The 112,846-nt window shown below is 38.7% G+C and overlaps 6 protein-coding genes across 11 annotated transcripts; 4 read left to right on the top strand and 2 right to left on the bottom strand.

The window, feature by feature from the left end:
* Nucleotides 1-2,510: 2,510 nt before the first annotated feature.
* Nucleotides 2,511-12,991, top strand: LOC103709021 (CMP-sialic acid transporter 1-like). Its single transcript, XM_008794218.4, has 8 exons — nucleotides 2,511-2,652; nucleotides 4,314-4,397; nucleotides 4,617-4,831; nucleotides 5,461-5,539; nucleotides 7,513-7,682; nucleotides 7,842-8,028; nucleotides 12,241-12,318; nucleotides 12,476-12,991. Exons 1-8 carry the CDS (start codon nucleotides 2,602-2,604, stop codon nucleotides 12,614-12,616), a joined length of 1,005 nt encoding a protein of 334 aa, XP_008792440.2. The 5' UTR covers nucleotides 2,511-2,601; the 3' UTR covers nucleotides 12,617-12,991.
* A 25,816-nt stretch (nucleotides 12,992-38,807) lies between these two features.
* Nucleotides 38,808-40,526, top strand: LOC103709178 (arabinogalactan protein 41-like). The gene is made up of 2 exons (XM_008794442.4): nucleotides 38,808-39,120; nucleotides 39,934-40,526. The coding sequence occupies exons 1-2, from the start codon at nucleotides 39,006-39,008 to the stop codon at nucleotides 40,038-40,040; spliced, it is 222 nt and encodes a 73-aa protein (XP_008792664.1). The 5' UTR covers nucleotides 38,808-39,005; the 3' UTR covers nucleotides 40,041-40,526.
* An 11,352-nt stretch (nucleotides 40,527-51,878) lies between these two features.
* On the top strand, nucleotides 51,879-55,028 carry LOC103709260 (plastid division protein PDV1). The gene is made up of 2 exons (XM_008794558.3): nucleotides 51,879-52,326; nucleotides 54,293-55,028. Exons 1-2 carry the CDS (start codon nucleotides 52,006-52,008, stop codon nucleotides 54,809-54,811), a joined length of 840 nt encoding a protein of 279 aa, XP_008792780.1. The 5' UTR covers nucleotides 51,879-52,005; the 3' UTR covers nucleotides 54,812-55,028.
* An 11,466-nt stretch (nucleotides 55,029-66,494) lies between these two features.
* LOC103701359 (ethylene-responsive transcription factor CRF1) lies at nucleotides 66,495-68,913 on the bottom strand. The gene is made up of 2 exons (XM_008783399.4): nucleotides 68,253-68,913; nucleotides 66,495-67,866 (listed from the first exon to the last, which is right to left on the bottom strand). Exon 2 carries the CDS (start codon nucleotides 67,838-67,840, stop codon nucleotides 66,821-66,823), a length of 1,020 nt encoding a protein of 339 aa, XP_008781621.4. The 5' UTR covers nucleotides 67,841-67,866; nucleotides 68,253-68,913; the 3' UTR covers nucleotides 66,495-66,820.
* Nucleotides 68,914-87,035: 18,122 nt separating this feature from the next.
* Nucleotides 87,036-90,516, top strand: LOC120112015. The gene has a single exon (XM_039130594.1). It carries the CDS (start codon nucleotides 87,036-87,038, stop codon nucleotides 90,318-90,320), a length of 3,285 nt encoding a protein of 1,094 aa, XP_038986522.1. The 3' UTR covers nucleotides 90,321-90,516.
* Nucleotides 90,517-104,202: 13,686 nt separating this feature from the next.
* LOC103709454 lies at nucleotides 104,203-107,328 on the bottom strand. Of its 6 annotated transcripts, XM_039130294.1 has the most exons (4): nucleotides 107,088-107,328; nucleotides 106,663-106,704; nucleotides 105,825-106,611; nucleotides 104,203-104,569 (listed from the first exon to the last, which is right to left on the bottom strand). In XM_039130294.1, the coding sequence occupies exons 2-4, from the start codon at nucleotides 106,670-106,672 to the stop codon at nucleotides 104,554-104,556; spliced, it is 813 nt and encodes a 270-aa protein (XP_038986222.1). In that variant the 5' UTR covers nucleotides 106,673-106,704; nucleotides 107,088-107,328; the 3' UTR covers nucleotides 104,203-104,553. The 6 variants fall into 6 exon arrangements, with proteins under 6 accessions (XP_038986222.1, XP_008793209.1, XP_017697064.1 ...); XM_008794987.4 differs by having other exon boundaries at nucleotides 106,663-107,328; XM_017841575.2 differs by having other exon boundaries at nucleotides 105,825-106,803.
* Between the last annotated feature and the right edge of the window lie 5,518 nt (nucleotides 107,329-112,846).

Raw genomic sequence — 112,846 nt, 5'->3', positions numbered from 1 at the left:
GTTCATAATAATTTTGTTCCATGAGCAAACTTTATTTGTTTCCTTATTGCACTCAGCGAAATTCACATTCTCTGACAATTTAAACAACATACAGAATTATGTGTGCGTTTGCAGATAAACCTATTTGATATATGTTTTCTATATTAGGGAAATATGGAAAGTCACAGGAAATCAGATATAAAACAGGTGGTGTCAGCTGGGAATCAGAAACAGACTGCAGATGCTATAAATTCGACAGCTTCAGTGACGATGTTAATGAAGCTGAAATTCTGCAACTTTATTGTGAACCACTGCATTGACAAAACTCAATATGGCAAGGACTTGAAAGGTCTTCGTCTGCCTTAAAAGAAATATTCGCAACTTGGTCATATCACTGGGACAGCGTGAACTGGGCAATGCCCCAGCAGCAGCAGCAGCCAATATCTGATGATATTTGCAATACAGGCCGGATGTTAAATGATAAAGCATGGACTATAATATTGTTGCTGATTGTGATAATACTGAACGAAGGCAATGGCAAAGTTAAAACTTGTACCTGGCAAGACGTGCAAATATCAAGCTGGTGATTGATGAGAAAGTAGTAACCCTTGGAACGACTTTTGGGTATAGAAAGCAAGTGTTGGAAATGTAATTTGTATGCTATAATATTTTTTAGTTATTTCTGCAGCTCTGTGTCATTCAAGTAACCAATTCCTGGATTTTTACTTGTGAGAAGCACGGTCCCCATGTTTTTGAGAGAGAAGGTGCTTTTGTAGGATTTCAGAAGTGAATCATAATGTGGGTTGGTAAAAGAGAAGCAACGCTGAAGGACTATATATCAAGAATAGATTAAAAGCTTATTGCGTCTTTTAGCTTACGGGATGCAGATATATAACTTCAATTTTATCCAATCTAGTTGCACTCAGCAGTCAAAATATGAAATTGAAGTAAAACTTCTTCAAATTTTATGCCCACTTAGGTTGAACCTTAATTGTTTATTTGTGGCCAAAATTTGCAGGTGATATCTGATACCACCAAAAATTTCAGTGCTGGTACACTCTCCATTTTATGCTGCCAAATATATGATGACTCGATCACCTATAAGTCTTTCTTATGCTCCTACATTCTAGTCGCACAATTTTTGTCATAAGCAATGAAGGCACTCACTATGAAGAGTAGGGGGAAAAAAAGAAGAATGATGTTGGATGTGATTAGATCATCTGATAATGAAAAACTGGCCAATCTATTGCGTAGCCTGTTCAACAAGCTTCAATTCAGTGGCATCGTCAGTCTCTTAGGCTGCTTCTTGTACCTGTTCCTCTTCACAGGCCTATGACTGGCAAATAACTCACATAGAATAATGACCAAGAGGTTAAATTTATATAGTGTATTTATGTATGTATATATGTAGTGTATTTATGTATGTATGTATGTAATAAACTATGTGATTACATATGCATTTATATATATGCATGTATCCAAGGCAATAATATGGGTTCATGGGTTTGGAAATCTCGAACCTTTACTAGATGAAAAAATTTCAATAGGTTTGATCAGAGCCTATACCTAGACTTTTCATTGTTGGATCTAGATCGAGTTTGAGTCAGGTCAGATTGTGTATTGAGTTTATGTATTAGAGCAGCAGCCTTGCTCTTGTATTACACCAAATCTTGGAATTTAAACAATCACTTTGTACTGCTCAAAATAGGAGCTACTAACTTTTTTTTTGCCCCAGCAGACATCACAATCTATTTAAGCTATCCATGTGATGAAATAAGCTTTCTATATTTCATGAGAAGGAAAAATCTATAAGGAACATAACAGTGTTAATTTTCCACCAGTTGGAAATTAATTTTTTTAAAAAAATTACACTCAAGCTATCAAAATTTATGAATAACATCTTTTCCTTTATCAATGGTATAATATATATTTCATATAACTTTTCTAGAAAAGTATATCCTAAATCAAACATAAACTACTTTGGAATGTACTATACCAAACATGCCAAATTATTTTTCAGACATTTTCAAAAATCAAAAATAGTATTCTGGTGAAAAAATTTTTTTTTTGAGAACCAAGCAAGTCCTAAATAGGATGGTTCCGATGATAGATTTAAAAATTAAAAATTGTTCGATTTTGATTTCAATTATGATTTTGGTGATTCCCTAATTCGACATAAAATTCAAAATCTATCTTTAAATTGAACATATTCGATATTTAATATCTTAAATATTTTTTATATTTAGAGTAAATCTAAAATACTAACTTTATGAAAATAACCATCAAATAATCCTAGATCTATCTCATTTAAAATATATGAAAATTTTTAAATAAAAAAATAAATAATTTTTGATTTTTTTTGGTTTCGACTTCGCTGTGTTTTCTTGCAGCGGCGATTATAATTTTTTATTTAAAATTCGTTGGAGTTCGATTCCGATTTAGGGAAAGTGAATTTTGATTTCACTTTCGATTTTTTTACTGGTCGTACCGAATCCAGCCATCCCTAAACTAAAACACTGGACCAATTTATAACGCGGCATTGTAATTGGTCTCCAACAACGTTCCCAGATCTCCCTTGGGTCGTTAAACCTCCTCACTCGCTATCCTCAGCAAGAAAGAACGATGCAGTGGTACTTCGTTGCTTCTCTTCTCACTCTCCTCACCAGTTCCCAGGTTTCAACCCAAACCCTAGCTTCTATTTTCTCCTCCCCTTAATCGCATTGCTTTTCGTTTTATTTAGATTCTATGTTCAAAGAACTCCCCAGATCCGTGTTCGATTCATTGCTTGTCATAACTTTAGGGTTTCACGGATCCGCAATTCAACATTGGAACTGATCTGCCTCGCTGCGCCTATAAATCTTTCAAATATTTCGTGGTTTTTATTTGCAATTGTGTCGAAGGATCTTCTTTTCCCTCTATGTTTTACTTCAGTAGGTGGGGATTGTTCGGTGAATTTGGCGATGAACAAAAAAGGCTCTTCATCGAAAGCGTTTCCAATTTGGATTTCTTGATTCCTATTTCTTGCATAGTTTTTCATCGATTTTTAGAGGGATTCAATTTCTTGTTTCTTGCACTGTTAAATGCGATAAGTGCACTGAAACAAGGCATGGGAGTGAAAATATGGGTAGCAGGTGTTCTGATTCAACCTTTAGGATTCGTTCAAGGGGATCTGAAATTAATGAACCTAAGGTTCTTGATTCTTATATTTTATCGATTGATTTCTTCTGTAGCCAAACTGATGTAGTGGCATCTATTGAAAAGAGTAGGCTAGGATTACTTTATATGATGTATTGTTAGATATTATTACTCTATGACCGATTTATTCTAATTCTGAGTGATCTGGATGGAGATCCTCTCCAGGCTTTTCTCATTTAACTGCACTAAAAAATGCTGTATTTACTGATTGGTTTAAGCCATCCTTTTCATTTCCCAACACTCAGTAGATGCACCAACTTGAAGCACATTTTTAGAGATAAGGGAATGATTATATTTTCATGTTTTTGTTGTACCATCCAGAATGAAGACACCTTCCTTAGTTGATAGATACATTATATTCATCATCTTGGTATTGGCTGGGGCTTGCGAACAACAAACCATCTTGACATAAAAATGTGCAAATTAATGGACTTACTCTCAATGATGATTCAATCTCTCATGTGAAATTGTGAAGACCCTAAGAATCATGAGGAACTTAAAACATGGAAACTAGATAAAACTAGATGCCTGGTGGATCAAATATGTAAGATACTATGTGAGTGGTGATGGAGGTTTAAGGGTTTAGGGCGACTACAAGAAAGAAGTTTGCTTTTCCAAAATACAGCGTATTTGATTTTGACTTAATGAGGGGTGCTGGATTTTCTGAAAAGTGAACCTGAAGTAATGCCTTACTCTTGAGATTTTGATGGCATTGTGTACCTCTTAATGAGATAAAATCCTATCATAGTGTGATTTAGATTTATATTTAGAATTGCCTATTCTTGTTGCTAGAAAGGATAATGCTGGTGGTTTAAGGCATGTGGATTGGCTGGGGATTGTAGTGGCGGTGGTCATCTGACAAAATATTTTTTTATTATTGTATTATTTATTAGGCTTATCTTATTCTTCCCCTTGGTTTCTTCTTAGGAAATATTATCTATCAAGCACTTGGATTCACTTTAAACTCTTCAAGTTATGGGTCTCAAAGAATGGATCTATTTTTAGAAATATTTTATTAGTAAAGAAAATGGTGATAGTGATAATGAATTTGTTTGCAAGATACCTTGATGGTATCAGTTATAAAAGGTCTTGTTGGGCTACAATTAACATACAAACATTTCTCTTTGTTTACATGGCAGGGAATTTTGACAACACTCTCACAAAGTAATGGCAGCTACACATATGATTATGCTACCGTTCCATTTCTTGCAGAAATATTCAAGGTACCTTTTGCTTTTATATTGTAACTTTGCCTTGTCTATTAGTGCAACCTACTCTGAGACATAGACTGAGACCTTAAGCATCTCAGCAAGAGATTTACATGATCTGTTATAGGATATCTGAGATTGTACACTAATATGTTATTTAAAAAGTATCACCCATCTGTTTGATAGTAGTTGCAATTGTCCTGCTGACATCATCATCCTATTTTCATACTTCAGCTTCTAGTTTCCACTTTCTTCCTTTGGAAAGAGTGCAAGTCATCAAGCCCTCCAAAGATTACCACAGAATGGAGGACTGTGTGGTTATATCCAATCCCTTCGATGATATATCTGATCCACAATAATGTTCAGTTTGCTACCTTAACTTATGTGGATCCATCAACATATCAGATAATGGGCAATCTCAAAATCGTAACAACTGGTATCTTATTCAGGTACTGCTCTTAGTCCTTTGAGAGGAATATATAGAACTAGATATGTAGAGTTGGTTTGAAGAATTATATTCTTGTTCTTGATCAGCTTATGCATCATGCGAAAATAAATTTGGATATCTCTATACATTATTTTCTTATTCAGCTGTTAAAGTTTCAGAAATATTACAGTCACCATTATAGGCATGTTTTGGAATGTTTCAGCCTTGCAAGATTATTTTTTTATTCGGTCTTTTCCCCCTAATTTGGACCCTCCAAGTATCCACTTTACTGCTTTACTGTGATTGGGAATGGCTAAAAATATGAAATTTGGGAAAAATCCAGATCTTGGAGTAAGATGAAGATCAAGACTCACATTCATGACTTAAGTAGGAACTAAGAAAAAGTTTTCCGCGAGCTTGGTGTGACCATATCATGCCTAAAGATGTCTATAATGTTAAATATTTCTTTTAACAGTAAAAGCCTAACCTGAAAAGTCTTGCATCTCTGTGTAGTTCTAAAATCCTAAATCTTACATATAGTTTTTGAGGAGTATATGTGTGTATTCGTTGATATTTTTGCTAACATAATGTGATAATTTTTGAGTAATAGAAAATAATTATTAGCAAATTTTTCTCCTTTTGATGTTTTAGGTTGTTCCTGAGGAGGAAATTGTCAAACTTACAGTGGATGGCGATTGTATTATTAGCTGTTGGAACAACTACAAGTCAGGTTGCCCTTCTACTATGGAAACTGACACCTTTTTCTTTGTAGAATCATTTTTTGGGCCCTAAAACATGTTTTTTGGTTTTATTTCTTATTTATTGAGCATCTGTACTGCAAAAAGAAATTTAAATAATTTTACCGCAATTTCATTATTGTTATTTGAGATTTTCTATTTAGGAATAGTGGCATGTCATGTTGGATGCTTTCGATGCTTGTGCTTTGTGCTCTAGCTAGTTCTGGGAAGCAGCCATGTGAATCTTGGGTGCCCAATTCATTTGATAGTATGTGTAAATCAAAACTCAGACATTGTTGACTGCATCCAGTTACTGTACATGGTGACAGTAGTTTACTGTTTTCTGTTATATCATGACTATATTCTATGTTACGAACTTCTAGATATCAGTATGCAAATCTGAGAATCTCATCGAGATAATATTTGAATATCTTCTAGATAATATTTGAATATCTTCTCAAAGTAACATATTAATTAATTTAATTTTATCTTGCAGTTACCTGTGCAGTTGTTGGTTATTTTGGAGTTTTGTAAGATGTCGAATCTGTTTGAATAATTGCATTTGTATATATCAACCTCAGGCTCTTGAACACAGAGGATTCTTACTACCATTTTATCCATCATAATATGAATTAAAAAGACAATTTGTTGGATATGAAAGATAGGAGCATAACATCCTCACCTTCGATAATTTAAAGAAGATCGTCAAAGTACTGTACCATTCTTAAAGCCCTTTTTAATTGTCTGTCTGCTAAAGCATTCACCTCTGCTGGAACATTTCCCAGATGTATTATATTTTTATTAAAATCTGCACTATATTTTGATCTAGGGAAACCCATCCAAAGTACCTCTTTCTTTAAGTATACCTTCAAACTTTGAAGACTGTACCGAAGTCTCTATAACTTAGGAGTCCATAAAACCCCATTCTCCTGAGTAAGCTCTTTCCACGGTCAATCTGAATATCATAAAAAATGCTGGGATATCTTATCAAGCTTATTGCTTGATAAAATTCAGTCAAATTTAAGTGATGCAAGATAGGATGGAGGTGTTCAGGATTTCTGGATTAATGAACTCCCTTTTGCCTCTGTGACCTCATCATTCTGATAGACTTTTTTCATTAAAACTCACTGGGGATAAAGTTTTTTCTTTGATGAGACTTGGAGAAATCCATGTAGTTTTGTTTCATTTGGTCAACTTAGAACTTTACTCTTCACGTATTTTTATCAACTTTAGAAAGATGGCTTGCTCTGTATTTTTGGATGGATCTTGATATTTTTTGCTGGTTTCAGGGATAAAATGGTAGGAAGGTTGATTTTTTATGGTTTAGGGCTTCGAATGGCTTGAGAGGTTTTATGATATGATAACAAATAGTTGGGGTTTAGAGTGGAAGAGTTAACTAAAAATAGGTAAGGGCAACACTTCATAATATTATCCTGGCTGAAGTCAAAGTCTAAATTGAACTGACATGTTTTTGTAGAAGACCTGTTACATTCTTTGTTTAAGGTGATCACAAATTTGATAAGGTTAGGATCCATCTTGCCATATTCTAGACCCCAAAAGGTCCAGCAGTTATTGAAGAAGGTTTAGCAGGATCAATATCTGCAAATTGTGGGCCCCACAAGGCCCAAGGACTGCTTAAATGGGTTCTGCAGGACCCAGAACCGCTAAAGGAAGGCCTTGTTAGGCCGCCTGCCCTGGAGAAGGGTCCCATATGATGCACTATCCCTTTTCTAAAATCTTTATTCATGTTTTATTTCTCAATATATCTGTTGCTCATATATCAGATATTTTGCATATTTTTAGTTAGTGCTTCTTAAGAAAAAACCTCAGGTGAAAGCCCTTTAAAATAATCAATAGAATTTCACTAATAATTTGAATAACAACAATTTTCTTCATGTGAACTGTCGAGTAAATTCAATCCACACTATTCTTAGGTAAGCATAATTTTCTCTCGTGTGTGATGCAGGTGAAGGGTTGTGGAGAAGCATCATGTGACTCTCTCTTTTCAGCACCTATACAGGGATACATGCTGGGACTCCTGTCTGCTTGTCTTTCAGCACTAGCTGGTGTTTATACAGAATACTTAATGAAGAAGAACAATGACAGCCTTTACTGGCAAAATGTACAATTATATACGTGGGTATCTCTATGTGGCCATTGTAACACTGCCTCTGCTTTTGGGCTGGCAGTTTCTATAGGTTCAACTTCTTAGGCATTGAAGAGAAATATGCTTCTTGATGTGAATATAGCATCAGGGAACTTTGCTGACTTTTCTCCCATATAACACACTGTCAGGTTTGGCGCTATCTTTAATATGGCACGACTTCTTTTGGATGATTTTAGAGTTGGATTTGAGAAGGGACCATGGTGGCAACGCCTTTTAAATGGGTACTCTACTACCACATGGATGGTTGTATTAAATTTAGGATCTACTGGGTTGCTGGTGTCATGGTTGATGAAATATGCTGACAATATTGTGAAGGTAATTTTTTTTACTGTCTATTATCATATATACACATGTTAATAAATGTTCAGTTATTCAAACCAATCATCAGAGACTATGTTTTACAAAGTTATTTTTGAACACGACTAGATCATGCATTGTAACACAACAATCTGGCCAAAACTTCTGATTGTTGTCTTAATTATTGTGATGTCTTTTTATAAGGTCTGGTCTATATTTTTTTATTCTATTTTATTAATATCATGATCATGATAACAGAAAAAAACCATTTGCTGACCTCCAAAATCATTTGAGAGGAGGTTACAGTGGAGCGGTTATAATAGCTTGAAGGGTAGATGCTTTTTCATGAACCTGACCAAGATCAAATATAGTAGACGACAAGCACTAAAACCCATCTCAAACCTAGACTATACCTTTTATCTTTGCTAAGAGAGCACAAATACCTCTGCTTTATATTTTTGTTGAAAGAGTAGAGCACTTTTCTTATCACTTATAGTGGAAATAAGGTTTGTTTTCGAGATCCTTCATATAGGTTTGAGGTTTACTAAATACAAAGTTACAAACATCATCAGATCTGAAATTCTACGATCAATTCTCATCATGGAAGTTTCAGAATGTGTTTCTTGAAATTACAGCTTACATAGTGATGATTTAATAGAAACATTACATGTCTAGTGTATAGAAGTGCTTAATGCAGCAGAAGTGGAAACCTTTCCTAGTTTCTTAGATATGCAACCGAAATGGGGTTCATGCTAGTTATATACATCCATTCGTTTAAGAACTTCCTGCTGATGGTTGAGGAAGTCCAACCTTAAACTAGATCAATCTGTTCTCTTCAAACATGTGGTAGGTGTAGAAGAGAAGCTTATGCGAAGTTCTATGAATTCACTGAGGTTTCTTGATGACTGAAAACCATTTAAAGTAATGAATACGAAAAAAGTCAGGGCTTTGTGTAAAATAGAAAAAGATTTATGAAGAGACAGGTAAAATTAATTATTGCTTTTTGATAAATTATTACTCAAAATGTCAGTATGAAGAGTAACCTTCAAATGCTAGGATATGTATCAGTATTATGGTTATATATCTAAAATGAATTAAAAGATTACGTTATTCTCATGCCCTCTCAATATGTATTTAACAAAAATAATAATTAAATTTATCAAAATTTATGAAATCCATGGTTAAGTTAATAGAAATGTGTACGTGGTGTATGCCACATGCTTTATATGTCATTTTTCTGCCTTAGGTTTATTATATGTTGTATGTTTGAGTATTCTGTTGCTAGTAAGCATGTGAATGTGTAAGTTATTGACATGTCTCTGCACAAAGGGAATTTAAGAATTTCTTGTCAGGGTGGGGAGCTGGTTAATGGAAATAATCAAACAATTTCTTGAAAGTGCACATTTTTGAACTTTTTTGGAAGTGATCATGAATTTTACTAGCATAAAGTGCAGACTGTTAGTGATCCTGAGTTTATACGTGACCACAAAATCTGCAAGATTTAGGAAGGCCATGGGGGGAAGGGAAAGATAAGAGAGCCTACTTATAAAGGCACTGATTGGATGACCTTTGTACATAATTTTGCTGGAGGGCCATGGACTTGATGACTTTGAGGAGCACATCAAAACTGCCATGACAACTTATGCCAATCAAGACATTTAGCACAAGGCTGGTGGTAGAATACAACTAATATAGTGAGGGGACAAGGGTGGTAAAAATTGAGGAGAGAGAGAGAGGCCCGAAATCCCAAGTATATGGAACCTTATGCAATCTTACACATATGGAGGTAGGTGAAAAGTAAATAAAGCCAACTGATTGTTTCTGGGTAAGTAATCAAGTTGTTATAAGAAGAAATTTTACAAAGTGATATTAGTGCTTTGTCCACTTCTACCATATGCAAGATCATCTTAATTTTGCAGGAAGGTTGATTAGGTGAAGAGAGAGTGCACTAGGATGACCCTGCTCAGGCCATGAGATCACAGGAAAATATGCAGATATGGTGTTTGAGAATATCCTCTTGACCAATTAGGATTTGTATGATGTTTTGTTGACTTCTGATGGGTGGACAAGGGTGAAATTGATATCCCATGCAACAAGGTTCATGTTTTAGTTGAGAAAAATGATAAAGGTTGCAAGTAGATTAGGTAATTCCAAAAGACTTAACCTGTTTCAACCTAATCCATACCCAAAATCTGGATCAATGATTAGGTATATATTCTAAATTGAGACCTAGACTTTAACTAGGTTCTGTATCTATCTTGCTTAATTGGTCCAATGTGATGAAACATCACGAAACACAATAAGACCTAACAATCCTAGTTCAGTATTCATGTCTAGCCTGTTAAATTAGACATGATCCAGTTCATCAGGTGACCTGGATATGAATCATAGACCCAGAGCCTGTTCATGTCATAACATGATCTTAGGTAATGGATACCACTGTGATGATGATGCTGTATTTTATTGATGCATGCTAAGGGATGGACGCTATTTTGGAAAATCTTATGTTGCTTGTTGTAGGGTATTTGGTGGTGCACGTCATATCGCAATCAAAGATCATCTATTTTCTATCCAGCTAAGAATACTATGATCATTACCATGGGATGATAAGGAAATGGAGGCATGAATATTCATCCAATTCCATTTCTTATTTTTACACATGGTTAGGAGTTGATCTTTACCAGCTGTTCATTTAAAGTTTCCACAAATTATACCCTATACTAGGAGTGCTTCAATAATTCTAGAGTTCGCACTAATCACATCTAGGCTCAGACTTGCAATTTCATCTACTTGATGTACAACATACAACTGCAACTGGAGGAAGAAGGCAATGGCAATGGCCAACATCTAGTGTTGCATTAAGGTATATGAGATTTTTTATTATGTTTATTAAGTTAGTGTACATTATCTTGACCATAAGATATCTAGTCATATTATGCCTCTAGGTGACTTAGGTAAATCAAGTTGTGTTCCATCGTTCTTTTGCCTTTTGTGAAGGACATAAGCCATGAAGTTATTGGGAATTTTAACGTTCTTTTTCTTGCCCTGCCCCTGTAGAGACGTAGACTTACCCCACTTCCCCAAGGCAGCAGGAGGTATCTTTTTCTGGACCAGCCAGTAGGTTGCACGTGAATATCACTGCAAAATGTTGATTACGCTCCTTAGCCCTGAGTCCACCTTTGTCCATCCATTGTCTTTGCTGATACCCAGACTCTTTGATTCAGGCCTTGCTCTCTTTGTATGAAAGGAGAGACAAGAAAATTGCATGAAGAAAAAGGGAGACTGGACTCATCATTTATTGTAAGAGAAAACATGGAATTGCAGCCACCACATCTGTTTCAAATCCGTAGCACTAGTTCGTAATATAGGGCACATGTAAATGCAGGGGCATATAAAATTCTGAAAAAATCAAGAAGTATAAGTAGTAATTATGATTTAGGATTTGATTTCGAAGGTGTATGATTTGCCTCTCAATTTATTTCGTAGTCTCCTTGAGAGTTATTGGTAAGCAACTGAATTAATCCTAAAATACCTCAACATAGAAAATTATAAAAAAACCTGTGAATTGGAGAAAGCAAAAAAGCATGGTTTAGGAACAAATCTTAAAATGTGGAAAGTGCATATTATGTGTGTAATAATGTGTGTTGCCTATGCTCCTTTTTTGAAAAATCTAGGATGGCAAAATTATTTAGACAAGCAGACATCATGATTTAATCATATACAACATTGTACGTCATTATTATAAAGTTGTGGAGGATGGCATGGAGTAGAAATTGCTAGGGTGTATCCTTGTTTATTTTGATTTGCCTATGTATATTATCAGGTCATTATATGACAGAACTCAGTGCTAAAAAGCTTGACTAGAAGTAATGTCAACAATGTTAGTGCTGGCTGTTATTGTTGCTATTAGTCATACTTTGTTTTATGCTTCCAACTGACCTTTATTTGAATTTTTTTGATGACTTTCAATGCTCAGAGAATGTGTGGTTATGTATAAAACATCTTCCAACTTAAAAAGAAGCAAGCTCAGCCTTTCTTACTTTCTCTGGCTAATTTTGCCATATGAGCTTTATCAGATAGGTGGATATAATGCTGCTGCTCCAAGTTTGTTCTTTTTCATAATTCTTTTCTTGATGGTGTTACTCCGAGTTTTATGTTAAACTGTGCTACATGTTTCTCATGGTTAACTGTGCTTCAGTACATATTATATCAGTTCCTGTTGTCCTCCAGGTATATTCAACATCAATGGCAATGCTGCTAACAATGGTTTTATCGGTATTCCTTTTTAATTTCAAGCCTACTGTGCAGGTAAGTTTCAGGCCATCAACGTGAAAATTCAAAATTGTGATGTCCATTTAGTTGCTGATGTTGCCTGTTCTGTTCTATGACAAGCTGTGCATGTTCATATGCTAGTTTATCTGTCAGTATTGAACATGCTATTAAATATGTTCTTTTCTTCTTGCAGCTCTTCTTGGGCATAGTTATCTGCATGATTTCATTACACATGTACTTTGCTCCAGTGCGCATGCTTGTGGATTTGCCAACTACAAAGACACCAACTGATGCACTAAATGAAGTTGTTGTCGGACGAGCAGGAGAATCATAATATTGGATATCCTATTAACAGAGTTCCAACATCCCTGCCACTCAGCTCCCATATGGTTCGACGGATGGGAAAACCAAAAGTGTGAAGTCTTGGAGCATCAGGCTATGCAAAGATCAAAGAGCAAGTTCATCTAGGCAAGCAGGCCTCAGCCTACGGCATCAAGTACACGTCTATTTGAAAAATGGCTAGGTCATGCTGTAAGGCATACACTCTCTAAAGGCACCAGAGGTATGAATTAGGGCTGCGTCAGAACACTGAGCTTCTGTTGCCAATAGGTGGAATCAATTTCCATCTATTTCATTTTTTTTCAAAATTGATATAGGGGTCATACTTGGTTTTAGACATTCAAAATTGTGAGGATACTTGGAGTTTGAAGAATTGCATGATTGGACATGACCCTTTCTTGACCCCACAATGATAGGAGCCTCGTGCACTGAACCAATTTTTTTTTTTACTATTTTAATACTGATAAAATGACCTTGTCAGGAAAGAAACAAGTATGATATTTCTCATCCTATTCCGTTTCTTGTTAAGATGTGTGAGAGAGAAAGGGTAGGTTGTTGGGATAAGAACAGGGTAGAAGTGGGGTCTGATCGGTACAATTTGATAGGGCGGTTAAGGGCTGGTTTGGGAACGATCCGCTAGATTTGACAGGATGGAGGAGGGAAGAGAGGACTGGAGGGTAAGATAGGGAGGGAGCGAGTGAGAGCGGAAATTTATGCCGGGGTCGCAGGCTTGATCGCAGTGGGATTTTGAAAACAAGAAAAAACAAAAAAACAAAAAACCCTCTCCAATTCCTTTTTTTTCTTTTTGGTACAAATACCTAAATCTTTTTATTCAGGGGTTTCTTTACCAGCCAAGGAAAGCACATTGGGCGAGCCTGGGCTGGGCATATCCTAAATTTTGGCTCAAATTGACCTGTAGGCTGGCTGGCATCTGTGAGTCCCCTAGCTGGGAGCCTTCACTAGGTTTTTGTGATGGACATCTTCTTGGAATCTCTCAAAAGTAACTTGCAGAAGGCCATCCATTCGGAGATATGGATATCATCTACCTTTGGTGCTCGAAAAGTTTCTTCCAATCCTATCCTGCCGAAAGATTTCTTATTGTTCTATGTCGAGAAATATCTTCTAAAATGATATTAATTGCCTATAAAACTGGATTAACTGTCTTCTAAAATGATATGGAGCAAGCTCTTCCTGGGTGATGTTTAGGTAGAGAAGGTGGACCTTGCCTGTGCTTAGAGGTACAAATGGGCCAGAGCTTCTAAAATGCAAAGCCAGTCCGTGGAAAAAATGTTGTCCTTTATGCAACTATTTTAACTTCATTGGCATAACTTCTAATTGCGGGCTAAAAGATAGATTCTCTTAATGGTCTATAATCTTCATTTAGTCTTAACTAATAACACAACAATCATACGAACTGCATAATTTGCTAAAAAGAATGTCGAGAAACCTAACATACATATAATATGAAATTACCACTTCTAGTATATCCTTTCTCCTGGAGTTCCTATGGTCAAAAATTCCAAGCCATCTGAAATTGCTAGAACGCGATTCTAATCATGTAAAAATGATATGAATTAATATCCTTATATATGTACTCGCAAATGTGCGATGCTTATTAGAGGTGGGTCTTGCTAACCTCTCCTCACCCTACGTGCCAAGGGATATACAAAGAAGCGCATGACCATTAACCTTCAAGACACTCATGGCTTGACCTAGTGATATCCACGATGAACAAGTGTAATATAAGACTGTATTTTTTGAGTTTTTTCGATGCTATTATGGACCTTTTTTCTTCTAAAAACCTTTTGCAAACAGTTGCAGCTCATGGTTTTTATGAGACCGCCAAAGGCAAAGTTGGCATTAATATAGCTTCAAATAATAAACAAACTGCTCGTATATCATACTAGAAGTTAGAAAGAGATTTCATATTTGAAATTTAGAGGTGGTAGATGGACGAGTGTAATCTAACAGAGCGAGTTCTTTAGCCTTTTCAGATACTACTCTAGGTTTTTCTGCTGCTGAAACCTTTCCAGTTTGGTTGAAACCTACGGATTTCTTATTTATATAAAATAAAATTTATGGATTTTTTTAAACTGCCATAGCAATAACCAAATCCCTCGTGTATGTTACTAAAAACTGGATTTACTGAGGATATCCTCGAGAAACGTCGCAGCACGCACCAAAATAAAACCTATAATATAGATATGACGAAAACAATAAGAAGTACATAGATTTACCCATAAAAATACTCTAAAATAGTTACATTAGAATGGTTCACAAATTTCCATCAGACATCCAAGCATCACGTCGCTTCACCTCCATATCCTACAAAGACCCAACAGACTTGGGGTGATGCTCGGCTCACACCGGACAAAGTTTAAAACCCTACCTACGTGACCAACTTTAACAGCACACTGACACCACAACCTAATGAATACGAAGCAAGACTCTACGACTGCGGACAACAGCATGAACTTAGTGGTGACTTGAAGCACCAAGCCGGGTCTCTCAGCGAGTCCAAAGGAAGGCGCCCATGGCGAATTCCCTCTTCTGAGAGAGGTCACCGAACACGGGCAGCCCGTACTCCCTCAGAAGGCAGTCGACCTTCCACTCGGGCATCGTCTCGTAGTCGGCCTTGGTGTACCTCGGGTAGTGGAGGGGCATCCGGAAGTACACCCTGCTTGTCTCCTTCCCATGATGGCCCTGCCCGTTGGCCACCGTCGGCTTCCTCCTCCTCAGCCACTCCATGCCTCTTCGCTCCTTCTCAGTTCTCACCTTCTATTAATTCTCTCTTTGTTTACCTCACTCTCTCTATATACGACCCCTATGGGGATGGAGTCCTTTACATAGGGGGAGAGAGGGGTTCGGGAAAGTACTGAAGGCCAAAACCCACCCGGGGAAAGGGTGGTTTCCGAGTACGCACAGGATTTGTATTCCCACAGGGACAAAAATTCCCACCTTCGTTTGGAGAATCCGGTCCCTGGATTGTCAGGGTGGTATCTTTTTCGGCGGTTTGGGGGGGGGGCGGGGGGTCGGTGATAGAGCTTTAATTGTTGGGCGGGGTGGCCCTGGTTTAGTTGATGTCATAAATGATGGTTGATATTGCTCATTTGCACGTATCACTTATAAGTTATATATAGTATTGGGTATATAGAAGATTTAGGAAATTCACATGCCGTTATATGTACATGAAATATTTATCAAGCCCATAACTGCTGATTTACCAATTCCATAATCAACTAGCTCTCCATGATTTGCCTATCTTAAAATTTTGAATTTTGCTATACGGTGCTTCTTATAATCTATCCAGAATAATTAATTATTTAAATTTCTATTTACTATTGACTGTAGAATGAAATTAAGGTTCTAATTTCTCTCCTGATAACCGGATATAGCCGTTGGAATGCCCAAGTATGGATGCCAAAGTAGTATTATTTGGATAAATTCCAAGAGTTATAATTGACACCCTACTCGTCATAATTTACTAGATATTATTTATGAGGGAATTCTTTGATACCCACTAATATTTTACTAGATACCCACCAAAAACCACTGGTTAGGATGAGTCTCCACTTTTTGCCAAAAAATGTATATAGTAAGACGCATGTAGTAATCCCCCAAACTTTGAATTCGATAATACATGGGAGGTTTGTGGAGGAATAGCCATTCTTTTACTGCATTTTGTCCCCATGTCTAGTGCAAGACGAGTGAAATACACATGAGATCATCCGATCTGTGCCCCTGCAACCACTGCTAAAATCTCAATTACAATCTTCATAAATGATGATCAAATATCTCTACGCTATCACACATCTTCAAATTTCTATAAACCAAGGCGACCTCCATATTTTCATAGTTGGGGTGCATATGCTCAGTAAAAATAGAGAAGAATCACCGAAAGCTATGGAGAAATGTTGCTTCTCTATCATGAACTTTATATCTCCTGTTTCTTTCTCCCCTCTTACCTTTTTACATTCTTCTGCATCTCTTTCCATGTATAAACTTATCTCTTCTTAATAATATAATATAAGGGAAACTTGCCGCTACCTCCATTTTTACTCAAAGAGAAGCCTCCATATTTTCTATTTTTCAGATTATCTTTTTTAGGCAACTATATATACTCCCCTCCTCATAAAATGTGATTTCATGCATTTTTGTGCATAACATGTCTTTGTCTATAATATATGATGCAAATCTTCTCCACTAGACTTATATCAAACAGATACTTGAAGAAAGTTTTGGCCAAGGTCTCAAATATCCTTACCAATATACATACTAGTTGTATGCGATACCAATACATATCATATTATACCAAAACAAAGGTTGGATGTTTTAAGTGCCAGTCCCTTACGAGTCTAGTTCCATGTGCATACTGGTACTTAAATCCATGGTGTAGGCTATTGATAAGACTACTCGATAGTTGTATCAGAGATGTAAGATCAAATCCTCTCTTCATCAAAATTATGTTGATAATTAAAGTGATTCACGCACACAGGGTGCACATGATGAAGCCAATGTTATCAAGGTTCTTATCCAATATTAATAGTGTCCTCACAATTATGTTAACTGTGAAATTGATACACAAAGAATTAGGTGCATATTATGAACCCAATTTTGTTAGGGTTCCTAGCAAAATATTAATAGTCCTCCTAGCACGGGATATATAACCGAAACCCACCCTACTTTATTCGGACAATATCATTTATATCCCACAAGATACTGGAATTTTAATGTTCTTAATGTAGGCCTATTTGGAATGTGAATCGAAGCATGTCATGCAGTGAGGCCATGCATCCGTGCCATGAGATGTATCTGTCACAGAGAGAGAGAGAGAGAGAGAGAGAGAGAGAGAGATGAAAGAAAGTGCTGATCAAGCTTAAACTCATTAGAGTCAGGCGTAATACTTTGGCGACGTAGGTTCTCGTACATAGAATATATCCCCTGTACTGGCTTGTGACCACAGACAGCTGCTTGGCCCACGAGATTGCAACTCACAGTTCCACAACAAGAAAACCGACGTCAAACCTGCGAACCAATAACTCCGAAAGAGAACGTCGTCCTAAATGAGATGAGAGGCGATATTAGGCGATGCATGGAAGACACTTGTCAACGTTCCGTGACACTCCGATCACAACAAAAAAACCTGCCGCTTCTTCCATCGCCCATGCCAAGTCCTCCCCACGTTGAGCAAACTAATCGTCAAAAATTTTCTCCACGTACTCGCTGGCCATATATCCAGTTTTGCATGCAAGCAAAATGTAGTTCGATGGAATTCGATGCTTCTATCTTGAATGCTGAAGTCTATTTCGTGCCGTGCGATCTCACTTATACATGTATATACTAGCGTCTCTCTCCGAGAGAGAGAGAGAGAGATGGCCAGTGGTCTAACGTGGAGTACACTATCTAAGTGGGCAGTGGAAGGACGTCAATATGTGGCGAACCTACAGCCACAGCAGAAGGCTGCGACTTTATGGCTTACCATCCCCTTTCCAGAGATCCGAATCTGGACCAAGGAGCATGTCCTTCGCGTGCCATCCACGCCTCTCCTCTCTCACTCTCTCCCGCTCGCTCTGCCACCCATATGAAGTAAGTGGGACGCCACTTTCTGTGGCTATTCCGATCTCCGCTAACGCCTTGTCTTGCATTTAATGAGAGGGACCGTCAACACGGACTCAGACATCAAATGGACGACTGACACGTCTAGTTTCTCCAAATTAGAAGCATAGGGGCATGAGCCAGGGGGTCAAGTGGCCCGTAACCTAACGGAGAGGGACATGCCTTTATGAAGGCTAATAAATTGGACCTAACGGCCACTGCCCAGGTTGGGGACATTCAATTTTGAATTGATTTGTTTGGGTCTGTGCTTTTAATGTAAGAGGTCGTCACTTATTGCAGCGCTTCGTCAAATGGGGTTGCCTGTATCCATTACTTTGTTGCTTGCAGTAACTTGCATGTGAAAAATGGAACTATGGTCTGCCTATGAAGTTTTGAAAAATGTGCAAGCGGCTGTGATTGTAGAGGAAGTCCAGGGTTGTCTCGAACGCTGGTAAGCTAGATTTGCGACTCATTTGGGCTGATTCAAATTGTTGGCGGAAATCTAATTGGAAGCGGCTTTTGAAAAGAGCAAGCAGACTGGGTGGCTGCCTACGCGGTTAATCATTTATGATATATCTTGTGGTTAGGAGAGAGGAAGTTATCTCGAGCTTCTGTTTTTTGATTTTATTGAATGTATTCGTACACGCGTTACACGCGTTGTACGATGAACTCGCTATAAAAAAAACAGCAAGTAGAAAATTAAAGTTGACGTTTTGCCTGCCTCGTCCTCGCGTACTGTTTGTTTTTAAATGTTTTCCTACTCAGGAACTTCCTTTTTTTAAATTCCCCTTTTGTGTTTTTTTTCTTTTTCATTGTTTTAATAAAGTTTAAGTGGCTTTCCATAATCTTTTCTCCAAAGGAAAAGTAGTAAATGATATTGTGGCGATTGGTTTGCTTTAATACCGAATTAATACTTCTAAGCATTGTATCACAAACTAAATTACAAGGTGCTCTTCCATTCATTTCTCATTTTCCGCATTCTATATATCTACAAAAACCATATTTTAACATTCTAAGTATTTGTTTTATTTTATTCGGATGTCTCCGAGGAGATAAAACGGTGTAACACAAAGATTTTCCAGGAAGCCATCCATCCTAATACTTCTCTTATCTAAGCTAGAGTTCTGAAGAAATCCGGTGCATACGTGCGGGTATTAATCGCACCCAACTCTTTTCCATCTCACTGCAAATCCAAGTATAATAGTCGGTGGATTTCTAAGTGCCTCAGATCATCATGAAAGCCTCTTCAACTCTCCACTCCCCTTCAGCGGAAGGGAGAAACTAGAGAAGCTTATGAATCTCCTTAGCAAGGTCTACATCAAGAACACTAATTAAAGACAAGTTTGCATGGAGGTGGTGCACCTCAGCAAGATTCACAGTTAAAAATCAAAGGAACCGGACCAGCCCCTCTTCATTAATTTGTACTGTGCAAAGACGAGGAAGAAATTAACAGTGGATCACCTATTCCTGAGCCGCCCATTTCTAAGCTTTATGTGGGATATTATAAACGAGACTCTGTTCATTCAATGGCGTGCCTACCGAAGAAGCTTCATATCCAGTGCATCAGTAGTTAAGTTAGGTATAAAGCTAAGTAAGCTTAAGTCTGAAGAGCAAAGCACTTTGTAAACAAAACACGACCCTTTCTTCGTTTTACTTCATGATGCCATAGCGTGCATGAAAACCCACCTTAATCCCAATGGACTGATAAAGTTTCTCCTCTTGTAAATATCCTTTATTTTAAATCAATAAAAAATCGGGTGGAAAATCCTCCCGTTTCATCAGAAAACATTCGGCATATTTTGTCTGCTATTTCGTCGCCATACACCTTTTTCTTGGTGCATTATTTCGTGCTATCGGTCACTTGTCATGCACAAACTGATAGCCCTGAGTGCATTTTTACCTATTCCCGTGGCTCGGCACCCAAGCAATTAAGCCTTCATCGCCCGGCACCTCCAAAATTTTCTATGAACATCTATAGGAGAGATTCTCTCTCTTTTGTACTCTTTACTTTCCCACGATTTGATTGAATGTACTCAAGCTAGAGCTATATAAAATGCCGCATTTACCACAAAAAAAAAAATTAAGCCTTACAACATTCGAAAGTCTTGAGAGTCAACTCTTATTTGTTCCGTATAGACATCAATCTGTCATAGCTTTCCTAATTCTATATTCATGGCTGCGATAATTATTGCATTAGATTCTAGAATAAGGGCTTAAATATATCTCAGATTGTGAATGTTACATGTGGTTTTTGCGTGCTTACAAACATGATCCAACCCACAACAGCGCGCGGCTTCTTCCTCATCTTCCAATTGTGAGAAGGCAGGACGAGTTCGACATGGCCAACTTCTTCATTTACGTTGTACGAGTACATCCACTTTCTTTCAACTTAAACCGGTGAAATGCATGGTGTTTTTGGTCTTGTGGGTTGAAGGCAGGTTTGTTGCCTCTTTTATTCTTCCTCTTGTGTTTGTCATTTTTTAAGTAATATTTGAGCTTTGCATGGCTGGTGCAAGACAGCTCTATTAGCCTTGGCCTATGATCGAGCAGCAGGTGTGGCTGAGAATTTACAGGCCCCAACCGATCCATAAACTTTGCCTGACTACACTAAAAATCGTGCTATGCATGGCCTTAACCGGAGAAAACAATGTTGCCTTAACACTACTATAAACTATTTCTATTCTGCCACCTTCATTCAAATGGCTCTGGAAATTTTTCCAAAATCACTTCATGAGGAGATGCACTGCTCCACTTTTCGTTGTTGGTTAAGCCCACTGATGTCGTGGTTCCTGGCCCTCTATTTAACCAATGGTTACTAAATAAGCATTTAAACATGATCTTAGAGTGTAAAGCTGAGAAGTAGAGATTTTTGAATTGTAAAGCATAGGATTGTATTTCCGTTATTTTTTTTTTTGAAATTTTAAACAGTAAAATTCTTCGAAGCTGTTTAGTTGCTATGGGACTGACTTATAGAATGACCATCCAATTCCGAGTGGAAATTTCTCAGAAGTTATACATGAGAAAGCTGCTGATTTTAATTTTGAAGCGATCTTTTATACTGATTTATAATAGCAATTTTAAATATACAGACGAGTTAAAACAATAACCTTCCTCCACAGGCTACCAATACATGGTCCCAAAGAATTATACGTTTAAAGGTGGATTCAGCCTTTGTCCCGCTGTACATGCGACTCTTTTTAGTATATACCTCTTTTTATATCGCAGAGGATGCCAAAGTTTGGTAATCATGAACTCCATAAAATCATGAGTTTGTTTTTGGCAAAGAAATATTTATACAATGATCTTTGAGAATGCTATATATTCAAATAAAAAATTAAAAATGTTAATTAGAATGAAGGTACAAACATGTAAAAATTTAAGAACTTTACATAAAAAATCAAAACTTTTCCCATAACAGGGCTTGCAACCCATATACCTGCCCTGTCCTTCCAAATGTGGATCACGTAATCAGATATTAAATGATGTTCTATCATTATATATATCATGCTCTTAAAAATCATCATGCTTATGATGGCTATTTAAGATTGGTGCGGTGTACTAAATCTATAATAGTGTCAGCAAAAAGTCATCATCATTTATTTTTTGGAGCACCAACGACCAAAGTTAGGTAGGCTTACAACAAAGAAAAAAGAGGGTCATAATAGGATTAGAAAGAGAAATTTGGCTCTTTTTTTCCAAAAATAGTCCTCTCCATTATAAATGAAGGCTATGTACTTCAAATTTTTAATCATCAATAAAAAAAGACTTAAATACTGCTTTTACAATTTTTCTATTTTCTTCTCTTTTTTTTAGAAATTCGAGTTGATACCTAAATACATTATTGCGAAGTTATAACTATCTCAAAAATATCTAAACATGATTGAGGTACTATGAACAAATTATCATTTTCATATAGTAACGCGTTGCTCTTGGCCGACACCGGTAGATAAATGGCATATTTACCGGAAGGCCATATATTGTTAAACTTGCAGCAATATTTACTAGCACAAGTAAATAAATTGGTTTATTATGGATGAATCATATCCTAAGAGAAATGCATTTGTCAAGAAATATATTTCCAAACACGTTATAAAAGAACTTTTTTTTTTATGTGGGCCATCAAATACAAAATTAACAAAATAAAAAAATGGGTCAGTACAATCATAGAGTGATGATACAAAGTTATATATAATATATTGATCGACGTAAGTAATTAGAAATGACCGGCATGAAATTTATGGCAACCACACATTAATTGAACCTCTAAAGTTTAGGAGGTTAAGGGTTAGGACCACAAGCTGCAGTTTTGGTGATTGATATGATAAGAGAAAAAACGTCATCAAATATTCCCACAACTAAAACCAGAACCCACCCCCCTCACCGATCATCGGCGTGCAAGGTCCCATCAAAATCCGTTCCTACGTCAGCTCGCGCATTAACTTCCATAACTAATAGAGACGTATATCGGGCAATCGAGGACGACCCACACGCGCCTAGTGGTGGCTATATTGTGGCCTCTTGGCTTCCTTCCTTCCTTCCTTCCATTGCCTTCCCAAATTTCGGTTTCCTCCTCATCCCTCTCTCTCTCTCTCTCTCTCTAAAAGCCCACCTTTGTTTCTTGAAGAGAGTAGGGAGTTGAAGAAGAGTTATCAAAAGAGAGAGAGAGCGATGACGGGAGACGGCAGGGAGTACTCGAGGGCGAGGAAGGTAGCGGAGGCCGACGGGCAGGGGCGCTGTGGTTGCTTCGAGATGCCCTTGCACTACCCGAGATACACCAAGGCCGAGTTTGAGACGATGCCCGAGTCGAAGCTGGATTGCCTGCTCAGGGAGTACGGGCTGCCCGTCACCGGCGACCTTGCCCACAAGAGGAGCTTCGCCATAGGTGCCTTCATTTGGCCTTCTCACTAGGTTGATCGACCTTCATGTATCTGGATATTGGATCTATCTATCTATCTATCTATCTATATATATATATATATATATATATAGAGAGAGAGAGAGAGAGAGAGAGAGAGAGAGAGAGAGAGAGAGAGAGAGAGAGAGAGAGAGAGAGAGAGAGAGAGAGAGAGAGAGAGAGAGTAGATGAAAAAAAGAGATTGATGGATGTGATATTGCTGTATCATGCGTATGGGTGTGCCTGGTCTTGAAGTATTTATTTAATAAGCTGAGCTATGGATTTCTCCATCTTTTATTTCATAATTGGCTACTTTGAAGCTATGCACGGCTCATGAACAATATATGTGTTTTTGTGGCTTCGTGTTCTGTAGCCCTGGTTTCAGCGATGAGTTGGCGCTTGAGATCAATGTTTCAATAACTCCTTCGATAAAATAGGAAAAAAATAAAATTCGCCGATCACCAGCTAAAGGATCACCTCCAATATCATTGCGATAGATATTAAGGTCATTATTTTCCTCGGCAAGTATTTGACTAGATTTTGTAGGAGAAAAAAAACAAATGGCTATTCTGATGGCCATAATTTAATTGCTGTTATAATAGAAAATAATTGATGATAATAAATAAATGATATTATTCATTTGCTTGATTAGTTATGTCACAGTTTGCAAGACAAAGTTTCTTTTTAACTTCAAGATTGCATATTTCAAGAATTGAATTCCAAACAAAAAAATTATTTCATAAACCATGAAAATGTCTGGTAATATCATTATATAGTTTCCAAAATACGTGTGGCACGTACGGTCAATAAACATGTGGTTTGGTCAATAAACGACCTACCATACGGTCCTACAAAAAAAGTTTATCTAATAATCCATGGCATGTAGTAGTTTGTATTTTTTTTCTATTATTGGATCTTTTTGGGTAGTGAATGCAACTTGCAAATAATGTATTCGATTCATAATCTTCTTGTCTTCATGGCCACGGGTTGAGTTACTGTTGAGAATGGAAAAGACACCAAGCTTAACGAGGCGACACGCAGATGCTCCAACTACATCGACCTAAAACGGGATTTAGTGGTCCAATGTCAGCTCTTAGGCGAATCCGAGGCACTCGTAAGCCGTAATATCAGCAAATGGTGAGTTGTTATCAAATTATATTTCTTAGCGTAAAATCGTAAGGTTCGCAAATCAAACAATGGGAATAATAGTCAACAAAAGGGTCGAGTTGCTTACAATTTTTTAGTCATGTTAATAATTAAATTGAAAGAGCTTGCTTGCTCATTTGGTAAAAGCCACGAGTCCATTTAGGTATCACGCTGGACAATAAAAAGCTTGGAGTTCATTTAGAGGACTTGAGTCCTGTGTCTGAAGTTGTACCAAAAAAATAACAGCTCTGTGTTGGAACAGGGACCAAAAGGAAATTGGCAGCCATGATCGTATCATGAGAAATTATAACCTACGTCCGGTGTACCAACTCGGCGGTCCACTGGGCAATTATTTTTTGCCGTATGTGCCAGGTCGCCACCTTAGCAAAAGGGAGAAACAGGAAAAAGCTTTCGGCCGAGCGCTCCGCCCCGCCCTCCCAGCTTCCGCCGAGCACTCCGCCTCCTTCTCCAGTCCTCTAAAAAGTGCTTCGCTAGCATCCCGTGTCGCCGCTCGTGCCCCGATCCTGAGGAGAGGATCTCCGCCAGGCTCTGCTGAGCGCCCCCTTCCAAAAATCTCTCCTAGAGCTGGTGCTGCACCGACCCCCATATGCTCGAGCCCCTCTTTTACCGCCACCTCCTTGAGTACCCCTGCCTCTCATCTCTAACCTGGCCCTCGCCGATGCCATCTTCCCCTCCTACTACGTCGCCATTGACGCTCTCACCTTTCCGGCCCTTCGTGGCCGCGACCTTGCCGACTTCCTCCACCATAACCGCCCCACCATCTGGGGTCGTCGTCGTGGCCACGAACACTTACTGTCCTCAAGATTGGGATGCGCTTGTGGGGGTCGATGGAAGGGAGCGCTCGCGGAGCTCGTCTCCTTCGGATCCGGTGCGAGCGGCAACGCAATACGTGAGCGAGCGCTTGGCGGACGGGAGAGGGGGGTGGAGTGCTCGGTAGAAGGTGGGGGAGGGGAGCGAAGCGCTCGGCGAGGATTACTTTCGCCTCCGGACAGGAAGTGGAGCGCTCGGCCGAAAGTTCCCCCATTGATGTATGAAATGCCCGTTCCAGCAAAAAAAAAAAAAAAAAAAAAAAAAAAAGGTTTTTCCCCATTTTTTTTTGGCCTTTACGCTAAGGTAGCAGACTGGTGCACGTGGCGATAAGTAATTAGCACGGTGTACCGGTGAGCTGGTGCATCGGGCATAGGGCATAAATTTCCTTGTATTAGAGAAGGAACATATTGTGCTCTAATGCTAAAATCTAACAAAAAAAAATTATGTTAAATCTTCTTCTTCGCATCCCCCTGTCTCTCTCTTCACTACATTTGTGAGGGCCCGGTCCATTGACCGGCCGGCATATATTTTGGGCCGCAAGCCCATGCAGGCAAGGACTCCCATGGCCTACGCACGTGGGAGAGGAAGAAATAGGACTCCAAACAAGAGTCTTTTTCTTCCTCTGATCCCGCCAGACAGAGTCTAGACAATCGAATCCTTCCATTTTTTAGCTGATTTTCATTTATAAAAAGGTCTCTCCCTTCTCCTTTGGCATCAACCTTGAGAGTTCTTTCATTAGAGGTTTACATCTCTAAGTATTTCATGGGAAATACTCGAGGATTCGCCATCAATTCAGCTAGGAGAGCTTATCAAAGGCAAGGTAAGTTTTCTCTCTTCCTTTCTCCCTGTTAGGCCACCGTTCTACCTCAAATTTGGCTGGCGAACTCCAGATTGATCGCGGACAAGCCTTCCCTATTTTTGTCTTTGGTCGACCACTGCCGTCTACCAAGCGTGACTTATCGGCATCGGCCTACCACCAAATGCCACCGAGGGACGTGGCTCACTGGCGACTGTCACCGCTTGGGCGGCCTTTCTCCATTCGAGAAGAAGAGAGAGAGAGAGAGGGAGCCTGATGGTTCTCTTCCCCTTCTTGTATTTTCTCTCTCTTTTCTCTTATTTTTTCTCTCTACCTACTCTCTCTTCTTCATCTTTCTCTCTCTATGACACCTATGGATCCCAATATAGGGTCCAGTCGATCTGGTCTACAAACTCAAGTTAACCCTATAAAGAAGCCCTAAACAATCTTGGTGCCTGAGTTGCCTACTGGACCCATCATCCCAACCTTATTAAGTGTCACTCGAATCCATTGTTGATGAACCATGTCAAATAACCATGACCTTGGTATAGTCTATATTCCATAATTCATTGATCGAGTGGCTTAGATCTGACCTGCCCGGAGTGACCGAACGCTATCATCCGACCAACCGTCTCTTTTTTTATTATTTTAATTCTATTAAAGTCATCGAACATAAATTAATTTTATTTTTAATATTTTTAAATAGGATTAACTGAAGTTTGACGGTCTAAGACGAAAGAGATAAGTAAATCTTGCGCTCCTTATTATTTTTTAAATATCATGTTTTCAATGCATATGATTTGCCAGTAAAAATATCATATTTTTCTTAAAATTATGGATCAAATATGTATTATGAACATCATATTTTATTATGAAAAATAATTTCATAAATATTTTAATGAAAAAATAGCTTTATTATGAAATATGAATCTGATCATGCCATTCAGTATTTTTTATCTATATATGTGTTTGTTTTAAGAAAAATATATAAATTTTCTAAAGGCTCTCAGATAGCTATGTATAATCTTAGAACTGAAAAAAATCGACACCTAGAGCTAGCATCCATACGAACACAGGCTCTGCCAGCAGGTATAAAGTTGGCAAACAAAACAAGAATTTTTGTCGATTACGAACACGAGCCCTATCATGGATATAAAGTGATCGTAGCATGAATATATGCGAGCAATATTTTGAACTATGATATGGCTAAATGGAGAAGGATGATTTATGAATTTATTTACAAAATGAATTTGGAACCATGTTTATGAAATATAGATGATTTATGCATACATGAAAGGTTGTATGACATGTCTTAATATATTATACTATGAAATACTTTATTTTGTAATATCCGTTATTTTCTTAAATAATGCATTGACATGGAAACTTATTGAGCCATGTCACTCATATATCTTTATTTTATTTTTCTCTCTCAGACGATAGTATTTTAAATTGATTATGAATTTTTAATTAATAATTTTCTAAATATTGAGAATTATGGGTTTGATATATATTATATGAATTTAGACGCTCTGAACCAATATTGGTAACATTTAATGAATAATAACATAAAATTTTTATTTTTATATTTTATTTGAGATGAATTTGATATTTTATTGTGCCTCTCGGTAGCATGGCAGTATTATTTTGTGAATTTGGGGCTTGACAATAGCTACAAGGGGTGACCTCTTTTGCGTCGTCAAGAACACCCCAAAACACCCTTTAAATAACAAGTGGGCCGTACCCCAGATGGTGTTGAAAAAATATTTGTTCCTAATTATGTTCATACATAAGTGGGACACTTGAACCGCTAACTAAGTGCTGGAATCCAAAACCAACAAGTCAGCTTGGATTTTGGAACCTTTCCTTTTCCCTTCCATTAATTCCAGCCTCATCCATGGGATGCGGGTTGGCTACGCGCACCGCTTCCAGCATACTAAATAAATAATACTCTCTCAAGTCTCAACCACCCTCGCCACCTCTATAAAATCCTACCTCTGGTGGAGACTACTCTCCAAAAAATACTCGAGGCAGAGGATATAGCAGTAGCAGCAGCATGAGCTCGGCCTTGCACGGTGTGGCCAAGGTGAGCCCCATGGCCGATGGGCAGAGAGGCAAGCAGCACGCAAACGAGAGGCCAAGCTACTTCCAGATGCCTCTCCACTACCCGAGGTACACCAAGGCCGACTACGAGACGATGCCCGAGTGGAAGCTAAACTGCCTCCTTGGGGAGTACGGCCTCCCCGCCACTGGCGACCTCGACCATAAGAGGAAGTTTGCCATGGGTGCCTTCCTCTGGCCTTCCCACTGATGCGTGATTCGGAAGTGGACGTAATAGGTAGAGTACAAATGGCTGGAGCTTTGTTCGGTAGAGATTTACTTAAGATGTTATGGTAGTCGTCTCTTGATGAGGATACGGATGGATTGATCGATGAACGTACCGTATAACTAGTGCAGCACTTTGTAAGGCGTCTTGAACCTTTGTATAACGTTGGCTTGAGTCAGTCCCTGTATTCTGCTTAATGTGAACGATAGCAGACTGCACGCACAGTCCAAGTGCGTTATATAAAGATCTTTAAGTTCATGAATTATATGCTTGTTTTTGGTTGTTAGTATCTTACGCAGAGATTAAGATTGGCTCATGTCATGCATTATTATGGATTTTGCTCGCTAAATAATGAGGTTTATTTGCATCAGCATGCAATGAATAATGGAGATGACTGGCTCTGAGAGATGAACTTAGCCACCAAAGTTATCTTTACAAATGCCTGCAGCCTATAAAGGTTTATTTCGCACCCACCAAATACCCATAAATTAAGGTCTTATTTAGCTTCCACTTCCATCCTATATATATATTGCACTCTCGTGATGGTTTATGGTAGTACTACCGCTTGTGATTGGCGAGCTAGGCTGCAGCCTAGAGGTTGCATCCTTCTAAATGGAGGAGGTTGCATGTCTTCTGCGCTTGCTTTGCAAAAGGTATTTCTCCAAGTATTTAAGACAGGCAATTCTTGCACCATTTCTTAGAAACGATGGGCCATCATCATTCTAAAAAAGAAGATCATCTTTTCAAATGATTTTTTGCTCTGCATATACGGTTAATACTGCATCACATTAGGATCTTCCTCATGATCGTTTTTATAATATTTCATTCTTAGAGTAATAATAAATTGGTTTCATTCATAAAAAATATGGACATCTACACGACAGATACAATCAAATGCAACCAGCTAATTCAAGCGAGCCAGGTAATTTTACAAAGAATATCCCCCTTAAAAGTATGAAAATTCACCAAGAAAACAATCGGAGCCATGCAATTGAGATTTCAGTTTGTTAATTTAAAAGTTAAATTAATGAATCAGGCAAGCCTAACACAATCATTCCAATCAACTTTTATATACATATATATACATACACATGGACACACATATGCACACAACCGAGCCTTGTAGGACCAAATAATTTGCCACCTGATGAAGTCTGTTAAATAAATAATATTTATGTGTTGTGGAGATGAGGAAATATAGTTATGCAGGATCGGCTCCAACGAAGAGAGAAGAGGCTTTTCATGGAGGAGGCATGAAATGCGTATGATTCAGGTTTACGGCAACTTGCAGCCTTTTCTGACTTCTTTAACCAATTTCGAGCCCAGCTTAGCCTTTCCATCGCTATTGGTTCAGTGCACATGTTGGCCGAGTTGGTACGAATACATCGGAATAGTACCGCCCCTTAAGATGCTCCAAGTACCACACCTATAATGCGTTCCTCTTTGGGCATTTATAAATAGTTTTCTTGCCCTTTTTAACGTCCTTCCTCAAGCATCAAATTATTATTTATATGGGCACCTCATGATGTGTGATTACGAAAAAAGCACAGCATGTTAGAAATTTTCTTCGAACCTAATTCAGATTAGCTAAAAATCTTTAAACGTCATGACTCTTGATTGAGAAAATGTCTTCTTTTTCCTTTTTTTTTTTCCCCCGGAGAGATGCTACTGCCATCCCTTTGATTGGGTGATTAGAGGCAGATGGGTTTCACCTGCTCGGTATTTCTGTGCAGAAAACCCAGAGAACGAGTAGTAACACACGCATGGAGAGGATAAAGGAGGCTTGACTGAAGGAGGGAGGCTAGCTCTCAGTTGAAGGGCATCTGCTAATACGTAAAAACTCAGAATCTGATGTTTTTTTTACCCTCAATGTTTTCATGATTTTTAATCTACCGAGTTTTTCACAGTCTTACCCCACATGAATAGCTGAACTGTTTGAAATTCCGTCTCAGCTATAAAAAAAGAAGAGAGAAAAGAGAGAGAGAGAGAGAGAGGCTAGAGGCAACCCAATGTCTCTCTCTAAGAATTTTTCTTTTTTTATTACTTTACAATGACCTTTCTTTTTTTTTCTTTTTTTTTTTTGCTAATACGGGTATTTCATACAGCACGGATACGAATATACCCAGTAGAATCTGCAATCAAAAGGTCCCGGAATGCACCGGACAAATCATCCTCACCAACCTATAAGATGCCTCCTGAGTGGCTCGCAACATACGCCGCCACCCAGTCTGCCGCCCTTTCTTTTCATCATAATATTAGTTGAATATTCAATATAATATGTCTACCTAAAAACTTAGAAAATTGAGGTTGACATTGTGCAAAATATTACATAAAGATGAAAAATTATAGAGTACACTGCATGCATGGTTATATTGGTGCATGCCGCTAATGGTGGATGTGAGGCCCAATAGTCCCACATCGGAAAGACTCGTTCCAGAGCCTGGGCATATGAGGCGGGTGTCTCCAAATCCTGTAGATGCATTTTGGGTAGAAAACAAAACCGAGGAGAGATGAAGGACGCTTGCGTGAAGCTCCGGAACCGGACAATATCTGGCAGGGGAGCCCCGTATTTTCCTCCCTCATGTGGCCCCCACGTGGACACTAGGTGCCTCACGTGCCCCGCGGAGGTGGAGGCATGACACTAGAAGTATATTGGTGTGGGCCAATTACTCACTAAGAAGAGTGCAAGACGAATAGAAGCCATGCAAATATGTTTTGATGATTGGTGGCGTGCACGCAATAATTTTTCGCGACAGATACCCAAGGTCTAAAGTTGTGTCATGTTGATGGCTAGATTTATGGTCAAATTTCTTGTCTAGAAACCACTCTTCCTATCAGAAATTAAACCAAAACAGTTAATCAAAGAGCCATTTTAATCACTTGACATGGACTGGGAATCACTTGATATGGACTGGGAAGGACTGGGAACACTGCCGTGAGAGAGTTCGTGGCATTAATTACTATGATGGAGGACTTGATGGCTCCGGAATATTCGTTGTGCTTCTATCACGATAGATGATGCCGAGCGTAACGAAGCGTTGTTGCACATTGGATGCATATATGGTTCTCCATGATCGTGTTAATGGGATCCTGTAGAGTTTCCTCTGAGGCATGCAATGCAGGTATGCGAGTTAATTTTCTTATCCATGTCAGTTGCTATAAACAATATTCCATACGTTATGATAGCGGCAATAACAATAATTTATTTCATTAATTCATTTGGCCTCTCAACTAGCCGAGGTTCAACTATCCTGATGAAGCCACACATTCCATTTTGCAGGCATGGCAAGTTGCTGCATGACCTCCATTAAGCCCAATCTTGTTAGCTATTTAGTAACCAATTAAGAGTTATGCCTCCGAATTCATGTGGACCAATTCATTTTTTTCATGGTTTAGATGGCATGCGTCATGTGGTATCTTATGAAGTACAGGATCAATTTGCAAACTAAAGCATCATAGCTTAATTCCCACAGTCGAACTGTGGAGTGCATGTCCTCGCCTCGTGATTTATGCATATGCATGCGTGCGAATTGAGTCGAACATGACTCCCTGGAGCTTTGCTCTTCATTGTGGAAGGCATGCATGCCATGTTCAGCTGATTACGTGCTTGTTCCGGTAGTTCCACCTACCAAGTAATTCGCAACCACTAGGTTATATATGCTCGTAGGTCCAAGCACAGTCACCTTATATATTGGTTAGAAACATGTTCGCATGGAGACTAAATTCTATACTAAATCCAAGAGACCAAAAATTCAAATCCATGCGGTCATGCTTTCGCCAGCCAGATGGTGATGCTCAAAGGTTATCTTTTGAAGCTGACTGGGACTCACGAGCAATGCCGTGGGGAGCCCGGCGATAGATATGATGACATCAATGTGCCGAGGCACAGTAGGGATTTGCATTTATTGCTGCAACTGAGGGAGAGAGGTGGAGTGCATGCACCTGCGAGAAGTACTCCATTCAAGTTCTGGGCTCTCTCCATGTTGAGTGCTTCCATTTCCCTGCAGGCGGCTGAGATGGTGCAGCTCGGATGATTGATTGTGTTATTGTGAGAAGTCTTTCTTAGTGGAGTACCAACTATTACCTGGGAGTGGAGATACAAATGGAACAGCCTGCAGGTAAAGCTTTAAGTCAGCACACAGCCTAATCTTTTATCGAATTTTTGGTATGCTCGCTCCTCACCCGAAGTCCGGCTTATGTGCATACCTACCGAACAATGTTATGTTGCCAGTATTGCCCGTTTTATTAGTAAACAATATATAACAGCTAGTAACAACCATTCTTTGACAAAAGCCATTGCAGATTTGAAATGGGCAGACGGAGATGCTACTTCTGTTCTAACAGTAAGAATTTCTGAGGGGTCTTTTATATATTGGAGTCATTAATTGTATTCAACTTTAGAGAATGATTGGACAAAGATCAGGGCAAAATAAGTGAAAATAATCCTACTAATGGTCCATCCTAAACACAGGTACGTACTAGTTTTCCATCATCACAACCATATTGCTAGGGAATAGCATCAATAGTGATCATCAGGCTAGTTCCTTGGGGAAAGGTATAGAGGCTGTTTTTTATGGGAGGCAGAATCACATTGTTTAATGCTGTATTGACCATGCTTCCATATTCTTAACTGATCGATGTATGTGTTTGACGGGTAGCTGATAGAATAGGCCAGTTTAGGAGGCTTTTCTATGAAGAGGCGAGATAAAAAACAGGTGGTTTTCATTGTCCTATGAACTAGCCAACCGTATGCAAAGGAAGGAGGATTAGGTATTAAAAAGGCCAGCTAGTCTGAATCTTTCACTGCTGGATGTGGGCCCGGAAGCTGTTGAAAGGCGGACATTCTGGATGGAAATGGTCAATCAACACAACTAAACGCTCGAGGAAGAGATTTGGCATAATTTGTCTATGGTCAACCCGAAGAAAGTTTGTGCCGCAAAATCCCCCAGATATACAGACAATAGGCTAGATCTGCTTTGATATCAAATCTAACAATCCATGATCTCATCTAAAAAGACTAGCTAAAAAATATTATTTAGATTTCTTAGCCCAATATAAGTATCAAACATCTCTCAAATATATAACTGATATGAACTAAATACATGCTCATACGGATTCTCACACTTATAGTTTGTTGTAAAGAGTCCCTTAAATGTGAAATGTTGGCCACCATCTGTTGTCTCTTAGGACTTGCTAGAGAATAAAAATGGTCGCACTAAAGTTTAAAGAAGTTCTTGGGTTCAACCTGTCTTAGCTTTATGTTGGCATTTCTAAACGGAATGAAATGTAGAGTATTTCTACAGAAAAGATCATCTAGCACATTAGTTTTGAGCAAGATTTTGCAATTATTTCAGTTCCGGGGCAGCTTGTGCACTCCAAAATGAAGGAAACTCATTCACAAATTTGGCAAGCTCTCATCTTCTTTCCTAGCCATGAGTCCCAGTTTTACATTACCGACCTACTTGTAAACCATCTTGGTTCTGGACCTTATGGTGTAAAGGTTCTCCTCTAATTCTTCAATAAATTCAGGGGAAGGTCTTCCTTCCTCCTAATTACCTCAAAAAAAAAAAAAAATCCATAGCAATGGGTGGATCAGAGACATCAATGGTTGACAAGATACACAGCTTTATATTCCTCAAATTCATGTTAACATATCTTAGAGACCCTCCCTTTCTCAATTGATTTCAAGAGTTTTGCAGGACAACTACCAACTTCATTAACATCATTACTTACTCTGATACGCAAGAGATTCCATCACCTCCGAGAGAAATCACATTCTTTGATCCATGTGGAAGAATAGGAAGGTCAACCATCAAAGGTTTCAAAACTCGACATTGTAATCATCTTAGCATCATCAGAACTATGGTTTTCAGTGAGGCAGAACAGTACAACTAGCCAACCTCATTTCCTTTAAATGGAGGCCCAAATAGGACCTGGCCTGGCCCATCCAAAATCAAAGTATTCGCAGGATTCAATTCTTATAATGGTAATGTTCAGACCAACTTGAGCCCATCTACTAAACGGGCCCAGGTTTTTTCATCCTCTGCCTTGTTTGACTGGTCAACCTGTCCGGCTCTACAAGCTCTAACTAGAGAAATTTGGAATGCCATCTTCTCTTTTCTTCAACATATTGTAGTGTTCCATGTTTTGATGTCAGTCGTGGGATTTGTTTTTAGATCCTTTCTTCAAAAAAGATTCTGGTCCAAGGATCTTGTAAGGTTTGATATTTGTTGGGTCTTGGTCGAGTCTAATTTACTTAAGTCCTAAGATTTTTAATCTTCATGTCGATGCAAGTCAGTCAAAAAATAGGAGTGAATGGACACTTCAAAACGTATTCATATCTTGCTTGTGGGAAACCGCTGCTCTAAGATTGCCGTGCAAAAGCACCAAAAAACCAAGAGGGTGGCAACTTGAATCTAGCATTACTTGCCTTTTCTCTTAACTAATTACAAGAATATTTTCAAGGCTGCACAACTAGTATTATGTATAAAATCATCAATGTATGTGCACGGACTATGATAAATTTATGCCTTTATTTGGGGCTAGGTGCATAATGGCTCAATAATAACTATAATTATAATACACGGATTTTTCTGCTTCTGTGAAAGATGATGATGTGGCTTTTTATGAAAATATGAAAATGGGTTGCTTCTGTAAAATTCCCTACATACCATTGTCTTGCACATTCTCTAAGTATTTCAATATGTAAAACATATTATAATTTTTAGATGTTCGTATACTTGTTCAACAAAATACAAAGGTCTCCCATTTTACTTTGTTGAACTGGATAAAACTCATATTCTGAGTCTTTTTTATTTCTTCTGCGGATCAAGTTGATGGACAGCTATGGTGGTTCAAAACAAATTTGATTGCTATGATAATATACTGGCATTGACTAGTGTAAGCAGCTATCCACTCTGCACTCGTGGAAATTGCCGGGTTCGGTGGTTTCTATTTTTTCCTATTCATGTGACATCTGCTGCCACATGCTACAGAATTCTATGCTTGGAAACATAAAGGTCTTTCGCTCTTTCAAAGTGAAATAAAAAAAAAATTATTTCTCGAAAGAAGAAAATTACCCACCCATCTATTGCTGGTGAGACTATGACAACTCGGGACGACTCATATTCTGCTCCTGCAGCAATCCGGATGGTTTTCAACGTTTGGGAGTTTTTGCCCTTGAGTTTTCTCGAGGTCAACTTTGATAGCAGTATGATGGACGGTGGCAGCAGAAGAAAACTGAGTTCGTCATCTAAGGCTCAGACTCTTGCAAGGGCAAAATAGATTCCTCCAAGCGCACCTACGATTACGCTACGAGTGGAACTTGGAATTGTGATTGTTCTTGAACGGTAGTGACTGTAACCTGGTCTTTAACAATGCTGAACTGCTTTTAAGTTTGCTTTGTTAAAGCCTGCCTGCCTGCCATGTGAAGGTAGTTTAGCATTAGATGCTGGGGTGGATGGAATCTATTTTGTTGCTTACGGACCGGTATCAACCGAAAACATAGAAGCTTCCTTAAAATATGTGTTCATGAATGCATATTCCTTGATATGTCCATAATTTCGAATCCGAACAAACTTACCCATTTACTCTTGAATGTAGCACAATTGTTCTTGTTGGTGGCTAAAACAGACAATGTTATTTCATTTGGCATATTAAAGACTGATCTGGACTTCACCCACAGTATTCGTTGGATATACTGTACCAGCCTGCAGAGCTGAAGAGATGGGGCAAGGTGATGGAGATGTTGCTGGGGGAAGCAATGGAGCAGCCGAGGATGCCATAAATCATCTTTTAATTGGGTTCCATTGCCCAGGTATTTCTAGGCGCCACCCACCTCCCCAACCAAAAAAACCAAAACAACTTTGGAGGGACATTATCACCATGGGAAGGTGGCTTAGCATCAGACTAACGCATGACCTTGGGAATGAACCAGTGATTGGCACAAGTTGTTGTTCCTTGTTTGTTTTATTTCCTTCTCTGTTTTACTCTATTTTCTTCTCACCTCTTTTCTGAACTTTTTGTTTTTCTTTCTTCTTCTCCTCCTCCTCCTTTTCTTGAAATTTTCCTACCTTCCTCAACAAATTTGGTAGGTGTTACTCTCCTTCAACCTCAAAAGACCAGTCAGATTCACAATTAAAGCCTATTGCTCCATCTAAACCACCTATCAAGGGCTGGGACATAACAAGGGATATCAACCAATTAGTAAGGATATTAATGGGCCAGTCTTATTGGTTTTATATTAATGGGAAACTTAACAACCAATCCCCTTCTTGGCTTCCATTGGATGGTCAGTCCTCGTCGTTGGCTGGATGTATTCAAGATTTTTAATATGTTTTGCTCGAACCAATCTCAATTAAAACTTGACAACCATTTAGCAGGGATGCGAATGAGCTAATCTATTGGCCTTGCATCGTTTTGGTAAGATCACTAGCTAGGTGGATTTGCAATATTCTCTGCCCAGACTCGGTCCATTGACACCCCTGCCATTTAGCAATGGTAGGTTATTTGCCTTGGCCTATTTACAGTTCTCCACTATTTTAACACGCATGTTTGCTGCGTTTCCATGGTAAAATGTTTCAGGCCTTCTTTTTTTCTCCACACACGCATGGCACATGATTTGGTCGCGTATGAATACAACATCAAACCCCATCACTTGGTCTCTACTTGGTTGTCACACACTCAAAAGGATCAACAATTTAGGTCATCTTGCCCTCTTGCCATCAATTGGCTCTCCAACCTTTGCATGGCTTTTTGGTATTCCGGCCCCAGCCATGAGCCATGCACATCTTTCTAGCTATCATGCCAGCCAAAAACCACCCATGTGAAGAAGGCAAACACGATTGATAAAGAATATGAAACGGACCACCCGCTCATGGAGGGAAGAATAATTGCTCCAATGGCAGTCGAGGGAAGAACTAGCCGTTGGGCCGAACGTTAAGAGAGTCTTCGAAGGCTTTGAGAATTCCGTTCCAGGAGGGCTATGGTCCCCCAAGAACTCCCGTCTCTTCTTTTGCCCCACTGTCACCCCCCCCCTTCTCTCTCTCTCAATCAGTGGCTCGCACATGCTGAAGGCGAATATTGCTCGCCAAAAAGCTGGGTGGCTCATTTTGGCCTCCCCTTATCATCAAAAAAAGGAACATTGCTCGCCAAAAGGACGAGATTTTTGAATGTGGGCGATCCCTGCCTTAAAGCGGTGCTGACAAGCAACAATGCTACTTTCCTGTGTCTTTCTCTGTGCAATGACTAAACTACCTTTCAGCTGTGGGCGACATATGATCACTTGAGCTTGATGAGAAGTCTCCTTATTCCTTGATCATGGATGGCATGCTGCTTGATGGTTATTGAACGTAAGTTGCTCGGAGGAAAATTATTGATGGCTTTTGATGGTCCCATGTTCAGATATCTAGTACTAGTGGTGAGGAAGAATGAAGAACAAAGTAGAGAGTATACATAGATCTGGTCATGGGATCATATTGGCCTCCTCATACGAGATGGTCATGCGAGTCAGAGATAACTAGCGTGGAGGTTGTAATCGATTAGCACACTGCGGTTTTCTATAAGTTTTAGGTTGAAATAATAGCCTAGTTCAGAGATGGTGTTATTATACATGCAAATTTTGGACGTCAGCTCTGCATGGGTTCAACCTTCCATCGATCGTATCATATGAGTACAAGATTGCGGGCAACGATGATGTCATATATACTCGAATAGAGGCTAAACATAAAAAGTATGCATCGATACGCCGAAGGTAAGTCAGCTTTCCAATTATGAAAAGCTAGCTTTCGTTAAACAAGACTAGGAGAATATGAAATGATGAATGTTTTGGAGTGTGGACTTGGGAGCTAATTCGAGTTTGTTAGGGTCGGCATTTGGTGGTTCCTTTGGTGGACTTGGGAGCTAGCGACTATGCAATCTCCATCATCATTGTCCAAAATTACATCATTTTAAAACTTTTTATGCACCGGCAATCCATCCCCTTCCATCTACAATATATGAATCTCCTACTTTAGATATATGGCAATATTTGATCGTAAAAAAAACCTAGACATCTATAATAATTTTTTTTTTTTTGCATTTCGATTCCATGGTAATTAGTAATAATTTCTTCTTTAGCTAATCAATGCATTATATAAAATTTTAATTGTATGCCTTGAATGGCAAAGCATTCCAAGACCATTTTATGTTGAAGAAAATGAATTGCGAGTTGTGACAGGATAATTGAAACTTGCCAGCTATCACACAACCAGCGTTGCAATTGGGCATGAGTCGAACACCACCAGACGGGATCTAGCCTAGGTTTGGTTGGACGGTATCTATTGGTGCTCCGGCGTTGCGCACAATATTTGCGGTACCGTATACAGGGTTGCACCAGATGGACGGCAGAAATCGATCCATCAAAATCCGAGTGCCTCACATCCACGATTGGGGCGCCACGTGGGATGTCGTGGGCCCCAGGAGCGGAAGAGAGCTCACAGATAGCCAGGCTGGCGGAGTGGCGAGCTGTGACCGGACGTTCACATGGGTGGGCCCCGCGAAGCTCAGCGGTTTTTCGTCTCCTTCCCCCGGACCCCCACCCCCCTCCTTCTATAAAAAAACGTCAGGGGAAAATAAAAATACTAACGAAAGGGAAGGGCGGACAAGAAAAAACTCGGCGCTTCGCCTTTCGGTCCTTGAATCCCTGGTCTCGTATCCTCTCCACCTCTCTTTCTGGTGTTATTGAGAGGGAGGGAGATCAAGGGTTTCCAGGGTTTGATCTTTGATTTCTTGATCCGAAGGCGAGGTCGGTCTTGGAGATGGCGGTGATCCCTAGAGTTCCTTTTGGTTTGATGGCCGTCGCGGCCCTTATCTTCGGCATCGTCTTGCCGGCCGTCCAGTCCCAGGCTCCGGCACCGGCGCCGACCAGCGACGGTTAGCCACATTTCCCCAAATCTTCGTTCTTGTCCTTTTTCTTTCTTTTGTTTTTTTGTTTTTTCCTTACATTCTTCTTAAAAGTTTGGATTTTTCCCGTTTCTTGAGGCTTCTCTGCGGCGTGTTTTTAATATCTAAGTCGTTTTGATATATGGTTGTGCTTGATTCGTAAACTCCAGTATCGTTTTCTCAAATCGCTTCTTAGCTGTTGGAAAATTTTAAAATTGTTATTATTAATTGATATTTAATCTGGATTTTATAACATTTTGATAGATCTTATTTTACTTTGATTTGACTCTCATTCTCTTTCTCTCCAAAGGAATGCAGAATGAGGGGAAAAAAATATCTTTTTTTTTCTTCTGATGAAAGGGGAGGGGAGGCTTGGCCACTCAAAATTTATGGTTCGCTGAAATGTTTGATGACCTCAAAATTCAGTGAATCAGAAAAAGACTATGCACTCTGAGAACAACTCAAATCAACTAACTGTCTGCTGGTGTCCTTGGATGGGAAAATCTGGAAAATTTATTGCTTGCCTTCAGCATGTGTTATTATCTGAGGATAAGTTTGCCTTGGCATCAATTTATGCTTCAAAATCCTACATTTATAGAAGACAGTGTGCTTTACTGACAACCTATCCAAACTGATGTCCATTAAGCTTTCCAACTGCCTAGATATTGCCTTCTCAACCGCCCACCAGTTCCAAGGACTTGGCTATCCACTTTGTTATCTTTAGCTGTTGTAGAATCACCGATATCCATCGTGTGTAGTTTGAACTGATGATGTTGAATGATTTGTTTCTTTGCTCCTCTGCAGGGACATCGATTGACCAAGGAATTGCCTACGTGCTGATGCTAGTGGCCTTAGTCCTCACCTATCTCATCCACCCCTTGGATGCTTCATCCCCCTACAAGCTCTTCTAAGCCCATTCATGGACTGAATTGATGGATTTGTTAGGGAAGGGAGCGGGCATGGTTGGACTGGTTGTTCATTTTGTTTGAATCTGTTGTGGTTTGGGATTTGAACCTCTGGTTGTTTTGTTTTTACTGGCCGTGGTTTTGATGAGATTCTTTTTTTATGCATGTCTCCATCCAGATTCCTTCATTCTCCCCTATATCAACCAACAGACCCCATAAATGCAGCAGAAATCATGCGTTTTCGCATCTTTAGTTGCTGATGCCTCATGGTTTGGTATCATTCGGACAAGGTTGCTGCTTGTGGGTTGAAACTTGCGTGCCGCATCTTTAATTGCTGGATGTCTATACAATTACTGCTTGTAGGTTGCTGCCTGTATGTGTATTGACATGGAGAAGACATGAAATGTGCTGTGTTTTAAAATTCTAGAAGAGCTGTCATTCAATGCTTGTGTTTGATATTTGATCGTCTTGAAATCCAGTGATTTTTATTCATTATGCCTGGCCGAGGTACGAACTTGTGCTGGCAGCGTTAATGGATGACTATTCGATTTAGAAAAGAATGCAGACATAACAATCTTTGTCCTGAGAAATCTTGGTTAATGACTGAATTATTTGCCGTTAGGGTTGCAAGCCCTACTACAGGCAGTCAATTGGACGTTCTAGCGTTGATGTTTCTGCAATTCTGCGTTGTTGGAATAGCATTCTGTGTCATTTTTTGATAGCCTGGGAAGCAAGACTAATTATCTTGATCCCCTGCAGTAACTTCCAAGTTGTGCTCGCTAGGTTTGGAACTTGTGGGAGTATGAATTCGAACGGATACTGAACAGATGCTCTGGGTCGCCAGGCTGATAAGGGATGCAACTTCTGTTCTCATAATAAAGAAGAATACCCAATTACCAACTTTTTATTGACACTGAAATTTAAAGATCTGGGCATCAAGCCTGCCAGAAAAAAGGAATGGAAAAACTGATGTTATGCTAAAATTTAGGCAAAAAAAATGTCGAATCTATTTCAAATACAAGATTGTTAACAAAAAATGTTTTTATGCTTAAATGATTTAGTTCGTTTTTATTTTTGGATGTTCTTTTTTAGCAAAATCGTGGGAAATACTGGGAAACTTCCAAGAGAACCTGTAGGATCGGAGTGTTCGTTTAACCAACGAGCTCCTCCTGTTATCCTCCAAACCTCCAAGGGTCACTGAAACGTTGGGCATACAGAAGATTAGCCTTAAGATTATGAATAGTTAGCAAAGAAGCTAAGATGAAGAAAAAGACAAACCATAACAAATAGTGCTACAACTAATTACCTAGTTTAGTTGGGATCTCCAAGTTCATTCACCGCTGATGTCTCAGGAGATTCAATCTTTGGAATCTATATCAGTCATCCAGTCCTGTAATAGTATAATCTGTCAGCTCAGCACCGTTAGCAGGAAAACCCAAGGGGTTTACCTACTTAAAACACCATTCCAAACAAGAACATGACGTTCATCATATTCCTTAATAAGTTTTAGAATACATTAGAGCAAGCAAACAAGGATTGCCGCTCCCCCATTAACCAATATGTTGTTGCTTTTTGCTGAAATTAATAAGCCATCACCCAAACCTGCTAAACACCACAAACACTATTAACCTGCTGCGATTCTCCTTAAGTATTCATGGAATAGCAGGGGTATATCCAACATTGAACCAATTTCACTGCTAAGATCAACCCTGCAAAAGCTAGCTATGCAACGATGCTGAGAAGCAATACCCCTTTTTTTTTTTTGCTAATGACCATATACTTTAAAGAGACACATTCCCGACAAGAAGAGATATATGAATACATAGATAGCAAAGTCGAGGCTAGCCATGCATCAGTAATGAGAAACAATACCCTACCCCTTTTCGGAGTAGCATTTTCTAGTCCAGTAATGGTTACATTGGAGACTGTACTTTTAAAAGCCTAGGACAAAAGGAAATTGTAGCCAGGCACATGCAAAAGAGATGCTTCAACTTTAATTCCATTTAGTTGCCTCTTTCAATGTCATATATTATGCTGTCAAAGATTATTTTTTAAAAAATGGTCAACAAAAAACAGCATTACAGAGGAAACGACCACATCCATAAAAGTCACCTGGAGAAATTTAAAAAATAGATCATACTTTCAGAAAGATCCGTTAAATATGGCCCTGACAGCTTGATATGAGAAGTGCTTACCTATTTGACAAGATAGCTTGCAAGTTTCTGCAAGGCAAATTGCATCTTATTAACTAATATCGGTTAAGCTGTTTAAGGCTTCTCATGCCTTCTCCGTCAAGTTACCTGCTTTACCAAGCTCTCAAGCCTTCAAAAGCTTTAGCGTGCATCTGTCTGCATCAAGGAACAATCCCTTTGGGGCTGCTGGGTTAGGGAAGTTTGAATTTCCATGGATAGTTTATGAATTTGCATTCCTTCTACGTAGGCCATACTTGACAAGTAAACAACAATTCCAACCAACGCGCCTGCACTCCCAACACATGGTCCCAAGATACGCCATCTTGGTGCCGGGCCCTACACCGGTGCCACTCTGTCATTGTGTCAGTATGTCCGGCATGGAGGCCAGTTCGGCATAATACCGAGTGTCGGTATGCCCCCCCCATACTATGTACCATTATCAAACCAGTATAGTAAAGTATACTCCGTACCACCGATTCGGTAACGTATGACATACCATGCGTGGCCCTACTGCCCTACACCTGCAAAAAAAATCCCTTCATGCTTTCCTTCATGCCATAAATATCATGAAGTTCTGGGAGACAAGCACTCTGATTTGTTGAAATTTCTAGAAATTTTCACTTTAAGAAGGTTATAATATATCTGCAGCAAAGATTGTATACCATTGACCCATCTACAGTTGCAAAATCCATTTTGTCATTAATAATCAGTAACCGACATATGGACGACTCAATTGCTGCATGAATGGCAATGCTATAACAGCAGTAGCAGCGTCTTAAAAGACCCCATTGAATGTCTCACGCCCGTAACAAAACCTGCCTGTCGGAAGAACCTCAACCAGAACCTATATTTGTAATCCAAATTAACTAAGCTGTTAATGGGATTCTCTCATTGCAACAGGTTAATTATGCATGGTCAGATCAATTTTCTTTTATACATAAATAAGCGTTCATTGAGCATGTCATTTTTGAGGACAGAGATCCTTCCCACAATGATAGTCACATATTTTAAATGAGAAATATACCTCCAAACCTCAGCTAATGTTTGCCTTATGGTCATTTTCAGCACCTTTGCTGGATCCTTCTGCAAGCGGCATCCTCAACTAACTAATTAGATAGCTGTAAAAAGTGTCAAATGTGTCATGAAATAAAAGTATTTAGTTCCAAGAAAACTAAATAACGACTGAGTCAGGAAAACTTGGGCAATGCCAAACAGTAAAAGAAGAGATCAAATCTGATATATGAAGTTGCAAGTTAATAAATTACCGACTGGGTCAGTTTTATGAAAACCATCAATCCTAACACAACACATGCTTCGTGATAGAAGAATGATATAACACTATGTTAGTATATTTGAGGCAGGAATGAAGTTCTATCTGATGTCCTGTTTTTGCAACATCAAGCGGACATGTAGCAGCAGCAGCAAGACTACCTGCAAGAAAACCTGCTGAAAAGTTGGCCCCCAGAATACTAGCTGCCTTCCCTTCCTCACCAACCCAAGTAAGCTTCTTCTTATCTGTATAAAAAGAATTCCAGATCATAAGTGCCTGTAACATATCAATAAACCATAACATGCTGCTATGCAGATTTATAACTTCGACAAAGATAAATAAAGTCGCACGACAATAAAGCATATGAAAGTGAAAGTGCACCAGCTCAAGATTTGAGCAGAAAATAGCAGAAAAAGGAACATCATGGTCAAGTTGTGCTCCCACACCCATCTATAGTGTATGATACCCTTGCACTATTTATATTATTCGATAAGTTCAGTGATAACATAATTTTTTGATGACAAGTTTCATGTGGACTAAACATGAATAAAATATCATCCAACAATAATGAATTTGCCAAAAAGTAAAGTACTGACTAATATTTGTGATATGATGGCAAGGGAAAAAAAATGCTTATATGAAGTGGGGAAAGGTGGGGGTTGGTTAAGTGGCCAAGCTAGCATCTTCCTTTTCCAATAGCATCTTGAAGGTATGTTAACAATAACCACTAAAGTAAAAAGACAACACATATGGTTCTCAATGTAATTTGTACTTCTGTGTGGTGAAAGGATGCCAAGTAAAGTTTTCCACATCCCTGGGGGCCCCACTCCAGTTTGAGATTCTTTGAATGCCTGTCACAGTAGAACAGGTTCATAGATCCTCTAAGAACAAAAAATCATGGTGGAAAGGAAAATTGTAAGATAACAGTTTTGAAAATCATGATTCTGTACCAGCAAAAAAAAAAAACACACAGAGCCTCGTGCTAAATTCGAAGTGATAGAACTGTTTGCCAGAAGAAAAAAAAGTTGGGCTGCTTTAGGTCATTTGATAGACCGAGATAAGGAGAACAAATTGGAGGGTTATTAATGCAAGTAGGTATTGGGATCAGACAACCCTAGAAAATCTGAAGTTATGACCAGATTTTCTGATGAAAGTGATTGCAAAAGTTTTTTGCGGGAAAAAGTTTAGTTCTTGCAAAGGGTGAAAAAAAGGTCAAATCCTTAATTATAGAGTAGCTCTTAAAGCAAGGAAGCAACAAATTCTATCCCATTCTAATAGTATCTAATATATACCGCAGTTATCTTCCTCTTTTAAGAACTTACAACATCAGAATTTTAATGTCTTGCTTTTCTAATGATCAGAACTTGATTCCATTTTTCACCTAAAAACCAAGAACTTGCATTGACTTGTAGGCCACATCAATTTAAAGGAAGTGGACAGAGAAGATATGTTTTGATTAGACGGTCATAAGCCCATTAAAGTGGACCTCGCCAAGAAATGAAATAGCTGGCACAAGATATGTCCGTCTACAACATTGTCAAGAACTGGCAAGGGGTATATGCTAAACAAGATGGCTAAAACTCGAGGTAAATCTCAAATCTCTTAGCTGCATGGGAAGTCTAATCAAGTGAAATATATGGATTAGAAATATTGACAAGTCCACTAGTTTCCAAAGGTTGTCGGGCATTGCCTAGGAACCTCTGACACTGACTGGGAGGGGAATGGGTCATGATTTCATAAGGAACTTGTTTCATGACAAGTGAATTATCCATTCCCTTATTCGGCTACAACTAGGGTTGTAAATGGTGGAGATTAAGCAAGTTTCAACTTTCAAGGAGAAATCCTAGCAGGAAATATTTGATCAAATCTTTCTGTGGTCCTTTGATGATCAAAGGGATAGGACATACGAGCAAGAAAAATCAGCACTAAAAACTTTTGGAACCTTTTCAACTAAAACTTTCAAAAAAGTACCATTTGAAGGGAGAACAAAAGGATTCCACCCTCTTAAGTCTTCAACAGATAATGATCATCTGCTGAAGTACCTAGAATTAGCAAGCACCAATTATGCAAAATTGTCGACTTAAGCATGAATAAATTCTCCATTAGTGAAAAAGTTGTAAACATGAGAAGCGTACCTGCATATGTGTCCTCGCCAGCTCAATTGGAGCAAGCTATGCATGCTAATGAGCTTGCAATCAAGCTAGCAATCAGGGGAGCACAAGGTGTAAAGTTTGGAGATTTGTGGATTGTAAACTCTTCAACCAGTTGCACAATATGTCATAACATGGTAAATATATCCCCACCTGTTAGAGATCAGGAAAGAATGTGAGAAAAGGCATGTATCCACAGTGACAACAAGCAGTCTTGTGTGTTTACCTTGGATATAGTAGGTTTGAAAAAATAAACACTTTAAGAGAGCAAATAAGTCATCTATTCAATCAACATATGGTAGCATGCAGAGTTCAGCCTTCTAAAGGTTTTGACAATCATTCTACATTCAATGCACATGATGACTGGAGAGCTAATCCTTGTGATTGCAGTTAAGAGCACTGAAACAAGAAAGATTCAAGCACAACCAGCAAAAATGTATACGGCTGCAATAAAAACCGAACAGCTTTATTAACGTTGTCCATGAAGTCTTTTAAATTCATATGCTTTGAAAACTTCTGCATGAATAATTAATTACCTGTAAGATGGCTAATATGCTGCCAACAGGAATAGGGATAATGACAGACAGGTGCAGAGAAGACAGCGACAAGAAATACAAAGAGAACGAGTTATTTATCTAGCTTTTCTAATATAACAATGTATAATACAAAGGGGACACTTAGGTATCTATTCTGATGTAAATCTAACTTCTGTTATCATGGCATCCTTCTTAAGCATATTTAATGAAAACAAAATCACCATGGTGATTTTTATCTTATACAGATTAAACATAATTTATGATGAATGGATGTCATTACTGGGAACTGGGACGAGTATTTTGTCTTCTCAAGGAACAGTTCTATGTATCTGTTGCTGATATAATGTACTGTATTACCTATTTTTATGACATCATTATTAAGTATCTTCTGTTGAAAACAAAATCAATCATAGATACCATGATGGTGTCTAACTTATAAATAAAACACCAAATTTCGATGACAAGACACCATTAATGAAAAGCAGAAATCGGTAAGCTTGATTTGGATGGAAAGGCATGCACAGCAGGCTGCATAGGTCACATGAAGTTATGCAGAATAGGATGCAAAAGTCTGACAGACAAAACCAAAGAGAACAGCACCCTGACTTAAACATCTTCTTTTAAAAATAAGGGACCTACAATTCAGAAGCCAAAGCCAACATTAGAAAATGGTGGCACCAAATTATCAAGCACAATTTGTGCACTAGTACACATACATATTAAAAAAAAAAAACCTCAGAAATACACATGATAATGAATTAATTTCAATGCAGCAAGACAAGTGGAGATGTGCAGTTTTTGCTCAAAGACATACCTGGGAAAATCATTCCCCTATCCGAACATTAGATGAATTGGACAGTAAGCGTGCATAGATTAGCATGAAGCATGTGTGAGGGCAGATGAACATGTGAAAGAAGATATAGGATTCCATTGTGGGGCATCATAAAGACACGAGATAACAGTAAAGGGCTGATGTAGACGACATAATCATTTTTAAGACGAGAGACTTTTGGGTGGACGTTCTTCTTTTAATGGAAACGGAACTTCGCAGCAAAAGCCAGCTTTCCTTCCACATACATGGAACATGTACAATCCCATGCAATCTGAAAAGACCACCTAGTGATGCTAAATATTCCCTGGTCATACATAGCAACGTAACATCATGAGAGAGGAGAAAAGAAGGCTTCTTAGAGAGCGAGAAGAACATCAAACTATGAGATCTGAGCAATACTAAGAGTAGACCTGAGCATCAGTCGAGCTGGGCAGGCTTTGGGCCATGCCGAGGTACAATAGCAAGGTAAGTACGTTGGGCTTGGGCCCAGACCACTGAGAAATGAAACATCCTATGCCTGATCTGACCTGATAACTCAGGCTCATGCTTGGCTCAAACCAATCAGACTTAGGACCAACCTAATCCAGGTCCAACTCATTCAGGGGGACGGGGGAGAGAAGGCGAGAGAGAGAGAGAGAGGAACCTTTAGACAGGAAGGGGACACCCCAAAGCCAGTGACATCACTGGTCAATCAGGAGGAAGGTGGCGTTGACAAGGTTCTGGGGAGGGATGGGGGCCCAACGGCAGGAGGGCAAGGAGCATGGAAACAAGTGATTTGGGTGAGAATTTTCACCCCAATCCCACCTTTCCTTATTTTAATTTTAATTTTCAAATTTAAATAAAATATATATTATATAATATGTAAATCTAACTGAAAATATAAAAATAATTATATAGATGACTATAGAGTTGGACTAGGAAAAAGTTTGCTGAGCACGAGCTCGAGATAGGCCCAATTTCCAATTGGCCCAAAAATTTTAGCCCAATATGTGAAGCCGAATCTCTCTGGGCCAGCCTGGGGTGAGATGGGCTGGTTGGCCCAAATTTGCTTAGGTCTAGCGGGCATGATGTCCCAGTCTTGTTCCTCACTTCTAGGTGTAGACCTGATTGAAAAAGATCCATGGCTAAATCCACCAAAATCCTTCCATAACCATGGCTTTAACTTTGCATGGAACTCCAGATCTTGGATCAAATATCCTTCTATAACCTTTATAATCGATGACCTGGCACATTGCCAATTTATCATTAAGTTAGTACCTGCCATTTCTGCCCACCTATATCAGCAAACTCACAAAATTAATCTCTAGCATGTTCATTATAAGCTCTAGGCACCAAATAAATTCAACATTCACAATTTTTGAGGCATCCCATTAGTATTGCCAAATCATTTAAAGCAAAAAAGCTGTTTTGGCGTTTTAAGTGCCTGTATCTCAAAAAAAAAAACTCAACAACATCAGGCGATATATGTAGCTCCTCTTTTTTCCAACCTTGATCAATTCTAATCTGAAATGGCCTTACACTTTCAATGGTCGCCTTCCACAACCTCTGGAGATACCCATGTTAGCCCATATACAGGATCAACTAGTCTAGCCCTCAGATTAGAACTCTGTTATATTGCTTGTGGCACCTCCTCAAAACTCCAATCCACCCAGATCATTTATATCCATGATCCTACAACATTAAACCATCTTCCCTGTAGTCTTGCATGCACTTTTACAGTTCAGAAAATGATGCAGCACTGATGATCACGAGAGAGGCTGCTACGGCGCCAGAACAAGAAGATAGTTGCTGACGGACTGTACACGGGAGAGGATGCTGTGGCGACAAAACAAGGAAATAAGGGGAAGAGGGAGGAATAGAAGAGGGAAAAGAAGGAAGGAGGAAGAAAGAAAAGGAGGCGGGGAAAGAGAGAAAGAACGTGGGAAGAAATTTTAATTCATTTTCATTAAATCCTAATCATGATGAGAGTCTGCTATATCTAGAGCCCAAACAAGAACAATTAACATAAAACTCCTTATACAAAAAATAATTTTCAATAAAGCCCAAAATAACACAAATAAAATCCTATAACAATAAAATACAAACAAGCTTATAAATAAAATAAAATGAAAATAAGATGGTGGACTAGACGGGCGGATGATCAACTCTAATGTCTCCATCAGAAAATGTCACTTATCCCTAACCCTGTTCCACCTTCCACCAGAATATTGGGAGAGTTGAGCTCTATTTGTCATGTAAATGGAACTATAATAATAGATATAAAAGGTTACTGAAGTTTAGACAATACAACCACTATAAGAGCTATCATGCCTTTTAGGAGTTAAAATCCGCTTTTCATGTTGTGCATGATATTAGTTGCTTACTACCTGCTAAGTAGTGAAAATTTATAAAAGTGACCGGACATAAAACACACTAGCATCTAGCCAGAATTAGGAAATGGATGTCCTTCATCCTTTGCATCAATGCTTCACTGAATATACTAATGTACAAACGACCCGGAATATATGAAAAAGAATATTCTGCCTATTCAATATAAAGCCCCAAGCTAAATAGGTTTGGGATGTAATCGGGTCGACGGGTTAGCTAGGGTTGGGTATTTCCAACCTATCAGCAGGTTGTATAGGGTTCAGGTTAGGCCTTATGGCTCCTGATGTAAACTCAAACCCATTCAACTCCAAGCCAACCCACCCTATTTAAGAGTGGTTGTCCTGTCAATCAGATCTAGAGAGATCTTTTCAGGATAAGTGGAAATCTAAGATAAAGAGATAGGGAAAGCACTAACGGAATGGCCTAAAGGTACTTACCAGCAAGGATCCTTTTATCCAATCTTAATTGATGTAGATTGAAGTACTTTCAGAAAAGAAATTTCAATTTCAAAGCAAGCTGGAATCCCATTAGGATGTATTTGGGATTTTAAATTTGATTGATAGGAATTTTGGAGGATATAAGTGTTATTTGCATACTGCATAATTAAAGTGTCATTATTCCTTCTATCAGGTCCTATTTTCACAAATCAAACTTTTAAGACAAGCATGATGGATGATTAGTGAGGTTATGACGAGGATGATGAGGAAAAGAGAAATAGGACTTTAGTCCTTTTTTGCGGTAACAATTCATAAAAATTGTTACTTTGCCGAAAACCTGAATGTTCCATATCCCTTGTATCCATATAACTCTGAATCCTCTCTTCTTGAGCGAGAGAATCAGAAAGTACCGTGATGGATCTTGTTAAAATCTTTTTCTAAGTCAATTTTGCGAAGAGTTTCCTTCATTCTTTTTGTAACAAAACAATTTTTTTTCCATGTTAAGGGTGGCAATAAAAGGAAATAATTTGATAAACGGTAAGATAGCAATAAAAGGAAATAATGCACCTCTCTCTTTTGTAAACGCTAATATCTCTTATCGAACTAGAGAGTTCAAATGAGACCGTAGACAATAAGCTAAAACTTTGGTGATAACCTTAAAAGCACTATTGAGTAAACTAATGGATCTAAAATTTGACCCGTGGTATCAAAACAATGTCAAAGTAGTTGATGTTTTCTATTTTAGCATTGCTATGAAATATCTAACTATCTAAGGGCCCATTTGGTTGAGAGAAATATGGCATGAAAAAATAAATTTCATATCGGATTACCATATTTGGTACAAAAACAAATGTCAGGTTTTATGTCTATTTTTGTGAGAGAGAAGCTAAAATAAATACCACTAGAGATACACTATTTGGCTTTCCATGCTGAATTACTGAGTGAAAATAATCTGAAAAAACCATTTATTGAAAAAAAAATGCCCTCACTTATATTTTATTAATATTTATAATAATTATATTATATCATTAATATTAATTATATTAATATATCAAATTAATATTATATTAATATATTATAAATATACAACATATTGATTAATAATATTTATAAATAGTACTATATTTAATATATCAATATATGTATTATTAAAATATTAATTATAATAAAATAATTAATAAATATTTATTAATTATTCAATAAATATAAAATAAGATTTATTAAAATTAATATATTTATTTATATACCAAAACATACTAAAATTTATTTATAAGAAGAAATATATTTTCTAATAGATGTATACATTAATTTACAAATGTTTATTAATTTATATAAATATACTTCAATATTCGAAATAGCCTAATGTTGATATAAGTGGATCATAAATGACCAACAAATGGATTGAGAAAAAAAAATTATTACTCGAATTATTCGTTCAAATATATTATTAAAAATTTGACAATATTTCTATATAATATTACATTTATCTAAACACAATAATCTTCTCCTGATGCCATTATCCGTAGTAATATTTTACCAACCAAATATGAAAAAATTTATTTTCTTCTATAATTAATTTGCCGGGTAAATAATTTTCAGAAGTCGTCCGACTGCGCACCATAATCTAATATACTCCAACCAGAGGAGCCCTAAGGAAAAATCTCTTTAAGATCATGGTATCCAGATTTTTGAACATCTTTCAAATGAGAAGGACTCCAAGAGCTTTGTCAGCTCTATGAACTTGCTCAGTGGAAGGATTCTGAAGAACAACAAAGCCAGGAGAATCGTTTTGTAGGAAAGCCTCACAATTAGGCGCCTTAACACACTGTTCGCCAAGCCTAACTGTCTCCAGGAGCCCAGCTGCCACGAGGTAAGTTGATTTCATTTTAAAACTTGTCCGAGGACCAGAAGCATCAATCCATCGCGTTCGCTCGTGTGATGGCCGTGGGCCAGGATCACCTGCCACCTTAGGCGAGCTTAATTTATTGACGGTCCAGATCACGGCTTATGTGGACCCCGTATTGCTCCGAAACTCTCGCCCTTAAAGGCCTCCTCTCCTGTGCCCCAGAATTCCTGTCGCTCTCGCGCTCCCCTCGAATCGTCTCCCCCGGTGTCTGATACCCGAATCGAAGAAAAGAGGACGACGCCGAAACCCTAACCCTAACCGTAGCCCTAGATTGGCTCCCGATGAGATGGGAGATGGAGATGGAGGAGATCGAGGCAGTGCTGGAGAGGATCTGGGACCTTCACGACAAGATCAGTGATGCCATCCACGCCATCTCCCGCGCACACTTCCTCAAATCCATCAAGGCCCTCAGCCATTCTGCCCGGGAGAACAAGCACCCGCCGGCGGCGGTGGATGGAGGGGACGGTGAGGCGAGGAGCGGGTTCGTGTTCGTCAAGGATTTCCGGGCCGAGGGGGACGAAGCGGTGATGGCGGAGGCGAGGAGCCTCAACGCCATCCGGACCGCCCTAGAGAACCTCGAGGACCAGCTCGAGTTCTACCATGTGAGCTCCTCTAAAGTCATGTTTTGTTCCGGTTCCTTATTTGCCTATTTCAGTCGTTTTTTGCTTGGGAACGAAAAGGCTAGATTTTTATGTCTAATCAACGTTCGAGTAAATTTGCTGTTCCGGTTCTTCATTATTTTTTAGATGAGGAAGTTTGTGATCAATTGCATAATTCTTAGATTCGTCATTTTCCTCTTTTGTAATATTTTCACGGGGACTAATTGCGGGTTGGGAGTTCATAAATTCATTTTAAGAATTTTAAAAAGACTATATTTTGTGCGCTGGAAGGATGAATGGCACTCAGAACTAGAGAAAAATTCTTACTCGAGAAAATATTTGGAGCTTATAAAATGTTAAAATTATTTCAGTAATCTTTTACCTTCAGTAAAAATTGATCCACAAGCTTCCTAGTCTTCTGACGTATATGATCTAGCATTCTATTAACAATTGTGTTCCTTGTTTATGCCTTTTTCCCACGTCATTACCTGTGAATGACCCATGTAACATTGTTGGCCAGAAGCTCCCACAGGTTGTTGTAGTTCTATTTAATCAGTTATTTTTATTTTTTTCAAAGATGTCAATGGATTTATTGTCTGGAGGCAAAATCAATAATTTACTCATGCAAAACAAATGAACAATGCAGCGGACCTTGGATCAACTAATTTACTAGCTATCAAAGATATTTATACGTTTTTATGAGATATCAAGTGCAATAAATTTCTAAAATAAATTGCTGGATCTCTGATGGAAATGCCAAGCAAAGGAACTCTGAATTTTTTCTTTTTTTAATGCATAATTAGACTACCATTCAAAGTTCAAAACTGTGTTGGTGTAAAGATAAAGTGAAAAAGAAAATGGCAGGAAAAAGCAACCTTGAGAGAGCTTAAATGTGGTGACTGCCTGATGGTCTGGGCCTTATGTAGTTGAGGGTGAGCCCTTTGTTGTGGGTCTCAGGCGAAAGTGTAACAGGCCTTATAGGTTGGCAGGATTAGAAGATGAAATTAAAGAATGTGTCCCATTGGAGGACTACGGTCTATCTGTTTGCTGCAGCGCCAAAAAAAAAATAAAAAAAAAAGTTTACAGTTTCCTTGATCCTTTCAATGCTGTCAAGTGATACCTCCTATAAATTTTTCTTTCTTAACTTGTAACTGTGTATTGTAAAAGATCCAGACCAGGGTTGTGTAAATGGGTTTTCCTTCTCTGGTTTCATACATGGTTAATTAGTATAACGAGATCTTCATTCCAGTTTGGATCATTTTGTCCCACTATTTACAAATTTCAATTTTACAATGATTGTTCCATTCTACTTCTTTTCTCCATCTTTAATTGGAAAAACCTAGACGCTCTTTTACATTCCCCCAGGGTATTGTGGTGTTCTTAGTAGTGAATCATTTAAAGTGCACCATGTCACTTTTTTCTACAAAGTACAATTTATGTTAGTAGATGTTTTAGGATAAGAGGACTTGTGTCCATGAGAAAATTTGTTGTCATTAGTTTCTGTGGCCTACTGTTCTGTAATCAACATCATGAACAATGTTAGTAGATTGTTTCTGAATTTTGGTTTTGTCTGGGAATATGCTCTTATACAAACAAGATTGGAGTGTGAGAGATTGGTTGCAGCACCTTGAGAATTATTAACTTATCCATGACTTATATTTGCTTAAGGACAACCATTTATGTTCTCTATGCATATTGAATGTATGGTTTCTTCTTTTTAAATAAATCTTGCAAAGGGATCTTCTTGTCTAAAAACTCTAAACAAATTTTACAAAAAATTGAGTCTAGAGTACTAACTCTTGTTCTATGCGAAGATGTATTCATAAATGACATGCTATTGTTAATTGTTGTTTAAAGTTATTGATCACAGTTAGAGCAATTTGCATTTTGTCTGCAAGACTTCTGCATATGGGTGTATTATATTAGGTATGTCTTTAACATTGAGTTAACATGTATTATTGCCCTACAGACTGTACAATCACAACAGCGGGCAGAACGAGATGCTGCTATAGCAAGGCTAGAGCAAAGTCGCATTATTCTTGCAATGAGATTGGCTGATCATAAGGGAAAGAAGTACAAAGTCATTGAAGAAGCTATGGAGTTTGTTGGAGATGTGCATAATACTGGCCATTTTGTCTCACCAGAAAACCTTTATGAGATGCCAAGGAATCAGGCAGGTGATAATTTTCAAATTCACGAGGGAAAAACGTCAAGTGTCATGATGCGGATGTTGATTTCCAGTTTTGCTTTAGCTAAGCAGTCATTCAAATTGGAAAGTATTGGCAGTGTGCTAGGGAACGCTGCTGTGTTTGCTGTAAGTATGCTTGCTTTGCTACAACTGCATCAAGTGGCTTTCAGGAGTGAAAATCTACAGATACAAGATCAGACTTTTTACAGGAGGAGAAATGAAAAGAATATTTCTCAGTTGGAGAATTCTTCTCCGACTAGTCGGATGAAGCATTTTGATGTATTATCAGCTAGGGGCTAGGTCAAATATTTTGAGTGCTTGGAGTGATGCTTGTACATGTTGTTTTGGATTTGTTAAGAGCAATTGTTGTCGCACGGACTTTTTGATCATAGTGCCTTCTAACTGTTGTATCACAAAATCTGTAATCATATTCTGCTTAGATTAGTAGATTTGTCGTCACCTCGCTGTCCTGATCATTTTCCAGATTGATCAATTATGATCATATGAATTAGTTTGTCTACATGGAAAGAATGTGTCTGATAGAGAGTGGGTCAATATTCCTTGTCAGCTTACTAGAATGTGTGTTTTTCTGTCAATCTTATTGATAATTGGAGTATTGCAATAAAATCAAGATCCATCACATGCCTGGATTATTTTGCCAGGAGGCATAATTTTTCATTACCTGTGCAAGCATGGTTGTTTTGACATCAAGTGCCTCGTGGCTCTATATGGCATCATATTTTTTTTTCCTTTTGTTTTCTGTTTATCATGGAATGAACAAAATCTCACTCAAAGTTCATTAGATGTTTCTCTTGTTTTGATATGGTGAAGAAGGTTGTCCGGCAAAAGCAGATTTGTAGAGGCATTTCAATGTCAAACTTTATATTTTTCATGTGAATAATAATTACAATTCATATCTAGCATTTCAGTGGATGCTTAAGCTCTTAGTAGTTTTTAACTCGAGGGTAATTCTGATCGTGAAGCATATATGGGTATGTAGATATTCTGTCAGTGGAAGCAGGTGCAAACATATGTGGGATGATCAGTCATTCTTCATCTTTATTTAATATTTATCAAAGCTCACAATTTTTAATCAGGTATTCTAGCCTGCATCGATTCAGCTTGCAGCTTAAATTCAAAAGCCATTATATTATTTAGGTCTTTAAGGTTCTCCAGCCTTCTTTATACCTTTCGTGTATTCCTGGAATGGCATTTAATCTGACACCCGTCAAGGTTCTCCAGCCAGGTTCGTCTCTTTATCTTTTTCTAAAGCAAGCTGTCCCTTTTCTTGTTCTGTAAGTCTCATCTCTGAAATTCTCCCCTTTCCTCTATTAATCTGCCCTTCTTATGTGGCCTTTTCTTTCTTGTGCACATATTTGGTGCAGAATTCTTTGAAGCAGGTGTAAAACTTCACTTATAAGACTGTGAACCGGGGAATTGCTTGATACCTGATGGTGTAACTCTGGAGCATGCAAATTCCTGTTGTTGAAGAATGATATGGCCTGAAGCCAAGCCAACCTTTCTGCAATTATCCTAAAGGTCCATTGGCCTTTGGAAGCGTATTATTTGCAACACTAGCATCGACAACGGGCACAATCCTCGCATATATTTCTGGTATCGCAACATTCTCAATTTCTCACTATTGAGTATTTTCATGGATCGCCTTTCACCACACGACAATTTACTTGTCTCCATCTTGCCAATGTCATGAAAGGCAGGCAAATTTGGTGGGCGATTGGGAACTCATCTGGATCTCCTCATGGATTCTGTTAAACATATTATCCTCTATTTATTGTTTCTGAGAATAATGGTGGGATTTCCACTGATCATTCCAATGAAAGTATGCTCAATATTATTAAAAGCAGAAACTCGTTAAGACAGTGAGGTGGTGCAATCAACGGGAAATGGCGTAGTTTTCTCCATTGCATCACAATTTAGATGAACGTAATTGAAGTTTACTGGGCTGTTTGTAACCCCAAACTAATGCATGTTATCTCATGGAAGTTGGAACCATGTAGCCAACTTTTACGCCTTCTGTTTACGGAGCTATCTGGGGCAGATCTACACTTGAAGGCTATCTGAGCTAATTATTTATATCTTTTATCTTTTCCGACTTTGGCATCATAATTTTAATCAATTCAGCCACCAGGAATTTATTTTCCACTGTTGTCCATTAGCAACCACTTGGAGATGATCCAAAAGACCAAGCAAACATGATTGTTCTCAAGACTATACGCTCAGCCCAATCCGTATACATTGCAATACGCTTGGCAATTAAATATCAGGTCGGGCTAGAAGCGTAAATCACCACCCCCGAGAGAAACAATCTTGCTTTACAAGGAGCTTGCGCCGTGTTTGGTACTGTTTTTTCTTTTTAACCTATACAAGTAAAAATATGGAATCTGATGCAGAAAATATGTTGATTCTCTCCCTTTTTTTTTTTTTTTACAACCTCCATTGTTTTTGAAAAAAAAATACTAAAAACTTTTTATTTTTTTTATTTTTTTAAATGGTTTTTCACCTATCTTCTTCTGATCTCTCTTACGCCCTTGGTCTCGTCGCCCATGCCAATTCTCATCGGCCGTCTCTATCTCTCCACTCAATGCTAAGCTGCTATCCATCTCCGACCGTGTCACCAGCCCCATCCCCGTCTTCCCTTTGCCACTCCCTCAACGGCCTTTTTACTGGCTATCAAGCTCTTCCTCGTTTCCAATCATATTGCGACCCCATCCTCTCTCCCTCCCTCTCTTTTTTTAGAAGGAAAAGAGTGGATAACCATGTTTTCAATTATCAAAAATTTAAAAAATATAAAAATAAAATTTTTGTTACTAATGTTTTATAAAAAAAATGATAATGACGCAAAATGCAACTTTGGAATACTGTTACTGATTCGAGACTCCATCGGAAGAAAAAAAATAAAAGTGCAGCAAATAGGAAAGCGTACAGTATTTGAGAACTTTAGGTTGCCGGCAAATCATCTTAAATCACCGGTCCCGTGGGTGGTTCATCAGTTCAAGCCGTCGGGTTCGAAGGACTCCAATGAGTGTTGACTTTTGACCTGTGAAAAGCTAACGAACGGTTATTCTTGTGAGCGAATCTTGGTAGATCCGGTCGCGTCCCGTATCACAGATTTGTTTTGGTGGTCCTCAACTGTTAAAACGTTCTCAAGCCTAAATGGACACCTCTTGGATTGACCACTCTTACAACGCATCCAATCCGTTTACAAAGCGTTTAAATGTCAATTTTCACCTCAACCAACTTCACGCCTATTGGCATTTGTCATTTGGGGAGCATAAGATATATTGTCATGGACTTAAACTTTAACTCAATATTATCTACACAAAGGAGCTAGCCAATACACACCAATGGTAGAAATCGAAATTGCAGCTAAAAAAAAGGCACAGAGAAAGATAAAACAATAAGCTCAGATATGGAACTATGGCCATGCGAAAAGCAAAATGATGTGTGGTTGGGTATCTTGGAAAGTGGATGTCTCCAAATATATTTTCACCCCTTACATTGTCTAATGTCTAGGTTAGATGAAACATTTCCATGAAACTATCTTATGCTTCTTGTTAATAAATCTCACCGAGCTCAATTTTCTCTTTTTTTTTAAAAAAAAAAACTGAACATTATATGATATGCAAGACTTCAATTGACAAAGTCTTTTGAACCTCTGAGTCATGTTACGTAGGGCCATATCTTTTGACCTCACGCCTAAAAAAGACTCTTTTATATATTTTTCTCTTCCCTTAATATATATATATATGAGTTGGACGGACTATACATATTGTATTAATTCCTTAAAAAAAAGTTAGTGATTCAAAATTAATGATGGACTCTATAAATTCAAGGTCTAAATTATTGAACATAATTTACACTATAAAAAGTATCTAACCAAAATTCATGTATCTTAATAGTCTCTAACCTAATTATCTAATAGGTGTCGAAATAAATCATTTCAATAGTATAATATAATATTTTACTATGGCCTAATCATCAAACTTAGTAAATTTAAACATATTTATATTTTATGATGTATAGATCATGATCAATAAAGTGTATGTTTTTAATTTATGTCCTATCATATATTTTATTATAATAATGCAACTGGTGACATTTATTTTGTACCAACTTGACACATGTGTAGATCATATTCAATAATTTGACTCTTCAATTTGTATAGCTTGTCATTGATTTTAAAATTATTAATACCTTTTACAAGAAATTAAAGTAAAGTTTATAATTCCTCTCTCTCACACACAAATACATACATGTAAATATGCATATATATGTACATAAAATATTTTAATTGAAAGATGACATATCAGAAATTCATTGGCATATGTGGTTGGAGCCACAAGCTACTTTAAATGCTCATATTTGTTTGCAATAAATCAAAAAATCGTGTTAAAAGAAGGAATGTATCGAATAGCTCCCTTTGTTCCTTGCTGCTTTATGATGAGAAGTTTTGCTATGAATGTTTTCATAGTCTTATAGGGTTCTAGTTCTATAAACTAAATAAAGTAGTGTTTTCTGATACATTTCTAACATTAAATATTCTCTGTAATTTTCAACCTCTAGGTGGCCTTTGTAGTATAAGGAAAATGGGAACAGAGAAAGCTAGCAAGGTAGCATAGCTATACAGATGTTTATGTTATATTCTGTTTATTTTTCAAAATTTTTGGAATGAGCTACAAGCTAGAATAAACTGTCCACTTCTTGTGAAACGATAAAACTACCAAATCATAGATGTTTAAATACATGTTTGTTTAAAATGACAACATTCATATACAAAAATTCCAAAAGAGAGAAGTGGTTTGCTGATCGGAAGAAGAAAGATTTTCTTCCACCCGCTCAACTCAGATCTCTTAAAAAAAAATTAGAAAAAAATGGAAAAATCTCGAAAGTAGGACTTTAAGTCCTTCCTTTAATTGATCATTAAAAAAATAAGGAACATAGCCTCTTTTATAATGTGAGGTTCGTCCTAACACAATTTGGGTCGGATTTCTCTTTCTAATTCTAGTAGGATCCTTTTTTCTTAAATATACAACTTTAGTAAAAAAAAAGCTAAAAATCTCAAGGAGGTCTATCCTAACTTCTACATCAACTCTGCCTTCTGTTGTTCCAATAAATTCTTATCGGATAAAAGAGATATGCTCGGTCAAAGTCTTACCGAAAAACAAACTTTCAGTTTAACCAGCCAGTTTTGGAATCTAAATGGTAAAATTTCATCTCAATTCAATCTCCTAGTTGTATATCTTGAAGAGATAAACATCTCAATCGGGCATCATATGGCCAAATTATGGTCTTCTAAAATTTGGTCTACGACTCGGCTTTTCGATGTAGTGGATCTCGCTTTTGAACTATGTCTAGCCCTGTTGATGATAACCAAATCCTTCTAGATCATTTGCTCATATATAATTCTTCTAAAGATATAACTGCTGAACCGTGGCAGCATGGGGTCCGCGGACATAGCAGCGTGATCTATGTGGACAAAGGAGTATCCCAGAGCGGCTAGAACCAGTTAAAAGAGCACACAGTGCTGCTGATATGAGCTGGCACGAGTCCACATATCCATGCACCATGCAGTGGAAATGGTAGCATGGTCCGAGCGCATTCAAGCAAGCAGAACGCATGAGCACGTCCAAACCAAGGTGTGGGGGAATGAATGATCTGTGAATTGCTGGTGGAGGCCGGTGTGGGCCAAGTCAGCAGAGCTCGCTTGCTGAAAGAGATTGTTGGCGGAGGCTAGTGTAGGCCAAGTCAGCAAGATTCGTCCGTGGTGGAGGTCGGTGTGGGGCAAGTCGCAATCGAATGTCAGAGGGACAGTTGGGATGGTCGGTTTAAAGATCATGGTTAAACCTTCACTAACTCATGAGAGCTGAAATACGGAGTCAACGTTTACATATGACAAAAGATTCAGCACGAGATCTTGAGCTTCCTTGCTTCCATCACAGTTCCTGTTGGTAGGTGGCCAAGCTTTAGCCCATTCCTTGCCTCCTTTAATTACCAATCAGCAACGCTATTTGCCATGGAGGTGGGGACCTCCAAAATTGGACGTTTGCTCTGCATTACACGTGGTTGTTTTTCCAGTGCATTGCATGCTGTCACACGTGGGACTAAATTGGCTGCTGGATTTGTATCCGTAGCTGCTCCATGGGACAATTAGATTATAGGTGTCGTGGTCATGCAAATGGGCTGGCCCGCAGGCACGATAAATTTTGCACCATCTCTGGGCTGGTCATTGAGCTTTCCTCTTTAAATGATCCAGGATCTTCTCCATTTTGCACCATGTACTGCGGCATGGTCCTAAATGGCCACCACATCATCCAATTACGAAGATGGATGGCTATCAAATAGGGGCCACGATGTGCAGCATGCAAAACATGTCGTTATAGCACACAATGTCAGTCTTGTTAGACCGCATAGGTCTTTATGATTGGACGATCCACTTCCCATCTAGGGCTACACCATTTTTTGCAGTGCAAATCTCGCACACCGCAGAAGATCCAAACTCTTATTAAACAATGCTAACTATACTTGACTAATTGTGAAAAGAGAGAGTTAACATTGACTAATTGAATTTAATACTTCATTTTTTGGGATCTAGTCCACTCGGTTAAATTGTTAGCTCACCCTTAACCAATGGACATCAAAATCGGACTCCTTATCAACTCAAACACTTGGCCTGAATTGTCATCTAAATTTACAAATTAAGTTTTATAGTTCGAACTTTTTACATGCTAACATCAAACTAACTGAGGCAATCTTGGGAGTTCGGAGGCGGAGGCATAGAGAAAAAAAATTATGTTTCTAGATGGCTTCTTTGCAGATTAAAAATTAGGATACTAGGTTAAACCTCGTGCTCGTAGAAATAAATATTCATGAGAAAATATTCCTATTTTTCAGCTCTTACTAATAGACAGTACCTTTTTGATGCCTAAGTAATCTTTTCAGTGAGTCTGAATGTTTGGCATAGAGTGTTTATAGCCATGGAAAAATGGATCAATTAGTAATTGGCTAGGATGTGATCCTTCCAGTGTCTGGACAACGGTCGATCAGTGTTGGAACTTAGGGAACCCAGTGATTATATAGATTCAGTGTTTCATTTCTACGGCAAATTATACCCATGCTTAACTAAATAGCTATACCAAATTGCTCTGGGAGTTCTTAGGGAAGTCGCTGAGCTCATGAAAGAGTTCCAAGCAAGTGGCTGGATAGAAGCGGAGACGGCAATTAATCAAGTGAAAGTGGGAGTCACTGGACCAAGACAATCAACAAATGATACTCCATTTCACCTTTGGTTCTGATTGGACCGAAACACAACAATTGCACACCCCAAAGCTACAGTCATCCCTCTTTTTCCAGCCTAATCCCAAGATGGCCTGTACTAGTTTTCAAGCCTCCCTTTGAACCAGTATAAACTCGCATTCCCAGCCAACTATATACTTCTCACTCCCCTATATGACATCATAAAATGCGCTATGTTAGCCTCTATCTAATTTAATAATCACTTGTCAATCCATATATAACTAACCCCTATGGCATTCCCACCATCAGAAGATGGATGGCCATCGAGTGTTGCATAGCACTCTGCAGTGCAAATAGCATATCTTAGTAACAGGATAAAAAAAAGTTCAGGGACCACTCTTTGTGCTCATGGTCCCAGGGTTTATTCAGACTGCTCCTCCTTTCATGGAAAGCAACATCCAAGGAACAATGAGAAGCGTTGTGTGTTTGTTTCAAAACAAGTTATAATAAATTTCTCTAAGCAGATGAGTGAGTATTCAAAACAGCAATCAGCTAGCTCCAAAAGAATAGCACAATTAGACAAAAATTCTACACAATTAACTCACCAGGACCACCTATCAACCTAAACTATACTTCACAATGATTAGCTAGCTTATGTGCCCTTATCATTGGCTACTCCCTCTTTACGTTATTGTATATAAATGTGATCTCATTAACTTCATCTTTTAGGCAGCCAAGGAAATAAAAATCCTCGGTTTGCAGGATCTGAACTTCTTCTCCAAAAGAGAAAAATATTGAATGAAAAGAAATATTGAACTGCTTAAACCCGAGAAGATGTTCAGTGTGTGTCGAAGAAAAGAAAAAATTGAACGGAAAGCAAATACTTTCTATAACAATTATACAAAAACAGGCTAAAACCTGATTTATAATGCAAGCTGGACTCTAGCTATTAATTTTTTATGTCACGCATGAAGTCATGCCGGAGATATCCAATTCAAACATGTAGATATATTCTGGGTACCCACCTGGCCAACCAACAGCTACTATTCATGCCGCATGAAGGCATTCTGGGGACCTTCTCATCAACCAACAGCTCAAAAATGACATAAATGAAACAGAACTTATACATTTAGCAATAACATATAAGAAATGTATGTTTGTGTTTTTATTTCTTTTTTCTTGCTTTAATAATATATGCAGACCTTTTTCTGCTTTCCAAGTGAGGGTCTTTCTTACACTATTAATTCAGGTCGTGACATGAATAGTATGAATATCCAGCACCTAATGGTCCTACATTTTATCAAAAGCTTGAGAAGATTGGTAGCTATAATGACCTCACACATCACGAGGGCATGATCGCCCATTATCAGTATGGCTCAATATATATAGGTCTACTGGTGTGCCACAGAAGCTTGGCAACTTTCCAAACTCATCTTTCAGTTCTTAGAATACCCACACCAACTGGTAACACACAGCAAGACAGGCATAAGCTCTATGCCATGGCAAACACTGGCCACCACCTTTTTAGGAATGGAGTTGCTTAAAATGACTTCCTTCTCATAGAGACAGCATGCATGGGCAGAGGGTACTAATGCCATCTAATAAAGAACCTTTCCTGAGAACCAAAAAGCATCGAACTACTAGGACATGGCTTTGCATCAATTGATAAAACGTACTGATAAATATTACAGGCGCAAAGATAAAAGATGTGAAACATAACAAAACTGCATTAATTCCTTCCATATCATTAAGTTACACTAAAATTGCATGGCATTCTAAAGCTGCATTTGGAGCATTTCAGTTAGAATCTTGTTATTAAGCTATGTCTGTATTGAACTTCTCGTCAAACAGAGACAAAATCACAGAAAATCATTATCATTTCACCACATTGAAGAGATCCGGGAACATACTAAGTCCTTTGTTCGACCAGCAATGCTTAGATGCGACGCTTACGCTTCCATGGCTCTTGGAAATATATGAATATAATTATCCGAGCCAGCATGTCGCCTATGATCGCTCTTTTAGGAAACATATGGAGATATTTATCCTATCCAATGCGCTCGAATGATGCAAGAAGAAAGCCTGAAGTGTGAATAACAATGGTCATTTGTCCTTAAGCAAGACAGATGACTGTTTCTAATGGGAAGGAGTGGAAGCAGTCACATGCCCACACCCTGCTTTAGCCTCTGGATGGCATAATATCATCATTAATGCTTCATGCAAAGCCCTTCACTGCTGCTCCCTCAGCGTGACATCCTCTGACATCTCATGGCATGCTTCACAGGTCACACTCTCTCTCAAGTTTCAACCATGGGGAGAGAGCAAACTCTGTTTAGTTGCTATTGGGACTTGGGATCTAGTGACTACCAGGTAAGAATTCTGCAACCATGCTAGACCAGCCAATTGGATGGCTTGGCTTGTGCTGCGCGGCCAAATGGCTTGAAACCGTTGAGTTAGGTCTGTAGAGTTTCTGACTATAAAGTCTTCCTAGAAACAGTCCTCAGATTAGAGGGAGGTAGAAAGTAGGAGCCCCTGTTCTTATGATGGTGGGAGCTGTCATGGACCAAGCTACGATCAGTGTAGACGGGTTTTCCTTAAGAAGAATGGAAATCCCTGAGGTGCTGAGAGTGACTGCATCCCTCCAAGCCTTCCATAATTGACTTCAATCAGTCAACAAATTAAAGACCAGAGAGTACTCAAATCTAAGAAAACTCCAAGCATGGCTTTCTTTGAGCGTTCTTTTGCTTTTCCTTTGATTGCCTAGAAACAGGCCCATCGACCGGACAGTGAGAAATGACCTTGCTCTGAAAACCATGCACGATTGTAACCAAAAAAAAAAAAACATGCATGACCTCGATGGCCATTTTCCATATTTCCCTTTTATTTGTGGATGCTTGGCATGCTTACATCTAATCCAATGTTCTTTTCCTAAGTGTTCTTATTTCAAAGTTTTCAATAAATATGTTGTCAATAAATGATTAAACACTGCAAGCACTGCAAAATAACAGGGCCCAAACAAAGTACCATCTAGTATTGAGTCAAGTTAAAATGGAGAAGTTACTGTTTCTTCAGGGGAAAGAAATGGAGAAGTTAGTTATGAAAAGGTTGACATATATGCAATGAAAATGAACCAAGATTAATCTTGAATGATTGCGAAATGACTACGAACCAAGTATTGAAGAAACGAATAGGAAGAGTCATTCCAGCAAAACTACAGGATGTCCTTAATGTTTTTGATTTGATTCAAAACATCTGAAAGTATGTTAGGCGACTTTCACCTTAATGGTGTGGCTCCAATCCATATGGATGCTTAGGGCACGCGCCTAATCAACTCGCAGTTCTGTGGTTGATGTCTTGTACAGAGATTCATGCAGAGTGGGTCCATAAAAAGGCTTATGTGTCTCTGGTTCTAGTTTTCACAAGACCCAAGACAAGTAGGCAATGCTAATTTGTAATTTTACCAGTCCATGTAACCTTAGTAAAAGAAACAAAAAGAGGAGAATATTTGAACCCCTGAAAACCTTGATGAATCTTATCCTAGAACCGTTCACACGTGCTGCATCTGCACCTTAATCAACTTACTTTCCCTCAAAAGAGGGACCTTAGCTGATTAAAATGCGTGTGAGATGCCTTGTTGATACTTTGCACTAGTTTTTCTGCACACCATGAACACAAAAGCTCTCATTAAAAGAGAGGCCATCTTTTTGTTAAAAAACACAACAAAAACAAAGGCACACGAATCTATCTCATTTGGCAATTAGCAAGTGAATTTTTGAAGCCAAACCTCCCCACGGGCACTTTGGATTAGTCAAAGTGGGAAAAAAAAAGAAAAAAAAGGGTCCCCAAAAGATAAAAACTTTGCAGGCCATGCCATGCCCCCCAAACCAAATCATAAAAATAACAACCCTAACCCAGCTTTTGTCCCAGTAACCCAAGCCAACATACTAAACCCCACCAACTCTTTTCCTAACCTCACTTCTTTTGTCAGGCTAGCCTGTTGACTGGACCTAAAGACCAAATGGCCCATTCCACCGCCTCTTTCTTTTCTTCCCTTCTCTCTTCCTTCTTCTCTTTCTCTCTCTCTTCTTTTTTTTTTCTTTTTTTTTTTTTTTACAGCGGCTACTCATTTCATATAACTCTAACTTGAATACAACCAGCCAATCGCGGAAAAGGAAAAGATACAAAGGATGAGGAGTGTCTAATGCAGACGTCCAAAGAAAATCTTCGGAATGCTAGGCAACAAACGAGGCGACTCAGTCTGCTGATCTGTTCGCCTTCCTATCTGAACATCACCCATCAACTGGATCATCCTACGGATCTTCCGGATGAGGAAATGACCATCCCCAAACTGATTCGTCCCCCGGAGCCGGTCAATAACCACTATGAGTCTCCCTCAAGACAGACCCGCTCCATACCCAGTACCTGCCACACATAAGATATGCCCTCGCAAGTAGCCTGTAACTCTACTCCGACCACTGTAAATTCTGGCGTACACCGTTCTTCTGCTGTAATCACTCTACCAAGATGGTCCATGATCACAAATCCAGCTCCTCCAATCACACCATCCAATGACCAACTGTTGCCGAAATTTACCTTAAGAAAGCCAAGATACATAAAAAAAATTACACCTTTCGCTTTCCAAGTCTTAGCCCAAATCTTTTTAACGATGCAAGGCTCCTGGAGTACGTGATGCTCCGGAAGAGGAAAGGCCCCTCGCGGGGGAACAAAAGAAAACAGAGCTAAAGACCCGTTAAATGTAGACACGTGTGCAGTCAGCCATATCCATCAAACCCAATGCCAAAAAAAAATCTTTATTTTTAACGCAGACAAAATTCTTATATATTAATAATAAAAATATAAGTAAGATAATAAAATATCACAAAATCCGTTCCGTTACAGTTACCTCACTCGATATTCAAGGGAAAGATTTAAAAACAAAAAATAAATTAATAAAAAATAGAAAAGCTACTGTCTCTCTCCTCACAGTTAAATTTTTTTTAAAAAAATCAGCCGATTAATTGGCGTCCTGAGACTCTCTCTGTTTCTCCAAAAGTTTTAAGCGGCAGGGAGAGGATCGATTGGAAATAAATCACCAATATCTTGAAAATAATCATCTTCCTGCCATGTTATTGAGCCGAGGTTTAAATCGGAGCTCAGCATGACATCGCTCATGTCGCTGGTGAAGAAGCCGATCTCCGCCGAGTCCGCGAAGAATGCAGGCTCCGGCACGTCGAAGTCGATTAGTGGCACCTCGTCGAATGACATGAAGTCCCGAAACTCGTCCGGTAAACTAATACTGGCGGGGAGAATACTTGCCTTCTCGTCCGAGACTTTAGTCGGAGTTTGCTGCTGTTCTTGGGCGTCGTTCGCCTCCGACTTCTTTGCGGAGGAGGATGAGAAACCGCAGAGGACGGAGGTTGGAGAGGAGAGATTGGGTGACTCCTCACCGGAGTCGTACCCGCCGGAGACCGTGCCGTCGGAAAGGTTCTTAGTCGGAGGAGAAGGCTGGGTGGGAGCGGCGGCGGAAGTGGCGACTGAGCGAGTAGAGAAGTTGGTGGTGGCATCGGGGCCGCGGAGCTGGATGGCGGCGGTGTCGTACACCTTGGCGGCCTCCTCGGCAGTATTGTACGTGCCGAGCCACAGACGGACACGCCGCCGAGGATCGCGGATCTCCGCGGCGTACTTCCCCCACGGCCGGCGGCGGACGCCACGGAACCTCGGGGCCACCGGCGAGCCAGGCTGGTCCCCGGAGGTTCCAAGGACCGGCTTCTTCTTCTTTCCGCCTACCTTCCCGGATCTCCCCTTGTCGCCCGCGGCGGAAGCGGCGCCCTTGGCAGGGCGGTCCTCGAACCTAATCTCCTGGACATAGCGCTTCACGCGGCGGCGGAGGTAACAGCACTCGTCTTCGTCGCCGGAAGAGTCGGTGGCCTCGTAGTCGTCGCAAAAGATACGCACCATCCTCCGGTCCGCCAACTTGGTCGGTTCGCCGGAGCTGGATCTTGAGCGCGGCCGCGGCTTTGGAGTCACGTCAACGTGCTCCGTTCTCTTAACCGGCGACGAATACATCCTGTCCATCGCTTGAAAATCTATTCTTTTTGCATCTGTCATAATCCACCGTAACCCAACAAAAATCAGAAAAAAATCATTTTTTTAAGTAAAGGTCATGGTAAGAACGGAAAAAGAGGATTCCTGATATCTACGGGGGAATAAAGAGGGTTAAAAGAGATAAAGTAGTGATTGCCAAGGGAAACAGTGAAATTTCATGGAAAAGCTAGAAGAAAAGAGACGAAAACGAATACGAATTCATGTCCAAAAAGACAACGGATGCAATATAGATCATAAATCTCCACGGAAACAGGGAGAGAGAAGTCAGAGTAGGAGAGGGGAGGGGAGAAAGGGAAAAAGGCAAAAAAAATTTCCAGAAAAGCAGGGCCTAACAAAAAAAAAAAATTTACTGCCAAAAAAAACTGAAGAATTAAATTGTTACCTCAAAATCAATATGAGACAAACACCAGCGAGTTATGGCTGAGCGGTCACCATAGCACTATCCTTCAGGGAAACAAAAAAAGCACAAACTTATAGTGCAATCCGTATAAAAGAGACCAAGAGAAGGGGAAAAAAAAGGGAAAGAGATGAGGGAGGAAGAGGAATGAAAAGATAAAAGAGATGGAGGTGAAAGGAAGAGCTCCAGAGAGAACGGAGTTGAAAGAGAGAAATTGGAGAGAGTTATGCTGGAGGCTGGGGACATCAAGACTTGCTGTGTTTTATAGGACCGCAAGATGCCGAAATCGGAAAACCCGGCATTTATTTTATTCCCTAAATTATTTTGCCCGCTTTCTCTATACTCAGTTTGCCCCTGGCCGTTTCCCGCAATATATTTTTTGTTAGGAATCTTGATTTCATTTGGGCCCTTGGGGCGCCTTCCTTGATGGTCAAATCCTTGGTTCACGGATTAAAACTTTGGTAATTGGTGGTATTTTCTATTAATAAAAAAGCAGCCAATGCTTCTGTGCCAAATCCTTCATTTAGAGATGTTATTGGTATTTGCCAACTAATTGAATATTTCTCTGTCTCAAACTCATGACTAGCTTTATCCCTGCAGCCAATACACAAGGCTGCTTGATATAAAAAACCTGTCTACATAAAGGTCATAAAGCTTATTTCTATATTTCGAACCGTCGATGAGTTATATCCTTATAGAAAAGCTACTTTCATGTTTTGAATCTATAATATTCATATCACAAATAGAGCAATTTTACTATTGCGCTAAAGTCCACCCTCTAATAATTTTCTATTAATCTCTCAATTCAAAGAATTTTCTTCCCTTGCAATTTGCAAGTTATGTTTAAATTGTTGAGATAAAGTGACCAAGATAGGAAACGATAATGTTGGATTTCATAAATATTTGCCTCCATGGACTTAGAGATAAATTATCTCCTTGCAGGCTTTGATATTGTGAGTGAGTACCAATGAAAATTCAAATAAATTAAATAAATTTAGTCTGTTAATTATATATGTTTGAATTGCTGTCAATAAGCATAAGTGTTACTCCTATAAGAGCGTCCCCAGTACTTGATTTTCTCACCACTGCGGAGTCTAGAAAGGTCAATTGGACAAGGTCTTACCCCTCTTGCAGGGACACCATTTGCATATTTCGAACTTAGGACATTCATGTTACCAATGCCCACCCTCTAGAAATGCTACTTATATAGCAGTTATAATATTTAACAGAACATATCTTCAAGTATACTAACTTCCTATTAGAATTCTATATTAATATAGAAATTAAAATTTTTGTACATTGCACAAGAAAAAAATTGCTCGTACTAGATTGGCTTGCATAATCATGAGATCACGAATAACTCCAAATCATATTCCATGTACTTCAAAGGAATAATGTGAATATGGGGAAAAGAATATTCAAAAAGTTCAAGCATTTGAAAGCCATATATTGTCAGTTTGGTTGGTGAAATTTGAATCATTGTTGAGAAACTATACTATATAGAATTGGCTCGACCTTTGGAAGCTATTTGTATTATGGTATTGGCGGAGGAGACCCTAAATTTTAAAAATATCAAAATTTCTAATATCATTCACAAACCGTTTAATTATATTTTCATATGGAAGCATCAAATTTTTGGACATGATTATCTTAAAAGCCACATTGAAAAGGAATCTTGATTGATGAACTTACTGGTTGATCAATCTCTTCAAATAGCATACATATATACATACATACGACAAGCATTCTATTGCAAGGCGAGCCAACCAGCTAAACAAGCATAAGACAGTCAAAATTAATCGAATTTTAAAAGCCAATGTCCCCAAAGTCACTGGCTCACTGCACTATTCTTAATCCAACCCCTTGTTTTAATGTTTTACAGCTGTGGGTGGGCCTATCAACCTTTTTTGTTTTTTTGACCTCCGTTGAGTCCGTAACGGTAACTCTGGCTAATGTAAAGATTCCCAATAATTATATGTATATAATAAACTCAATAAATAAAAATAAAAACGTTAAAACATTACAATACAATGCATATTGGGGGCTTATGAGGTGTGTGCCAACTTACCAAGGCCATTGGGGTAAGTTTGACTGGAATTTACCATAAGCATTGTGGTGGCTAAAAACTTGGAGAAATTAATGGCGATATGCTGCCTCAGAATCGAACCATATATGGATGGTTTTGATTATATTTACCAATAAACTTTAGGGGTAGGTGAAGAGAAATGCGACTGTAACACGATTATATTAATCCCTTCCAAAAGTTTTCTGTCCAGACGAACGCGACATGTTATACGCATCCCTGGAATAGTGGTGCCGCAAATCTCTGGCCGTCCGATACAAGGTAATCTAGCATTCCGTTCGAGAAGTGACTTTAGAGCCAGCAACCATTGGGTGGGGGCTGCCTCCAGCTGGTAGGTCCGCCTTCTTGCCCAAGTAGTAAAAGAAAAGTATTTGATGAATGGCCCAAAGCTCCTTATTCTACCAAAAATAAAAATAAAAATAGAGAGAATAGATAAGGCTCTAGAGACTGGCCAGTCTATGATCAAATTATTTTCTTTTCAAAAAAAAAAATAGCATATGATGAATGGCCTAAGATTAATATTAGGCGATACAATTAGTTGGGTCGAGACCAGCTTAATGTTGCACAAAGCAATAGAATATTGGAAATCTCGACCTATATATAATATAAACCTTTGTAGCCTAGTTGGACTTGTAATGTAATTTGCTGAACATAAATTGGTCCACCGATTTGACATAATCTGCATAATTCATGTATAATTAGGTTAAGCTGGATTTTTCTAGACCACAGGCAAGATCTTTCCATACTTAATCCTAATTAGGTGTATTAAGTTAAAACCTTGATTTCCATAGATAAGAAGATCTTGCTAATCAAAGATAGGTGTATAAACAAATGAGAAGACCACCTCATAATCAGCAATGTTAGAACCCATTTAAGTAGTTTCTAATGGATGCCTAATTGCATGCATTTGGTTATTTGGGGAACAGGAGCCAATCCAAACTCCTTGTGTACTGCCATGTCAATTTACCAAGATCAAAGAAGATGACAGCTTCTCATAGTATGTGGAACCATGACAAAGATGGTTATAATTGTAATCAAGCAACTGCAGATGATTGGAGGCTCATTTCAAAATTATGTAGATATCACGCATCAAACACAAGGCCATTGGCAAGATTGGATGACATCAGGATCATAGAAGTAGGGATATTTAGATATTTAATTTATCATTATTGAGCTGACCAAGGCCATGGTCCACTGACCTATAAGCCTGTAGTACAAGGGCACTTTCGTCTAGAAAATCTAGCTAAATGTGACCTTAATGCGGGGGAAAAGCAAAGTCCTTAGCAAGAAATAGTGGCTTTAGAGAACTAATAAATCCTAGCATATAGGTCACATAAGATTAATTTAGACAATTAATGGCCAGCCACATAAGATTGTGAGCGTTGCTTAGGCCAGAAATGGATGGGCCCAAGAAGGCTTGGAGGTTTGCTAGGTTGCGTGAGATGAAAGCTGAGCCGGTTGGCAACCAGTCTAGATTTTTTCCACATGACATATCTCTTTAGAGAGGCAAAAAGTACAGTCGATAAGATGACAATTTATGCAGCCAATTACATCAGCTATATTATGGGAGTCTATCTTTTTTATTCCTTCTCAATTTAGTGGAAATTTTTTCATAAGACTGGCATGGATGTATTTATATAAGGAATTTATAGTATGCTGTACGTCCTTTTTTTCTCAGAAGGCCAAGGCTGAAAAGAATGTTACCTTCGTTGGCGCATGAAACAAAGGGAGCCGCCCGGCCTTTGTTCTTCCCCCCGCGCGCTCGCCCCTCCCGGTCTCTTGGGGCCCTCCTCGCACTCAATGATTCAAAGTCATTTGCTCCTAAGATTCTTTTTGGCAAACCAGAGTTTGCTTCTTTTCAGACCACTCATATTTATCATCTGATGACTTGATTGCTTTCCACTCATATTTATCATCAGCTGATTGGATTGCTTTCTATTCTGTACATCATTCAGAAAATTTTTCTAAAAAAACCTTTTCAGGCCACTCATATTTATTATCTACTGATTCGATTGCTTTCTATTTTGTGCATCATTCAGAAAATTTTTCTAAGAAAGTCTCCAATCTGTTTTTTTCCTGTCAATTTTTTATTTTGACCTTTTGGATGTACTCATGCGCGTCGGATATGAATTACCGAGGTATACAAAAAAAAAAAAAGTACACGGTGAACACTCCAGCTGACACGTAAGTTGTTTTGGATTAACATTAATACGATTTCATAGGTATATATACCATTCACATTTAACTCAAGGTTATCACTAGACCAAAATCATGATAAGAAATAACAACTAAAAAATTACCATGTAAACATTTTTGACCGCACTTTACAAGATTACACGGGCCTTGACCTTTTAATGGTCTTTCGGTGTCATCAACGAATTCTATTATAGTTTTATTGATTTTTATTTTAGTTTCTTTTGAATAAATGGTTTTTTGATCTTCAAGTGGGTTTTCATTAACGGTGTAACAACAACATGATAATTCATATATTAGTCTCAACTGAAAATTGGTACCTAATGTAGCTCTCCTATATTAAATAGTGCTCTATATAAACACACGAAAGATTGTCGATATTTTTACATGATGCCTTTGTAAGCAGGCTTAGATTTGGATCCTATATTTACAAATTCAATTTTATATCTATCAATAAGGGAGGACAGTTACAATTGGCGATGCAACATGAGGATCATAAGAAATAAAGTATCCAGTGATATTAGCCATATATCCAAGAAGATATAAGAAATTCCTACAACTTGGATCCAGAGGATTAAAGTTCTTCAAACGGTCAAAGATGCCAATTGCAGTGGTGCAATTAGTGGACGTAGAATATTGAACTCCATAACCATTAGTGTGTATCGCAATTTGAACCAAACATTACCACTAAACGTTAAAGGAACTTAATTGCACAGATATATATAGAGCATGAAACAAGATTCTAATCTATACATTTATTTTGCTCTTCTACAAGAATAATTCTTAAAATAAGCAAGGATTATTATGAGATTATTGGGAATAGTTACCAGATCTAACTAAGCCAATTAACAAGACGAGGGAACTCAACATGACCTCACCATCATAATGACTTGTTCTCTCCAATTATACAATAAATAAATGGTTTTTGACAAACAAACAAAAAATAAAGCGTAAGACTGCATACATCTGATCCTTCCAGATCCTATGACACCAAAAGCTTGGCTACTTTTTTTTTCTTTAAATGATAAAGTGTAAACCTACAAATTGATTTGTTGGATATTTGCAATAATGGCATCCACTTTTCCCAACTAAAACATGGCATACTAGCCTCAGGACTTCTTAGCTTATTGCTTAATAGAGCCAGTCTCGATTGTTTACAAGAAGTTAGGTGGAACCACATAGTTAAATCTAATCCCAACCATAGACATATCAAAGACCATTTTACTTTTGGAATCATTCCGTACAGTCTAGACGTTGAATGTATTGATGCATAATGGATTAGGGATTTGCAAAACACTTTGGGATGGTGGACTGGAGGAAAGTATAACCCTAGAAGTTATATTATCTTGATATCAGTAAAGATATGAAAATTACGACCAATATTAGAGAGATTAATGGAACAGGAGGTCCAATCCCAGTCCATTAACTAATATATAATCATATGACTCGAGACCTCGACTCATGGACATCTCTTCATATATTTTTTTTCATTAGAAGAAGCTTGTATATGCTCGACAGTACCACCTATGAAAAATTGTGTGGACAAAAGATTGGGTTTGTAGGATTTAGATCCCAAGTGGAAGTGGGAGGGAAAAGACCAGTGGAGCATGGAGAAACGAAGGCAAATCAAACACCAAAACCCCATGCAATATAAAATGAAGATGCCGAGGCGCGGCGATGCAGACGACCAGGCACAACGGACAGGTCGGGAAAATCACCAATTTCGACAAAATCGGTGGGTCTTGGAGGAACCCCAAAGGCCGCGGCCATGTCCTGCGGCTCCGAGTGGGACAGTCCTTGCAAGCACCCTTTTTTTGTTTTGGCCTTTTATTTTAAGCCTGTTCATGGCGAGTCCCTAAGAGCCACATTAAGGATAAGTCAATGGCGCATCAGGCCCTAGATGTTTTTTTTTTTGCCTTTTTTTCAACTAAGCAACAAACCCCACTCCCTCCTTCACTCGTAATAATTTATCGTGACAGGAGAATCCTTGGTGTTCGGTTCGTGCGACCGAGCAGAGTCCAGCGTTCACACGTGCAAGTGCATATCGTCCAGCTTGGCTTCATTTATCTTCTATAATAAGCAAGATCCTTCTTGTAGCCTTATCATCTAAATCTGAAGCGTGGTTTGTGTCACCTCTTTTCCATCTTATGCTGCTATATATATATATATATATATATATATATATATATATATATATATATATATATATATATATATCTTATGAATCCATTATAATGATTGTTTCTACATAGAGGCTCAACTTATGCAAAATTCTTTATTGATCGTGAAGATATTAATGATGGAAGTTGCTACTCAGCCACTTACCTTGTATAGAGTTCTTTATTCATTATGTAGATATGGAAGTTGACGTGTTGACCATCATTAATTAAAGTTTATTGTCTAATATGCATCAAATATTAAGTAAGTATTAAAGTTTATTACTTATATGCAACAGAAGTTTAACTATTGAAATTTTATATTTATTATAATTTATTATATTATTATATTATATTTTGAAAATAATTAGAAAAATGAGAAGAACATATCCAATCGGACATGGTCAATATTAATTATAGAATTTTCTGCAATGAAAATTCAGTTTGTGTAAGGTTCAGGTATCATTGACATAAATATTAATGGTAGGAGTTTCTACTTGGACATCATTAAAATTCGTTGCTTAATTTATAATAAAAATGGAGTTATACACTAAATTTCTCTATTATGGTGCTGGACATTGTGGTTTTTCTTGATTTTATCACTGCTACAGATAGTAATGGACAATGTACATGGTTCAATTGATTTATCAAAAAGCTTCAACAAATGAGTTCATCCTTTAAAAACACTTTCCCCTTTAGATTTCTCAAGAAAAAGAGTCCCCAATGATTTAATTATTAGGTAAATATATTGCTCAACTTCTACTCCATAGTAGAGAGATAAGGTAGCTACACCGACTGAAACTGTGCACTCGTGAATTAGTTTAGCTAATAATGATAATAATAAAAAAAACTCCTATAAACACATGGAATCATAAATTAATTAAAAGAATCAACTTCCTCTCACAAGCAGTGCAAGTGCTCGGAGCTCTCTCTTGAAATAGTAGAAGCAAGGTAAAGAAAGCGGAATGAAATGATCTACACAAGACCAAAGAAAGGATTTTGGTGATTATCAAATAACGCATAATAAACTTATAACTAAAACCTGCACATACCTTTTATTCAAAAATACTTAATGATCGTAACTTATGCCACTTTTGGGGAGATGTTAGACATGGGCGACATAAGCATTGCCCAGCAAGGACAATAACTATGTGGAGGAGGAAATATTTAGTAATTAAGAGAATCTTAATTATATACATCTCACTTTTGGCAGCGTCAATTTAGGGAAATGATATGGTACACCTGGATGAACAATTTACATTGATCCAAAGAGAAGCAACTGATGAGACCATTTGGAGTAAAAATCTAGTCATCATACCTTGACCAACCCGATCGATGAGCCATTAGAACCATCCTACAAAATATTTATATTCATCGAAGCATTATCAACACTATCGGATTCTACGCACCAAGGAAATGATAAAGAGTGTTTGCGGTTTTGAAGAAACCTAATCAAGTCATCATCCTTGCTCTTATATTTTTGCTATACCAATCATACAAGCTTTAATCTATGTTAATGACACCTAGAGAAGAATATGTTTATGCGAAACAAAAGGCAAGAGGAGCAACTTACAATGTAATGTGATTGGATTTGGGGCTCTTTCTTTCCTCGAGAACCAAAATGTAACCAGGCATAAGTTAGCTTAGGGATGATGATATGGTTAAATCTCTATCTGCCAATTGCAGGCTGGCATGTAGTATAATAGGGCCAGTTTCAGTTAGACTAATATTTCTAAATTGAGCTAAATAAAAAAAGTCTAAAAATAGTTTTTTACTTGACTTAGGACTCTGAAAAATCAAACCCTAGCAGTAAAAGAACTCTCCATTCATAAAAGACGGCTCGAGTACCAGCTATGCATCTCAGATTATTATGCACTACTTATCTTCCAAAACACTATCTGACCTAAGTATTTTTTTATATATAGATTAGCATCTCCTCATAGGATGTCGGTACTTCATCCTTTACAGTAGGTTGATCAAAACTTTTCAAGCCCTTCAGATGATTTGACCGCATCCATTAATAGATCTGATCCTTATGTCCAAAAATCAAATCCCAAGAGCAACGAATTAGAAAGAAAAATATATCTATGCCTCTAGAAATAAGGGCATTCCAACGAAGTAAACAATAGAAAAATCCATAGCAAAGTACTTCAATAGCTCCCCCGAATAAAGAGAAATTGGCCTTCGCCAGTCGCAGTAGTTATGGACGTCCTCGTGCTCTGCTTCGATACTCGGACCCATCCCTCAACTTTTGGTAAATGCTTATATTTTATGCGTACTTCAGTTCGCCACGTCTCTCCTATCTATCATATTATTTTATATATATTTCGATGGATAACGGACGTTTTGGGAAAGAGTACGGACGGCTCCGGCCACAGCCATTGCTGGGTGCTATTAATAGGAGACAGGTAATGACAACACTACCTTCCCTTGGAACGGGCGGCAATGGCTTTAATTAGGTGGTGGCTCCGGCTAGCATGGAGCCATGCATCACATCTTCCAGAGAAGAGAAGAGCTACGTACGTGGAGAGTAAGCTGCAGGCTTCACCCATTAGCTAAGGTCAAGTTTATGTGAGTAAGCCCAGCACGTATGCATAGAAATTAGAATATTTTTAAGAAAAAAATTTGGGTGAATTTTAAGAAAAAATTGTAAAAGGTTTTCTGATCATTTCTACAGAAAAAATATTCCATGTTGAACTATCTAAAATTTATTCTTACTCATTGTCATAAGATGTGATGAGAACTATGAAAGAACAAGCTTGCTTGTGCAGTAAAAGATTCAAACAATCTATTAACAAGAGAACCAGAAGGAATTTCAAAGGTGGCCGACATATATTTGTCTATCTGATGGCATGCGAAGCAAGGCTGAGATAAGAGAATTTTCGTTGCTGCAACAAAATCAGAATGAAACATATGGTAAAGTTAAGCACCATCAAATGTTCTAGTCAATAATGTAGCCAAGAAAAGTGAGTTTGTAATTATAGCCATTCAAGCCTCCATGTGTATATTGGTTTTGTACTTTTAAGTCTCAATGTGTTTTATTTTATTTTCTCTATGAAATGGAAATAGGTGCTTGCTCATCTCTCTTTTTTAAAAAAAGGAAATTAGATAGTAAACTTATATGTGTATAACAGGTTCAATGCGTACAAGTCTACTTGTAAGTACTTTTGCATTGGTTAGAGAATGTATGCGTTCTCTCATTTATTTTTGCATGCACTATCTAGAAGGTAAAAGAAAAAAAATACAATATGTAGTTGAAAAATAAATATAATTTATTTATGAATTACTCAATGATTATAATTTATTTATATATGTATCTATCTTGCAACTTTAGGTTTACTATATATGGATGGTGAGATCCATTTGAAGAATAAATTTCCATCCATGTGCCCTGTTCTCTTCAAACAAAAGTAATTACAGAAAATGAATTGGACAATAGGGATATGTACTTGTAAGACATTGAAAATAAGTTTATAAGATATAATTTGGATATGATTGGTCTCAAGATTATTTTGTAAGCTATTAGCCTACTAATTGCAAATTTGCAAATTAACGCATGTTGCTTTCATGGTGCACTAGGGATGGACCAAAATTGCTCTTGTAATGTAAGCGAAGATTGCAAGATGAAACAAAGGTAGGTACAAGAATCATTTGAGCCAGATATTATGTAGGACACATGAAGTGTCCTTATTTGGGAAGTACAAAGGTCTACCAAGAAATATATACTCTAAGCTCCCAGCCTACCGTTTGCATTAAGCACATGCATGACACTTTCATGCAGCAATAAAGATCAAAATGATTACTAGAACTGTTACCTTACCAAACTAGAGGTGCCAGATTCGCTCTGTTTCGCTTTCCCTTTACCCCTTTTCTTCTTTTTGGTAGTCTTTTCTTCACCCCCTTTATTTTTTGTATCATTTTGTGCCCTCTATGAAAGGACACTGATTTGAATCACCTTTGCTCCAAAAAGAAGCAAGAGAAAAAAAAAGGGGCATCCAATCAGATACATCCATAGTTTTCCTGTTTAGGTCATTGTCTGAGGTTTTTATTTGCATTTCATGAGCTTTTTTCGGTTTATGAATAAATTAAAAAAATTAAATAAAATGCATTTACTTAGTTTTACTCTGCCAAACAATAATGTTTAGCACCAAAATAAGACATGACAAGGAAGTATTCTCTTGAGATTTTAGAGAAGCTGAAAACATCTTTTATATACCTTTTTCTAAAAAATTCTGAATAAACTATTTAACCAAAATGATCACATAGTTTCATCCAGACTTTCTTCAGCCTTATTCTTTTCGTTTTTAAATCCCCGGGATATAAAGGATAGGATATGCTACCTAATTGGGTGACTAGAAGTTGTTATAACACTAGATTTTAACTATTTTATTGATCGATTATTTTCCCTTCATGGGTCATGTGAAGGGAGAAGTGCAAGACACAGAGATGGTCAGGTGAAATCGTTCAGAATCACAGAGTAATTTAGACGTATTCATTACATTATATTATCTAAATCAAATAAAGAACGGGAAGCTAAGCAAGCATAGCGACGGGAAGTACGGTAGCCATCCCGAGACCCGTGGGATCCTCCCGACACCCGCCGGTCACGCCCTTCCCTCCTCCCACCCCAGTCGCCACTTCCTTAAAGCCACGTGTCGGACTCCGGCACGGCTTCTCCTCGAGTTTACCTGTCGCCCGCATGTGGGCGTGACGTGGCTTCCGGTTGCCGAGAAGCCGTGGATTAGATTCTGTCGTCCAACGCGGCTGTGGCTCATCTTATTGTCGTACTTGCCCCGCATGGAAACAGCCTTCCGGGATGACGTGGAAGGCTTCAATTGGTCTGGAGAGGGGAGAAAAAGACGTGCATTAATGACATGTCCCACCATCTGGCTGGTTGAATTTTTCATGTCATCTAAGAAGGTTCTGCCAAGTTACAACCAAACTGCTTCCGGGAGAGATTGCAAGCGCAGAGGTAGTTCGATTTATATAGAAACAAAAAGTACAAATAGCATCCTCCAGCTAATTTCTTGAATAAAATTATAAATTATAAATAAAATCAAAATAGATTCAGCCCATAACCTATATAAATTAGAAGACTTAGTTCGACAAAAATACTAGAACTTAAGTAGAAAAAATATATGAGGACTAATACATGCATTGTATAGTCTCATGTCAGCTATATATTACGTAGATTTTGGATAATGAACCAAATAACCTAAATGACACCTTTTAACTGGTCTTTTTAGTTGAGATTCCGGGTTATTGCAATAATATATTTATACAGACCTAATTTAGCGCCATATTTATAGTTGCATAGTTTTATTTTCTTTCTTTTGTGCAGTGAAGTAGAAAAGCAATTCCTTTGAGTTTTATTGGCCATCCAATCTAGAAGTATAAAAACAAAATGGTTGGTGCTTAAATAGAATGTCTAAAAGAGAATACTAAAAATTTGAACCATAGAATTTCTCAATCCAGACATAAGTAGATCGAGTAGAATGATTTTGCCATATCCAGAATTATACCAATCTAACCTATTTTATGAATAAAATGCGACCGGTTAACCAACAAGTTACAAATAATATTTTGTTGTTGCATCCAAACATTTAAACATTAACTAATCTGAACTTGGTAACTCTAGAGTCACATCCATTGTACTATTGCGGGGGGAGGCTCCCTTAATTTCTTCTAAGACTCCACGCCATCACCTAAGTTTGCCAATAGACTTCTTAAAGGACTGACCTTGGAAGAGAAAGAATACCTTCTAGTCAGATAGACTGAAATTAGGTTCGAGTTCTACTTAAAGATACTCCATTCGGTTGGAATCCTACTGATTGTGTGGGAACCTCAAAAGGTGAATGTGATTCACAACGAAGGGAGAAGGGTAAATCTTTAGTGTCAAAAATAGAACTGCATTCTATCATAGATGTGACTCCCTAAGTCCATAAAACCTTTCGAAACGAATCAATAAATTCCATTTGATACAATCCCACAAGTAAGTCCTCTTATCTTAATCATTCAAGATTCCAAAGCTTCAGAAAGAAATAAAATTCAAATCATGGTGATAACAACAACAACAATAATAATGATAATATACAACAGAGTTTGGGTCAATATAGTTGAAACACCGGGACTTCCATCTTATCTTTTTTGGATATGTAGGGCTTAGAATATACAGATCTACATCAGAACTATCTTGCCCCACGTTGTTTTAAGTTTTTTAAGCGGATCAAGGCACTCAAAATCAGGTCACTTCTTCTCTTGCAAATAAGAATAGGATTAAACACTGCATGGACTGGGAAAGTCATACTGAGAATAATCATTTTTGTCAAACCGATCCTAGTTTTTCTTTTTTCTTCCCATCAAACGATGCAAATGGTTTGACCTGATTAAATATGTCGCAGCTGCGTAGTAGTGCAAGGAGATGTCATTCCAAGCAAACATATTGAGCTCATTCGTATCTGACCTGCTAAAAGAGTAGTGCATGGAGCATGCCGCCCTCAGACATTTTTTTTTTTTTTTTTGGCTAATCAAACAGGCCAGCTAGTTGCCTCTCCTGGTTTCCCATCACAAGTATCTATCTGGCCCACTTCTCTAGCAACACATTACGAGATTTGTGTTTTTAATCTTTTTTTAATTATTTTTTCCAATGAAAGCATTGCAAGATTTGTGTTGACAAACGTATTCCCTCAAGTAGCGTTAGTTTGGAAACATAAAAATAGCGAAAAAGATATCGTTCCATCATGTAATTACTTGCAGGCACGTATAGTTGCAACGTAAACCAGTAGGGTAGCAGTTGCATGAGATCTTACATTTGGATGTGGTTTTCCAAGTGTTTGATGTAAAGCTTTCGTGTAACAATAAAATGATTGCCGGAGTTGCATTATTATTGTTGTTTAATCGAGGCTAGTGGTATCGATTTAAAGTTTCTTAAGCCTAGCTTAATTTATCCCTCCTACTCCTGATGGAGCATGATTATGTAGCTGATATACATAAAACAAACTGCTTGAAGATACCAAATATTGCTTAAACATATAAAAAAATTTATCAAATAGTCTTTGCCCCATCTTTCTCTCTCTCAAAAAAAAAGGGTAGAACAAGTAGCTTGAAGATATAAACATTATATATAACTGTTTGAGTTTAGTTGTTAAGAATGGTCAGCCATGTTCTAACAACTGAAAAAGTTAAAAGACATGAGGTATATTAATTTGTGGTGTTCCCCAAAAAAGAAACAAAAAATCTCCTAGCATGCGTTCCAGAGTCCACTGGATCCGCACCATGAGACCGCAGACGTGCAGCACACAAACTCTCTCCCCTCTGCATGAAACCTTTTGTAAGGGGTGGATTAATAAAGCTAAGAGCGAAAGCCTGTACCCTTTGCTTCCTCGAGAGGGATTCCTCCACTGTTATCGATTGGATTCGGGGTGTGGATCGATATGGGAATAGCCACCCACTGATTCGAGAGACTCGTAGATTGGTCCGAAGGATGAGTTCCTTTCAGGCAGCACATGTGTATCGGGAGGCGAACAGAGCTGCTGATTGGGTCGCCTCCTATGTTGCTCGGCACTCTAGTGAGATCATTTAGACTAGTATAGTGGAGATCTCACTTTCCTTGTATCATTTTATTTCTTCTAACTTGGTTGGCTGTACCCATGTAAGAGCTATGTGAATGCCTTTTTTTACCCCAAAAAAATAAACTCTTAAAGGGTTCAAGCCCTGCAGAGACCCAGTTTTCAGGGTCTAGGTCGCCCACTCCCGTTGCCTTTCTTCCCTCTATATTGCTCTTAAGCCTAATGCGCCCAAGGGCCCATGAGCTTCAAACTAAAGATCTTTTGAGACATGGGGAATGACCAGGGTAACATTTAAAAATAGCTAATTACATTTAGGCTTCTGAAGCAAAGGGTTTTATATAATACCTGAGGAGCCCTCGCTCAGAGATTCTTCAGTTGGACACAGCGCAATAAAGCATTAAAATAATACAGGACATGGGTCCAGTTCTTCCAAATGCAACTAATTATATAGAATAATCCAAGACTGTCCCAAAGGCCAGATTTAGTCGGGGATCAAAAAGGTCTTTAGAAGCCAGAGAAGATAAGAGAGGTTACATAGAGACATAACTCTCTGTCCGCCTTTGTTTCCGGGGGCACTAATCAATTCATTTATCATGTGGGTATCTTGATTGTTTTTTTTTTCTTTTCTTTGGATTTTTCTCCCCGTGGGTGGCATTAATGGGATGCTTGTGCTCACGTGCTTGACTTAGAAATCCAAACTAGATGCGATACTTTTGGTTGGGTTTAGCATCATCAACTTTATGTGATAAATATTAGGTTTGGTTGGAGTAAAGTATAGTGTAGGTTTATAACACAAAATCATATTAAGATGCAAATTAAAAATGAACCAGACCTAACCCTACCCTAGGTTGGTGTGACTAATTAGGTTCGCTGCTGGCTGTGGTTGGGCTATAGTTAGTTTGGATGGATGGTCAGGTGCAGTCAAGCGTAGATAATCTCTAAATTGAGTTGAGTAAAGCAAGTTCCTGCAAGGAATTTTCGATTTTGAAGCATATCATATTGCAAAATATGAGCTTTTCGATAGCCAAAAAAATGTAGCCTGTGCTGAACTATGGCAAGGCTAACTAGATGTGGTTGTGTCAGCAGTTGTAAACCATAATCAAACCATAGTGAGAAAAGTATAGACGTGCCTTCAATGCTCAATGATCTGAGGTAATGTTTAAGTGAAATTATTTGCTGAAAGTAGGAGGCAATTATATATGGAGATGGTACATGAATCTCATGATCTTTGCTATATCAAAAAGGTAAGGACATGCCAATTATCTTGCGATACGCTGTCACGGTTTCAGGAAAGCATTCAAAGCATCTACATGGTGTAAATGTTGCATTACATCAAAAAAATATAGCGTAAATGTTGTAGTAATGTGTTCGTGGTTGTTTGGATCGAAGGGGGTAGAGAGACTAGGCATAACCTAGGCAAGACCCTCGCTGAGTATGTTATAACTTGTAGTTATTGTGGCTCAGATGTCTTCTTAGTTTCATCTCCGCCGATGCTACTAAAAAGCATTGGTAGATTTTTGCGTGCTCACAAAATTACCGACGTTTCTTTTTTGCATCAGCAGAAAAGAGTCGGAAAACTAATTTTTGCTGTAGTGCATATAGATATAATAATGCGACATTTTTTGGCCTATCCAATAATGCAACATGAAATTTGACCTGTGGTGAACCCAAGAGAATTTTATGAATAAAAGATATCTACTCCAAGTTGCTTCCAACTGCATGGGTCTGAAATAATCACACAGTAACATCTCTACATTTAGCTTTTTCTCAGCATCAGTTAACAACATCAGTTGAGAGCTGCCTGGATGAGTGTAGATATTGCAGTAAATTAAAGAATACCCTGTGCATGTTCTCTGGCTTAAGAGTGACTCCGAAATGGTGATCGATTGGCTTAAGGCTATTCTTCGATCCAACCAACTCTACATGATGCCTGCATTCTTCTTCGATCCATCTCTACGGTGATTATTATAAATGTTTATAGATATACAAATCAAACAGCCTATTGACTCTGGAAGAAAAAAAATCATAAGCAAACAACTGATCAGTACCAACAAGAATTGTTTGGAAGTTTACTGAAGTTTACATAAAGACACAAGAGACACCACTAGGAAACATGGCTAACAAAAGAAAGAAAATAAAAAAAAATAGAGAACCTAGCACTATCTAGTGAAAATTCCTTAGGATTAGGGTATTTTTAAATTTCTCAGAATTTTGATGCATTAAATTTATCAAAATCTTTTCATGCACTTATAATTTGTTTCATGCATGTTATATTCAGCATTGTGTTCGCGCATTATTTTTCAACACTTTACTTCCACTTCTAAGCACTCGTTTCATTTATGGATTTTTTTTTTCTTTACCCAAATATTTTTCTTAGATAGATGATTTTTAAAAATATGATGCCTGAAAAATAGTTTTTGCATGTTTGGTTGATCATGAAAAAGTAACACTTTTCAAAGTGGCTTATGCTTGGTTGAGCATTTAATTTATTAAAAAAGTTGTATGAATATCTATTATACTCTTAATAAAAAAAATTATCTATGAATTTTGATAGCTTAAAAATATTGTTAAAGAAATAAAAAATCCTAATTTCCGACTTATAGAAAAATAGGTTTTTCATGTTCCGTATAGATTTTTCTTTCTCATAAAATATAAAAATTTTATTTTTATTGGAATGCTATTTTTTATTTTTTTTCAAAAATCTAATCAAACAGAAAATATTTTTATTATTTTTTTATTTTGATGATGATGATGATGATGATGATGATGATGATGTTTTCTTACAGCAAGTATCGAGTTATCACCCACTGGTCATTATATAATAAAAAATCACCTGGCACATCTAAAGCAGCAAGCTACTGGGGATCATCTCAAGGGTGAGATCACGTCACCTTGTTTTCTTTTCTCCTTTCTTTTTTAATCCAAGTTAGAAAAAGTGATGGCTTCGACCATCCAATGTTGTCCACGCAGGGCTTAAAATATCTCCAGCAACCAGCTACTTCAGTATCGGTACCAATGAGATCGCGGCACATACCATGCGAATTGAGCCTTACCTTGACCTGGATTTATATATATATATATATATATATATATATATATATATATGCAATAATTGCACGTATAGACTAAACCTATGCCCAAGGTGCTGAACCCAATGCCGCCACCAATTAATGAGAGGGCGTGCCATGTGGAGAACTGTTCACGGGCGTGATCCTCTTCCCTAGGTGTAGAGACGTGCATAATTTTTTGACTTGCCTCCAGCTTTAAGTTGCATTTGCTCTTAAGCCAGGGACATGAACTGTGAACTGCTTCCCAACCAATTAAATTGACATGAGATGGACAAGAAATCCCAAAAATCTCCCTTGATTGAGAGAGAGAGAGAGAGAGAGAGAGAGAGAGAGAGAGAGTCTACAAGTCATGTATGTTTTGCTGCAGCATATGTGCCTTCGAATTATTATTAAAAAATCACTCATCTACTTAGATATATTTCATTTGCAGACCTATGAATCTGCAGCTATCATATTCTTTGACAATCATGGAATAATGAATTGATTCATGATCCATTCACAAAGTATGCACAAGTTTGCCACCAAGAGCTCCAAGCAGAGAAATAGATATATTACTCTCTTACAGAAACTTGGCACCACCGATCTCCATAGACGAGATTCAAGAGCTTCCAAGCTTTTCCTTGCCTACCAATCAGCGGAGGATTGACTCACAGGCAAATTTACTATAGCTGATCCATGGAATTTTGTATAACTTATTTATGTAATGCTTGACCTGATGAAAAGGAGTAGGGAGAAAAAGAAACACCAAAGAAAGCACACTCAAGACCCGTCTCAGTGGGCCTTCGTCGGCGAAGCACACTCAAGACAACGTACGGTACCTCTGCGTGATAAGCGTGACCTCACTCAGAGAGACAGAGAGAAAGAGAGAACGCAGCAAAGAATACCATCCATTCATCCGCATAGAAATACGCTACTGCTAGACTCCGATGATATGTCAAAAAGATGGCATGAAATACGATACTTAGGCATCGTAAAGGATTCAAGCTTTACGAGACATCATGAGACATGATCAGTACAAGAATGAGGAATTTATCCTGAACCCGCTAAACGTTTAAATCTTTAAAAACCGTCTGACCTGAACGGCTATACTGTTTAGCTAACTCCAGAGAGTATCTATCTATCTTCCCTGTATATATGAACAAATTCAAATATTGTATTCTCAAAGACTGAAAATTGTGGTCACAAAAGTGAACGGTAATAAGCAGGGTAATCAAAAAGATCTTTACAAATAGTGAACTTATTTATATAGAACACACAAATAGGAAAAAAAAATCATTATATCGGAAGTCAGATGAAACAAACTCTACTAAGGACGGTGTTACAGATTTATAGGTGGTTACTAAATTTCCTTCCTAATCTAATGAAAGCAGCCAAAGTTTTAAATCATATTAAATCAGATCATATGCCAGGCCTCCCCGTGAGCTCAGTATGGGTCCGCGCCTCAAAACAGGTCTCGAGGATAAATACTCTCGAGGCTGCAGCAAGTTGCCAAGTTACGTGAGGTATATAGTGCAAAAACAGGTGGCCCTCATTTACATGCACCCTGACCAACATAAATTCTAACACTAATGATGTGTTATTCAGAAAAAAAAAAAAAACTTAGGAATATAGGGACACATGTGAAGAAATGATAGTGGGGTAGAAAATCTTACAGTGGATGGATCTAACCCTGATGTTGTGTTATTTGTGTATGTATCAGCATGCCGCCCCGCGGTGCACGTGTGGCACCTCGCCGCCTGATCGAGACTATCGGGAGTGATCCAGCCACTTCTAATCCGACTGAGAGAGTCCAGGAGGACGAGACTGATCAGACAGTACTGGATGGACCAGATCATGGCCAGGAGAGCAGGATAAGAGGACCGACCCAGGTGGTGGAGCTGATCAGAGAGGTTGTTGGGTTAGTTCGGCAGCAGAGGGGACCACAGCAGCTATTTCCCTCTGCTAGTTCTTCAGATCAGGGGAGGAGTATAGCAGAGTTCAGGAAGTTGGCTCCTCCGGCCTTCAAGGGAACTACCGATCCCCAAGAGGTCGAATGTTGGATAGATGAGATGGAGAAGGCCTTCAGGGCCATGGGTTGTACTGAGGAGGAAAAGATCAGATTTGCCACCTATATGCTTCAGGACCGGGCTCATCATTGGTGGGAGTCTGTGGAGAGGACCATAATGCAGGATGCAGGATCTGTGACCTGGCCGGGATTCCGCATGGCCTTCTACTCCAAATATTTCCCTTCCAGTCGTATCAGGGAGCTGGAGAGGGAGTTTCTGAGCCTCTCTCAGGGGAGTATGACTGTGGAGGACTATGAGGCTGAGTTTGATCGGTTGTCCCGTTTTGCACCATCACTTGTCCAAGACCCTAAATCTAAGATGAGTAGATTTGAGGAAGGACTGAGGCCTCGCCTGCATCAGGGTTTAGCTGCTGTTCACTCGACTGATTATGATGACCTAGTTGACAGAGCTAAAAATATGGAGATCATCTGGAAGGAGACACAGGATGCTCATAAAGGGAAGTCGAAGAGGACCAGGGACTTTGATTCTGACGGTGAGCGGCATCTGCGCCGACCTATGCAGTTCCGTCCAGGAGCAGGGCAGCGAGTTCCACATGGGAGGACTGCACCGGATCACAGGGGGATATCAGGAGTGTGCTTCAGGTGTGGCCAGACTGGACATAGAGCTGTTGAGTGTCTTCAGACACGGCCTGGTATTGGGGCATGTTTCAGGTGTGGTCAGCAGGGCCACCGGATAGCTGAGTGCCCTCAGACTCAGACTGTTTCTGGAGTTTGTTTCGGGTGTGGTCAGCCGGGTCACAGGATTTCCAGTTGTCCTCGTACTAGATCTGCGCAGAGGCCACCGAGTTCTGTAGCTCCTCAACGACAGACTTCCTTCACTCCAGTACAGGCTACCCAGTCAGCTGTCCCCAGGCAGCAAAGGGGAGGAGGATCTCGTACCCAGGGACGAGTTTATGCGCTGACTCAGCAGGATGCTCAGGCATCCAACACAGTAGTGACAGGTACACTGTTGGTATCTTCCACTTATGCTTATGTGTTATTTGATTCTGGTGCTACGCATTCTTTTATCTCATCTTCATATGTGCATAAGTGCGATTTACACTACTCTTCATTAGAGAGGGAATTATGCATTAGTACTCCAGCTGGGGGTACAATGACAGTTAGTCAGATCTGCATTTCCTGTCCAGTACTAGTTGAGGGTAGAGATTTGAGAGCTAATTTGATTGTTATGAATCTGCATGATTTTGATGTAATCTTGGGTATGGATTGGTTGGCTGCATACCACGCTACCATAGACTGTTTTCTGAAGAGGGTGACCTTTCGGATCCCGGGTATTGATGAATTCAGTTTTATGGGTGATGACTGGGGTGTCTCTTCTCAGGTAGTGTCTGCTATACAGGGCATAAGATCTCTTAGAAAGGAGTTTCCCATCTTTATGGCCGCAATTGCAGATTCTGAACAGTCTGAACAGAGAATTGAGGATATACCAGTAGTCAGTGAGTACCCTGATATCTTTCCTGATGATCTGCCTGGTTTACCTCCTGATAGAGATGTCGAGTTTGCTATTGATATAATCCCTGGTACTGCACCTTTGTCTAAAGCTCCTTATAGAATGACCCCTGCTGAACTAAAGGAGCTGAAGGACCAATTACAGGAGCTACTGGATCTGGGTTTCATTCGACCTAGTGTCTCTCCTTGGGGTGCCCCAGTATTATTTGTGAGAAAGAAAGATGGTAGTATTAGACTGTGTATTGATTATCGGGAAATCAATAAGGTGACTATTAAGAATAGGTACCCTCTACCCCGGATCGATGATTTATTTGACCAACTTCAGGGTGCTCAGGTATTTTCCAAAATTGATCTTCGATCTGGATATCATCAGCTGAGAATAAAGGAGTCTGACATAGCCAAGACTGCTTTCCGTACCGGGTATGGACATTATAAGTTCCTTGTGATGCCTTTTGGTTTGACTAATGCACCAGCAACATTTATGGACCTGATGAACAGAGTGTTTAAGCCTTTTCTGGATAAATTTGTGATAGTATTTATTGATGATATTCTGATATATTCAAGGAGTCAGGCAGAGCATGAGCACCACTTGAAGATTGTTTTGGAGACTCTGAGGCAGAATCAGTTGTATGGTAAATTAAAGAAATGTGAATTTTGGTTGGACAGGATGATATTTTTGGGGCATGTTATCTCTAAGGAAGGAATTATGGTTGACCCAAAGAAGATTGAAGCTGTGGTTGATTGGAGCAGACCGAGTAATTTGTCTGAGATTCGCAGCTTCCTTGGACTAGCCAGTTATTACAGAAGGTTTGTGGAGGGCTTCTCTAGTATTGCCGGACCCCTGACTCGACTCACTCGCAAAGGAGTGAAGTTTGAATGGTCGGATCAGTGTGAGAAGAGCTTCAAGGAATTGAAACATCGTCTAGTATCAGCACCTATTCTGACCCTACCAGTTACCGGTACTGATTTTACCATTTACAGTGATGCTTCCAAGAAGGGTTTGGGTTGTGTGTTAATGCAAAATGAAAAGGTTATTGCTTATGCCTCCCGACAACTTAAGCCCTATGAAGAGAATTATCCCACTCATGATCTTGAGCTTGCAGCTGTGGTTTTTGCCTTAAAGATCTGGAGACATTATCTTTATGGAGAGACTTGCCAGGTATTCACTGATCATAAAAGTCTGAAATATCTTTTCACTCAGAAGGAGCTGAACATGAGACAGAGAAGGTGGCTGGAATTACTGAAGGATTATGATTTATCTATACATTATCACCCTGGGAAGGCAAATGTGGTAGCAGATGCTCTAAGTAGAAAATCTTCAGGAAATGTTGCAGCCTTGATTACTACTCAGAGAAATATCCTGGAGGATCTGAGGAGGGCAGAAATAGAGATATATCTGCAGGATGCTACCCTGAAGTTGGCAAACTTGCGAGTCCAGCCTACACTCATTGACAGAATTAAGGCAGCGTAAGTGGATGACTCTCGGCTCCAGAAGATCAAGAAAGATGTTGAGTCTGGATCTCGGCCTGATTTCCATATACATGAGGATGGCTCATTGAGGTTCATTGGCAGAGTTTGTGTTCCAGATGATCTTAGTCTGAAGAAGGAAATTATGGAGGAGGCTCACAGTACGGGATATACAGTGCATCCTGGTAGTACAAAAATGTATAGGGAGATTGCCCAGTTTGTATCTCAATGCTTAACTCGTCAGCAAGTTAAGATTGAGCATCAGAGACCAGCTGGTATGCTTCAGCCTCTTCCGATCCCAGAGTGGAAGTGGGAACATATCACTATGGATTTTGTGTCAGGGTTACCTCGTACCCTCAGAGGTAATGATTCAGTCTGGGTGATTGTAGACAGATTGACCAAATCAGCACATTTCCTAGCATTTAAGACTGGGATGACACTAGAGAGATTTGCAGAGTTGTACATTGAGCAGATCGTACGGCTGCATGGAGTTCCAGTATCTATAGTGTCTGACAGAGACTCCCGATTTGTGGCTCATTTCTGGGGCAGTTTGCACAAAGCTTTGGGAACCACTCTTAGCTTCAGTACAGCTTTTCATCCACAGACAGATGGGTAGTCCGAGAGGACCATTCAGATTCTAGAAGATATGCTGAGAGCCTGTTCTATTGATATGAAGGGTTCTTGGGATCATCATTTGTCGTTGGTAGAGTTTGCTTATAACAATAGCTACCAGGCAAGTATTCAGATGGCTCCTTATGAGGCGTTGTATGGTAGGAAGTGTAGATCACCTATCTGTTGGGATGATGTGGGGGAGAGGAAAATTCTGGGTCCAGAGATTATTCAGCAGACAGTGGAGAAGGTTCAGCTAATCAGAGAGCGACTTCGGGCAGCTCAAAGCAGACAGAAGAGTTATGCTGATATCAGGAGGCGGGATCTGGAATTCCAAATCGGAGATCATGTTTTTCTCAGAGTGTCCCCTTCTAAAGGGGTAATGCAATTTGGAGTTCGAGGTAAGCTCAGCCCGAGATATGTGGGACCATTCGAGATTCTCGAGAGAGTTGGAGCTGTTGCTTATAAGCTGGCACTTCCACCTGCCTTATCGGGGGTTCATTCTGTTTTTCATGTCTCTATGTTGAGGAGGTATATTGCTGATCCCAGTCATGTGATTGAAGTGGCACCTTTGCAGCTCCGCGCAGATCTTTCTTATGTTGAGCAGCCTATCCGTATAGTGGATAGGAAGGACCAAGTTTTGAGGAGGCGCACGATTCCTTATGTAAAGGTGCAGTGGAGCAACCACAGTGAGAGAGAAGCTACTTGGGAGCTGGAGGAGGAGATGAGAGAGAAGTTTCTTGTCTTGTTCTCGGATTGAGGTATGTTTTAATTTCGAGGACGAAATTTCTTTTTAGTTGGTTAGAGTGTGAAGATCCGAATTTGGGCCCGTCCTAGGGCCCAACGAACTGAAGTCGGCAAGGAGTGCCGACTTCAGTTGGTTCACCGTGGTCACCCCCACGATGACCACGCCGGCCGAACGGCCAGCGAATCCCCCGCAAGCCCCCTCTCTTCCCCTCTCTCCCTCTCTCTCTCTCTCTCTCCCTTTCTCTTTTCTCTGAGAGCCCATCCCTTCCTCTTCTTTTTCCCCTCTTTTGAGAAGATCGCCGGAGCCCCGTCGTCGCCGGAGCCGCCATCGCCGCCGGGGAACCACTCGTCGACGACCGGAGGTGAGCAAGACAACATAGACCTATTTTTTTTGGATTTAAGATGAGAGAAACGATGGGAATCAGTGGGTTTTACTTCCCCTGTTTCGGGAAAGTTCCTTTTTGGGAGATTCGGCCGGCCGACGGCGGCCGGCCGGGGTCAATCCGGCCGAAACGGGTTCGGCCGGAGGTGGGTGAACGGGGGCCGGGCTTCCAGCCCCGGTCTCCCTCTCTTTCCTCCCTTTCTTCCTCTCTCTCTCTCCTTCTTGTGTTCTTCTTCCCTTCCGTCGCCGTGACAGTGGAGTGGCCGGCGGCGGCTGACTGAGCGCCACCGCCGAGGGCCACGGTCGACCGCCGAGGGCCGACCGGAACCACCAGCCACCCTCCTCTCTTCTTCTCCTTCTTCTTCTTCTTCTTCTTCTTCTCTTCTTCTTTCTTCTTCTTCTTTATTCGGCCTGAGTTTTTCCTTGCTTTGAAATCCGTGCCTTAAGGGTGAACCAGACTTTGAACCGGGTTTAAATTGTGAACCGATTCCACCTATTCCATGAATGGGTTTTGTTATGGTCTGATCGGACCTGGTTTGGGTTGGGCTAGGGACCTGTTTTTGGGCTGAGTTGGGCCTGATTGGATCTGTGGGCTGGTTTGGGTTGGGCCCGAAATCTGATCTGGACCTGTTATCCGGTTTGGTTCAATTGGGCCTAATCTGTTTTGGGCCACAATTGACTTGGGTTTAAAGGATTCTGATTTTAGGGTCTATGTTTGATCTTAGGGGCCCATTCTTGGATCTATGAACTTAGGAGTTTAAGGGTTTGAAAATTATTTAAATTATGTTTCTTAGTTAATTAAATAATTAATGTTTATGTTTTAATCAGGGGTTCGTGATATCTGTGGCAGGGATTTTTGAGCGAACCCAGGTAGGTGACCTATTGCTTTAAAGTAGAATTTTAATATGTATCTTGCATATGTTGATTTATTGATTTATTATTGGCAATATGTGTTAGAATTAGAATTAAATATTTAATTTCATAAATTGTTATGTGCTTTACTGTTGGGAGTATGATTATGACTTTGATTTGGAAAGTTGATTTATTGATTTTTAAAATCCGCGTGACTATAGTCTAGGCCCCGCCAATGGGATGATACGTTGGCCCTGTCAACTTGTACTGAGGAACTAGTTCCGACACCGCGACCACCGGTGATAGAATAGTGGCGGCACAGGGGTGCGTTTTGCTCTTCGGAGCGGCTCGGTGGAGCGTGAGTTTGGCACCAGGGGGTGCGGCACAGTGGTGCGTTGGCTCAGTGGAGCGGCTCTTCGGAGAGTTGTATTAGCACTTCGGTGTAACCATGCCACTGGGTGATGTGGCCGTAGTCATGCGGTTGAGTTATTTTGAATCTTGGATTGGATTTACGGATTATCGTGTGGATTTTTGGATTTATGAGTTTTAGTTGCTTTTCATATGTATCATGACATGTTATATGATGACTTTACTGCATGATGTTGCCTACTGAGCTGTTAGCTCACTCCTACTATTTACATTTTTTTTTCAGGTGATGACATGTGATTATGGGGATTACGGGATGGAGTGTTCATGATGTAGTTAGCTAGTAGATATGGACTTTCTTTTGACTTATGTATATATATAGACATTTGATATAAAAACTGGAATTTATCTTTAATTAGTTATTGATGTTGAATCTGAATTATCTGCCTTGCGTGCCTGTGAGGTCCGCCCTGCAGGTGCGCGGCGTCTGCTCGCGCCCCGGGCCCCGGGTTCGGGGCGTGACATAAATACCTTCTGTTTTTCCCACTGAAGGCTTAATTTAGCACAGCTGCCAGCCTGCCACAGCAACAAGACTGGAAGAAAGGAAGGGATAAAGGTTCAGATATCAAAATCCCCACGCAAACCAAAAAGAACAAATAAGTGTTCTTTTCTTTCCTTTTGCCTACTGCATTTCATAACCGAGGCCTTCCTAGTCCTCCATAGGATCAAGAATGAGTGATACAGATAAAGTCACTTCATTCTTACAAATAATAGCGGGGGCAATACCAAACCTTAACATAGGAAGGGAGGAAAATGATATCAATGATCTCCCGCTCTTTGCATAGCGAACCCATCGCATACTTCTGGGTCCAGCTACTTGCAGTGGTCTCATACTTGGTCCTATCTGTCTCTATGGAACCAACTGATCATCTGGGTTTGGGTCTGTCAACAGAGAACATATTGAAAGCAGCACCTGAAAGTAGAAAATATAAATTAATAACCAAATCAACATTCATAACATCATGAGATTAATTCTATTGGAATGTCATTCTAAAAGAGAAGCCAATACACTCCTCTGCAATCTAGTAAGGCCATGTTTGGACGCTGGAAGATCTTGTCACTCTGGCAGATCACTTCTCCTGAAATATGGTGAAAGCTGGACAGTGGAAAGAGACTGGGGCAGTTGGAGGAGCAACTGACCCCTAATCACCTTGGAGAAGATATATGTTATCCCAAAACTAGAATTAATTGCTCGTCTGGCTGCCCGATCTCTCTCAACCACTCCTGGCTTCCACCATATTTTCCGAGGAGAGGCTGGATGATCTTCTTGGATGCCATTGATACGAAGATCCAAAATAATAATAAAAAAAGAAGCTTGGAGCATAATACACACCGTATTGTAGCCATGCTACTCGATATAAATTAGTAGTCATCCATGAACACTGGTTGAGATCAGATATGCATTGGCTAGTTTTAGTTTTTTTTTAATATAAATCATCATGTGTACAGGGTGGGGGAAGGCATAGACCCCTACCAGCTCATTACGTGCAGAGAGAGACAGAGAGATACGAAGGAAAAATGTAAGGAATGAAACAAGAGAAGAGAGTCAGCAGGATGCCAGAGGGAAATCTTACACTTGGAAAATCTAGGAGTTACTGTCATACCATTCAAATCCTTCGAAAATCTAGCGGCACAAGGATTTTATGAGAGCATTCTTATTCAGATGAACCTATAGTCTTTCGCTGGATATAAAACAAGGGAAAGTATGTAAGAAAAAAAATCAAAAACATCAGAAATGGTCAATGCTGGACTCCATTGCTCCTTCAATATGTTGAGGCAAATGCTTCCATTGCTGTTAATATTTGGATGCAAGACCTGTGTCCTGAATGCTACCTGCACAATCCACATAAGTTAGACTCAAAGAATCGCAGTGCAATTTTTTTAACACTTAGTTCACAACCATGATATATATCAGATCACATTAAGCTGTTCAACAGTTATCAAACTTGCCTGAGTAAAATATCAAATTTGAAAGCACATGATAACACAAGCTATCCACTAAATTACAGAAAGGATGTAAGGTATTGTTGCTTAGATATATTTTTCAGGCTCTTTTATTTTTCTTATCTTTGTTATTAAATTTGGGCACTGAGAATATAGAGTATTCTGGGGAAAGGCTGTAGTTAGCTCATACTGAAGGTTGAGAATGCATATTACTCAAAGGGTCATCATCATCTTATCAAATAATATATTTGTAGCACTAAATTAAAATAGCCGAATAGCTTGGATTTGGTTATTAAAGAGATAAGAAATTATGTGCCCGAAAAAGATTCCTATTTCATTTCTAACCCATCATTTATAAATCCTCTCACTGTGCAATTTGAGATATCATTCTTGAGATAAACCCATTCCTTGCACAAACAGCCCGTGAAAGCATCAAAGAGAATGTTTACTGTTTACAAAGTGGATCTCAATTTGCCAAATGTTGAAGCTGACCAAAGAGCATCCTCGAGGACATAATTCCAAACCAGTTAAATACTTGTGTCAGTGTTCATGTCTTCCATAATCATGTTAAGATAATTGTCTCTTGACCACTTTAACACCATAACTGGCAACATATAGAATTCCCATATCTAACTTCCTGCTTTAATGATGTGTTTGTTCAATGGAAGGACTGACATTTTCCGGACTTGTATACTGTCATCTGCAGCTTCCTAATGTTTTTTTTTTTTTTTCTCAATCTAAAAGCATACAACAATCTAAATATACACATGCAACTGCTCTACAAGGAATCACAAATAGGCAAAATGCAACCATAGCTGCCATGGTTATTGTCTTGGCTATATTAAAAGCAATTACATATGCCCCTCAACTTGTAAGGAAGAAATTAAGTAATGGTGAAATGAGCAAAATCATAAAAATGTCCACATAAGGTGGAACGGTAGTTAAGATGCATGCCCATCAGTTAATCCTGTCCAGCCCAATAACATTGGTTTGAAGAGAGGCATATTAGCTAGAACATAAATTGAGCTAGATTGCAAAGGATTACTTTAATGGCAACTATGTCTGGCAAGGTGGCAATGCCTCACAAGGATCCCATTTACATGCTCCATTCTTGGAGGTATGAGCATATGAGCATGGGTTGGGGCAGTGTAAAATTGTGCCCTCAGTGTGACAGTGAAGGAGAAACAGCTAAAAAACAGATCACGATAGCACACATATAGCTCAGGAGACCCGGCTTATAAAAGTCAATAAAGATAAACCAAACAAAGCTGATAACAAAAAGCCGGAAGAAGAAACAATAGCATGTTTAAGACAAAGGCAAATGAATATACGCAGAACAAGCACAAACTTGACTTAGATCAGAATGAATCACAAGTCCAAACAAGCAGACAAGAGGTATGGTTCAAGGTGACTAAAGTGATCTGAAAGACTGCAACGAACCAGGAAGGATCATTAACCTTAGAGGGATGCATTTAGTTATACAATTAGCATGAAAGAATTCATTTCCAAAGGGCCCCAATGTGAAAGGACAGATCAAGGAAGAGGAACCTGCTACAGCTACAACACTAGAATGCAAATTAGCACCTTAAAAATAATTATGGAACATCAAATGTAACGAATTTAATGCAAAGGAGGATCTGAAGGGGAGCCAAGTCTGCAGGTAATCTGCTGATATGCAAATTAGAGATGATGCTAGAATACATGCAATGGCGAAGTGACCAACTTGGCACCACCCACCAAAATCTCTATTGCTTGGCTAGAAAGAACAGATAATCTCCTCATGCCTTCCTTTGAGGTTACTATTTGCATCTTTCAAACTGAATGCTAAAACATGGCAAGGGTGTAGCATTGAAGCTTGATATCATAGAAGATACTGAAACCATGTCCTCATAAAAACTAATGATCATCTTGACTGGTGATGTACAAGTTGTTCTAGCTAATATTACATCACTTGCTATTTCAATTAATGACATCATGACTTGCATTAAAACTTTTGCCTTTGCAAATCTTGTTAACAGCTTTCCCACTGCCCATTGAAAGATAAGATGGTGAGAGACATAATAACAAAACTCCTTTGTAAATCTCTCTCCATCATCTGTTCCCAAATTCCCAGTGCGATGATTGACCAGATAGTCATTAATGGCCTGATCATATGAAGCTTCCTCCATCAACAAATGGTATCCTCATGGATAGCAAGTTTTGTAATGATTGTATCAAAATCAAAGAAGTATTTAAGACTAAATGAGTGAACAAAATGTAAACTACAAAAGGTCCACTAATATTTGGCACATGCATCCCTTGAAACTATAGAACAACCTAACCACAATATACAAAACCCATAAAAACAAGAATCAATGGAAGTACTTTGTCATTCTAGTGTCACGAGAAAGAATCAATTTAACTAATTTTGATTACATTACTGAAAAGTGAAGGAGAAACTTGAGGGGTGGAAGCAAGGTTCACAATTTCAATACTAGGCACCATACCGGTACTTGACCAGTATGGTGTGGCACCAAATCGGACCGACACTTCGTACACAAATGCATATTGGTCCGGTACCAAAACATTATTTTTTGACTTTTTTTTCAAAGTTTTATTTTTGAGAATTATTTTAAGATTTATGGATGTTTAAAAGTACAGTAGTGTACTCAGAGTAAGTCTTGGTGACTATTCGAAGTACCCAAATAAGGTTTATGAATGTTCAAAGTACTTTTATATGATAACACTATTTGTTTAGTTTTTGTTCGACTTATGGTATGAAAACATTTATCTTATTGGGAACATTTGTTCATGCATATTCGCCTAGAATCATATTGAGTGATTCAAAATATATTATTTATTATTCCAGGAATTATTCCACTGATGGTTGCAATCTTTAATAATTTGAAGTATTAAGCAAATTTTTCAAATAGGCTTACTGCCTCCACCCATAACTATGTTAGTGACCCCAACAACCCCCATAACTATGTTAGCGACCCCAACAAACATAGCGACAAGTTTTCAAATAGGCTTACTGCCTCCACCCCACCCAATAAAGTTTCTAGGTAATTCAACCTACGCAATAAAAAACATTATAGATTACACACATTTTCTTTAACCCACTAATGGTGCTCTTCCTCTACTTCATGAGAAGTAGCCACATTAATCCACAAGATCACTACTGAGATAAGCAGTTATAATTCCTTGAATCTTCACCTATCCCAGAAGTGCTTGGATTCCCAAAGAAACATCAATTTTAAACTTGAGTCCCCAAAAGGGAGGCAGTGAACAATTGTTTTGTAACATTTAATACCGCTTGAATATCTCCAATGACGAACTGAATCTGGTCCTGACACACAAGATCAAAGAGAGGGCAGTTACAATATGTTAACACTCTGACCATTCCAAGAGTGCTTGATTCCAAAAGAACATCGACTTTTATTTCAGGCCTCTAAAAGGAAGAGGGACAACAATTGTTTGATGACACTCAACACTGCTTGAACTCCTACAATGCGCTAAAACTGGTTGATGCCAAACTCAAAGGCTTAGCTTCCTAAAAGGATATTATGAACTAATATGCGATATCTGTCTTTAGTTTCCTTGTATCAAAAAGATCAAAGCAATTGCAATAAGCACCCCTCAATTCTCTCCATCTAAAACCCTTAAGGGCTCATTTGGTTCGCGGGAAAAGAAAAGGGGAAAGTGTGGTCAACAGAAAAGCAATGAGATGCCTCTTGTTTGGTTGGAGTTTTCAAAAGAGAGAGATGGGAAAGTTGCATTCCCATGGGAATATGATTTCCACATTTCATGGGAAAATCTTTTCCATGAGAAACATGGGAAAGTTACTTTCCCATGAGGCGGGAATCACTCCATTTTTATTTTTTTCCAAAAAGGCCCTTCAGCATTAAAGAAGCATTAAAGAGGCATTAAAGACCTAATTTTTATTAAGGGCATAATAGGAATTATACATAACTTTTCCAGAAATGTGGATGGCCAACCAAACATAAGCACTTTGAAAATTTGTCACTTTTCCATGGTCAACCAAACATGCTAAAAGTACTTTCCCAGACATCCTCTTCCTAGGAATTTATTTCCCAGGAATCATATTCCTAGGAGGAAAAATGCTTCCCGCGGACCAAACGAGCCCTAAGATTGCCAAAAGAATGAAAAATCAAGAATCCCTTCCAATACTCCCAAGTTACACCCTTGCCATTAAGCAACAACAAAGGGCTCACAGAAGCATGTCCATAAACCCATAAACTCAACAAAATAGGCCAACATGCTTCACATTGCTTTATTTTATCAATCACATTAACGAATTAGCAAAAAAATTTCAAATCTGCTTCTGTAATAGGTGCCCCTTTGAAACCCTAGGGCAATGGTATTTATCATCATGCTCCTATAAACACTTTTGACCTCCAGGGACTTTCCATATACAACATTAGGTCAATTACAAAAGAAAAACCTAAATAATATTTCCCATCCAATTCATCCACCTATTAAAATGAAGTTAAAGAACTGGTGTTCATCTATAAGCAAACAAGTATACAATACCACATTCCTTTGCCAAATAAACCGCAATTAAAGATCATTTAAAACTATAGCATTTCACAATGCTCGAAATCATATATTTTATTGAGTACAAACTTTTGTCGGTAAAGAGGAATCAAATGCTTCAAGTGGAGTCTTTCTTAACATATCAATAACATCAATCTGTTGGGAAGGCAGATTCACATCTCCTACAACCTACCAAGAATGCATAGTAATATCTAATTGTCATATTAATACAAGGGATGTCAAAACACAACTCAAAGGTTGAACTTCGTCCACTGGCACGTTATGTGGCTATCAGAAGACACTATGCTGAGCCTGAATTAAGAATTTTATTCTAGTATTCACTGATTTGTAGCATATCATAAAAATCCTGCTCAACAGAAAAAGCAACACATCTCAATTGAAGAGTAACTTATGTCAATGAAAACCAAAATTATGAACCTAACAATACAAATTTTCACCTTCTGCTACAATTTAACTAGAAATGACTAGTTTGGCTGATTTTGCCACTTAGCTTATGAACATCTTTTGTTATCAGATTAAATTTAATCGCTAAATTAATAAATTCGGCAAAGTTGTTAATAAATGTTTATATGACGTTGCCTCAAGATTAATTTGTTATTACTGTGATTTGCATGCCTAACACCAAAAAATAGTCAAACTTATTTTTTGCACAACTAGCACCACATGGTGGTGGGACGGAGTATGTAGAGGTAGGAAGCAGTTAATAATAACAGTAAACAAGGATTCCTGGGAAACATTTTTTATTAAATATTATTGAACTTATACAGCATATTCACAGATAATTGAATGGTAACCTTTCAATGAGATTATTACTACCTAACTTAAATTTGGTCTAACTAATGAAGAACATAAGGTTAGTTGACTCATGTAGTTTATTATAGAGCACTAAAAAGCTTAGAAACATCCAAGAGCAAAAGCAACAAAATGATTGTGTTTCCCAAAGTGATGTGGCACCCAAGATTCACAATTCCCATATGCATAGTCATGTTGCATAACTTAACCTATCATGCCGTCACAATTAAATAAAGCTCTAACTAACAGCAGTGGAGAACCAATACTTAACATTAGATGCCTTTAGATGACTTAATTTTTCAATCTTCATGTATCTTTATATGAAATAAGATATAGGATATATGAAAAATATAAAAAACACAGCAACTCTAACAGATGTTGGCAGTGATTCAGGTTTCATCTCGGCTGAGATTCTGTTTCTATTGATAGCAGGCACCCACCAATACAGTGCCGTTCTCTAGATCAATATAAGTCAATATATCCCAAGATCTTGGCACATAAAATATGAATATAATCAAGATTTTTAAAACTTGCTTTTACCATTTTATAATCAATGCCTGAACAAGGTAGTTGATCTTGGTGCTACTATATCAGCCAATATTCCGATGTCTTGATTCTGGTATACTGGCAGAGGTGTCAGACTCTTTTTTTCCCCAAATCTTCCAGCATTCCATCTTTGCCAGGATAAACAAGGATATTGGCTCCACTCTGTCTTAGCCGCCCACTGTGATGGTCGTCCTGCCAGAATTTAAAAGCTTAATAACAGCGTATTTAAAGGTTTTGTATGATGCAACCTCACTCAAAAGGAGAATATATGTCTTAATGATAATGGGGAAAAAGAAAATCTTGGCTCATACATATTGCTACTTCATTGCAAGATTGGAACATGCAGCATGCACTACCTTCATTTGAATCGTCAGGCAATTTTTGTAACCATACAATTTCTTCCTAGCCTGAAGGAAGGTGAAGAGATCAAAAAAAGTGAAAGATGAAAGGATTCCACAATGTCTGAAGCATATCAGAATAAATATGGCCAAGAGGTGTTGATGTTATAGAATTACACCTTTTCGAAAAATGGTACGATTAAATATACGCCTGCCAAGAAAAGCATGTTATATCCAAGAAGGCCTAGGATCACATTTGAATTCTGCAATTGGTATTTGGTAAATGCATTAATATCACTCTTGATGGAGAGTATCTTGAAATAACAATAGGTACATCTCATGCACACCAACTATGACACAATAAACAATAGCATAGCTCCAATTACCTTTTTAAAGTTTACACATAACTTGCAGAATTACCCTTGTAATCATACTACATACTGCATGGCTCCTTCAATCCTGAGGGGGAAAAAGTGTACCCTTTGAACAAATTTGATCACAAGATTGACTGCATGAAAAGATAGTGTAATATTAAAAATCATACTACACCCAGAAGAAACAATTTTTCCCAACGGTTGAATTCAATCCCAAGATCGATGGCATGAAAAGATAATTGTGATATCTAATATGACATTAAAACTCGAACTATGCCCAGAAGAAACAGTTTCCCCACCGGTTGAATTTGATGACAAAATTGACTGCATGAAATGATCAAAAAACATTTTTCCCATTGAGCAAATTCAATCACAATATTGACTGCACGTAAAGATAATTTGGCAATAAAGATTGCACCGTGCCCAAAATAAACAATTTTTTTTCACATCAGTCGCATTCAACCACAAGATCAACTTCATGAAAAGATAACTAACATTAAAGATCACGCTATGCCCTCCTTATTCCCTTTCATCTAAGCAAAAAACCTCATTTTCCACATTCAAACCTAAGATCCAAGGATTTCAGAGGTGGATCAAACAAAACTTGGATATCAAGAATCCACATTTAAAATCGTACCAGTCTTTGAAATCGGAGAGAGAGAAAAAGATAGATAGGAAATAGGAGTCAAGACTCGATATATCTGCGCTGCAAGACGTGGGAGGATCTTTCTGGAGATCCTTCAGCTCCTTCAAGATCCCCTTTGAAGCCATGGCCGAAGACTGGAATCCCTCAAAAGTCCTAGATCAATGCAAAGATAGGTGGCAGGAGAACGAAAATATCGACACGAGAAAGATAGAGAGAGATATCCGGGGGAGTTCTTGGACCCTCCTCTCTGAAGCGGCTCGGCGAGAAATCGAAGAAAGAGGCGGGTGAATAGCGGGCGCCGAGTTGTATATGTAGGTGGTGGAGGAAGATAACGGTGACAGGGTTGTTAACGATGTTTTAACAGGAAGGGTTTCTAAACTCACCCCCTCTCCCCTAACTCGGGTAATTAAGACACTCGCAAAATGAATAACAGAAGTTCAAGGAGGATCCCCTTCCTTCCGTATCGGATACCATTTTCTTTCCTTTTTTTTTCTTCTTTCTTTCTTTTCTTTTTTTTCATTTTCTTTCCATAACGGATACCAATACATCCAAAAAAAATTAAAAGATAATAAGTCAGAAAATGCACCCAGCTCTTATCCCCAATTACAGAGTCTTTCTAGAATAGTTAGTCTCATAAAAGGGTACCTAATCTGCTGCCTCATTGGCCTCTCGATACACATGTTTAGCCTGCAAAACCATTCCATTCCTCACCATCTTTAAAATATTTTTAAGGAGCGAATGGTAATCACTTACCCCTCCCATCTTCTGCTGGATCCAATGGCAGGATGGTGCAGGCTGAATCAAACTTTGAGGCCACGCTTAGTTAATGGCTTTCTTTGCTATTGATTTCCTTACTATTTATACTGCCGGTTTAATGACTCCTTCGGAAAAATTATTGCGCACCATCTTGGTGCAAAGGTTTACACCACCAATCATCGATATGCACGGTTGTGGATTCTATTCATCGCATGCTCATCACTGCAATAATTGGTTTCATGTGCAAATTTGACCGCGTATGCAATAATTTTTGACTTTCCAAAGCTAGCTAGATTACTTGGACTCAGCCCATGCATGAAGCCGACTTGGAGTTTGGCTCTCATCAGAAATTATCCACCATTATATATTTTCCATTTAGATATAATATATATATACACACACACATACATACATACATAGATATATATATTTGTTCATCCATAATCACATTGTTACAAAGATGATCTACACACTCCGATCACTTGTGAAGTAAATTGCGACCTCGTTTCTTTATTCATGTTGTGCTAGAATGGGTATCTATGTAAATAATACACACAAATACAAGCAAAGATAAGGACATCCATGCATGCATATGTATGTTATAGTTGAATGAAGGTTGAGCTATTGAATGTGGAATTTGTAAGCTAAATGTCGGTCTGAGAGTTGGACCAGAAATTTGAAGCCCAAGGCATGCCAGTCCCAATGATAGCTGAATTGAGCCCTTCTAAACTACAGCAGATAAAAGTGTTCGAGATGCAGGTCCGACCCTGAGCTTTATCTTTGGTGTTGTAGCAAGTAATTGAAACAGATCTTTGGCTCAAAATCCAAACAAGACCCAACCAACCCACTTGTAATGTAAAACTGACCCAATTGTCATTAAGTTGTGCCAAATAAATAAATGGAACATTATGCAGTACTAGAGTCAAACAGCCGTCCGGCGTGCAAAATTTTTATTAGTCACATTTAGAGGGTTCCTCAAGAATAAATCCAACCAGATCCTTATTTAGATCACAGCTTTTGAAAAATAATACAGTGTCTTATACAAGAAAAAAAATGGCATTCATCAAAGCGAAACCACAAGCTTCCAATAGGCTTCTCACAGAAAATTAGTTATTTTTTTGGACACGAGTTTTCTGTGAATAAACCAAATTGAAACCACATGGAGGTCCCTCTCTTCTTCCCACTGCCAAGGTTCTCGTATCCAATAACTATACAACACCGAAGGCCAGAACTTTCAGACATTTAATTTGGAGTCCTTCCTTGACCGATCAATGTAGATTAATCCTGAAATTTACCAACACAAAACAAGAATCACACCGCAAGGCAGACAATGATAAAATTTATGAAGTTACAAGTTCAGTATTGGCTAAAAATTCAGCTAGGGAGCAGCTTTACTGATGCAGAAAAATGTCCACAAAATCCATGAAAGTTTCAAAACAATCAAATGATTAAACTTAAGAAAAAAATTTAAAAAATAAAGATACTAGAAAATTCTTAATGCATGGTGACGGTGAGAACTACAAACCCTAACGCCACCTCCACCACCAAAAACAGGCAATGCCATTAATTTCCAACCTGCTAGTGTTCCTTAACATGTGGCAAATAGTTCATGAGCAGAATGTATAACTTTGATAGATTATTGAACAATTTTCAATCGGTAGGATCTCCATAGAATAACTGAAACGGAAATGATGAGCAGAAAAGGTTGGTGTGATGTCTTAATTCAATTAATTCGACACCACAAACGCCAATCCCACCGTAAAGAGTGTGTGTTATTCCGATACTCATGCAAGATCACCCATAAGTTGTCTATTCTAAGAACCAATAGTTGTAAATGATATGGAGCCTACCACGCTACCCACCAACACAGATGGCATTTCAATAGGAGCTCCATATGGATGAGATCACATCCCCTCTCGAGATACTTACAACGAGACAAATACATTAGAAAAGCCTCCGTATGGTCAATAGAAGCTTATCCATTCCGTATCTATTAAAAGATAACTATCTTTTTGGGAGCGAATGACGGCGGTGAAACAAGACAAGACTAAGAAGAAAATGCTAGAAAGGGCGTCCAAAGATGGACCACAAGTTATTTTAGAAACAATAATTAACATAGCATGATCACTTGGAGCAGAAAGGGTTCGTTATCTTGTGTTGTTATCATGTTTTTCTTTTTTTTTTATTTTTAACTTAGTTCATTTTTAATGACAAGGAAGCCGTTCATCTATTATTGCCACTCCCATGTAGTATGTTGTCAAAGGGAATGTATATGTCCATGTTGGTATAAGTATTCTATCACACACAACGATCATAACTCGAAGAAAAACTATAAAATCAAACAAATATTGAAAACAATTTAATATGCAAAATGGACAGGTAATGACAAAATTTCAAAAGTATTGATAAAAAAATTAGAACAATAGTAAACCAACATGGCCAATTGTATAGTTAAAGAAATTCACCTATGAAGATGGTCAAGGAAAACATTAGAACTTAGATTAAAAAATAAATAAATAAAACAAGGGGAATAACTTACCATCTGAACAGGTTGATGCGGCACTCAGGCGGTGTCTGGCCTCGCTCAACTTGTTTTAAACTCACCGGCTTGCACAGAACCCGGATTGGCAACTTCCCGGTAGTCTTACCGACTACCCGGAACCCTAGCCTCGTCCGGACCTCGACAGCGAACCGGATCTCCTTGCTCCGGAAGCGGGCCTCCAGCCTGGACGCTACCGCGTCGTCCACCATCACCCCCTTCGCGCTTGCGGAGAACCTGACCACCGTTGCGTTCTTCTTCCCCTGCTCGAACCCTGCGATCGCCGCCGTCCCCACCTCCACATCGCCGTCGTTGTCCGCCACAGTCACCCGCCCCACCCCGTTGCCGTACGCGAGCCCGATCTTGCCGTTAGGGTTCGAGGCGAGGATCCGGACGGCGGTGGTGGCGTCTACGAAGGTGCCGTCGGATCTGGCGGCGACGAGGAACCGCGAGGCCTGGACGGACTGGACGCGGTAGGAGGGTAGGCGGGGCTGGAACCAGAGGTAGGCGATGCCGCCGGCGACGGCGAGGAGGAACGCAAGGGCGAGGACGGCGGCGAGGAGCCAGCAACAAAGGCAGCAGCAGGAGAACCGCCGGCGGCGGGGGGCCTTCCCGGGGTGCCGGAAGGTCGGGGGCAGCTGCGACCGCCGTGGCGGGGGCTTCGAGGCCGATACCGGCGGCGCCGCGGGGTCCCGGTAGCCTGGCGGCTTCTGGAGCACCGGTTTCGCCGCCGTCCCTTCCGCCCGGTAGCCTGGCGGCTTCTGGAGCACCGGTTTCGCCGCCGGCCCTTCCGCCCGGTAGCCTGGCGGCTTCTGGAGCACCGGATTCGCCGCCGGCCCTTCCGCCATTCTCTCTCAGAGACCGGACAACTTGAACTGATCTGATTCGCTTCACTATTTTATTTATATATTCTAAATAAATAAATAAATAAATGGTCGCAATTACTGTGAAATTACTACGAGATCCGAAGGAAAGATTCCTGAAATATAAGATGCGAATTTAAAAATTATGTATAACAATTATGCGAAAAAACTAAAAAGAGGATGATTCGATACTTTTAAAAAACTGGAGAAAGAAAACTGGATATAGAAAAATTAGTACAGAGTCCCCTGAAAAGTAGTATACTTATTATCGGATATAAGGTATAAAAGGAACACCAAAAAATTACAGGAAAATGATAAAAAAACGATGTAAAAAGATACAACAGCAGAGAAATCACGAGAAGTAGAAATTCTGGCAGATGAAATGCAATAAAAAATTTACCCTTCAAAAAAGAAATGCGATAAAATTTTCAGGCTTGGTGGAAGGGAAGCAGGAGGAGGGAGGGGGAGGAGAAGACGGCGGTGTGGAGCCCCGCGGGCATCGAAATTCCGGGGACAGCGGACCGGGGAGAGGCGCGGATTTATGAGGCTCGGACGTACGGGGCGCGAGGACGAGATCTGGGAGACGGCGTGTTCCCGCGGAGGATGGTTCAGAGAGAGAAGGAGGGGGGGAGATGGCGGATGTCGGAAAGGGTTGGCTTTAAAATCGCGGCATTCACGCGCACCGTGGTTGGAGGCAACACGTGGCGAGGGTGGATTGGAGGGAGGGCCCACATAGGGACCCAGTATTCTGTCGGGGACCGGTCCAATGATGGGATACAATTTAACCGAACGACGGGAATCTACATCGCGAGCAGTGCCGTAACCTTTGGCTCTGAGGTGCTGGAAATCTAAAAAATGGCTATTATTGAATATCCCAGTGGGATCAACATTTTCTACATGCAATGTCTTACAGCAAGCAATGAAAAGTTTTGTGGGTACATTTATGTTTGTTTTAATTTCATGCAATATCAGGACTTTTGTTTTTAGAATGTCGTAGAGCTCTGGTATTAATTCTTTTTCACTGAAAAAAAATATTCAACACGCTACTTTGAATCTAACTTACCAAATTTGATTCACCAGTCAAAGAGAAAAAATTTATTAGAATCATACCAACAAAATGCAAACATGTTAGGTCATACCATACTATAATTGTTACCACCTATTTTTAATAGTTTCACCTAATTTTGTGGCAGTTGATGTACCTTATATTTTGAGTTTGCTTGTTTTTGATGTGTGGCTGCAATTGGCTGAAAATAATTATTTTTAATAATATATATTTATTTATTTAATAAAAAATATTTTCACTTGCTAAGGATGTGCTCAATAAGGTGACCTTATTACGCTTAGATAAGATTCTCTTTGATGTCTTTGAGAGAGACAATCAACATGGTAACAATATATGTATATTTCAAGAATTAATAATTTACTTGCAGCTAATTTATGATAGTATAATTTCAGAATAGATATATGATTGATGCAAGTGGTCATATATCTATGAAGGACTTAGGAATTGCTTCTATGAGGATGTTTTAGGCCCCCACCTAGATGCATCATTGTCTCTACCTCACCATTTTATAAGGTATTCTTACCCTCCTAAACTTTGAATAAATAATCTGCCCCTCATATTTATATTTTCTCAAACTTAGCACGACATTTCTCTTGCCAGTGTAGGTTTCACGAAGATTCATTTGGATATCTACCATGATCGTAACAATGTAGTCATGGTTGCATAACACAAACTAACTAAATCTATTGAGATCATTATAACATTAGAATGTTTTAACCAAATTCTCTGCAGCCGCAAAATAACAAAATAAAGCTATACATAGACTTTCTATTTAATGATGGATATAGATATTATGATATTGACATAAAATTACAGAATATACAATTCTCCAGAGAGACAATGTTGTAGAACAGTTGCTATTTAGCAGCCTATATGTACATCTATGTCATCAAAATGCTGCCTTAAGGTCAATATCATATTCAATAGCTACAATAATGTTGCAGTCACCTCTTCCATGTTCCTAGCTGGCATTAACAACCAATCAAAGACCACCAAAAATTAGGGATTCTGCTCCGGAGTAGTTTAAGCTCATCTGGTGACATTCCCATAATTCACCTGTATTTTATTTCAAAACTATCCGTTATTATATCACCTCGTACGAATTTTTTATCATCCTATCCGTTACTCAGAGACGGAGGGTGGGACACGCTCCACGTTCTCCCCCGCTCCCTCGTCCCCATCGCCCAAACTTCCACCCAAGCGGGGCCGTCCGATACGTGGGCCTCTGGACGATCATAACAGCCCCGCGCGCGGAAGTTGGGAGGATCCGGTGTTCCTCTAATACCATTAGCTGGGGGATAGGATAGCGTCTCGCTGTTAACAGATGGACGGTTGGATATCGCGTAGACGATGGACCGCACTGCTCCCCATAAAGACGGGTTCGATGGATTGGTGTCACGTTGGGCGGGGGATTGCACCAAATTGACTCATTCCAATTAAGTTGTCCTTCGCGCTCGTGCCAAGTCTTAATCAAGGAAACTGTATTCTTCCATTCATATGGTTGTCCTGTTCTCATATAAAAAGATAAATTGATGAACTGGATGTTGTGATATAGATTGTTTTTTTCTTTTTCTACTATTTATTAGTTGGAACATGGAAGATGCATTAAGGTCGACACAATCTGTGGGTAGGCTATAGTCCCCAGGAATGCAATTTTAGAGTATGAATGTATGATGTCGATAACAAGCATCAACCATGGTTGCTTGATTTGTAGGTTTGCTTCGGTTCAAATTTGTACGGAGTGAAATTAATTTGCAGTAACCTGATAAACTAAGATAATTATTTTATGGTAACATATCAATATCCTTATAACTTATATTTTGTAAGATACAAATATTACATCAAAATATGCACTATCTTGAATAGTGATGCATGAAAATTAGGCAAATACAAGCTAGCTAGCATTACGATGCCTTCATGGATAATATTGTCCCAATAAGTTATACACATATGAGTAAGCTTGAGTAGATTCATATGGATCTCAGATCTATTATGTAGATTGTAGTTTTCTCTATACTTCATGGAAGGTATCCGAATTTATACCGAAATTGTTATTGACCAAGATATCTTTTATGTGTTAGAAGTTGTGGAATCTGGCTGAGTTATCAGTGATATCTGGGTTGTTTGTACGCCAACTGAGCTGGACTTCCACTTGACCTGAACTCAATTCAAGCCAACTTCTTTGTTGGATTCCACCCTATAACTACATAGTCGGTCCAATGTAACCTCTTGCTTGCTTGGTTAAGCCGGATTACCAATCCATCTAGACGAAAGAAATCAAAATAACACCATATATAAATAAATATATATATATATATATATCATGGTAGATATGGGACCTCCTCATTCCTTGTCTCCACTCTGTGCCTTTAATATGCATTTCTTTATATATGCACCAATCCCTTATTTTTGTTAAGAAAAGAAAATGCGTCATTTTTTATGAGCACCAACATATCATATAAAAATATTCGAAATATATCTGTTTGCTTCATCAAAACCATATGTGCACTAGTTAGTGCAAGAGCAAACAACATATGAATGCTGCACCATTGATCTGTAGAAAGATATTAGAACTCAGACATAATGGTTATTTGAAAAAAGAGAAATTTTCTATATCAATAATTGAAAAAAAAAAAATCTTCCATCACTTAATACCAAAGTCACACTTCACAGTTATTAATATTGCACTTATTATTACTTAATAAAGGCCGGATGGCCATTACCTCCCTTATCATAAAAAAAGAGAGCAGTGATTCTAAATTAATATTTCAAATACATAATCAATTTTTTATATAGTATGGCCGATCACATGATAGTTCATGATAAAAATCATTTTTATCTCGTCATCACAATTAGCTTGTCAATAGACGAATTTCATAAGACAAGAAAAAGATATTTATGCAAACATATTATTTCTGAATATGTCACATATCTTCTTTGTGTTGCTATTTTGTATTCCATATAATTTCAATATTTATCTCTTAGACTAATAATTGATTGAAAAATCCAATTGCAAGATATTTTATCCCAACCGCCATTGAAGTAGCCCTATCACAATGACTACTTACTTTCTCATGTTTTCACCCAATATGTAACTTTTATTCCCATATACATTGTAAATTATACACATATTTTTTTTTTAATTTTAAGATGCTTTTTAAAAAGTAAAAAGTTCTAATTATTTTTCTCACCTTGTATATTCATATAATTCTAAGTTTGTTATTGAAAAGCCTTTTTCGAATAAAATAGTGATGTAATTTAAGACACGAGAGTTAATTTAAACATAGATGCACATGTAAGGTATCGATCTACCTCCTCTTCTTAATTAAAGCATCCTCCACCTTATTCTCCTAGAATGATCTATGTGACCTTGCTTATTATAAAAGATGGAACTCATATCTTCTATACTAATTTACTTTTAGCTGCAAAATGAACTCTTACCCTGTTTAGTCACTTTCTGCCTATTATTCTTAAAATAGCCGCTAAAAAGAAAAAAAAAGGAAAAAATCTTTCTGATCAATAGTTCCAAAAAAAAAGTTTATATGGAAGCATAACCTTTCTCTTTATGTATATGACATTTTTCAAGAATTTTTGAGAAGTAAATTGTTTTGGGTGCAAGTTGTGTAACTTTTTAACAATTTTATCCGAATGAGATATTATGTGCAAATTGCAAACCTAATTATCACTGCCATCTTAGAGACCTAATCCTGGACAACAAATGTGGACTTATGGAATAAGTTGATGGTCATTCATGAGATAAAAAATCAGATGCTGGATGTATTTGGATGTATTAAGCTGATCCCAAATAGTTGGGATAATGTTTCATTTTTCTTTTTCTTTTTTTTTAACATGAAAGGAATCGATGGTATTTGACCTTATCATATTGCTGTTAAACCAGTTGCCACTGTTTATCTTGCCTGCAGGTTAGGCTCTATTTGCCTCTCTTGAGTTATAAACTGGCGGAATGAAATACCGCAATAGATGGAAAAATTAGGAGATTAGAAGATAGAAACAATCATGACGCATAATTTTACCTCGACATATTTCCATACAAAGTGAAGTTGACACGGCCTGCCAAATTTATCAGCACATTCCTTACCACAAAAAAGAAGAAGAAGAAGAAAACATCACCAGCTTGTAACCGAGGGGCTTACAAATAATTTAAGGTTAGATCACAAAATCAATTTCTCAACATATTTCCATACAAAATAAAGTCGGCAGAACATTCATATGAAGCTTATAAGTCAGGGAATTGTAGGCAAATTAACATACAATTAGGGGCCTTGTAATAATTTAGTCAACTCATCTTCTTGCAAAGTGAAGTCCAAAGATGCATGCAAAGTGTTGCTAATAAGGTACCTATAAGTAAATTATAATTGAGCCAGGGACTTGAAACTGATTTTGTTTCAATGCGTTTCCATGTGGAGTGAAGTCCCACTAACTTCATATGAAGCTTGTCATTTGGAGACCCATAAGTTATGTTTCAATGAGAGGCCTGAAACTTGTATCCCAAGATCTTATAAATAATTTAAATTCAACAAAGTACCTGTAAATAATTGTAATGCGATATATAACATACTTCTTTACAAATAGAAAGACAGCGATGCCGACTTTACCCCAACTCTGTAGTTCAGGGTTGTAGGATAATTTATAGATCAAGCAAGGACCTATGAAGGACACCAAACATCTCAAACTAAGTCGGCATCGCGGTGCCGACTTTATTAAGTTTATTTATATGATCGGCTATGTCATATTAGTCATTCATTTGGGGACTGCACCGCCTTAACACGCTTATAAATATCCCCATCCCGGTGTGAAGTCGTACTCCCCACTTTTGAATGCCCTTCCCTCTGAAGCCCGCTCTACCCTTTTCCCTCCTCTCCGGTTCCGATAGCTACCACCGTCCTTCCCTCAAGAAAAGGTCCGATCTCAACCTATCTCTTTCTTGATCTCTTTTCCGTGAGCTATGATACTAATTCATTGTGATTCTCGGCAAGATCCGTCGATTGCTCGGGGAAAGAAACTGCCATGCGACGACTGAAAGGAAAGGTTTGATGCTAAGCCCCTCTTTTCTTGATCTCTTTCTTTCGATC

The sequence above is a fragment of the Phoenix dactylifera genome, chromosome 9 (assembly GCF_009389715.1).
Source record: "Phoenix dactylifera cultivar Barhee BC4 chromosome 9, palm_55x_up_171113_PBpolish2nd_filt_p, whole genome shotgun sequence".
NCBI lineage: Eukaryota > Viridiplantae > Streptophyta > Magnoliopsida > Arecales > Arecaceae > Phoenix > Phoenix dactylifera.
The sequence above is the reverse complement of the archived record's forward strand: the minus strand, read 5'-3'. Positions and strand labels throughout refer to the sequence as shown.

What these genes read in the sequence shown, in the direction of transcription:
- LOC103709021 (XM_008794218.4), top strand. Translation starts at nt 2,602, where the DNA reads ATGCAGTGGTACTTCGTTGCTTCTCTTCTCACTCTCCTCACCAGTTCC. An exon ending in TTCTTGCAGAAATATTCAAG is followed by an intron (nt 4,398 to 4,616) that starts GTACCTTTTGCT and finishes TTCATACTTCAG; the next exon opens with CTTCTAGTTTCCACTTTCTT. An exon ending in ATGCTGACAATATTGTGAAG is followed by an intron (nt 8,029 to 12,240) that starts GTAATTTTTTTT and finishes GTTGTCCTCCAG; the next exon opens with GTATATTCAACATCAATGGC.
- LOC103709178 (XM_008794442.4), top strand. Translation starts at nt 39,006, where the DNA reads ATGGCGGTGATCCCTAGAGTTCCTTTTGGTTTGATGGCCGTCGCGGCC. An exon ending in ACCGGCGCCGACCAGCGACG is followed by an intron (nt 39,121 to 39,933) that starts GTTAGCCACATT and finishes GCTCCTCTGCAG; the next exon opens with GGACATCGATTGACCAAGGA.
- LOC103709260 (XM_008794558.3), top strand. Translation starts at nt 52,006, where the DNA reads ATGAGATGGGAGATGGAGATGGAGGAGATCGAGGCAGTGCTGGAGAGG. An exon ending in ACCAGCTCGAGTTCTACCAT is followed by an intron (nt 52,327 to 54,292) that starts GTGAGCTCCTCT and finishes ATTGCCCTACAG; the next exon opens with ACTGTACAATCACAACAGCG.
- LOC103701359 (XM_008783399.4), bottom strand. Translation starts at nt 67,840, where the DNA reads ATGGACAGGATGTATTCGTCGCCGGTTAAGAGAACGGAGCACGTTGAC.
- LOC120112015 (XM_039130594.1), top strand. Translation starts at nt 87,036, where the DNA reads ATGCCGCCCCGCGGTGCACGTGTGGCACCTCGCCGCCTGATCGAGACT.
- LOC103709454 (XM_026806496.2), bottom strand. Translation starts at nt 106,672, where the DNA reads ATGGCGGAAGGGCCGGCGGCGAATCCGGTGCTCCAGAAGCCGCCAGGC.